This window comes from Nesoenas mayeri (assembly GCF_963082525.1).
Source record: "Nesoenas mayeri genome assembly, chromosome: 4".
Classification (NCBI taxonomy): domain Eukaryota; kingdom Metazoa; phylum Chordata; class Aves; order Columbiformes; family Columbidae; genus Nesoenas; species Nesoenas mayeri.
The window spans coordinates 5958134-6083800 of NC_137540.1; the positions used below are offsets into that span (position 1 = coordinate 5958134).

Here is a 125667-nt window from a genome sequence, read left to right on the forward strand (position 1 = left end):
GATTGTGAATCCTTTTTTTTGTAGCGATAAACTCGCTTCAGTAACCCTGTTGCTTTAAAAAGTCCGGTGCTCTGTATTTATTCAAAAGTCATTTTTAGTCATAATATTTGCTACCGTGTGTAGTAAGATGTCAAGTTTACACTCTGTTTTTATCTGAATAAATTGTTCCTCTGAGCTGTTAGTTTCAGTTTTAACCATGCATTTCGTTAGGCTCCCCATAATGTATGTTAGGATTCACTTGCCAGATAAACTTATCTGGACCTCTGCCTAAAAAGTGATTTGCCTGTCAAGCGGCCAGGACACTGTGGCTGAGTCAAGCTTCATCGGATACGCTCAGTTCTTGCCTGCTGGGCATCTGTACTGAGTTCATTCTAAGCCCCGTGAACCAAGGATTTTCAGCCTACTGTAACTCCCACCAAAACTTGTTTGTGAGTATGAACTGAAACTCATCTTTTTTTCAAGACTCTTATCTTTGTTATTCCAAAGCGACTTCCCCATCACAAAGCAGAAATCACCAAATTGTCGTCTTTCCCATTCATCCTTTCATTTGTTCTTTCATGTACGTGCACATACACAAAAAGAGAGAGAAAAATGATTCCAGTTCAGCTGTAAAACTACTGTCTGGAAACATGAAGTTTTAGTGTGAAACTGCAAATCTATAATCACTCAAAACAGAGACCTAGAAGGAAAAATCTTGCCTATCACTCATGACAGTCTTTTTTAGGCTCCATTCTCCTTGTGATTTGTGAATTGCCAAACATAAGGTTCTCAAAGAATCCCACAGAAAATTTTTCATCTTTGGTAATTTCTACACCCCCCTATTTTACATCGAAATGGAACGATAATGAAGATTCATCTTCCTCTCCTTTTATCTGTGCCTTGCTCGCTTGCTTGTCTTTCCTCATTAGCTTTGATATCACAGTGCCATCTACTTGATCAACAGAGTCAGGTTATTTTCCTTAGGAAATAACTGCCTGGCTGTAACCCCACAGAAATGGAAGGGCTGCTGGGTTCTTCAGCCAGTTCTCCTCTTCAGCACCTCCCAGCCCCTTGCACAGACTGACACAAAGCCCCGGCTGGACAGTGATGGATCCACTGGTGCTGTGAGGACAATTCAAGCCCTGCTGACCCTTTTCTCAGCATCTCCCCTCCGGCAGGTGTTTCATTTTGAGAGCAAGGTCTCTCTCTCCAGGCAGAAAACTCATCTGCCTTTTGTATATGTAAACTTGGGCAGAGCCTTTGTTGGGACTAAGAAAGCTTTGCAGAAGTTGGAGGAGATGGATTGCATAGCCTGATAGGTTGAGCCATCCCTTCCTAAAAATACCCACAGCCTAGCCAGAGCCCCAGCAGGCTTTATTAATTTCCCCTACAAATATTTAGACAAGAAACACTACAGACAGGCCTAAAAGAAATGATCGCTGTGCACTTACTTCTAGAGACCTGTTTCTCTACAGGAATCACCAGTCTGGCAAGATCAACAGTAGGAGTGAAGGTGACACTGCCACACTAAATAACTTTTCACCCACAAGACAGGCTTTTTTCTCTTCTGCTACTACTGAAAGATGTTTGAAGATTTTTTTTTATTTCTGTGTATATTTCAAAGTAATTTTGATTCATTCATTGTGAAATATCAATGTGTAGACTCCAGTTTTACCTGTCCCCAAGCCTTCTTTTTTTATTGCTTTTATCCTCACCCGTCACTTTGTTCTTACCTTCTCAGTATAGCTGCAGCAGGTGGGGTGTAGCAACAGTGTTCAAAGTTCTCACTGGGCCTTACATGTGATTCTCCTTATCAAAGCCTCAACTTTTTGTCCCTCAGAGGACATCTTCGCTATGATTGATATGACTGATATGATCTGTGCCTCCATGCAATGGGAGCAGGCACTGGAGTCACCCCACAGCACCATTTTTCCTATGCACTCTGGGATATTAAGTTATAAAGAAATCTCCTGTAACAGCTGTGAGGTATTACAAGGAAACAAATAACTGTTTGCTTACTTAATGGCCATCAGTCTTCATGGCGCTCCCAGTTGGTTTACAGCTCAAGACTGAGATAAAGGTTAGCATTGACCATGCAACAATAACCTCTTATATGTGACTAATACAGTTGCTTGTGAACACAATGCCAATATTTTCTCCGTTGACACCAGCACCTGTTCTGTCCCTTAAGCGGGGTGGCTTCTGTGCAAATAACTCCTATGTGAGCGCTCGCATCAACTGGATTCCAGTTTGCTTTGTGGAATGAAATGAGCACAACATAGAGCGGTTAAAGAGATTTTCACATTAATTGTAAAAAGAGCGTTTTGTCTGCTTAGATGCCAAGTACTGCCTCTTGTTTTACGGATTAGTGACTTTGATACTGCTTTACCATCAGTTGTCACTGAAGCCAGAAGGGAGCAGGCGTGATTTGGAAACTGAGAGAGGGTTGTTCGTACTATTGCGAGTGGCAGCTGAAGTAGAGTACTTCACATGCAGTTCTGATCATGTTTTCTGTGCTGTTTTGTTATAGTCCAGGTAAAGTGCAGTAAACAGTAATAAGAGTTTATAGGGGTATCTTGCTCAAATACGCATCTCGTTTTTACATATTTCTCCTACTGACTGCACGGGCACAGGTCATTACTGTAAAACGACCATTGGATTTAATGTGATGATGAATGAACCAGGATGTGTCTCAAACCTCCCTCCCTCCAGAGGCGATAGATAAGGCACCAGTCCTGAATGCATCCCCCTCACCTGGAGTATTATGCTATTTTCAGCCTTTTCCATGCTGAGTGGCACAGGGGAGATGTTTGGAGGTTGGTGAAGGTATCCATCTACATTTCCAAACTGCGGCGTAAGCTGGTCCTGGGCTCCTGGCTGCCTCAGAAATAGCGCTGCTGAAGCCAGGGAAACCATTGCAAGTACCAAGGCAGCAGCAAACCACAGCCGGCTTTCCCTGCAACTATTCCCTTGCTGAACAAACACATACCTTCTCACACTCCGCAACTGAGCCGAGGAGGAAGAGGAAGGCAACTTTTGCATGTGGGCAGATTGCTGTCGTTATAAACACCTGAACAAACTTTACTATATGCTGTCTTGGCTGTAACTCTGCGCATGTGGCAGAGAACCTACAAAGCCAAGAATGTATAAAGTTTGCTCTTCAACCTCCACCTAGCCAAAATATATTCCCCAGTTCTTCCTCCAAACCATCTTGATTTAAATAAACAGAATGAAATCTCATATAAATGGTGGGATCTGTGTCTTGAAAAGCATGACACCATAAAATCCTGGCTGGGGGAAATACCTTCTCTGAGCAATGCTGGGTCAGCCCGAGCCCCAGCTGCCCACATGTGCCCTGCACTGTCCCTGCCTCACGCTGCCACAACTATTTGCGTAGCTGCGGATGAACTAAATGGGAGCACGGATCCAGATGGAAAATAGCCCAGGGGAAAGGGTGGAGGGAGTGAGTTTTCAGCCAGATCAGTTCCTCCATCTCATCTCAAATGCGGGTGTTTACACTCTGCAGCAATTGTGGGAACAGAATTATCCAGGGGAGGGGGGCCATGGGGTGGTGACTGTTTAAACCTGTTTTACCGCACTTGCTGAATGCTAAGCCATTGCTTCGGAAAAAAACCCTCAGAAAGTCCCCAGTGTAAGGAAATGGGGTTGTTGATTTCCCTCAGCACCCACCTTAATCTGTTTACTTGTTGCTGGGGCTTTGATGGTTGTCACAGGGTGTCACTGGGTCAGTCCCTGCGTACGCCTCTCCTCACTGTCACCACTGCTTTGCTTTTCAAGGAACTGTTGTGGTCTGCCTTGCAAAACAGAAAGAGTTTCTTAGGGAATATTAAAGAGGAGGCGAGATGTAACACATGAATTGCCTACGTAATATGTGACTTCTCTACGTGAGCACAAAAGTCTTCCCAGTATCACCCTCACCGCTCTATTCCTCTGCCAGGCTGTGTTTGGGCTGGACACTTTGTGCTGCACTGGCACAGCGCTGCAGTTTGACGTCGTGAATTGCTGAACAGTTTCGTAACCTTTTCCTTTCACTGCTGGGTTGAAACGCGGGGCTTTCATCAGGAGGTTGCATCACAGGACCAGCTTCTTAAAGACAAATAAAACTTGGAAAGGAGGTTACGCTACTACATCGCATCCCCGCTTGTTGTGTTTTACTACGCAGTCCTTTGGGGACACAGCGTGGCGACGCTAAAGCAATACGCTCTGCCAGCGTGTGTCAGAGGGACGTGAATCAGCGTATGTCAGGGGGATGTGAATGTGTCCCCTGGCAGATGCTGTGGCAATGAGTGTGCGTGACACTGACACCGATTAGGCTGCGCCATGGGGCTCCCGCCGGGCAGGGGGGGCTGCAGGGGGTGGGTATCACAGCAGCAGCAGTGATTGCTACTGATGGCTGCTGGGGCTCTTCCCAGGATAAGTCCGATCCAGGCTCAGATGGCAGCAGCTCCTGCTGTTTTAACATGAGCTTGATTAGACTGGCGCTACGGAGGATCACTAGACAGTCCCTGCATGCCAGAGGCTAACAGACAGGATAATAAGATTCTTCCAGGGGCTGATCCAGAGGTATTACGAGCAGGTGTTATGGTGCCCAGTTCCTCAGCCATCTAAGCACAGTGATTTGTTACGACAGCCTCCGTGGGTCCTTGGCAGGCTTTCGTGTCAGCTCTCTCTGCGTAGTGTAACACAGGACACATCCTGATTTGAAATGAACCTTGGCTCCGTGCTGCTTGAGGGGTTTTCATCTCCCTCCCAGCCCTTTTCTTCATTGTGCTGGTGGATCGGTGTCCCTTCAAACCTGTAGATCAGGATTTACCAGCCTGAAGGCTACCCGTGTTGTTGGGGTCGGGAGCCTGGTAAATGCAGTTTGATACGTGCGGGGTTGGTGTCCTTGCCGGGCTGCAGGTCGGGCACTTCGGCGAAGGAGAAGGAACGAGGGCCAAGGGGGTGGCTGCTCTTCCCTTCCCCTTTGCCTGCCCTCTCTTTCCCTGCTGCCCTGGCAGCGCAGAAAGAGAAGGCGTCCGATGAGAGCGTGGTCATGCTCTGTGACACTCGGGCATCGCACTGCCAGCGCACGGCAGGGGCAGCCCATGCAAGGCCGTGAGAATGCGGCTGCACTTGGGGGTGCCGGCACCCATGGCTGCACTTCAGGGTGCCGGCACCCGCGGCCCTGCAGCAGGGTGAGGTTCCCTGGAGCGGGGAAAGCGGGCTGGAAATGGGCTGGCTCTGAAACCGGCCCCGCCGGGCGCGCTTGCACACAGGGCAGGTGAATGCAAACACCGCCCGGGGCGGCAGCTTGCCGGGGGTGGAGCTGCTCCAGCACAGGTGGCAGGGCTGAGCCCCGGGCCCTGCGCTGCCTGGGGAGCCCTGCTCCAAAACCAAGCCCAAAGCCACCAGCCTTCACCTGGGCAGGGAGATCACCTCCCTAAAAATCAAGCTATTGTCCCCTCCCCAGCCACTGCCACCACCAAGCCATGGCGAACACAGACTGCCCGGGGAAGGAAGGCGTGGGGAGCAGGAGGAGGAATTTGACCTTGCTGAGGAACAAGCTGTACATGGGGGAGAGGAGGAGGACGGAGCCCGTGGTGGAGGGCGCTGCCGCCACCGGGGACCACAGCACCTTGAGGAGGAGTCAGTCGGACAGGACAGAGTACAGCCAGAAGTTACAAGGTACAGGGGACGCTTGTTTGGTGCTCTGCTGCGAGGGATGCGCTGGGCTGGGGTGGGATCTCGACGCCCTCCAGCCTGCAGCCTTGAGATGACGAAGGGCATGGCGATCATAGCTGGAATGAACAACGGCCCCCTCTCAGCCCTGTCCCCCGCTTCCAGGGGTGAAACGTTTCCCCTAATTTTTCTATATAATGTCATGTAGACAGGATGCAAAATCAAAGGGTTTGGTGTGTTCCTGCAAAACCCATATGCAACCAGGATCTTTCTCCTTTGTCACCAGAATGTATCTGCAACGCAAAGAGTAATGTGAAAATATGATGGCTCCATCCTATCTGTCTTTAGTTGTTGTATCAAGTGGGATATATATATATATATGGATATATATATACCTATACACACCAACCAATTAGAAGCATCAAGGCTGTTTTTTTCTTTCAGTTAAAAATACCGGGATCTATAATGTGTTTATCTGTTGTTCAGATTGTACAAGCCTGAACTGAAGTACATCCAAATGCATGTTTTGATGGATATGCTGATTCAAATCACATTATTATAGAGAAGGTTTCTTTTCAAATAACCAAATTGCATCTGGACTGGAAATTGGCAAATTACGTCCGTATTGGGCCTGTCAATGAAAAATTAAATGTGATGCCACAAATTGAGGAAAAGCATGAAGAATGTGTGTGGCTATTTCTGGGAGTGCTCTGGAACACAGACTTCTGAATTTCTGTTAGTTTCCAGGGTCTCGTCACAAATGCCAGGTTTGACTATTATTATAATATGCGTATCACTAATAGTGATTTAACTGCCTAGTGACAGTCACTCTTGTGGCAATAATCCTGTATGGGGAAATAAAATAGGAAAATACTTTGGGTTGCTGTATTATGGTTTTGATGCATTTAATTAGGAAGTAGCATTACTTCAGAGAGACAATAAAAGCAGCAAATAAAATAATAAGCATTAAAATAATAGGGTTTCTATGGGAGCTGCATACACTGAGGACAACAGAGCGGTTCATCGATTATGTTGTTCCCTCCTTGCAATAGCTAATCAATGAGAAGTTGAAGAATTGTCGGTTAAGTGAGGCGTGCGCTGCAGGGATTTGGCAGAGGTGTTGCAAGGTACGAGCGTGGATCGCCATGGCTGGGCAGGCAAGGTCCTGGCAGACGTCCCACCAAAACAGCAGCTTTTTACTCATGAAGGGGGTTGCCCAGGTGAGGTTGAGGTTATTAGAGCAGTATCCAGCAAAAGTGTGAGATTTTCTGTCCCATGTCAGGTGTATTAAGCTGTGAACGTCTCCTGTTTAAAATCTGGAGCAAAGGAGGAGGAAGCCTCGGTAGTCACGGCAGAGCATGAGGTTATGTTTATGGCGGCGGTCCAAGGAAACGGTAAATCCAGCTTTACAGCTCCTGCCACCAGCTGAGACTGCCACAGCCACCTATTGCAAAGCACTGGTCTGGTGACGGCTCATTCTGCTTGCTCATGTTTGTTCAAGAAAAATGGTGATGGGTTAACAAGGTACCGGCAGGCTTTATATTGGATTAGAAGTCGCCTGTCCTCAGAGTGAAAATACAAAGTCGGTAGAAATTCCTATGAAGTGTATTTACGGTCTTGAGAGAAATAAATGGTTGTGTGCCAAGGCCTGATCTGGATCAAATTTTGCTGAGCTAGATGTGCCTGAATCTGATAACGATCATGGATCCCAGACCTAATGTGCTCCCTGCCAGTGCTGACGATGTGCTATGACTGAACGCCTTTATGTTCTTCATTTCTCTCACTAGCACTTGGACGCAAACCAGCTTACTCCAAACTGAGGGAAGTGGGTTTGTTGGCACAAAGCTTTTGAGTTATCCATTCTTGGTAAGAAAACCCAACAGATGTGTTGGAGACATAAATGGCCTGGTTTGTATCACCAGAGTGGGACTCTCTAGAATGGTAAATGCTTTGCAAAAATATATGGATGGTAATAATTTGCACTTGCCTCCCATATGAACTGGAGGAAAAGCTCTTGTGTTTAATCGCGCTGCCCTTCTATAGTCCCCTGTTAATAGGTTTTCTAGCACACAGTCTGCAGAACCATGGTTGGCATTAGCACGGACAAGGATGTCTAAGACAGGAGCAAACCCTGCAGAATGGAATCCCCCATCAGCAGGGCTGGGAAACCCAGAGTCAGAGGCTGCGGGGCGCCCATCGCTGCCAGTGGCAGGGAACACAGGCACCACGCTGTCCTCACTCGGCAATGCCCCTGTCAGAGTTACAGCACGTTTGCGCAAGGTGAAGCATGGGTGAGACAGCTCTTGAGGGCCCTTCCAGCCCTCTGCATGCTTGGAGTGGTTCTCTTGAGTAGAAACCAGGCTGTTGCCTCCCCCCACCAGCCATTTCCAGCAGCTCTGAAGTACATACGTGCTCAAAGTGCAGCTCGGTGTGCTCGAAAAATAGGTCCCCAAATAAAAGCCTAGAAACAAATAAAACCCAAACAAACCAAAAGCATGTGAACAAGCAGTCAGGCATGCAAACTCCTGACAATTCCATTTCTGCCCTTGGATTTCTCTTAAGTTTTTCTGTTTTATACAGAATCCAAAATGTTTTCTATAAAGAGTGGGGAAGGGTGCGTACCACCCAGATCTCCAGGGTCATTGAGGTGGTTTGTGCTGCGAGTCTACAAACATCAGCACAAAAGCATTGTCAAAGGTGCAAACCTCTGCAAGTGTTGTTCACTTTAAAATTAAGGATTCATTAAAAACACAAGAAAGTATTTTCATTTTTAATTATTTTACTAGAGACTTCTATTCAATACCTTATCTGGTGTGAATGGCCATGCAACACCTCCTGGCTTTGTTCTTTTTAAAAAGGAAACAAGATGCAAAGTAACCATTATATTCTCCAAGAACTTGGCAAGCATTAGTGCATTTATTTCAACTCATCCTGTGAGATAATCAGATGCCTGCAGCCCCGTTTTAGACAGGGGAAAATAAGTGATTGCTATCAGAGGACAGGTTTGTGATACAACCATGCAGTCATCGGCAACTCACTCTTAGATGAGCCCAGACATACCTTGATCAAGCCATATATATTTTTTCTTCCATAGTTCTCCATCTGCTAGACAGAAGCATCATATTCCTAAAGAGGGAAGAATGAGGTTAACTAAGATACATTAACTATATTAATATCTATGCATTGCATTAATGTTGGGATTGGTCTTTGAATTAATGTGAAGCTACCGTTCTGTGAGTACCTACGTATTTCGGTAAGAGCAGTTTAGCAGTTTGCTTGATGTAGTTATCAGCACATAAATGTTTGTATCATGGGGACAGATGCTACCAACCCAAAAAGGCAGACCATGAAAAGGAATTTAAAACATAGTTCACTGTCTGTTAGGTTTTGGACAGATTGTTGGTTTTTGTTAATAATCATACTCTGAACTCGTGCTTGGTGTGAAAAATGAGCTATAGAAAATGGTTGGTTTCCAGGAGGAATCAGAGATCACATTTGCAGTGTTCAGCAAGACAGCACATGCTTTGAAAATACTCCTTGTCTTGCAAATCTATCACATATTAACTCAATAACTTTAGCTGAGAATAGGTCAACTGCACTGTTAAATGGTTTGCACATGCCTCAATTTAAAATACATCAGTGACATACATGTAATAGATACAGTGACTCAAAACACAGCTACCACAATATATGGCCTCAGAGCTCATATCTGAACCTCAAGTTTTACACTTTGCCTGTGGCTGATGTAGTTATAAGAAATAATCAACAGCAGAAATGAAGCAGAAACCTGCAAAATTATACAAATTCCTGGCAAGCTGCTACTCCTTGGTGTAAAAAGCACAGTCTGAGGCAGCTCATCCCCCTTCACGCCATCACAAGCAGGGCACCTTCCCCCATCCCATCCCATCCCATCCCATCCCATCCCATCCCATCCCATCCCATCCCATCCCATCCCATCCCATCCCATCCTCCCCCTGCTCTTCGCTGGCACCTCCGTACCTCTCCCTAGTTCCGTGTTTGTTTAGCACTGTGCTTACTGATTAACTCTCTGTGGACTACAATGCAGGGAATATCCTATTTCACTGCAAAATGTATTGATCTTTGGAGCGGCTAGTTTGCTAAAGTAAAAGTCAGGACTATTTCCTGAAGTGCAGGAGATGGCTTGATGAAAATAACCTCCCTGTGATGAGAAATCACAATCTAACAACAACTTTTCTTTTATAGTGTCCAAATTTAAGCTTGGAGGATCTAATTCTGTTAACTTGCACTGTGATAAAGCTGGGGTTATTCCATGAACTTATTGTAGTGTCAGTCAGGCTGGGAAACGAGCTCGTCTTTTCAGAGCAGAATCCATTTTGTGCTGCTGTGTTTGCACAGCACTTGCGACAATCAAGTCCTGCTGTGTGGCTTAGGGCTCTTAGGAGATACTGCAGCACAACTGCTAACAGCAGCTGGGGTAAGAGAGGAGACCAGGACCCAAGGAGATTTATGGATCCTTCTCTGAGCATATTAGCAAACGTTTTATTAATTGGGATACTTTACATTGGGGGTCACAATGCAAATCCATGGCAAATCTTGAGGTGCGTGTGTCTCAAGGGAAGCGGTTCAGATGCTGCCCATCCTTGGTTCTTACTTTATTAACATATTAGCTCAATGCCACAGGAGTGGGATATTTATACTGGTGTATGACACACTGGAAAGGTTTATTTGTAAGTATCGGTGCTAACAATAAGGGCATTCTTCTGTCACCTGATGATAAGCTTTCTTCCCTTCCACTGCGGTCACATGGGATCTCTCTGTAGTCTTGTCAGCACACGTATAATTAAAGCGGTCTGCTGTCAAGGAATTGCAGAAAGATCTTGTGTGTTGAATGTAAATATTTTCTGTACCTTATGGAACAGAAAAATGATCAAAGATTGAACGACCTAATTGCAAGGAAGTCTCTGATGCAGATTTGATGAGGGAACCTGTTGCCCAGGGAGGCTGGTGCAAGGTCATACTGGTCCTGTGGTGTTCTCCTCCTGTGTGCAGAAAAGGAGCTTTTTGCACGTGTAACCCACAGCGCACGTGCAACGAACCCGCTTCTGAACAACGCTGCTGTTGTGTGCGTCTGTGAGGAAAAGGAAAAGCATTTTCCACAACCCTCTCCCAATCCTTTTGCATTTCAATGCCCAGCTTGGAGTTCAGCGGATCTAATCTGCACCATAGCGTTGCACTGTAATAACTCTGGTGCAAAACTGTAACAACAGCCCTAGGAAGTGAGGTGGTCCCTTACAAGGGGAGGGGGGTCTGCGGTAAATCTTGTGTGTTGTTAGCTCATGCGATGCGCTTGTCTCGCACGCAATGGGACGCTCCATCCTTTCCTGCTGCTCCCATTTCAGACTCCCCCAGTCACAAGGATCCCACTGCCCTGTGTCCCGGCACCCGTGGGAGAAACAGGGGTGCAAGAGGCAGAGCCACAGCGCAAGGGGAGGTACAAGTGGGGAGAGGAAAGCTGCCACAGCAGCAGTCTCTGAGCTTGGCTGCCTGTGTTTCACTCCCAAATCCAGCTGATAACAGCTGGTGTAAATTCCCATATGTACTCACTAGGTTATCTGAAGGTGCAGGCTATCTGAGGACTTGCTTTCATGGAGGAATAATTTATCTGGGTGTTGTGAGACTCAGGTTTCACACGTGAAAACACAGTAATGCTGTAATTTGTTTGTTATACCTTGATAACTTATGCCTTCCCTGCTCCCCTGTGCCTGACAAAAATCTCTATACCTGCACAGCGCGAGTGCAGAACTTGCATTCTTTGGTGCCCTCCAAACGCTGCCCAAGTAATGACAGGGCCTGTTCCTCATCCCATGCCCCAACATCACTGTACTTGTTGCTACATTCCTTGTCAGCACCTTCACTTCCAGATGGGGAGAAACTTGGGTCCCATCCCCAAGGGCAAATGTAGTATCCAAACTGAGCATCTTACCTGAGAGGAAGGATGGATAGAGCAGACCTCTCGGAACTGCTCAGTCTCTAGGTGGGAAAGCCAGGGAAATTTGCACACATAGATCTTGCAGACCTGCTCTGGCTGCTCCTCCAGTCGCTTGCTGTGGATCCCCCAATACTTCCCTGGGTCCTACGGCACTGGCACATCACAGGCTCTGCTCTGTGCTCTCCCTGCACTGCCGGGGCAATATTTTTAGGCTTCACACTTGCAAGGAGCTTCTTTATTAAGGCACACAGCTGCTTTGTCCATGTCACCACATAGTGAACCTCCTGCTTTGAGCAGCTAGAGCTGTGTACTTCAACACACAGCTGGAAGACCAAAGTCAACACCTTCCTCTCCAAAGCAAAGTCCTCCAGAAAGGCGGCTCCTGCAGATAACTGACACCACAAAGCAACAATTGCAAGCATTGCCTTCTACTTTACATTTATATGCCTACTAAAAGTACCAATTACTTTTTTTTTTTTTTGTAAACTGGTCTTAAGATGTAGCTGTCTAATAAACCATTTGACAGACAGGTTTTTCTTTTTCTCAAACCTGGCTTCTGCAAGGATGAACGAGCCAAATTCTTACTGTAACAGTTAATCTTCAGCAATGTCTCTTCCTGCTAATCCTCTCTCTTGAACAATTCTGGGGCTGGTACACATTACCAGGTAGAAACTGGTACGCTGAAATGGTAGAAAGGCTGCTTATATTCCAGATATGAACTTGCTGTTTGTGCATTCACGAAACTGTTACTTACTCCACAAGGATTTCAGCAAGCTACTAATGTTCTCAAACTGGTTAAAAGCAATCAGCTGAACATGAAATCACAGGGTTTGGCTGTAATCATCACTTCAGGATCTTGATGTTGCATTCTATAGAGACAGACATGTCTGAAAATGAAAAAGTTAATGTATTGAGTGAAAATGGACAATTACATTACTTTTAACAAAAGAATACATTTATTAAAAAATGTGTTTTCTATAAGGAAACAGCACCTACCTGATATTTCTCATGGTTATTTCTTCCTGTTGAGAACAGTTTTTATTTCCTGGCATTATTATCTATCATGCAATAAAGATAATAGATGAGCCCTGACATAGTTCAAGCATCAAATTTGATCAGGGCAATCTAGTGACATAAACTGAAAGAACAGCCTCTCAAGGGATTGAAAATTCGAGCCTGAAGTGGGATAACAGTGGCTTTGTTTTGCGCATATAATGCCCTCTCCTGTTCCAGTATAGAAGATAAGAAAGTTCTTTTGCAAAGAATCTTGTGGTTACCTTCAGATTCCATCTGATAACGTGGATCTGAGATGAAGTGACACTTCTGAGATCTTCCAGGACGTCTGGTCCTCTCTGCACTTTCTCAGGAGTCACCCTGGACTCCCACATATAGACACATGCATGCAAACATTTTCACACCCAGTCTAAAGAAAAACGCTGATTTTGGTGCAGAACTGGAACAGAAATTGATTGTTCATGTGGTTCCTTGTGATTTATGAGTGTGGTAACATACTGTAGGTTTTTAGAGGAAAAAGTACCTGCCGTTTTAGCACGTAAGCAGCAGGTAAGGTGTTGTCATTCTGCACCCCTAGCAGAAAATCGCTCAGAGGGAGCTGTGGAGTGGTGCCAGTACCAATTTCACTCTCTTCCTCACTAAAATAATAGCAGAGTCTGTTTCTTCCAGAACACAGCACCTTTGGTCCTGTGCGCTCACACCAGCGTGGATTGAGCTTGGAATTCTTTCAATAGCCCAAGCCCTGCAGAGGGGAGACATTCTCATCATGTTTTTATTTTGTTGTCCGTGTTCATGCCTGTGTTATGCAGACACTTCAAGGTTAAAAACTCAAAAGTAGAAAGTGCCCCTAAATACAAGAAGTCTCAAAAAACAGCCCCTCTTCCCCCGTTTGTTTGAGTTCCTTGTCCTCACTGCTTAAAACTATCAGTACAGAGGTAGAGATGCAGTCCCAAAAGCAGCTATTTAAAACAAAAGCTGTGGTCACATCAGTCTCACTAGAAAACCTGATGGGATCAATAACAAACCTGTCCTTTCTGAATATCAGTGGCCAGCATAGTTGTAGAAGGGGTTGAGGATGGTGATCCTTGGCTTTACAACATTTCACAGCTCTCAGCGGAAGGAGGTTCAAAGCTGCTGAAAGCTGCTCGGTTTTCCCACACGGCCAGGTTGTCACCTACAGCCTGGTGAGACACACGCTGCTCGGTGCTCACTCGAGTGCTCATGACCTCAGCCTTGACAATAAATCCAAAAAACTCCAATATATTCCATATTGGCTCTCAACAAGCAAAGCATCAGATACTGCTTGCTATTGCCTCATTATACAGTGTGCTCCCTACGAGAAGTTGACACCAAGGCTTAGCGTTCTGATCCTCAGCACAGATTTCCATCCTTGGCCGCTAAGCAATAAAAGCCCGTGCTGTCAAAGCGTGGCCTGGGTAATGCAAAGATGAGTAGGGTAATGATATGTCCATTTTTCTTGGTGCTCTGCACCATCTTGTGGCTAGCAGAAAAAATCCACAATAGCCTCTGAAATATTTCACCTTTTTATTTTCCCCTATGTGTGTTTTTCCTAATGCAAAATACAGATTGTCAGTGTACACAGGTAAAATTTGGTGCCCTTCGTACAGATGACATGGATGTCTGCAGGCTGGCTTACAAACCAGCAAAAGGCAAGACCATCAGATAAGCAGGTCCTGTAGCACACATAAATGACCTGTCTGTAGAAGATTTGCTTGCATTTCCATGTGTTTGGAAGAAATCAGATATTCTAGGTCTGAAGTGTGGAAAAATAGTTAAGAATGTTTTGATCCCAGTGATATTTGTTGTTCCAATAAATGTTTGTTATTGATCATTAAAGGTTTTCCCACATTCTCCTGTAATTCCTTTGCCTCTATCAAAGAAATATTTTTAAACAGAATTATAGGTTTCATCATCATTGTAACATTATCTTAATTTAAAAGTGTATCTTCCAGTATCTACAACCTTCAGCCTTCCATGAATAGAGGTAACATTACATTGTATGGAGCAAAAGTTATTCCAGTGAAGCTTATTTATGGTAAACACAGCCTTTTTCTTCCGCAGGAAGATGTTTTCTCCCATCCTCCAAATCATTATAGATGTAGAAGGGCATCAGCGATGGGACAACATCCAGTCTGATCTGGGATTGCCATTTCTTTTGCATCTTTTCCTGCTCCCCATGGTGATTTTGGAGTTTCCAACAGGCACTGTTTACGTTCCCCTGTGGTCACGCAGGGCAAACTGATGCTCCTCACAGATTTCCCTCTTTTAAACAGAAAAGATGTCGCCTCAAGTGGGGTCCTCATCCCCTGCCACTTCACCACAGGAGGATGAAGAACAAGTCAGGAGGCGCATGATGGCCAAGAGGGTGAAAATCATCGCAGAACTCATGCAGACAGAGAAGGACTATATCAGCGACCTGGATCTCTGCATCAAGGAAGTGATTCAGCCCCTGAGAAAGAAGCAGGTGAGCACTGGGGGCGGAGGAGGAGGTGAGGTGGTGATGTCAGGGTCTCCACTCACCCACGTTCTGCTCACAGATAACCTTAATGCAAGCACAGATAACTTTATCCAGCCTTTCAAATAGCTGTTGTGGAGAAATACCATGTCTAACAGCCCAGTGAGCACTTCAGAATTTGCATTCTACACGGAAAAGGTACATTTAAGAAGGAAGGCTCATAAGCTATCTTTCAGGCAAAAGATCTTATTAGGCCAATGATACCTATTTTCTTTCTCAGCTGAGACTTCAAAGAGCACCTTTTCCTCAACAATATCGCAATTGTTAGAAAAATTGTGCAGCGGAAAGCTGGCAATAGAAGGAGAGGTTGTCCAGAGAAAGACTCGTATTTATGTGGCCTGCAACACAGGATTAACAGAGGCTGCACAAATTATGTCTGCTGCTAATACAGAACAAAAATAATTTGAAACAGACCTTAACCCAAATGTTATGTATGTAGGGTTTGTTATGAAACTGGTGACAAAACAGAGGTGCAGGGGCCAAAGTGTCTTTAGATGACGTTGGCACTGCCTCTTTGGGAAACACCGTGGCCGGCTGAAGCTTTTGCTGATTAAGGACCGTTTTTCTTCCTTAAAGCTCTGTCAGAGTTTGTTCCAAGCTGTTTTCAGAAGACCTGGCATCTGCTGACATAGCTTTAAGGAGTTCTTGACTTCTTCCTCCTCACTTGTTCATCCACCTAGAAGTATCCTCCACCTGAGTCCCTCCCCAGCCTGGCCAGCACTGAGCATGAGGAGTCCCTGCTTGAACGTGCTGAGATTTTTGACAAGTGTGCTGTATTCCTTTGCCCTTTTCCAGCCAACTGAAAACACACATTCCAATTCTGCCCTTTGTCACTGTATTAAAGTGTTCAAGTGTCCATGCACAGCGTAGTTCCAAATACTATGTAGGCATTGTACTGGAGCAGAGGTCGGAAGTCCTGTGCTAGATGTATATAGGAAAAGCAATTTAGAGATTATAACTGTCTTAATTTAATAAACTCTGCATTTTTGAAAGGCTTTCAAGAATGTTATATGGTTTTAAGGCTAGTTGGCGGATAAACTACTGTACTGAAAGTTTGTAATGTGTTTAGAGAAGGATAGCATTTAGAAAATTGACCTAGCAATGAATATGTTTCATATTTCCAAATGGATAAAACATGCTTTAGCCCCTATAATACTTACAAAGAAATTAACTGCATTAGTACTGAAAATATATTTCTAATTTTGTTACAATGGCAAGCAATTTGATCCTCCTGGCATCTGGTAAGCTGCTATGTAAGTCAGCAATTCTATTTCTAATAGAGATACGCTCAGAGGGTATCATTATGGATGTCGAAATCAATCTTGCCTTTGTTCTCAGTATCGGCACATTACCACTGGCTATCTCCAGTTGTCCCCAAATATTAACTATTGCTCTGCTGTGCAAGGAATAACTAACTACTGCACGAAAAGTACGTGTCCTGGAAATTTTTTACTTGCTTTAAAATGAGTAGGGACAGGGATCCAAATTTTCTGTTGGTGTAAACTGATGTAGTTCACCCAAGTCAATGTTGCGTGCCCAGGATCTGCAGGAAGCTCTTTAGGTTGTATTAATACCCAGAATTGTAAATGTGTTTCTTTTAGTGGAAATTATACGATCTCAATTGTATTTTTGGATTTATAGGGAACTAACTTAACATGGTACCACCATCTGGAAGTCTTTGTACCTGGTAGCTGGCACCAAAGCACCAAGGTCTCAGTTTATGTAGCGGCTGCTGTTAGCAACTGGAATCAAGCCCACTGTCAGCTATTCTTTTCCTAAGTGGGAAAGTAAACATGCATATTAAAGCCAGCTAAGGATCTTTTCTTATTCAGATGATAATATTTATTTCCTTCCCAGGCAAACACTTTCAGGTTAGGGTTAGTTCAAAATAAGGTTAAAAGCACTTGATAACATACCCTTTGTTAAGTGCGTCAACCATATTATACTAATCTGAAAACGGTATATGTGTCCTTGAAGTCACAAGGAGGATGTTTAGATGAGGTTTTGCAGAAGTGGTGCTTCCCGGAGTGTTGAATACTCAGGGTTTAGCAAGAGAAGGTCTGTAATACACAATGTCCTTCTTTATCCTTCGTCAGTAGCCACTTAATATTTGTATTCCATTAGATTGCTCGCTTTGACGTGGATGGCTTGTTTAGCAACATCGAATTGGTCCATCAAGTATCAGCCAAACTGCTGTCATTGTTGGAAGAAGCCACGACAGATGTGGAACCACCCATGCAAATAATCGGTATGTTTACTGTCCTCTTGAGTTCTACAAAGCTACGTGAAAGAATAAACATAACAGTCTCCTGTCCTCTACCCACATCAGACTTAACTAATACCGCTCCCAGTGGCTAACATGCTACAGGCTGTCCATAATGACACCGGAAAAATGACATGTGAACCCTGTCCAGTTGCTCTACTTTACTCATATGATCATGATGCTCTTCTTCCATCTATCTGGATGTTGAGGGGAAGGGAGGAAGGGAAGAGTGAGTTTAGCATGAGTAAAAACTGCAGCACTGGGTTATGCCACATATTGATAATATCCTTTTTATCTAGTTTGATACTGCCTACCTAACTCTGCTTGCACACCAACTCTTATATTGCATACTCAGAATATTACCATTCAAGAAAAGCATTAAAAATGATTGGAATAATAAACACATCACACCTCCCTCGAACATTGTAAACGTGTATCTACTGGCAATACAATTCATCTAACAGGTGGTTAAGGCTTAACAGGGACACGGTCAGTAAAGGCAAGAAAGCTGTATTTGTTATGAAGTTTGTGAGAGTCTGGGCAGGAATGTCCATAGGGATCACAGGTATTTCCAGCAAACTGGTTGCTCCTGGATATGTCACCAGTCACAAATTCTGCAGGTGAGACCATGAATGTTAAGGCTGTGATCTGTTTATTCACTTGACATTCTGGCAGAGCTGGAGAGATGTAAGAAGTTACCACCCACCAGCTCTCCCATAACTGCTTCTTCAGAGCAGGGGTGGTACCCGATCCCCCCTAAGGGATCAGGTGAGAATTCTTAACTTACTTCAGTGCAAAGTCAGCCAGTTTAGTTTAAAAAACTTCCAGCTATGATTCAGAGGTCAGAGAGGTTCTTTCTTCCCTAAACTGACCACAAAGAACAGGTAACATGTTATAGAAAGTCCTCCTCTTCTCACAAATAATGGAGTAAAAAATTATCGGTTGCTGTTTGACTAAGAAACATGACATTAAAGTATATGAGGCTTGGGAAAGGTATTAATCCTAGCAGGTCTCAGTCTGGTTTGCCAAGGCAACAGCTTAACGTAGTTTGATGCAACTGCGTTGTCTGGTGGTATTTCAATAAAAGTGCATCATGATGAGTCATACCCTTAATAAGCAACGTTCTATTCTAGCAGGAAGTGCTGTGCTCACAGCCAAGAGAATCATCCTTTTAGTTCCCTGCCACATCCAGAAGTGAAGACAAACAGTTCCATCCATCTATTAGGTTGTATTTCTCCAGAATCAGACAAAAAACCATGAAAATGTATGGGACTGTGGATCACAAAGTTGGCTAAATTATATCAGGGAAAAAGATGGCAAGTAAGGTGTGAGGTGTTCCTCTGAACGCTGAGACAAAAGGAGGGAGAATAACTGTATCACTATAAACAATAAGTTAGTAAGTTTGTCATCCCCTAAAAGTACAGCAAGGTGATAATTTTGTCTTCGGGATCTTCATAATCAGTGTAAAAATTGTTAAAGCCAGGCTATAGAAAAAGCAGGCTGACAATCTGTTTAACACTCCCATCATATTCTATCATGTTTTTGGTGTTCAAACAACTTGCATTGACATATGTCACTTTGGAAGGCAACCCAGTCCTGGTAAGGTTGAGGAGAACTGCTAATCACCTGGTTTGAAACCAAAACAATGTGGTTGCTGGTATTCATATCTGGTTTTAGTCTATCATCTCTGCAGCTTATGCTGTGTCCACCTTGATGAGTAGTAATGTCCAATAGGAGCAGACTTGTAAAGTGAAACAGTTGGTGCTAAGGACTTGGTATCCATACAACATGTGTCAAGAGATCTTACTTCAGGTGGCTACAGCCTGTTCCTGTAGATTGAGATATGCTCTTCATGGCTGGATGCATAAAATGTGCCGTGGGAGTGTGTCTTCTGGTAATTACCATCCTCAAAAGGATCCAGTATGTGTGTCCAGTTTTGTGCTAATATAGATAGACCTTTTCTGGTGCTTGGTCTTCTGATGCTTAAACGTGGCTGAGGTTAAATACCTTTCTAGTTCTCTCCTGTATTTTTTCTGCTCTCTGTTCTGGATACAGAGGAACATGAAATCTTAGTAACCTTATTAGCTTTTAGACCCCTTCTTTCTCCCTCTCCCACTGCTGTCCATGCAGGAAGCACCACTGAAAGCCACAGGGAGAAACTTTCTGTTGTTCAAGTCTTCCTCCTCGGATTTTCTCTGTGAGACTGATGACCACTACACTTAAGAAGAGGCATCAGGCACATTTGGATCCGTCAGAATGTGCAAAAGACTCAGCATTTTTAAACCTGTGCTGAAATACCATGTGGTTTTGGCCCATGAAGCAAGCTCCCGCAGTGGTGTGCCCAAAGCTCATCTGATTTGTTCCGTATGGCTCAGAACCAAGAAGGGCTTCAGGCTTAAGAAATCTGTCTGCTTTTAAAAGGCCTTATCCGTGAAATCAGCACATAATTTTTCTCATCACTGAGTATCAATGAAAGTATCTGTCATCGTGGCACAATACATCAGTGAACAGATTTTGCTCATCTCTTTCATTCTGGAGAAGTGAATGATAATTTCCAGCCTCCAGTATCTGCTGAAATAAGCTATAAGTCTACAGCTTGCATTTTTGCTACTCAAAACATAACCTCAGTTGAGGGCTTAGCATAGTATGGGCTGTGCTAAACACTTGGAGCTCTGCTTAATGTTGGTGAAAAGCGTGAGAGCTGTGAATCAGGTGCCAAGGGAGCAGGATCAAGAGAAAGTTTGTTAAGGTTTCCCCTTACCCCCGTGGCTGATAAAGGCCCGTGTAGCGAGTTCATGGAAAAGTCAGGATGCAAAGCGCGTTGGTAGCCACCTGCATTAGCATTAAGCACGAGACAGAGCAGACAGACAGCTCAAGAGCATTTAACTATAGTGTATTGGTGCTTTTCTGGCCGTGGCCTCACAGTAACTAAAATGAACTCATGGTCTTAGCTCTGTCACTGTTGTTTCCTTATTCACACCTTGGAACCAACATGCATTAGAAGCCCAGTTAACCTTCGCTGCTAAGGGAAAAAACCCAGAGCTGTGTTACTGTGGTAACTGAATCATTTTTCACTTTAAGACAGAGCAGTTCAATGCAATGTATTATGAAACAGCCCGCTCCGGTCAGGATGAAACATGCAGGATGCCTGACAGCTTGGCGCTCACTCTGTGAATGGAGAGCTCCCAATTAATGTGGTGTTCGGCTTTTAACTTCAATAATCATTACCATAACTCAACCGGAATGTTTATAAAACATTGGACTGGTTGCCACATAGGTGTAATTTTTAGTAAATGCCAGAGACAGGAGTTTTCACCATTCCTGTTGTTTGTTATCTGCATTTCCATGGATGCTGATCAGCGTGCTGCTACATCACGGTGTAAGAACCGAGTGAATATCCCAGCAGAAGAGCTGCAGTGTGTCTTCTCCGCTCAGATAATATTTCTTACACACACAGAAACCAATACAGGAGTTTTCAGCTGAAAGGATTAGGCACTGGAATGAAATGGGAAGTGGGTGCAGGACTACTTTAGTGCCTCTAAAATTCCCAACTATTCTTTTGGGAAAACGGTGGTGTGGAGGACTGGAAATGGAAATGTTTTCCCCCTTCAGTTGTATAGCAGCCTAGATACTATATAAAAATGGCTGTAGTCCGTGGCAGTTTTATTTAATTAGGGGAGGAGGTTGTTCCTCTGTCAATGTGAAGAAAAATCTCTATTCTAGGCCATAACAATTGCCATTTCAGGATTTCGCAAAACAGATAAAAGTGAAATGGCTAATGGAAGTTAGAGTCATTATTCCTGTTATAACCCATTTAAGTTCATATTCAGTTGGAAAAAAAGTCAAAAGGAAAATTAACAGGCTTACATCCATCCCTCTTACCAGTCCACAGCACAAAAATGGTCTCTCCTTAGCAGTTAAGCTTCTCCTGTGTGGTTTCCACTGAAGGGGCATTTAACTGGGGCAGTGGATTAGGGGGTTGTGTATGAAGGGGTGCAGAGTGTAGAGATTTCATGCCTTTTCCTGGGGGAATTTTTGTGCATTAACACTGATATAATGGTGCCTGGCTATGACAAAGATGAGAAGCTGAGAAATACATGTAATAAATAATGCACATAAACACGCAAGATCGTTTCTAAGGGAAGTAAAGTGGAAGCCAGCCTTTTTAGCTCACGGCTAATGTGGCGGAATAATAAAACTCCTTCTGAGATGCTGTTGTCTGGCTTGACACGCTTTGTTTTTCTCCTTAACAGGGGAAGTGTTCTTGCAGATTAAAGGCCCACTAGAAGACACATATAAAATCTACTGCTATCGCCACGATGATGCACACACCATGCTGGAATCCTATGAAAAGGATGAAGAACTGAAGCAGCATTTAAGACACTGTGTACAGTCCTTAAAGTAAGATCTTTTCAAATGATGATTTCCGTCCATAGTCAGTTGCCTGGCAGGGAACATTTTAAATGGATGTAGATGAAAGGTCCCCTGTAAATCTGGAGTTTTATGAGGCTTGCTGGGAGCTCTGGCTTATGCTGCTTTCATGAAAAGATGACAAGCCAGGGGCCATGATTAGATTTCTTTCTCTCTAAGATGGCCAAAAATAGCGGAAGAAAGGTTGCTCTTCCCTTAGCTTCAGTGCCCCATACTGGCAAAAAAATCCTGCATCATATCACGGGTAATTTGGAACACCTTACCCAGCTCCCAGGAAACTTGCTGCCCCCATCTTCAGCAAGGCTATTGCGTGAATTAAAACAGCATGTGAAGAAGCTGTTCACACACACTGGTGTTTGTGGGCCTGTGTTGCAAGGCCCCCAGGACCTGGAGCAGCTGTGTGGTGCTGGACCCCTCATGATGGGGGTGTTTAAGAGTGATCAGTGTCGGAGCAAGATGCCAGGTGCCACCAGTGGAAGGTGCTTTGTGCCCAAGATGCCAGGTCCCACCAGTGGAAGGTACTTTGTGCCCAAGATGCCAGGTGCCACCAGTGGAAATTGCTTTGTACCATCAGCTCCAGTGCCAACCCCTTGCGGAGATGTGTTGAGAACTGTGGATGCTGCAGAATAACAGATCCATCTTTCCTCCAGCTTGGCTTCTTCCTGCAGCCAGTTGCAGGAACCAGCTCATCCACTCCACAGAGAATGCTTCTCTTCCCACCCATAAATCCCCTTGCCCCCTCACTTTCCCAAAATCGTCATACAGACCTGTCAGGAGGGAACACACCAAGGTCTTTCAGATGGGAGATCCAGCCCCATCCCCCAGGAAAGGCCCATTGCTGCATGCTTGTAGGAGGGATGTAAAGCTGTCACAAATAATGCAGCATACATCAGCAACTCACATTTCAACCATAGCCCTGTTAGTGATCAGGCTGCAGAGATGTCTTAAGACTTAGGAGGTGGGAAGTATGTCCAAGTGAAATGTGGAAAGAACAGTGGAGGAGAATATTAACAGCATTAGAAGAGAAATGTTCACTTTGAAGACAGGTTATGCTGAAAATAAGGTTTATTTTGTGCAACATGTTCAGTTATTAAATATATAACAAATTATATGTGCAGGGTACTTAGCCTTTAGCTACCCTGGAAGTTTAAAAAATAGATTTTCTTATAAACTCAGGCTTTCAGGCTAATGGATGGCCAAGTATCTCCCCTAAAGGGTTGTTTTAGTTGCTGATGCCTACAATATTCTTTTCCAGCTGATCAAGAGAAGCCGCTTCTGTCGTTCATTCATCCCTGTTGCTAAGGCAAGGGGACATGGAAGGAAATAAAGATAAAAGATAGTGTCCACGTATATGCTAGGGTGGATGCTGCCACTTGAATTCCAGAGCCAGCAAGAGGAGCCCCTGTTCTAACATCACAGCTGGGATTTGTGAAGAGAAAGGTTATTTTCTGCTGAGCCATTGCAGCTTTGGCTAGCAGGAAGTGACAAAACCTTCCCCACAATGAAGCCTTGTTTTGTCTTGTTCTTTCCTGATTAGCCTTTAAACGGGAACCAGCGAAAAAAGCACTGGTGCATGTTTACTATGTTGAGTTTTTCCCCAGTGCCTAAAGATTGCTGGCAATTCAAATATTAAGGTCTGAAAGAGCACACTCAAAAACAGAGCTGTGGTCATGTAAACCTGTTACTACTGATTGGAGAATACTTCTCCTGGGAAGAAAATTATGCAGCATTTTTACCAAATAAGTTATAGGCCATTGTGAGAGACAATAAATGAAGGGGCTGGTGGTGACTAGTTGAAAAATGTTTACTTCTTAAATATTTTTTTTCCCCTTGGAAAGACTATTGTTCAATTTGTTTTAAAACTGAAATGGGCCCACCTTATTAGGGGCTTCTGTTCCTCAGCTGAGTAACATCTCGCATGTGGAAAACAACTTCTATATCAGGAGCAATTTGAGAGTGGCACTCTGCACATCTGCACAGACAAATCAGATTTAATTAGCCATGCTGAGATTCCTGTTCCTGCTGTTGGCTGAAGAGGAGAAATTCCATCCCAAAATGTAGGTGTCTGGTCCTGTGTTTCAGCAGCAATTATGCAAACTGGGGGTGTTGTTTGCTAGCTTAGCCAAGGAAATGCAGCTGGTAAATATGAAAGGATGCTGGCAACTACCTGCTCTGCTTTCAGCCTGAAGTAGCTTGGTCAACTGTTGCAGGGGCAGAGGGACATCATAAGCATGCAAAGTGCTGACAGTACGGAGGCAATGAAAGCACCAGCTTCCAGATGCTCAGTGAGGCACCGGTGGGCAAGGAGATAAGAGCGCAGGCAGTCAGGAAGCAGTGACTGATGATGTGACGTCAGGAAAGCCTAACCCAGAGAAAGAATGACATTTTGGTTCCCTTGCATTTGAGGGAATTCATAGCATAAGGAAAATATTCTATGCATATGTTTGCATGTTTCCAAACTATAATTGTACATCCCTGCTGCTTTCAGTGTATGTATCAACACCATCCTACTCTGAAGAGGTTTCAGTTGATGTGTAGCCTACAAAACACTTAACAGCTTCATTGATTCTATATCTTAAAAGGCTGAAGTGTATTATTTCTCATTTAGAAATACATTTCTATTTAAATAAAGTAGATAAGAATGTACGCAGAGTGTAAGAATGACAGGTTTAATTTTACTTTTTGTATTAAGGACTTGATGTTACTTACCATTGTTTGCACGGCAACCCAAACTTCCTTCTCTAACAGTGTTAGGACAAAGCTGGGTCTTATAGCCAAAGCCGGGTTTCTGACAATCCTTTCTCATTTGGGGCTGTCCTTTCAAAAAGATATAGGGCCAGATTCACCGGTACCCTCTGGCTGTTTTGTGCAGTTCTGCTGACACACAGCAGCCATAAACCTAAGTTAACTGGCCAGTTACAGCTGCTCTGTGTCACTGAAGTGTACCTGGGAACCTGGCCCCTGATCTGTATAAATCCTTTTAGGAGGAATCTAATCTATGTTTTGTTTTCTTCTGTTTTGCAGAAAGATATACGAGGAAGAGTAAGTACTATGCCTTTCTGCCTTTCTTACATGCGAAATAATCTTTAAAATATATTTATCTTCAGTATGCTTAAATTGTACACATGGAAATTTTAAGAACACGAGCCTTTTGTGTTAGTATAACATATAGATTTTTCCAGGACATACAGGCTAAAGACTCTAGTTTTAATTTCCCTAAGCCTGTTCAGTTTTCTAATTACCACTGCACTATCTTTGCAATATCTTTCAAAACTTGTGGTTGATGAAGCTGTGTAGTGTCAGTCTCTGAAATGCAGACGCTCTGAAATAATTTTGCATAGGCCTCTGTAGACCTGCTACAACACAAATTAGATTCACAGGAAAAGCTATTTCTAAGGTGATGCCATGTATGAGAAGTCCACCCTAGGATCTTCCCTGTGACAGTGGCTGGAAGAACATCAGAAAAGAACAAGCTCAATGCAAAGCTTTGCCAGAATGCTCACCCAGTCATCGAAAACTTGTGGTTAAGGGACTTCTGTGCCAAATGTGACATCTTTGAAAAGCTATAAAGGAGAGTTTTTCACAGTGGTGGTTTCTGGACATCCAGCAGGTTGGGATCATTGAAATGCAGCATCTCCTGAAGTTACCTGCAGGGAGAGGTCAGAGGAGGGGTTAGCTGAGCTGAAGAAAATGATTGCAAGCCCAGACAGAAATGTTAAGAGACAAAAGAGGAGCAAGTGTGGTCTATATTGGTAGGTGCGGAACACCTGTGAAGCCAGAGAATTCATTAATCAGTCAGTCGATCACAGGTCATAAATAAAATCAGTGCAAAATAGACTTTGAAGGATTTGCATGTTGGGGTTTTCATGCTTTAGTCAATGTTAGGAAATACTAGTTTTTCTGCATTTTGTTTTGGTAAGGGACATTCTTGTATACTCCTGTCTCCCAAGGAGGAACAAGGTACCCAGAGAGTCACAATAAGATCATGTGAGACAGCAACACATATAGAAATAGCACAATACTGGCAGCTCTGCCTTGTGTAACTGAATCAGAAATGAACACCCCATTTTCTCCTTCGAACAATGTAGGATACATCTCACTTTCTGAGCTTAAACTGGCTCTTATAAAGCTGTGCAGAGCGCAACGAGCCAGGTTTAGCTACAATGCCCTCCCTGAGCTTGGTTACCTTGCCCAGTGTGGTGGCATTTGCCTTCCCAGCTGACCGAGGGGACACTCAGAAACCCCATCACCTGCAACTCTGCTCAGAGGCTGCAGAGTCTTGGGAACCCTCAGGCAGGACCGCACCCAGAAATCTGGTTAACGTTGAACCGGAAAATACGGTGTAAGTCACCCCAAAGGGTCTGTGATGTTGCTGCTCTGAGATTGCTTTTCATTCAAGCGTGATCAAGAAAACAGTTACATAAATACCAGACAGTGCTGCCCTTTGCCAGCAGCTCGATAGGTTAAATTCTGCTTGGCTTAACAACTGTGCAGCCTCAGTGAATTCCCTGGGTTTGCATGAGGGTCTTAAGGCACAGTGAATTATTTGCCCTGCATGTCTTGTACTAAAACGAACTGGCGCACAGTAAACCACAAAGCCCAAGACTTTAAGTTGCTCTGCAGCCTATGATGCCCATGGAACATTTCAAAACTGCCAAGCTGAATATGCCACCAGCCTCAGCCCTGCTGTACCGCGCTCACTGTTGTTTGCCACTGGACCCAGGTGCTGCGTAATGAGAGCAACTGAAATTAAATCCTGAATCACCTGTCTTTGCATAGCTCACCACTATGTGTTTTATAAACAGGTGGGAATCTTTCTGCCTTTGTGACTTTGTTTTGCTGGGAGGAGAGAGGAAGGATATGCTGTGAAACTCACTGCAGTTAACTGAGCTGCATTTACTGTGGCGCTATGGTAATAATTAGGGATGAGATTAGTACAGCTACATATGACATAGAACACTTGCTAAATTCACAATAACATGGCGGGGGGAGGCTGAAGTAGCATCACAAATGAATTATCAACTCCATTTTCTGCACAATAGATGTCACAAGCCTTTACTCGCCTGTTACAGTTGTATGGCAAGGCCATGTCCTGCCAACGGGGTGCATTGCAAACGGGGCTGGGCCATGGAGAGGGGCTATCGTCAGCTCATCTTGCTGGGGAGAATTAGATGAGTTGAACTTTGTGGCATTTAGTGCCCCAGGGAGTCATTATCTTATAACAAACCTACTATCTCTCGAACCATATTGCAAGACTGTGTCATGCAGATACGCGAACAGAGGGCTGTTTATCACTTGGGCAGCTGTCCAAAGTGCAACTATATAAAAAGAAGACACTTGAAGATTTTTCCATTCATGAGGCAGCTTTTAGAGATTTGCATTCATGGGGCTTTTCAGAGAAAACAATAACAATTTAAGATTTTTTTTTCATTATTGCTGCCAGAAGCTAAAAGAAGGGAAAATAGCTCTCTATATTTAATGTAGGATACAGGGGAAATGAGGGGGATTGAAATGATGAGAGGGTTTGGGGACATCAAGAAGCCTTAAAAGGCATCTACTGTTAATTTTTTTCATGCAGAACTTTTTTCCAGATAATGCCCGTGCGAGAGAGATGCTTTAAATATGCAGATGTCTCTTCTCAAAGGCATTCAAATTGTTAGTTAATTAGTCAGCAGTGGGGATTGGCTCTTGTACTTTTTACACATATAAAAGTGGGAATGAAAGCTTTTTTTTCCTTACTCTTCCTGCTGCACAAAACAATAGATGTCAGCCTGCAAAACCTAGTGGCTGTTCCCTACTTTTTGTGCTTTCCTTCAATATTGTGTTATTCCACCTTTCCATATGCAGGAATCCTTCTTCGCCTAGCATTAACTCTTGCATAGTTAACCTCAAACAAGCTTTTCATGTCCAAAGCAGCCTTGTTGGGCATGCAAACCCGACAATGCTTGCTCTGCTTTACTGCCCTTCGCTCCGTTACCACCAGCTCAAGCTCAGTTGCAAAGTGGAGGTCTGGACGTCACAGGTAGTTCATACCAGCAATGGTGTTAGAGCGTTGTCTGGTTTGCTCAGGAACATGTTGTAATGAGGAGACACAAGGCATGTCTGCTGGACCCCCAGTAATGACTGACCCAGGCTCTAGAGCTTGGCCACCTGGTGTTACCTGCTCCATGTTTCTGCCATCCACGTGGAAGGTAATGAAGGCACGTGTGGCTTGGTCCCTGTTTTCTCCAGGCTGTTGTGATGACCTGCAAACTGTACAGCTTCTTGCCTTCAAGCCTAGAGAGTGTGAGCAAAGGAACAAGCCTGGAGCTGCAGAGCATCCTTGTGCCCGCAGGGGAAGCTGTGGCTTTCCTACCCTCATCCTTCTGCCACCCCAGGCTCCTGCCTTGGTGTAAGGTGATTTCCAGCAGGTTGGATCAAGCCTGGGTGAATATTCTGTTCAGCATTTCCCCAGGCCAGATCTGGTAGCCTTTGGAAGCTCAGGCATCGTTAGAAATAGCCAGCAAAGAAAACCCACAGGTAAATGACAGTAAAGCTTAAAAGGCACTGCAGTGAGTTGAGAAACATTGTGGGAAGCGATGCAGCCGTGAACGGGCATGCCAGTTACTCGCAGCAGAGATATTGCAGTTTTAAGCCTGAGGGGCCAGAGCAAGATGTAATGTCCCCACTCATATGTGTTTCTCAAACTTCCTGTTATTTGTTCTTCCACCTACATGTCCCTTCCTGCGTGTTGCAGTGCGTAAGTTGCACCACACGCACCCTCAGACTGAGTGGGACTGTTTCAGAGGTGATGTCTAAAGCAATAGTCTGGCACACTGCTGAAAATACAGAAAACTCAGAGCTGGCGTGTGTTTCTCATTGAGGGGGTGAAAGGGGGGGTTTGTTTATAATGGCCCATGTTCCCTGACAGATGTCTCTTATTTTTTGACTTAAGTGGTAATTGCGTTTCTGTGACTCAGTGCAAAGCACCGCTCTGGTTTTGAAATTTGCTGTAGTTGAAAGCTCAACTGAAGGATATAAAAGGCAGCAGCTTCAATCACTAGACAAAAATGATCAGTTTTTGTGTTCAGGGAGTTTATCCTTACGTGACATTGTTTTTGTATAAATTACAGAGGAAAGCCAAATCTAATGGACATGGGATCCCTGATGATCAAACCAGTACAACGGGTGATGAAATATCCCTTGTTACTCTGTGAACTCTTGAATTCAACTCCTGCTTCTCACCCTGACCACAAGGCACTAGAAAATGCCCTTTTTGCTATGAAAAATATTAATGTGAACATCAACGAACTTAAGAGGAGGAAAGATTTAGGTAAGAAAAAGGTACAAAAAATTCTCTGTCTTTGTAGGTTTGGGCTGGCAATTACAAGAGATGTTTCAACTCCAGTCATATCACTACAACAGTTTTTGGCTGGTGCTACCCAAGTTGTGTAATACTCTGGGTTTCAAGAAGGTAACAGATGCCTTGAGGTCACTTGTCCTCAGCCAGCTGTGTTATCTGACCGGTAACTCCAGAAATATGAAAATGGTGAAAGAATTCATGTTATATCCACGTTTATTGTCCGCAATGCAGTTGCAAACACTGATAATAATTAAGACGCAGTGATAGCAACATTTCTTATAGACTTGCCACGTTGAAAGCCCTAACTTCACTCTTCCCAAGGCTAGTGTTGATAACAGGGTTTTCATCACCTCAAGCATTTTCACACAGGATTACAGCAAGTGACATCAAAGTGTCTGCTCTCAAATGGTTTCATATCTGTGTGCCCATCCCTGTGAAAAGCCTTGCGAATACAGATTATTAGTGTCATGAAATTCTCTGTCTGCAGTGCTGAAGTATAAGAGGAATGATGATGATGAAACCCTTAAAGAGAAGTTTTCCCGACTGAATATCCACTCCATTAGCAAGAAATCCAAGAGGGTCACCAGCCACCTGAAAATACTGACGGGGGGAGAACCTCAGGTACTTACTGATCCAAATGCAGATTTGCATTGACAGCTTCAGTTCTGCTGTTGCACTGGGTATTTTTTTGAAACATTTTGGATATGGAGCTTGTGGTGTTGCTTTTTTTTCTGTGTCGTTTATAAAGTCATTTTCTGACTGTCACAGAAGGCAGAAAAGATCTTTGTGATTGAAACAGAAAATAACGTAATGCGTTCTCCACCTTTTTCTTTTTTATCTGAGTTTCTCAGACTTGTGATCTGATCGCCAAGAGGAAGCGACCGGTAGGTTTGTGAAACTCAGCCTGCGATCAGCTTGTTGCCGATAGACCAGCAATAGTTATTATTGGTGTTGAGAAAACATTCAATCCGTCTTGCTCCGCATTATGACATTCAGGTTCTGAATCCACCAAGGAAGATGATCAATACTTCTGATTAGGAAAGGCCATGGGATTTGGCTCTACCAGGAACTGTCAAAGCTACCAGATGCAAAGAACACTGTGATAAGTCTGATGGGTGTCAGGTGGCAAAAAAAAAACCCAACTCCTTCATAATTTTGAGGTTGTAATTCAAAACGTAGCAGGATAAACATTTTCAGGAAAGCTTAAATCTAAATCTCAAAGAAAATCAATTACAACTGACCTTGAAAATGACACGCAGTGCACCTCACCGCATTACATGGCTGATTGTAGAAGGTCACTTGCCTTTCTAGATGTGACTTTAGAACATATGTGTCTTTTTTTCTGTTTTGTTTTTTATCAGTGGTTTCCCCCTTTCTCTGATGCAAACTACCCCCATTTTTTTTTCTCTTCATTTATTTGTACAGTGGAAATTTTTGTATTCTGAATGGGCAAGGCTAGAAAGTCAAGAAAAAAACAGGGAATTAAATGCAATTAAGAGGAGATGTGATTTTTTTTTTTTCTGTTGAAGCTTCTGTTTTCTGTTGTTTTGTGAGGTTTGTTTTGTTTGGTTTGAGAAGCATTTTAAGAACCAGGATACATCTGTTAAAGATTCAGACTAAGAAAGTTCTCAGTTCACATCTCCAAAACATGCTGTGACCGCTGAAAAAGAGACTTGACATTTCTCAAATTTCTCAAGTAAAAGGTAGGCAGAAATAAACGCATTTTCAGGGTTGGTTTGTTTTTTTCAGCCAGCATTAAGAAGCCCAAGCCTATTTCCAGCTGCTAAAGGTTTCTAGCAGGTAACAGCTCCACCTGCAGCCAGCCTGGGGGAAATCTCCCCATCACCCACAAAACAGCGCGATGGAAAAATATCTTACCATTTTCACTATTGTTTCCTCAAACGGAGCAACAGCGTATCGAAAATGAAGAGTTTCATTGGTACACGTGGATGTGCTTGTAATAAAGCAACTCCCCGCTTCCACAAAGACTGAAAATTAAATCCTCTGGCATGTTGCCCTGTGCCTTTGATTTTTCTTGGATTAAAACTGGATCTTGGGAGAATTAGAGGCCAATCTGTTCTGTTTTCAAAGGGAGGAGTTCAGGGAAGGTTTGGGTTTTTTTCCAGAAGTGCTCTGGGCATCTCTTTCATTAACCAGGCAGGGGGATTGGACTAAATGATCTTTCGAGGTCCCTTCCAATCCCGAACATTCTGTGATTCTGTGATTAACCAGGCTCTTTCAGGCTGCCAAAATAACAGCACAAACATCTATTTTAGGTAAAAGATCAAACTTTTAATAAGGAAGAAAAGTTGTTCCAAAGTTTAGAGAAGACTGTGAAATCGTGCGTGAAGAACATTTCGCTCTCCTCGCAACAACTACAGGTGGGTACACAGGCCTTTTTGAAATCTGTGGCCACAAACCATGTCTGTAAGTGGTTTAACTCACGTATCTGCCACTGGTTAGGCAACACCACTTTATTTATAAGCAGGCCTGTCTACATCACAGTAGTAAATAAATGAGCAGTGGTGTTCCTGCATTACTGAGCCCATGGTAAAGAAGTTTAGAACACCACACTTCTGCATTTTTCCCCTTACACAAGTTGCTTGCACGCAGACCCATGGGTGCAGTGCAGAAAAGAAGATGCTGTCTGGTGGCACAGTTACTTTCAGTCACTGCGTGAAGCCATTTGGGTCCCGCACATCTGCTGCAGTGCATCACCAGCTGCTTCCCATTAAAAATGGAACAACTGGGTTGCAGCCATGTGAATTAAAATGTCCTAAAACATATATTTTGGCTGTGAGGACTCCTTCCTTCATCCTGTTGCTAGGTTGTGTTGAGGGCTGGAATTAGATGTTCAGAATGCTCAGGTGCTGTAAATGTCTTTGCTTTAATCCTCCTCTCTGAAGATGTGGGTTGGCTTGTAACTTGCTTGTCCCTCTTCTGGATAACTTACAACACAGTAGATGCGTGAGGCCCCTCAAAGCATGTTTGCCCAAAACAGACATGAAGGTTGTTTGAGAAGGCATAATTTTTTCAGCTCAACATTAACAACTTCACTCTTAAATAGTGCACATTGAAAATATACCAAGCACAGGAAAATGTTTTCATAGTAAACAGTCCCACAACAGCTGGAAACTGCGCAGGTATCAGACAGCGAAAATAGTTCTGTTTCAGTATTACTGCAGCATCTGCATGAGTGAATGCAGTATTTTAAAACAAATTGCAATAAAGTGTAATTTTGCTACCATCTTCTCATTTAGGATTCCATACATCTGGCTGCACAGAATATAATTGGGCTTCAGGAAATCTTGCGAGACAAAGATGAAGTTGACGAATGTTTGAGAAAACAGAACAGTGCAAATCTCTGTGAAGACCTTGTAAGTTTATGCATTATCCAGTGTTACACAACTACCTGTATGTGTGAGGAAACGGGTGTGTGTGAGGAATACTCAGGACAGAAAAGAGGGAAACATAAGTAGGAATCCATTGGGAAAGATGAGTGGGTTTTTTGGTTGAGGTTCAGTAAGAACTAAGATAAAATTCAGTGTAAGTGCACTGTGCTTTTCCTAGAAGAGCTAAAGAAAATTTCTCGAGGTAAATTCTGGGTTTAATCTTTGTGCTAAATTTGCACGTTTCACTTGAGCTTCAACCAAGAGCAGTAGATCTTTGCTTTGCTACTTCTGTTACCAACACTTGTGGTTTTAGAGTGACTTCTGTGATCTTGGTGGTGCTCATGAACTATTAGCTCCCGGAATCACAGAGGTGTGAAAATCTCAGCTTTGTTACCTTTTCAGGTAAGTTACTACCCTTCATATAAGGAAACCATGAAAAATCTGGATATAGCTCATAAGAATTAAAAAGCAGTTTCAAAATTCAAGAAGGTTTTCAACTGGTCTCTTGCATTCAGGGTCCAAATGAACTATAATGCCTGGCCCTACTAAGATAGACTAAAATGTCTCTTCCAAATGGGGTAAGCTGCTTCTCCAAACAGCTGCTCAAGCTGGAAAAATTCAAAGGTGGAGGTTTTCTTATACTTTACTATGCTTGTGCTGACTAAAACATAGCCATTTAATCCTTTCCAAACACTGAACACAGAGTTTGCCAAGAAACAGAAGGATCTTTGATAGACCACATCCTCCCAGATGACAGGGAAGTAAGATGTATTTCCTTTCCTTTGAAGTTTCTGCATTTAAGAAACTCAATAATCAGAAAGATATTTTCAATGTCTTTACAATGGATGAGTGCATGAAGGGTGGAAGAGCGCCCCGCTGTCATTGCAGTGGTGTGTCCAGTCTGGATGATGCCCCATCTTCAGAAACATCCAAGAAAAGTAGAAGCAATTCCACAAAAGATGAAACAGAAATCTTTTTCAGAACAATATTTGTAACTCCTATTGGCTCATGACCCAGTTATTCTGGGTATATATACATATATATATGCACTCACTGCACATCATCTTGGCCTTGGGAGAGCAATTCTGGTGCTACAATGGATGTGTCCTCTACTGTGATGTGTTACAGAGGGTAGAGGGACAGCTGCTCTTTTATTCTCCCATTCAGCCCAACAACTTAAATCACAAAGAATGTCCAAGAGCTTTAATATGCTGATGAGTTTCCCTCACTACAAGCCTCTGATGTATTTGAATAAGTGACTTACAAAAAATAAATTTTATTTCATGCAATATTAATCCCTTGAGACCATTAGAGACTAATGGAAAAGTCTGAGAAAGACTTTGTTTTATTTTACCAGGTGTTTAATTCTGTTGGTTACTAGAGATAAAACCAACAAGCATAACGTAATTTAATCAAATCAAGTGATAGTTTGTGTTTGCTTAAAAAGGAATTGAGTTACAGCCATTTCCAGAATAAAATAAAACAAAACAAAGTGCTTTGTTAGCATTCAAGACTGCAATACTGCTATTTAACAAGACCTCATTGCCTCTAGACTGGATATGGGCATGGTCCTTCCAGTTATAGAAATCCCTGTTTTATTGGACCACTGTAGCTCATACTGGACTCCACTTGACAGCAATGCTTTGGGAAGAGTAATTAACAGATTACTTGACAGGTTACCATCAGGATTAACCTGGGTCTGAAGAACGGCATGAATAAAGCGCTAAGTAGGTCTGGTTTATACCTTTCCAGATGGCTCAGCTGGACAAGCTTGTTTTGACTCCTCTCTCAGCACTACAAGCCTTGTTTCCAGGCCCACAGAAGCTCATCCAGAAGCGCTATGACAAGTTATTGGACTACAACAGCTGCCTTCAGAGGTCAACAGGAGAAGAGCTGGACCTGGCAAAGAAAGAGTATGAGGCTCTAAATGCACAGCTAGTGGAAGAACTTCAGGTATTCAACAGAGCGGCCAAAAAGATTGTGTTGAACTGCTTGTATTTCTTCATCACCCTCCTCAGGAATATAATGTCTGCAGCGCTTCAATCACATTCTGCTGTGGTGGTGCCTGTTCCAGTAAGTACAATAGAAACAGATGCAGCTCTGCCTTTACTTGTCTTTTTTCTTTCTGTGTGATTTCGCTATGGTTATGTGGTGGACACACCTGCGAGCTACACTGATTGTGTTTGCTCTGTTGAGCATAGTCAGGTTTGGGGTTTTCTTTTTTCCTCACAGGCTCAGCAAAGGTTAAGTTCCGAGCCTAATTTTTGGTAGGCCTGGACTTTTCATTGAAAATTATCCTAAAACAGCTGTTCCAGAGATAGTAATGGCAAGAACATTACAGTAAGGCCTAAAAGGAGGCAGCTTCTAGCATTTTAGTCTTCATTTCTTAGGGTCTACTTGGAGTAGCCCAGAAAACATGGGAAGAGAAATTCTAAGAAAGTACATTAAGACTCCTGTTACTGCTAGATCTGCAAAAGTGAGACAGGTTAGGAGATCTGATTACATAATTCCTATCAAAAGCAAGTTGCTTTTGAGACCAAATATGCTGCAGAAGCTCCTGCAGACATCTCTAGGCCAGTAAAGAATAGCTTTATTGAGCCAAAGATGCCTGAGCTACACAGAAGGGCATTAACTCCTCCAGCCCACTCTGCTCTTTCTGGGCACTATGATAATTACCTGAAGATTGAAAAATTATTCCGAATTTGTATGAAAATCAGGCAGTGTTTCAGTTTTGCTGTACTTTTGCCTAGAGGAATTGAGCCCCCCTGAGAGGAATGCCTTTCACATCTCCAAATCCACTCACCTGAACTGGAGCAAGATGCTATTATATAGCAAACCCATTGGATTCAGGCAATTCTGGAGTGTTCCTTTCCATCAAGGCTTGAACACAGCATTTCATTGTCAGGGGCAGATGAAAAATTAAGGAAGAAAGGTCAGGATCAAAACATAGAGCTGAACTATTTAATGGGAAAACGAAAGCTTTTCTTGCACAAAGAAATTGCATTGCTGTAATTTGACTATTACATGTTTCGAAAGCTGTTGTATCAAGCATTGTTTTCTACGAGGTTCTGCCTACAAAATGATTTCAAAAATTTTCTTGTTTACATCAGCATGTACATTTGGGGTTAGGCATGGACCAAAAGCACTTACTCAACACCACAAATCTTCAGCTTATCCAACTGTTTTCAACCTGTTTGCAAACACAGGGCTGTAGGGTAAGCTGCTTCAAGCCTTCCAGCACATTGGCCACTCCGATAGCTCCTGAAATGCACATTTGTATGTGAAAGCAGCAGTGCAAGGCTGATCATTTTCATCACTGTTTAGAATATTTTTCAATTATTTAACTTGCAATGTTTTAAACCTAATAGCAATCACTAGAAACTTTCTTTAAGCAAGTAATTTTCTTTCCAAGTCATACCTAGCACAATGAGTGCTCTACAGAAGATAGCAATAACTTGTCAGATTTCCTGGCTCCCAGCATTCAGCCCATTAAACCAAATCTGCACTCTCAAATCTCCTTACTATCTTGTTTATGAGATCTAACCCATCTTTGTGTTTGCAGCTGTCTTCCTCAAGCATCTGTGAAGTGCAGAATCAGTTGATCGAGAAGGTTCAGAAGCTGAATTTTGTAAAAGAAAACAGCAGTGCAACCTTTATTGAGAGGAAATTGAGCTGGGATAAAAAGAAACTTGTCCCTTCTCCAGTGAGTACCACACATCCAAATCATATATGAAGCATCATCTTTTGATCACTTTTGAAACAAATCCATTTTTATGCCACCTAGAGGTTTGGGCTTGGTCTCTTCATTGGGGCTGTGAATCGGGTTGTTGGAACGAAGCTGTTCTGTTGACCGGTAACTTCTGAAGTCTTTCTACTCTCTTTTCATGTTATTATCTTGAAAATACACGTGAAATTATCTCTGATTATCCTTAGGTCTTTAAACACATGTTAAATCTAAGGTTGTATATGTAAACTTTCATCACTTTTCTTAAATACTCTTACAGTCTGTCTTAGTCTTCTAATTCAGAACATTTTGTTTCTCACCCTCAGCTGAGGTTGTGTGTACTAGTGTTTACACACATACACCCCCACAGCAGAAGACTGAGAAAATCCAGTTTATATGTGACTTTATGACACTTCAGCCGATTTCTGGCTTATTTGTGGTTTTTTGTTTGTTTTTGGTTTTTTTGTTGTACTACATATGAATTCAAAGATCATTACTATGGAAAAACAGTTAAGCAAGTGACAGCTCACATAGTGAACACAGGTTCTTGGAGAGCAGCAGAAAAAGAGATGCTTCATTAGTGAAATTCCTACATTTCTTTAAAATCAGCCCTTCATTGTTCACCTATTAATATAGTAGTTGGACAGGTCCTTGCTGCATATACAGAGGAGATTTGGTTACATACAGCTGTGTAAGTAACTCCTTGACATGTACGTAAAAATGCTGGGTCTGTTGCCACATGCAGCCCGTGCTGGTTTCTATCCATCCGTGTTGCTTTAGAAACGGCATCCGCATCATTCCCAATGAATGCTTTTTTTGCTTTCCAGCTCGAATCCCCACATCAAACAGAAAGCCATAGGTCCAAGCTATTGTCTACGTACGGCACAGAATCGCTATACCAAGCTAAGCGCAAGTGCAACGCCACACAGGAATTCGATATTGATTTGCACGAAGGAGAACTGGTGGCTGCTGTGGAGCAGAAGGACCCCTTCGGAAGTACGAGCAGATGGCTTGTTGACACAGGGAGTAAGTTCTCCGCACAAACATCCCAATAGCAGCTTCCCTTTGGGATATTGATTTCTTGTCACTCTGGCCCCATCTGTTTGCCTCTGTCATACTGACAACTGCATAACATGGTTGGTTTTGAAATGGTTTTAGCAGTATTTTGCTGTTTATTGTCTCTCTTTCTATTCTGGTGTCTAGTCCATAAAGGGTACGTGTATTCCTCCTTCCTGAGGCCTTACAATCCAGCCAAAGTGCAGAAGGACATAGCAGAAAATGGCTTCGGTGATGATGATTTTGATAATATCAGCCTCTTTGTCTCTTCACGGTCCTCGACGGACAGCAGCACTGGGCACAAGAAGAGTGACAGCGGCTCATCTTTTCAATTGTGTGAAAACCACACAACTAATGGCACAGAGACTGATGTTTTTCAGGATATGGATGATCAGCATGTAAGTATAATACACACTGTGCCTGTCTTCTTGTTTTTCCTGTTTCACATCTAGAACTATACTGCTTAAAATTAAATGGTTTCCTTTTACACTGTAAAAGACACACTAATCTGTCAGTATGACATGGGACTCATTATCCTCTGCTCTTTGTCTTTCCTAGATAGCTACGAGGTAGGAAAAGATGACCAGTTAAACTGTGAGTCGCACACACCATTGTATTACCCCACCCCACGTATGACACCTCAGGGTTCTCCTATGAAATAGGAACCTGCAAAATAGCTCAGTTTGGGAGATTTTCCACTTACTGTTGATGAGAAAGATGTGGCAATGCTGATCAGCAAGGCACAGAACTGACCTGTAGACCACAGTTCAGTACAGGAGCTTTAGGAAAGGTGGTTCTCCCTGAGGAAACGGTGCTGGAAAAATCTCTGTCCAGTCCAAGGCTGCTTGGTGTGACAGAAACAGGCACTTGGTGTGAGCTGAAAACCTTACTAGTGTAGTAACGTGATGAGGACTTGGAGCTTGGTTCATTCCTCCCCATGCAGAATTCCCTAGATCCTTCAATTTTACTTTTTATGTTGGCCCTGGTCATTGTAGTCTGTCTAGCAATTACAGACCATACAGTTATGGACTGATTCATATACATTATTACAATTTTTCTGTATGTAGAATTCATACTAATACACAACCACAGGGCATGATGTGACTACATTTCTGAATTAAGATTTTGGGTTTTGTGGCTTTCTTTTTTCAGACCTTCTATGCTGTTTACGCGTTTCAAGCAAGAAATGATCAAGAACTCAGTCTTCAGGAGTACCAGAAGGTTAGGATACTTCGGTTTTCTGACCTGAGTGGCAATAAGGAATGGTGGCTAGCAGAAGCGAAAGGTCAGAAAGGATATGTACCATCTAATTATCTCGGGAAGATGACATACGCTTAGGAACACAAAGGCCCATTGAGACAGTTTTGCTGAAGTAGACAGAATAATCATCTATTATGGTTTGTAGCAAGCAAGGCAAACTCACAAGTGATTGACAGAAGCCCCGGTATCTGGTACAGCACACAGATGATATTGAGAACCTTTGTCCTCCAAAAGCCATCACCTTTTCAAGACCCGAGGGAGGAAATATTTAAACAGGAAGACTGATGCTGATTAACATCTTGAAGAGGTTGCTTTTCTACCACCCCATAATCTTCTCTTTTGTCAAAGATCAACCTACAAGTACAAGTCACAGCTAAAATTATGTTTTTCTTCCATGATATTTAGCAAATAATATTCAGGATGAAGAAAATTAGCCTCAAAAAAGGAAGAACTCAGCCTTCAGGAATTTTGTAGTTCAGGCTGAATTGTTCCTGAACCCTTATCTCAATGAACATAGAAACGTCTTAAAACTTGAGCTTTTTGGTTGCTTATTTTTATCCTTGGACACTCCTGTAATGAACTTTTTTCCAGCAGAGATTATTGGAGTGGGAAAAGAAAAAGGGTTTCATTTTTGTAGGGAACGTTTCAACTTTAAACATATCAAATTTGGTGGTACCAGTGGCTGGTTCCAGGGAAGAAGGTATGGAAATGGGGCAAGAGGAAGAGGGGGCAGAAGAAACAGGTACCATGAAATACAGAAGTTAGTTGTTTTGGGTTTTTTTTAATTACACAACTACTTCATACAGAAGGAAACATTTTATAGCAATATGAATGCACCTCAGGTTTGAAATTCCACATACATCTCCACACTAAGTGCTTTATAGCACAAGATCAGTCTAGTGAAATGAAACCCGTGTTAAAAGACTTGGGAAATTTATTAAGATTTGCAGTGGTGGGGCGGGGGGCGGAGTAAAGTGAAGCAGTGCCTTTCAATGACTATTTACTGCCTGTCTGACTCCTTAGGTCAGATACAGGGATCATAGCGTCTAGTGAATAAGTTAAGACTTAAGATGGATGAAAATATCTCTTCCAAGGGAAAAAAAAATATAAAAATCATCAATTTGCATTCTCAGTGTCTGACGTTAGATTGAACAGTGAAGAATATCAATGAGATGATTTATTGTTTGCAGAATTCGGAGTCAAAAGGCCTGTATTTTGCTAAAGTATCATTAAAATGGCCAAAGCTATTTTAACAAGTTAATATAGTTCACATTGCATCCTCAATGAGCATACAAAACAAAAAATCCCAAGGAAGGATCTGAATGTCAAGCAATACTTCTTTACGTTCACTAACTACAGATACCTTTAAGTCGGGCTGGTGCCCTACACTTGAGCTAGACTGAATAGCGATCTAAAAACATGTCATTGCCATCATCATTGATAACTGAGCGTTCACTGCAATTTATTTGAATGCGGTAATGGCCAGGTCCTCTAGTGATGAATGAGGACTGTCTTGTGCTAAACATCACAAAAAAATGACTACGCCTACAGCAGGTAGTGTAACTGAAGGTAAACACCCGTCAGGTATTTTCTGTACTCTTGCATAATTGCTTATTATCAACTGACCATTAAAATTACAACACTATTAGAATTAAGGGCACAGGCAGGTTTTGGTGGTCAAGGGTATACAGAACTTGTTGTAAAGGTTTTGTGTAAATTGCTACTTCCTATAGTTGAAGTACAGGGTATGGCGATGAAATTATTCAAAACCCTTACTGAGACGTAATAGGAAATAACCTGTCAGCAAAGAAGAGAAAAGTTAGGGCAGTTGATGCAAAAAATAGTTTTGCTACACTAATGAACCTAGTTTCTTTTTCTTTAGTGTCCCACATTTCCATATGATTTTCTTAAAAAGGTAAAGAAAGTTCTCAATCTTGCTTGGAAGATTAATGCAGTAGATCACAGAGCTGAGAACCTGAAATTTGTGCTGGATTAAATCATATGATAGAGAAACTTTTCCAGTTCTCCGAGATGGACATCCAGAAACTGGTATGTGAAACTCTGTGAGCCACTGCAATCCGATAAGCAGTAATAATAGATAGTGCGTTATTTTGCCTAACTGTACATCACCTCATGCACTTAAATCTTGATGTTTCCATAACAAGTGAAAAAGGTTTCCATCCATTTTATTGCTAGATGTGGCCATTTTTACAGGAAACTTTGCCTTTAGTTAAATGAAGAAAATAAAGCTTTGGAGATAGAGTATCAGCTTAGAATAATAGACTGAAAGACTGCAATTCACTCTACCCTACTAAGTTAGCACTGCTTTGGCTTTTGTATTTTAAGATTAAGGGGAAGATGCACACAAGAAGCTTTTCTCTTATAATTTAGAGCATTTTATTTGGACGTGATCTACACTTTGCCATACCTGAAACAGTTTTAGAAATGACTGAATTGTACTTAATAGGCTTAATGCAGTCATTTAAGCACAATGATGAAGTTTTATATTTCAGACAGTAAAAATTAACTAAGGGCAAGAGTCAGGGAAAAAAAAAAAGAGCTTTCTGAAGTCTTAGCTCTGAGAACTCAGCTTGAATCACAGGGAGAGCTCTGATTTTGAGTGTTAGTACATTGCCCATGAAAAATCGGGCTCTGTGAAGGTGTCTCTAAGTGCACTTATGCTGTTCTCTAAAATATTCACTAGGTATCCTGAAGTAACACAAATGAAGGATGAAATCTACTGGAGTTGGTCACCTAAGTTTCACTGAACTTCTGTGGGATTTGGGAACTTCTAGTAGGCCATATGAAATCACAGTGTATAGCTAGGACCTATAATAATTTTTATATTACAGGATAATTTATATTACTTTATTATATCCTTGTAACTTGGGATCCATGAAAAGTACTTTATGAGGTACCCAGGTGGATTGGTTTGCTTCCTTTCAGAGATTCAAAGTTTTAGCTGCTATCATTTGATATTACAGATGCGTTGCAAATGTTTTGTTGTAAATAGATGAATGCAAACTACAGTTGCAAAAAATTAAGAGATGCTCTTTGAATCTAAAGCCTTCCTACATTAAGGAAATTTACACCAATTCATATTAGACTTGCTCAGACATATTTTTGTTAAGATAGTGCTTTAAATACTACAAACTGAGCTATGTTAGGTCTCCAGAAATTCCCAAGAATATGCAATGTTTCTGCAGCTGTTTCTTTAATGTAGAGAAGGTTACAGTATTCTAAGAGTTTTCTTATTCTAATTAATGACAAAATTAATTTATTTTGAAGCCGGGACAGGCTGTAGTTTAATGGAATGATCTTGCATTTATTCAAATGTGCGTTTTACTTACTTGAAGCATTGTGACAATAAACACGTGCAAGTACTTCTGAGATTGGGTCCACACAGAATGAAGAATTATTCCTTCTGACTTGTCATCTTCGGAAGCTTCACTGAGTAATTACCTCCTTCAAACACTAAAGTATACTTTTGCTGTCATTTTAAGATAGCTTGTAAAAATGCAGATAAGTGAAGTAAACCTAACACCTGCAATGGGAAACACAGCCATGACGATCCTTGTGCCTGTAGATCTATTACTGATAATTCCTCTTACAATATTTTTCGTTCAGAAATGGTGAAAAATCTTTTAAATTATTGTAACAATAAAAATCTATTTTTGTAAAGATATGTTTTGGTTTGTCTTTTTCTTTAACAAGAATTTTTCCAGCAGCAAAGAGCTTTATGTGGAATCCAAGATCTGCCTTCTGTCACTGCAAAATTAGCAGAGCAGAAGAAATAGACACTTGCCTCAGGTAAAATCCTGCATTTCCAATATGCACACTATCTTATCTATTAACATATTAGAACTTGTCAAAGATTATCAAAATACTGAGCAAATACTTCAAAATACACTTCAAGTTTCCAAATGTCACCTTAGTTCTGTTCTTTTGTAGCTGCTCCTGAGGTCGTGTGACAATTATTTACTGTTGTGTCCAGCCAGAGGTCTGTCATGAGTTGTCATAGATAAAAGCTTGTGTTACTAAAATAAATCACAGAACTTTGCTTTAGAACTTTCCTCTTAGACCCAGATATCACCAGCACCCCCAGGTCTGGCACTCATGGAACCAGAGTAACTTATCATTCGACATTACTTATGGTGTCAGACTTTGGGCATCTATGACACCATATTTAAGCAGAAGTAAAATATTATCATATCAATTTATAAAATGGATAAGGAAAATCAAGTAATATTAAATCACAGAGCCGTCTGCTTTGGGGATAGAAAAATAACAGGACTATTTTCCAGTTATTTTTTCTAAATATGAGGTATACTACTCAAAATTCAGAAAAGCCTTCCTTATTCCTGCCCTACACCAGATTCCTCAACCTGACGTGCAAATTCTGTCCAACAATACTGTGGAACAGACTCCTTTCCTGAAAATACAGTTGTTAATTCCATCCTAACTATAACTTCAAAGCAGAAAGCAAATGTTCCCTTCAATCTACCCCGTTTTTCAGCAGTGCCTATCTTACATATTCAAGCTAAACACTTGATTTAAAAGACCAGGTCTATGCTATAAATCCTTTCTGATATAATACTTCAAAGAATCACAATCCTAACTGACATTTTTATACCAACAGAAGGAGATTTTATATTTCATATAGGAAGCTGGGGAAGTTCCTGTGGAAGAAAGCGTTTTGCCAATACAAACTGCAGCTCTACTGCAGATTTTGCTAACATAGTGATATCAGCAAGTCCAGCAAGACTTGGTCTTGTTAGAGGGAGATCGGCATGCGTAAAAGGTACAGCATAATTTTTTTATGCTAAATGAATAGACGATAACCTACAGTCAAGCCATGCCAGTTATAGATGTAAAAACATCAGGCTACACTTGAAGCAGGTCTCAGACGTATTCTAAATGGCACTAGCTTCCACAACTTAAAAACTAAGGTTATTTTTTCTGGCTTTTGTTCACCCCATACGCATTACCTGAAGTAAAACGCACAGTTCAGATGCCAGCTCCTGAACTCTTGCAGGCAAAACTATATGTATATTCAGAGGCAAGACAAAGGCAGCCAGTTTACTGAACCGTTCTGTGGGAAAAGGTTTTACTACTAGAGTGAATGCTTTACTTAGGAGCATTCCAACCATTAGAAGAATATATCTTCACACTCCGCTTTATAGAGTAAGCAACATTGTTCTGATTAACATTTAGGAGGAAAATATGCTTTTTATTTGCTAATGGAAACTGCTTCAGTATCTTTTCCTACTATACCACTATTAAAAACCTGTGCTAGATAGGAAGAAGGATAGGCTGATCGAAAAGCAATAAAAATTCAGGATTCTTCCTCATGCTGTTACTTTAAAATTGCCCTGGAAGCTGCAGGCACTACAAAGACAAAACCTTTGCTGCTTTCTTCCACAGGAAATAATAGTTGAGAAAATCTGTAAATTCTCCAGGTAGCTAAGGCAATCCTGAGTAAATGAAACTGTTCCTTTGGATGTTTAAGGAACCTCAGCCTAAATCTTAATTATGGAAAATAGCTGCATGTATCAGCTTTACACATGTTTAAAAATACAAGATGACTAAGAAAAGCTGTAGCTTTCACCTACCTATGAAAGTCTGAAATGTTTACATGTTTATAGACGTTCCCCTTGCCATGGAAGGAATGGAGAGAGGATTGCTGAGTGCTGGTCACAGACAGCAAGACTCGAGAGCCTTTTCCAGAGCTCAGCCTGAGCCAGTTCTTGAGAGCCGAACAAAACCTGGAGCCGCTGGGATGAAGAGAGGGAGCACAAGCTGTGAAACGGGCTGCGAGTGGAGAGCTGGAAGACCTGATACTTCCTCAACTACCTGTCTTAGTTGTGGTGGATAAAGAATTAAGAGTAACCTGCACATGGCTGGGACAAGTTTGAAGGAGTGTAACTGAATCCAGCAGGATATGGAGAAATAGCTGAAAGGAGGCTTGTGGGTGTGAGGGCTGGGTCTAGTCAGGAAAAAGCCACAAATGTCTCCACAGGGACCTCCTGAGAGGCAGTCACAGCGTCTACAAACCTCCTTTGCAACAGCAGATGAGCTGAGCACAAGACTGTGCTGGGGCTGGGTGGTGAAAGGGGCTTCTCTTCTGCAAAATCTCCCTGGAGGTGTTTAAAAGGCGTTTAGATGAGGTTTATTACCAGAGTTCAGTTAGGTTATGGTTGGACTTGATGATCCTGAGGGAGACCAAAACAATTCTATGAAAATGAAGAGAGACAAAACTGATACCACCCAAGGCCCTGGAAGCAGGAACTTAACTTATTCAGCTTGAAAAACACCCACACACAGAGACAAATTCTTCTTCCTCCCTCCATGCCCTCCAAGTTTGTAGAATTATTAGCAGCTAGGCAGAAGACCCAAGATACCATGAGGATACAAGTCATCTTGGACTCTGCTGCTGGCTGGATGCAACTGCCCCCGCACAGGTTCTCTCGTGCAATAATCCCATGGCATCTCCTTCATTTGCTCCTGGAACTGAGACACCAAGTAACAATGCAACACATATGTAAGCACAGATGTGGCAGCTCCCATGTGGGATACAACACTCAGCATGAAGAGAAAACTTTTCCTATGCAGTGTTAAAAAAACCCCTATTTTTTTCATTATTCTTTATGAACGCAAAATATGAACCCTCATTTTCATAAAGGGCTAAAGGAATATATTCAGATCTCTCAACAGCCTTTTCTATTTAAAAGTCCATGCTATTACAGATATTTTTTACATATTTTAATGGCTAACATACCTTATATCACTATTTCAGACACTTGTAAATCCACGAAGGAACTAGTAGAGGGGGAAAAAAGCTGAGGAGAAAGGAAAATGGTTTCTGAATACCTCTGCCCACTGCCCAAAGCAAACCAACCCTTTGTCCCATGAATGCTATGGGAGGGACAGTGGAATATTACCAACGCAGATTGTAATGCTTTGGCCTCCCAAACTCCATGCTCAGGCCCTTGAACCTTCAGATACTCTAGGCAGGCCGGCAGGGAGCTTGCCACAAGTCTTAGTGTTAATACACATTGACACAGTGCATTGTGACTCTGTTCTGCAACACTTGTTGGTAGATTCAAATTGGAGTCTTCCAGCAGATTTGGGAAAGCATGCCTGAGCAGAGTCTTTCCTGTGAAATACAAATCACGGGGAGAAAGGAGAAAGAAGCTGAGCTTTTAGAATATACACAACCCGTTTGCTACTTTGACTATCATGAAGGAAGACATGCACTTCGAAACATAAGTAGATGTATACATCTACAGAAATTGTTGGAAAAGGCTAAAACAGGCATATTTTTTAAAAAGGAACAATACCCCCCTGGTCATTTACAAACTAGCTGACAGACCTAGACAAAGGTTTTTATCCATCCAAAGTGTTGAATGGTGACCAACACTGTCACTAACTACTCCAGAGATTCTAAATAATCATCATACAGGCTATGGTAGAACAGTTAAGAGACTAGAGGCTTCATTTTCTAAGACAGGTTGGCAGGCAATACTACTTTGACACACGCAAGGCTTGTGAATTTTGTAGCAGTACTTAAAAGCATGGAATACTTAGGTGATTAAAAAGGCTTATGTGTTTCAGGTATGCCAAAAAGGAAGCTAACTTACTGACACCTCGGACAATTCCTTTCCTTTTCTTCTGTTTCTCCCTCTCTCACATCAAAGCAACACAGTTCAATCAGACTGTGCTTTTAAGTAAATATACACTGCCTATCACTTATTTTCCATTCATACTCAACAGGACAATATTAAGGTCCTTCACAGATTAAGAAAGCTTGAAAATCCTGTTGTGGCTGTCTTCTGCTCTTTTTACAGGTTAGGGGCTATTTATCTTTTGCCAATGGTCTTTTTTCCTCAGAGAATTACAACACCATCATTGCCATCACAAGCCATGAAGTTTCTCACTGTATAAAAACAAAATAGGCCACTTAAAATTCTCACTTTAAATAGAATATGTTGTTTAACAGTTAATTTGGGATAACTTCATTAATTCTGCACACCACAGATGACACTCAACAGGTGAAGCATTCTAAGTACTGGAAAATGGGGTGAAAGAAAAGCAGCAATGATTTCCCAGATTAATAATACCTTTATTAATAACATTTGACAGTTTCCATAAGTTCAATTTATTAAATGTCCACATAAATCTGTTGTGGTTTTATTTTTTTAGACTCTAAAATACCCAACTTTTACAATTTCAACTTTCAGTGCTTCGAGCTGAAAATCAGAAGCATATAATAGTGAATTCCTCCAACACATTCAATTAAGAGATTTGTCAAGTCAGAAGGAATACTAGGCTCAAAGTTTGACCTCCTGTATAACATAGGTTTTGGCTTCCCTGGTTTAACTACCGTTTCAGTCCAGTAACTAGGGGATTTTCTTTAAGAAAAAGACCAAGGCTGCTATTTAATAGAACACAACCAAGACAGTTAGCAAGCAGCCATACTACTTCTTGAGTTTCTTTTGAGCAGCCTTCTTCTTGACCATTTGTAACCTTTTCATAGCATTGAGCTGAGATTCCTGAGAAGTCGGGCCTTTCAGGGAGGTCGACTGATTCCCAGTATCTGCCACAGTTTTGCTCGCGCTGCCCCCGCTATTACCCACGGTCCCAGCGCTACCGTTCCCACCGCTCACCTGGCTGCTGGTGCTTGGCGCCGCACTGCTGGGGCTGGGAAGACCTGCTTTGCTGACATTGTCACTGCTCACTGACCGGCTAAGAGTGGGTTTCCCCAGTGTCAGAGGTGGTGGAGGTTTTGGCTGAACAGGGCTTGTGCTGTTGTTGGCAGATGCTATTTTTGACCCTAGTCCTGGTTTGGAAGTTGCCAACCCCGACAAACCGACAGGTTTCTGGTTATTTGAAGAAGCTGCAGGTTTCCCACTGGTGCTCTGTGCTGTTGATCCCATTTTGGCAGTTGATGGGTTGGCAGAGGAGGTTTTGGCTGCAAAAGCAGCCCATCCTGTAAGGCCACTGGTTGCTGAAGAGGAAACACTTGTACTGGCTGAGTTCCCAGACACTGCTGCTGAGGTCTAAAAGTAAATACAGCATTCTTATTTGGTAGCATCTACTTGTGTAACACATTGCAGCAGGAATACATTGAGCTTCTGTTTCAGTTATTTTCCCAGGAACACCCAGTGGGCAATATTTAATCACTAGTCACTACAGTCAAAAGTATTAACAAGAAAAGGAAAGGATGCCAGGTGCAGACACCTTTTAATTTCCCAGTCACATAAAACCAGGGTTACCTTTTATCCCTTTTTTCTATAGAGCTAATAGGCTAACATATGGCATTGCAAACCCCTGTAAACTCTAAAAGTTGGTTTAACTGTAGTAACTACAAAAAGCCCAAATTTGAGAAGTATAAAAACAGAAGGCAACCCACCACCTTTATTGTTTACTGTCATCACTTGGTGTCACTTCTTAACAAGATGACAGATGCTCAGACAAAAATCAGACCTGAAGCAATCAGGTATTGCACTTATTGCAGTATTTTGGTTAAAGTGGGTGCATCTAAACTTTACCCTATCCTTCTCTTCCTTTCCCCCTCTTGGTTCCTAGCAGCCTGTACCACAGAAAATTAAAATCACTGACTTCTTTCCTTTATTTTTCCCCTTCTGGCAGTGCAAAAGACAAACCTCCCACAAACATAGTTTTCTTTGCCTGCAAAGTGCTACACATTAACTTCGGTTCCCACACCTCAAACCCCATTCATCCCAAGTTTTCAGCTGAGGATAACACACACATGAAATTATTAAAAGAGTTACATCAAACATCAGAGTCAAAACAGAAATTAAAATTCTCTATTCAAGTAATACCCTTTCCATATATATCCAGACTGTTTCTAAACAGTAAAGATGATTGATGAAATCAGGCATCACTTTTACAACCTGCTAGGCATATAGGAATAAATAACTTTTTTCACCTCAGCAGAGTTAAGTGTAAATGCTTGAGCAATAGCCATCATATAATATTACTCATGAAGGTTTGCATCCAGACAGAAAAATGGCAAGCATAACTTTGAGTACACGAAAAATTACTTTGACTCTGAGTTACAGATGTGCTTTCCTAGGTTAGGGTCATGCTTTGGTAGACTACTTAGTTATTTATTATGCTGCTTCTGGTTTACCGCCTTTGACCAACTAGTGGCAATATTTATTAAATAATTTTGAGAATCAGAAACATGAGGTAACATATATGAGAAGGAGAAACCTCTTACGGAGTCAGCTAGAGCTTCCCTATTACTGTGGGGAGAAGCCTTATAACTACCAAAACATGTATATGTTAACTTGACCACAGAGAGCAAATCGTATAATCTATACAATTATGAGGATTTCTACTTGTATAAAATACCATTAAAAAAAATCCCTACAGTAAATTCTATTCTCTCCTTTGTAATAAAAACATAGTGAAGAGCTGGATGCTTTAGGGACTCAGCTGAATTGAGATTTTACTTCCCACTCTTTTAGTGTTAATGCAAACCCACTATGCTATAGTACTACTGAGGACACATAGTATAGCAGACTATTTTCATTCATGGTTCTTGTAAGAAAAGATTGGTCTGATTGAAAAAATTATTATCTATGCAGCAAAAAATAAACTCTTACTTTGGAAAATTTAAGCTACTTTACCTTGACCTCTGTTGTCCTCTTAAATGCTAGAAAAGTTGTTGGTGGGTTCTCAGGTTTTAACTTAATTTCTGGCTTCTTGACCAATGGGTCCTTCACAGCTGGTGCAACTGAAACAACTGCAGGAGCTGGTTTTTGAGGTGGTTTTTGTGTCTTCTGAGCCTGTGTAAGTAGTAGAAAAGAATGCCCCAAACTAGTTAAAACATTGACTGCCCTGACTGTCAACTTGAGCATTATCAGATTGCAATCTAGCCTTTACAATTTCAAGCTGAACAGTGCCTGAGAAATAAGGTAACAGGGGATGTGGAAGTAGTGCTGAGTATGGTACTAGGGACAGAGTCCAGCCAAAAAGCATATTGAACAGGACTTGCTATTTCAGCGTGGATCGAGCAGCAGTATTAACACTTAGGGAACAGGAAAGCACCGGGCCTTCACAGAAATAAGGCAAAGACAGGTGAACTGGAGGAAGACAGGGCCATAATCCAGCAGTACTGGGATGCAGGCTGCAGGAGTCTGCTGAGTAGTGGCAGATAAAATTGTAGAATTTAAGTCGAAACGAAAAAAAGGAAAGGGCATATTGAAGGGAAACGTTGAATGGCTGCAATGGCTACCCTGTGCAATAACTGACCTCAAGCAAACACTCCTCTGAGTTCAAGGCCTGATGATCATCAGAATAATCATGTACTTCAGTCAGTGAAGATAACTCCTAGGCCAGGATCTTATATTGCCTTCTTTTCTTGTTTCTTAGTAGAGCCATTTCAACAGATAACAATTGGCTAAGTTATCATAGAACAGTTCCAAAACAGAACACATTTTCTGCTGCATAAAAGGGTTTGATTTTAAAATGTCAGAACTAAAGTCGTGCAAATTAATCATTAGTGTTTCATGCACCCAAAGATGCTTTCTTATTCTGATGTTTGTTTCTCACAATGAGATGAGTGGGATCCTGTGGGATCAGAAATAATTAGTCTGTTTAGTCAATAAAATAACACACAGATCAATCAAAAATAAAGGGATTTCTTTTTTTTCTGGAATATGCTACTATCAGCTTATTGTCAAGTCTGAGAACAATCAGCACTTCAGATTTGGACTGAAATTTGCAGTCTGTTCTTACAGGAAAACAACCACTCATGTCCAAAGTTGAAAAGAAAACTAAAACTGTAGGGCTATTTGGTAGACACGTACTTACTAAAACTTAATCACCTGAAATAAGTTTTCAACTGCTGCCTACTAAGTAGAAAATAATCCTATTTTATTATATATCACTCAATTTATGTTTTTTAAAAAGTATTGTTTAAGCAGCACATTACGGAGTACTCTTTGAGATGCTGCATTAAAAACCACAGCTGTAGCAAGAAAAGCACTGCTGAGAAAAATTGTTCTCCAACATGCTTCCAAAGATTTCTGCAACCTATGAAATAATCTACACATTAGAAATAGCCTGCTGGATTCAAATAGTGCTCATATAAGACAAAAAACTGACTCCTACCATTCTCTTCATTTGCCTGGTACAGCGGGCACAATACCATACAAGTCGAGGATCATTCACTTCCTTGTCTGTCACCTGAGGTTTATGGCAATCCTGGTGGTAGAGATTATGGCACTCCTGACACTCCACTAGCTGATTTCCAGAAATAACTGTCATTTGCCTGCAGAGCAAACAGTTAAGAACAGATTAGGGGAGAAAGCACTTAAAGGATTATCCAATTGTTGCAAATTTTGCGAGGCTTAAGATAAAAACTAAAAATATTTTTCCTTTCACATATATTTTCTACCTGTGTCAAATGAACGTCTGCCTTTTCTTCCTGTATGAGCTCTTTCTAACAGATATTTTAGAAATTTTGTATTTTTTTAAAGGTAAGTTATCTCAAGAAAATCTAAAATCTCTGTATTTTTAAATGTGTATATGACACTTCTGATTGCCTTCTTTGATTTTTGTATTAGAAATTTAAAGTCTCACCTGCTTTGCTTTACCAGGATATTTTATAGATACCTCACTGTACACCAAATTACGACTTCCTCATTATATTAGCATATAAAAGCCTAGTCTACATTTGAATAATTTTGCTATAAGATATAGAGCAATTTAGTTCAAGAACAAACAATTTCTCAATAACAGGCCTGTAAGAGTGCTTTCTGCTACAGGATCTAAAAGCATCATCATCCAAGCTGTATACTACTAAAAGATGTTTTATTAGCCATTCTTTTGGGCCCTACTACACAACCAGACACTTGGAATTTGAGCTAGTACCAGAATCATGGCGAGACGAAATAGAAAGGATTAACTGTGCAGTACTACCTTGAAGCAAACATGTAAGTTGGTGATGAGGACTTAATTTTGTGTGGGCCTCTGGTAGAAGTAATCACGCTGTATAAATGACAAATTAGTGATATATACGACTGGGAGTATGTCTGTGAATTAGCCAAATACCATTTTCCTAATGATTTCTTATTTCAGATGACAAATCAGGCTATTTAATTGCTAAGCTGCTTTTGCTCATATCCCCAAGGAACAGGTACCCAGGTAACCATGGAAACTCTATTTGTAGATGGGTGGGGAAAGGTAATAACTTATTTCTTTATATAACAGGAAAATGAAGTCGGTAGATATTGTCCATATGGATGTTAGGACATTTTCTAATAAAGATTTCTCTTCTACATGGGCTATTTAAAAACAGAGGGAGAAACCCTTCTGAAATTCCAGGACCCATTATTTTAGACGCAGGATATTTCAAAAGCTGTTTTGTTTGTTTCTTATTCCTAAATAAACTGGGTCAGAACAAAGCAGTGATGTTTCAACCCCCTGTCTCAAGGGAGGAGACTCACCCTATTTTAAAAGGACGAAGAACAATCCCAAATTGATTAAAAAGCCACAAACTCTTAATGCCCAGAAACAAGTTAAACCAGACTTATATTTAAATTATATGACAACCAAGAAACAAACACAATGACTTCTTAACGTTCAGAAAACAAAAAAGTATTCTTAAATACTAAATTATTCTTTCAAAATCAGACTTTTTAGAAGATTTTTTTCCCCCAGAGTTTTAATCTGCAAACTGCACACGGCTTTTCTTCTTCATATAACTGAGAAGCTTTATAATCAGTGAGTCTTGTTTTTCTAAGATCTGCAGCTATTGGAGAGGGTGAAGTTATTTTAATACTCCTTCTCTCCTTAAGCCTAACTTGATATAAAAGAACAAGAAAAACATAATAGGCATCAATGTTCAATACTCCTAATCACTGTAAAAATACATTTGACACTTAGCAAATCTTGAAGAAACATTTAATGTCTCTAGTTCTTAAATCCATAAAAAAGGAACAGTTAATATTCAAATGCAGGTTTTTGCATTTGTGAACGCACAGCTGGGTTCTTGTTGTTAATGTGGCTTCTTAAGTAATATAAACATAAAACTTTTGGCTACAAACACCCCCTGAACAGGACAGGGAAAGATGTACAATTGGGAGAGCCAAACTGCTCCTTTTGGCAGCAGTTGGGACTTACAAGGACAGAAATCATGTGTGAAACCAAATCCTGATTGGAGTGATTTGATGCCTTCGAAAGCATATTTTAACTTCTGTTAACACTAAATGTATTGTTAGCAAAACGTTACTAAGACCCAATTTTTGAGCCTTTAGTGAAAAGGAAAAAGAACCTGTCTTGACTGCAAGATACATTTACGCTGTTAATTGGAAAAATATGCTCATGTGTAAACTAATGTCAAATGATTACAAAAAGAGGATCAGCACACATAAATCTCATAATAATGCCACTAAAAATGTTTCCACTATAGAACTGGTTTTATTTTTTATAAATGCTTGTCATTAGCTATTAATATTTTAGCTTGTTTCCCAATAATTCAAAATCAGTATTTGTCACGACAGGTTTTTGTATCTTGTCTAGTTTTTTATTTGTCATTTGACCCTTCCTGAAGAAAAGCTGGTTTTCTCACTAAAGGTTCCATTTTCAAGAAGCAATTCTTATTCATGAAGGATGCTTACAGGTATTACTATTTCTTTATGTGCTTATGTGATTTCCAAGATAAAAACTACAGGAAGCATTAACTCAACAGGTACACAGAAAAAAAAGAAAGGTAACTACACAATTGCAGTGAAGCAATGTTGACTTACCTGCAAACAACACAGGCTAATCCCATTTCCATAGCAAAGTCATCAGCACTGGTTTCCTCAAAGCTAGATAAATCAGGCATGGATAGATCCTTGCTTGTCTGAACCGTGATAGGAGATGAACGAGCCTCTTGCTTCTCTAGTCTGGGCTTCTTTGGTGCATCAGCTCCTTCAGTGCTATCCCCTTTGATCTATTACACACATACACACAGAGAACGTGAAATCGCAAAAAGCTAATGGATATTATTAAACTGACAAAATGACTGAAACAATTAGATTAAGTAGTATAAGAAGGTATACTTTACACAGAACAAACACAACAAATTTTCTTCAAAACATTTATGAACTAGAAGCTCAAGTTCACTTTTTGTACTTCGCATCAAAATCCTTGAAAAAGCTTTGGAATCCTGCATTTCAGTTTGCTACATTTTTGTAACCTCGTGTTATCGGGATATTTAAAATATAGAATCACAAAGTGGTTTGGGTTGGAAAAGACCTTTAATGGTCATCTAGTCCAATCCCTCTGCAATGACCAGGAAAAACATTCACAGAATAATTATAGCAAGACTTTCGTTGGATTGCCAAAACGGCAACGTGGTTGGATAATGCAGCTCACAGGCTATGCCCAATGAGACGAGCTGACCCACACAAGTTAAAAGCAGACCTTTTGTCTAAAACATCTTCAAGTTTATTAACCAAGTTATTTCATTAGAGAACAAAAATTACTTACTTTCTCAGCAGGTCTCTTTTCTGTTTCTTTTTTCACCTTTTCTGATGCAGTGGGCTTGCCATTGCTGTTGCCAGAAGGCAAACTAGAAGCAGCTTTAGCCTCTTGCTTATTGGAAATAGGTTTGGTAACAGATACTTTTGGTTGCTCTACTTCCTAAAAATAGACACAAAAATTGAAGGCAAACCCCACACTTGAGTTAGTTACTAGTTTATAATTAGTTGGGTAACAGGTTAGGCAAACAAAATGTCATACAGCATTGATCACTTATACATACACTTAAAAAAAATTATTTCTAAAATATTTTCACATCACATTGACAAATTAGCATGTTTAAGCTGCAGTCAATTATTAAAACTTTCCCTTATCACTCACCTTCCAGAGGAAAAGATGCTCTTTTTCCAAATACAGATGCTCTTTGGAACATTAATTAAAAAAAAAAAAAACTTCTCTGCTTTTAAAACTCAAAGAGGTAATGAACACAAATTTTCAGATAGTTCTGAGGACAAAATTCAATATAATATGAAAACATAAGTTGACACTGACGTCACTAGATATCAATACTTCATTCCCTCATTGAGAAAACTATTGATCTCCACTTAATCCCAGTCTATACTCACCTATCACATTAATAGCATTTAGATCTCAACAGAAAAGAGTAGTTCTTAATGATGCGTTAGTGTCAGCAATGGATAATAAACAAGTGAGTCTGTAAATGAGTGATTAATCACAGCAATGTACATTAGGAAGGTACTGCCCCTCAGCCTGGTAAGAATGGGCAATTCTCTGCTGAATGCTGAGTCGGGTCTTGAGATCTGAGCTTTAGATCTCCCAAGTTTGCTGATCTCCTCATCTGCCTGACTGTGGTAATCCTGTGCTCCTTACTCTGTTCTTGGATTTTATGGAAAATCACAAATTAATCCTGTTTTCTGAGAATGCAAGGAAAGGAATTATTGTACTTTTTTCTACTACTGAGCAGCAAAGTCCAGCTGATACTGGAGGCACATACACATTATTTGGAAACACATACAAATTAGGTATTACTACTGTGTCAGCGTACGGACCACCATTAGAACATACCAGGCTGACTTCTAGGCATCCTAGGAGAGAACACCACCTTATTATCCATATGGCAATATATAACACTATAAGGATGTCTCTGCTTGGTAATTTCTAGCAGATGTTTCAACAATTTTCAGAAGATGAAAAAAAATATGTTTATCTATTGGATGGTGATGGTTTCCGCCTGCAAATCATTTCTGCTTTAAACCATTTGGTGTTTTTTATTCTTGTATGAATTCACCAACAGAACTTCAAGAAGAGAGATCGAACTTTATGAGTAAATACCTTGTTTTGTTTGATTTTTATCTGTGGCAAAAATAATGTGCACTTTAAAGGCCTTTTTGCTCTGATTGTAACTGGAGAAATCCATAATTTTGGGTTTGTCTTAGATAACATGTATGATAGCTTACTAAGAAAAATGCCCAAACCAATAGAAAAGTGAATACAAAAAGTACTATTACACTGCCATGACACTTGCAATATAGTATTGAATATCTCTTTTACAGGTCTTGGCACATCACCATAGTAAAGAGATTTTCTTTTTCCATTAACTTCAATTAACCGGATTATGTTGCATAAAAGAAGAATTACGAATATGGACATTCCATAATTACTTATACTTTTTCCTCAATTTCTGATTCTCTTTTCACTTTTCAGCTCTAAAAGATGAATAAGGAATAGCAGGAGATTTAAAAAGGCATGAAAAAGTGACCCATGCTCTTTAACACCAATACCTTCTGAGATGGACGATAGCTTGAGTCAGTTCCTCTGGCCAAAGACTCATCAAGAAGTGCTTTCAGCTTTTCAGCAGAGTCCTTACTCTTTGAATGCAAGAAGCCAAGGGCTTTCAAAAAAATGGGATCAAGCTCCAAGTTCACTGTAGCAGCCATAGTGTTATCTTTGGAGATAAAAAAAAAAACAAAACAATTGAAACTATATTAATGTGGAACATAACTCAAACAGCATGTGGCTAACTATCTCACAGAAGGTTTTGTGGTTTTTTTTTTTGTAAAATGAAATAACATTAATTCACAGCAAGGATAGTATGTGAATTAATTATCATCATTAGAAGATGACTGATTGTGAACTTCAGAGCTGTAGAACTGCAATGTGGCTCCACATCTGAAATGCTGTCAAATCTGCTCTTTGGCATATCTGATGTTCAAAAACTAAGCTAATCATGCTTACTTAAATGGAACAAATAATCCATATTCTTGATATTCCATATATACAAAACCTTGAAAAGTATGCCAAATAAGTATAAACTTCAGGAAAAGCAATTAATACCCTTCTTCTTAACATTATTTGCACATACAGTGATTTCTATCTCATTGGTAATTTAAGAATAACAAAGAAAAACTGTTATTGTAGAAAAATTAACTTTTGAAACTTTGAAAAGAACAGCCCTTTGTAACATACAATTTAAGAAATATAAACCATCTAGTATACAACTTTATATATATATATATATATCAAAAACCTAGAAAAAATATGTTGTCAGTTTTTAAATTTAGCTGAAATAGTGACAAAATTTATAACTCAGATTGTGATTTATCTAAGTTTCCTTGTGATAGCCTAGGTTTTCATGTCAAGTAATGACTATCCAGAACTCTTAAGAGGCCATAGTGTCAATGTAGAAGGAATAAAGTGAGGAAAAGGGTAGAATGACTTTAAAAAAGGTCTGTTTCACAGCAATACAATCCTGCACCTCAAATACTTCTCTGTTAATTTCTTTAACAAAAGCTCTAAGAAATCACATTTACATCAGAAGTTGTCCCCACAAAGATAGATATCTGCCTAGCCTGAACAGTGATTAAAAAGTAATAATTTAAGAAATAACATAGAAAGGGAAGTTTCCTGCTCTTTTCCAAAATGGATGAGAAGTCGTACTCATAATAATCCCTTTAAATCTCACTTGAAAAACATCAGGACTTTTTTTTTTTTTTAATACAGCAATCTAGAAGACATTCTTGAAAAGGCTTTTATCAGTTCTGCTCAAAAGCACTGCCTGGACAGCTTTTACAGCTGGTGCTTTCAGGGTTTTGTCTGTTTAATTCCTTTTGATATTCAACAAGGTGAACTTTTACCTCTCTGGCCAAAACACCAGCAGTGGCAGCCTGCTCCCTCAACACTTGCCTAGAAGTCTCCAGGAACCTTTATCTCATGCTGAGCTTTCACGAGACACCACAGAATTGCTCAACTAAGATCATCAAGGAGTTTGACATACAGTAGACTTCATAGGGATTTTTATCAATGGACCCAGCAGAGAGTTAAGAATCCTCTTAAAGAGCCTCTTCCTTAATCTTTGCTACTTGTCAAATCATTTTCTGGTGGCCACAGAACTTCTGCTAGTAAGTACCACATATCAGTTACTCTACTTTTTCACTGATCAGGCAGAGACTGTGGTGCAAGCCCCATCCAGCCAACTCAGTCTCTCACGTTTACAGAAAGTGAATTTAATGTATGTGGAAAGCACATACCCCTCTTTTCTTTTACGCATCTATCCCTGATAAATTTTCAGGCTGTTTCTGAGTTCCGTGGGTACGCTGTCTCTTCTATTTCTTTGTTCTGTGAATATGCCTTTCCAAGCTCCAGTACCATTTAATCTTAAATTAGGCCTCTGCTAAACCCGCTGTTGAATGAAAACAGCAGAATTAAATGACCAATTTCAAAAATTTGGAGGGATTTCTTGCTATAACAATCCTTCAGGTTATTTTCTGCAGCTTCTTTTAGGAACATATACTTGTGTACATAAAGAATGGGTAGCCTCAACAGTCATTAGCAACCATCTCAGGATGTCTGTAGTATTTAGAGAACAAATGTAAGCATATTAACTTCATTTTCATCTTTCTGAAGGTAACACTTCCCAGATTTACAACTAGCTCTATTTTTTTTAAAGATATCCATTGTAAAGGAACTGTTAAAATCCAAATTTCAAAATGGTTCTCTGTACTTACTTTTTTATTTGTATATGAAATCGCAGCAATTTTTTCTCTGTTCTTAAGAATAAATTAGTTTCACAGCCTACTGCCATTATAACTAACATATCACAAGAAATTTTTCATGAGAAGGGAGAGAACTGGTCTTATTAAACAATTCAAGTATGCTCAGTTTGGGCAAATATTGTCTTAAAAATAGCATAATCTAAAATAAGTAGATTGATAAATATGCTCTCCTTACTGGACCACAATAACACAACTATCAAACAGGCTAATACCAATAAGGCCTGGTCCAAAAAGCAAATTATTGCTTTTGGTAGTGGACTTTTCCAGATGTTTACAGATCAGAACAGTGGTTTGATACTTATTATATAAACCTAAGACCCAATTACATTCATTCATGTTTTCATTCTGGTGTTCTGGTTCATTCATGTTCTTCTGGTGGTGAAGTCAGCATATAACAACTTGATAGCCTTGGAGCAACAATAGTGTAGTGGTTTAACGATGATGCCATAGGTTATTCTGCACAAGAGCACTCCTTGACTTCCTTGTTGAAGGGGAATATTTGTATGCAAAATAATTCAAATGTTGTTTAGGAAAGACAAATAGGAAAAAAAGTGAGCATGACACCATCATTTTATGTAGCTGTTTATAATGCAGCTGTGAGATGAGAGGGCTGTGTTATAAACCTTGAACCCAGTGCAGAACTGGTTTTACACAAAGCAATAACTGGAAGGAGCACACACAGGAACTCAAGTGCAACCTCTGGCAACTCAGCACTAACCCATTAGCCCAGCCCAGAAAGTACCTTTCTCGACTTATGTCTCTTTTTGACACCTCTTCACTCTTGTGTAAGAACTGCTTGATGATAGGTAGACAGGACCAAATATGAGGGAACAAAACTCTCTGAAGTACATGAGATGATATTAAAAATCCTATAGCTGGTAATCATCGAGTAACCTCCAATGTGGACTACTCTGAGTGGCTTAAATCCCTGTTGGGGGAAAAAAAAACACCTTAATTAGTGGGTTGTCTTAAAATGCCTAAGAATGTGGGTCTCTTTTTGAGTCTCTTTCTTGAGCATACTATTGTCTTCTGCCACATACATACAAACTTAATTGAGCACTTTACAGAATACATGGTCTTCTAGTTTAATAGACTTAATAATGATTTCCTGGGTGTCAGAGGCCTTTTCATTTATTTGTCAGCAATGATTTTGCATGCCTATTAATGTATTATCTTATTCATCATTAGTTTCATTTAAATGGATTTACTTACATTAGATTTTCAGGTATGACCATATTTTAATCAACCTGTTTCTGAACTCCTGTTTCTATTACCTTCTGAGACAGGTGTAAAACTGAAGGTATTTTTCCAAGAAACTGCACATTTAATTTATAATGCAATGCTATTATCAAATCCATTCTTTATAAACTCAGCAATACTTGTATTTTTCACTGACACCAATGACTAAAAGGACTTTCAGTCACATATCCTTTTCAGCTATCTTCAACATCTTCAGCAGTTAACTTAAACCCCAGTAATGTGAATCAGTAGCACAAAATTCCTTCCAATGCACTGTACTGTGTTCATTAACAACTAATAATTACACAACTATAGTATCAATTCACCTTTTTTCCCCCCTCTGGATTCCTCTGTAGCTCAAGATTTTCTCTCTTCTTGACTAATCTAATAACGATGATAGTGGCAGACTTTGCTTATTTAACAATGCCTTTTCCAGATCACTTTCAGATTTATTGTAAATCTTGATATAGTAGATTAAGGAAAATCTTAAAAGTAGGAAAAACTGAACTTCAATTTTCAGCTTTTGTTTTAGTATCTTAATGAGGATGTGATTCATGACAACAAAATTTCTTAGTTATCTCCCATGAGGGACATTTCAAAATTCACACACTTAAGTAGTCTGGACAACTGTATTAATTGGAACAATTTTATTAATCAGTTGTGTTGCCACAAGCATCAGTTTGATAAAAAAACATTTATTCAAATAAATGAGATAATCACATCTATGCAATTGAGATTCGCTAAACCATGCTACCACCAAGTGCCAATATTCTGCAAAAACAGACCTGAAGATGGTGTTCAAACAGATGTCACTGTTCATTGGTTTAAGTCACTAGTAAAGTGATTATATCTCCATTACTGTTTTCACCTTTCCCTAATTTAATGCCTACTGAAATTTATCGGGTTTACAAATTCCCTAGATATCATCCTCCTGGTGATTTCTCGGTGGAAGAACCAAACTTCAGTGAAAAGTGAAATCTGAATTAGCTACAGCAAAGCCACGACCTGATCCTTTGCATCATATTTTCCACAAATTTCTCCCTGATGAAGAAAAAGCCTCACACCTGAAACTCGCTCTTTAAAACTAAAACGCTTAAAAAAACCAAAAAAAACAAAAAAAACTCCACCATCTTTTAATCTAAAAATATTCTATACTGTGGTTGAAACTTACATATCCTGTATTGCACATACATCACCTCTATTTGCTGGGTCTGTTTCTTCTGAATTTCTATACCCACTTGCAGGCAAGTGCTGACTCATTCTGGAGCTCCACCTGGTGCCAGTCCCTATTGCAAGGGAGGAGCAGAACTCCCCGCCTCATTATAGCACCAAAAACTGGGTTTGAGTCCCATCTGGGTTGCCAGAAAATGATACCGGAAAGTCAGCAAAAAGACTCTCTAACACTGTGTTGAAAGTGTTGAAAAGCAGCATTCTATTACAGTGCGCCGCTTGGAGGATTGCTCCTCTAATCTAGTGTGTGTGTGATTCTTAGTATTTATTACATACACCTATTGCACATTCATTTGTCCCTACCACTTAGTTAATGCTGTAAACATAAATTATTTCCATAACCCCGCCCTTCACCAGCAGTCCATCTTTGGTATTTGAAAGTCTTCATCAGGGGTCTCCACAGACTGGTGTCCCCCCAGTGCTGGCTTCTTGGCCTAATTTCTTGAGCATGCATGTTGTCATTTTGTGCTGCTACCCAGCAAAAGCCATGTAGCTCTTCCTTCATTTAGCAGAATATTCTGCTTCCCCAGCTTGCAAGCCAAGGACATCCCAGTTTGCCTCATGCTCAGTCTCTACAGAGCTGTTTCTCTGTTGGGTTTCTTTCACATTATGCCTGGTCTTGCTACATTAGATCTAGGGGTTTTTTTTGTTCCTGTTATCACCCCCGCCTCATTACAGCACCAAAACTGAGTCTCTCACAGAATCACAGAATGTTAGAGATTGGAAAGGACCTCAAAAGCTCATCCAGTCCAATCCCCCCACCAGAGCAGTAACACCCAGATGAGGTTACACAGGAAGGTGTCCAGGCGGGTTGGAATGTCTGCACAGAAGGAGACTCCACAACCCCCCTGGGCAGCCTGGGCCAGGCTCTGCCAGCCTCACTGAGAAGAGGTTTGTTCTCATATTTAAGTGGAACCTTTTGTGTTCCAGTTTATACCCATTGCCCCTTGTCCTATCATTGGTTGTCACCAAGAAGAGCCTGGCTCCATCCTCAGGCACTCACCCTTTACATATTTATAAACATTAATGAGTTCACCCCTCAGTCTCCTCAAAGCTCCAGAGCCCCAGCTCCCTCAGCCTTTCCTCACACGGGAGATGCTCCACTCCCTTCAGCATCTCTGTTGCCCTGCACTGGACTCTCTCCAGCAGTTCCCTGTCCTGCTGGAACTGAGGGGCCCAGAACTGGACACAATATTCCAGATGCGGTCTCAGCAGGGCAGAGTAGAAGGGAAGGAGAAGCTCTCTCGACTCTCTCTCACACCGGAGCCCAGCACCAGGACCCAGCACCTCCCGCCCTGGGCAGCTCCGGGCGGCCCAACGCCCTCAGCTGCGAACCGCCCGCCGGACATGCTGCCCCTCAGCAGCTGCTCCCGCCCGCCAGCGCCCGGAGCGGCTCCAGGGACCCTCCCGGCCGATTTCCTCAAGAGCCAGGAGGGTGCTCCCTTTAGACATCTGCAGGAGGGACTGCAACACCCACACGGCCAACGCAGCCGCCTCCGCCCGGGCCCTTCCCGCGCCACAGGGAGACACAGCGCTCGCCCCGGGGCTGAGGGAAACAGCTCCCCTCTTCCTCAGCCCCCGCGCAAACGCCCACTGTGCTCTTACCGGAGAGGAGGAAGGTGCACGGGGACAGCCACCTCCAGCCTGCCCGCCCGGAGCCGGGTCCGCCGCCGCACCGGTTCCCCCGTGCAACCGAAGCCCGGAGGAGGCGGTTCCGGGCAGGCGCTGTTGGCGGGGCGAAGCGTGAGGAACCGGGGCGGGGCCCGGCCAAGCAAGCGCGCAGGAAAGGCCGGGGCCGGGGCGGAAGTGGCGGTGCCGGCGCTGGGCAGGACCAGGAGAGCGCGGCGGGCGGGGCGGGTAAGCGGCCGTTGGCGCCCGCCTCGCGCTGCGGACGGAGCCGTTGGGAGCTGCCTCGCGGCGCCTGTGGCCGTTAGTGCGGCGGCGGGAAGGGGGCGGCGCGCGCAGGGGTTGCCTGAGGGGGAGCGGGCGGCTCAGGGGGTGTCCCAGCGTCCTCCCCGACTGAGAGCGCTGGGGCTTGTCTGCCCCCCTGCGCAGTCCCTGATTTGAGCCTCTTCCCCGCCCGTCCTCCCTCCACTTTGCCGTTAGTTCTCTGTTCTGTGAAGGAGAGTTGGCTGGAAGCTGCTTGCTGAGGTGTTTATCGGTGAATACGACTTGTAGTCGATGGCGGCAATGATATAGGTCGAGAGGTTCTTCTTCCCCTCTCGTCTGCCCTTAGTGAGACCGCATCTGGAATATTGTGTCCAGTTTTGGGCCCCTCAGTTCCAGCAGGACGGGGAACTGGTGGGGAAAGTCCAGCACAGGGCAACAAAGTTGATGGAGTGGAGCATCTCCCGTGTGAGGAAAGGCTGAGGGAGCTGGGGCTCTGGAGCTTGGAGGAGACTGAGGGGTGACCTCATTAATGGTTATAAATATGTAAAGGGTGAGTGTCAGGAGGATGGAGCCAGGCTCTTCTCAGTGACAACCAATGATAGGACAAGGGGCAATGGATACAAACTGGAACACAAGAGGTTCCACTTAAATATGAGAATAAACTTCTCAGTGAGGGTGACAGAGCCTGGCCCAGGCTGCCCAGGGGGGTTGTGGAGTCTCCTTCTGTGCAGACATTCCAACCCGCCTGGACACCTTCCTGTGTAACCTCATCTGGGTGTTCCTGCTCCAGCGGGGGGGATTGGACTGGATGAGCTTTCGAGGTGTCTTCCAGTCTCTGACATTCTCTGATTTGCAGCCTTCGTGTCGTTAGACATGAGGAAAAGGTTCTTCACCCAGAGGGTGCTGGATACTGGAACAGGCTCCCCAGGGAGGTGTCATGGCCCTAAGTCTGATGACGTTCAAGAAGAGTCTGGATAGCACCCTCAGACATGTGGTGTGAACATGGGGTTGTCATATGGAGGGACAGGAGTTGGACTCGGTGATCCTTGTGGGTCGCTTCCAACTCAGGACATGCTATCATTCTATGGCTAAGCATCTCTTTGAATAAATAAATAAGCAAAAGGTTTCATTCTTGACTACCAGGTCCCATTTTTCTGGGCTGACAAACTGCTGAGAGAAGCTTGGAGTAGATGTTTTATGTAGTAGCTTTGCAAAGGAATTTAAAGTCAGTGGTATTATTTTCTGCAATAAGTGAATTCTAATGTGCTGTCTTTCTTAAATTTGGCTTCTGTTCTTCATAGCCTATGTTTTATTTTATTGAACCATTAACTTTTATGTCATTGATAGTAATGATTTAGTTTGGTATTTGAGCCTGAACTATCATGAATTTAAGGATACATAATTTAACAGATTTGTTTGGGCTTCCTTGGAATTTAGATGCAAGTTCTTTGGCAATGGTAAAGGAGATGTGTCCCTGGACCACCATGCTGGGCATAGCATAGCAAAGGAAAGAAACAGCTGGAGGATGCAAACAGGAGCTTAAAGTGCAACATTCCTTTTGTTTTCCTGCTGAGTGAAGCTCATCTTTTAATCCTTTGAAGGTTAGCTACGAAAACAGAAAAATATTATTGTCTTAAATGCACCCTAATAAAGAATAGAATTTGTTCCACTCCACACAGTAAGTTTAATAACTCAGATCTAAATTGACCATATCAGTAGCAGAACAAGGCGTATGATTCTGTGAAACCAATTTCACTGTTTCAACACTGCAAATTTGAGAAGAGAAAGGGACTTTGTCAGGAGAAATAGTAGTAGTGTAGTATCTGAGAAGAATTTAGGACTATATTTGAAAATAATGGGGTAGTGTATTGCAAAGACACCTTTAAGTCAGGGACCATGAGCACTATCAGGATCCTTAGTATGCCTGTATGAACCAAAATGAATCACTGTCTTATAGATAATGAAATGACAGGTTGCTTTGCCAGGGTCTGGAGGTCATTTGTGGTGTGAGTACCTGTTCTCAGATTTAAGACCCGATCTTGTGGAATGTGCAAGGTTCTTAAATCTCCCTGAAAACCAAAGAAATGAGACATTTGTGTGTTTGTGATGAGAGCTGGAGTTACCTCCTCTTCTGGAGTTTGTTCTGCTAAGTGTAAGATATTAGTTGCTTGCGCTATTTTCAAAAATTAACAATTTGCAGTTTGTTTTTATTTGGTTCCGAATTGCTAACTGGAATGATTTATTATTTCTGTATTAATACAGTCTCTGTTTTTGTGATTTCTTAAAAAGGAAATTCTCTAATATTGACCATAACTTTCCTATTTGGATTTATCCTTCCTCCTCCCATGTAGGGAGAGTCTAATTAACTAAAACAGCTGCCTTTGCTTAACTCTTCTCCTCCCCCATCACTTTGATATGAGAATCTCTCTCTAAAACTTTTTAATGAGTACTGAATGCTTTACAAATGAGTGGTATTTAATTTTTTTTTTTTTTGCTTTTTGGGATAAATGCAACTTCAGTATGTACACAAAACCTAGCTAAAGAAGAATCTAGCTGCTAGAAACTTATTAAGAAGAACTGCCAATCAAACCAGAAGAAAATGTAGAAATAGTTTTTCTTATATATCTGAAAATTCAACAGCAGTTATTGCAACTTCACTAAAAGCCCCGAGATTCTTGTCAGTGAGTATTGAAAGCTTTGTTTTTATTTTGGGGTTAATATAGTTACTTGTGTTTGAGCAGCTGAACTTCAGACTGTATTGAGCATTATAGTTACCTCTGTAGGCCTGTTCACTGGTTCTCTGTGCTTCATGGAGGCAAATCTTACAATTCTGCAGACAGCTACTGGAGAACCTTTTTGTCCTTTTGAGTTCCTGCGTAGATAATTACAGGCAGGTACTGGAGGACTGCTAGCCACTGAGTACAGTAACTTGTGTTTTACTGGACAGTCTTAAGTAGAGAGCCCATCTCGTAGGCCATCTAAGTTTATTTTAAGCACTTCCATACCTGTGTGAGGTGGCTTTACCTGAGGAAGGAGAATACAAGAAAGAACCGAATCGGAGTCCCTCTTTGAAGAATCTATAACGAGTAATGGGACTAGAGGGTATTGTGCTGATTCAGCATGTCGTACCGAGACCAACTGACCCTATCTAGGTCTGAGCCACTTGCAAAACAAGTAATTTCCTGGGTTCCCTGTTAGCTGCAGTTGCACGTTTCTACTGTGTCCTTTACATGGGCACTTTTGTGGTTACAAGCTGAATGACGTTAATTTACTGCTCTGACTGAGAGGAGGGAAAGTCTTGGCTCTTCCTTTCTCCTCTCCCAAAATTATTCATTCTCAATCAATTCTGCAAACTTTTCTGATTTTACAGAGCGAGGACAGTGCTTTTGTGTAAGCAGATAATGAATGTCACTGTTTTTGTGTCTTTCTGTCTTTGTAGAAGTTCATTTAGGTTCAGAAAAATAATTCAGTCTCTCTGGCATAGTTCTCCATGTTGCAGCTGAGTAGTGGTAAATTACTGTGTATATTTACAAAAAATTACTTTGAGTTTTGAAGAAGTTAGTAACCACCCTCAAGCTGTCTGGCCCAGCTGTCTTCCAGAGGTTCTCTTCAAGGCATTTAGAAGAACAGACCTTTCCTGAGTATACCTTTGCTTCAGTCTAAAATCCAGAGCCTTACTTAAAAATGACTGAGAGGAGTGACTTTAATTAAGATACTATGAACTAAATGAAGTGGGCTGCATGCATATTTCTGTTCTCTGACCCTGTCAAGAGAATGGAGTGTGTAGCTCTGGACAACATCTGCTTATCCTGTTTCAGCAAGATCCTAGTATTGGTTTATCTAGTTTGGTGACTTATGTATGTGATAGTTGTATACATGAGGGTAAGAATAGTTGAGTTTAACCAGACAAATTTCAAGTTGAATTTCAAGCTTCAAAGAGACAGGTGGATTAATAGGATAGTGTTGTCAGATGTGGCAGTTACTAGGTTGAATACAGAGCAGACCAATAACCAAAAAGTCATTCTTTTCAATCAGTTACTGTCTGTGGAACTGACTGACAGCTGCTATCTATTACTCATTGCTACTGGGTAGAAATAGATTGGTTCAACAGATTGGAGGAGAATTCACATTGATGGTGTTCACTCTTTCATCTGCCAGTTTTCATGGCAGCGTATATTTGTAATTTTAATCAGTAGCCTGATTAAGTAGTACCTCTATTTGGGCATTTTTCAAATATTTATTTTTTATTTTAGTCTAATGCTTTATTATCTTCTGTGGGGAAACAGTGCTTCAGAGCTGCTGCTCTGGATGAAAATGGACAAGGGCAGGTGTACCTATTGAGAGTACCAATGTGGTGAAAAGGTTAATGTTTTACTTGTGCTGTCCTGAGTGATGGATTCAGAATAATTTGTCAGAACAGGTGTTTAACAGATGGAAACTACAGAATAATATACTTTGGAGACAGAAACCTCTTCAGAATTTACCTAAATATTTAGCAGCTCTACACAGTGTGATAATGAGCAGAAAAGCTGATTATGTCCAGTAAGGTCAACCAGAATTAAAAATTCAGGGGTGAAGTGATTTTTAAGGTGAATGTGTATGTCTGAGTAGCTAGAGTGGCTAGGAAAAGATGGTTCCTTTGGAAAGTAAAAACAACTCAAATGCATATCAAGGTACTGTTTAATATTGAAAGAAGTACTATAGTTAGTACTAGTAATTATGGATTTAGCAGGTAAGACTAACTCTTGACTAATCTCCTCAATGGCATCTTTGCTATATAACTTTTCCACAGAGCTGTACTTACGGTATTGAATCTGTCTCAACTTATATGATGTCAAGATTTATTTAAAAAAAAAAAAAGCTTTTAGGAACTACATGGCAGGTGTATTAATTAAAGAGAAACAACAGTACTATTACATTGAGCCACAGTTGTTCTTAGACAAAGTCATGTAATGATTTAAAAATATTTCAACAAACATTGTTACGATCTTTAATGTCAGGTGGACTTGATTTTATTCTTTTACTGCCTCTTTTTAGACAATTGATTTGCTCCAGTGATGGATGATATAAAATAGTAAATTTGATATACACATGTACAATTAAAAAAATAATCAATAAACTAGATCTATCAAATGAAAACCTTTTTTGCTTTTTAAATAATTACATCATATTCATGTAACTGCACAGAGACCTTATTAATCTAGACAGTTATTTGAAAGACTGATGCTGTTTTAATGTCACTTGTGTTTAGTGTATATATATGTATGTATATAAAAAACCATAGTGGCCTTTCTTAGCAACATTTGATTTTCTTTCTCTTATTATAATAAAGTTTTCTACTATAATGATTGTTTTTAGAGTGCCATCTAGTGTCTAAAGCTTTTCAATATGACTTGTGATTTATAGGTTAATGGTCAATTTTTTTGAGTGATGGAGCAGAAAAATTATTGCATCACTGTTTTACCTTAAACCAGTGTGGAATAGTTTAATAGGAAAAATGTAATTTTCAACCAATTATGAGGAAAATTAATATAAGCTTTTAATATAATGAGAAGACATTAATTTTAGCTATGCTGCTGTTGTATTTAACCACTTTAAAGAAGTTGTGTTTGAAGGTGTTCATGTAGCATTCTTGAAATGAGTGTTTTTTGGTTTTTTCTACTTACACATCTTCTTGACCTTCAGTTAGTATCTCATCAGGGTCTAGATTAATTTTTAATACAGAAACCAGTATTATTTCCCATGGCCTAAAAACCCTAATGTATGCCTTGTAACAGTTACAGAAAGACAAATGTGTGCATTAGGAAACTTACTGTTGTAGATATGTGCTCAGGAACTTGTTTTTTCAATAATATATGGTTAATGTTGTAGGAAATTGATTTAAAAAAAGCCTTGCTATAAAGTGTTGATACACTAAAAAAAACTAAGAAGAAATATTATCTTTTGGTTTTGTATGTTTAATGTGAGAAACATGCTAAAATTAAAAAAAAAAAAAAGTACACTGATCATTTCCCTGTCAGTGATTTGTATGTGAAAAAATAATGTATATATGGAACTATTCTTTTCTCTCAAGAAGGGCCTGCAGTCCAATTATTCAGACAGGATGTCTTTAATAGTGTCTTATGTTAAAATCAGTTTTATCAGATAGTAGAGGGAGCACTATTTCAAACCTTTTTTGTTCTAAATTCTGTATTCTTTTATGAATGTTGTGTTCCGATTTCTATTTCAGGAACGTCAGTTCAGGAGGAAGATGAAAGATAGTGTCGCTGAGGAACATTTATATTTGGATTTTTCTCATCAGTACAGAGATGGTATCTTCCCTCTTCATACATCTATTTCACTGTTTTTGCTCTCCTACTGTGACTGCAAATTATTCAAAATTTTCCTAGTGCCAAGTGGTGAAGATGCAAATGATCAGCTTGTGACAAAAAACTTCCTTGGCGATCTGGAGGTCCATTTAATCTCCAGACATCAGCTTCCAGTGGTTGTGCAGAGCTGCTGTTTACCTGCTGTTGTTGTGAAAGATGGCAAGTTCTGCCGAGCTGGGCTTTCTGTTGTCTTAAGGCATATAATACAGAAAACATACGAGGCAGATCCATCTAAAAAGGATGTTTTGGAACTCTTAGGCTTTAAGAAGACCTGCTTAAAAGCTTGTGCTGAAGTGAGTACATCTCTTTCTCTTAGATACGTTAGGGTTTTAAATAAGCATTAAATACTCTAAAGTAGACTTTTAATATTGATGTAAACTAAGTTATTTTGGTAAGAAACTTTCATTTGCTTAGAAAAAGAAATTTTCTCAATGAAGAAGTATCAGTATTTTGACATAAACATGAAAAATATTTCTTTTTAAAGATACTACTTTTTGACAGCACAGAAAGGATCTTATATTAAAAAAAATAGGTCAGTTCTTTGTTTCATGTCTAGCAGTGTAGTTTCAATGAGTTATCAAGTACCGTTCTTGCAGTTTAAAGTGAACTAAGGAGTACCTAATGGCTGCCCAGAGAAGCTGTGTGTGCCCATCCCTGGAGATGTTCCAGGCCAGGCTGGACAGGGCTTTGAGCAACCTGGTCTAAGTGGAAGGTGTTCCTGCCCATGGCAGGAGGTTGGAACTAGATGATCTTTAAGATCCTTTACAACCCAAACCGTTCTGTGATTTCAAGAGCACCAGATACTGTTAGCCTTCTTCACTGCCAGGGTGCACTGCTGGCTTATGTTTAGCTTATGCACACCAGGATGTCCAGGGTCTTTTTAGCAGAGCTGCTACCTGGCCAGGTAGTCAGTCCCTAGCCTGTGCCATTACTGGTGTTCAGTCCAGCCTAGGTACAGGATGTTTTATTGAGTTCCGTGTCAGTTCTTGTCGACCTGTTCTCTAGCCTGTGCAGGTCCCTCTGAATGGCAGCTCTTTCTTGGAGTTTGTTGACTGCTCTGCTTAACTCACTGACATCCTTGATGTGAGTGGATTCCATGTCCCACCCAGGTCATTGGTAAATTAGACAGGATAAGCCTCAGCATAGACACCTAAAGAGCTCCACTTCTAACTGACCTTCAGGTAGAGTGTGAGCCGTTAGCCGTTGCTACCATTTGAGTTTATTTCAACCCATTTATCACACAGCAGTTTACTCATCTGGCAGCTCATCCATCTAGACTTGGCTCCCTCACTGCTCTCAGGAGGTTGAACTCCACTATTTTGTCATCACTACATCCGTGGCTGCCATTGGTTACTGTGCCTCCAACCTGGGTCATCCCTGTTGGTGAGTAGCAGATCTGGGGAAGCATATCCCTGTATTAGACCATCAAGCACTAGCATGAAGAAATTGTTCCTGACATCATACGGGAACCTCTGGTTCTAATTTCTTCTTGGAACATCTGGAAAACTTGATTCTGTATTTGAGATAGCTGCAAAGTGAGTAAACTGAATAAGAAAATACAAGAGTTTAAAAAATTTGAAATCTTTAAGTACAGATAGTAAGAAAAAGAGGACAGGGATAAGAACATGATAATCTTTTTTGAGGTGCTGTTTGGTTAGACTAAAGTTCGTCTATGTTGCATGCTAAAAGAACACTAATAATGCGTTTCTGTAAAATAAATGTGCTCAAAATCTGTTTGGTGTATTCTGGTTTTATTACCAGCACTTGGTAGAGATCACATACATAAATTGATCACAGCTTTGCTTCTTATGAGGTACTCAGCCACACCCTAATCTTATGCCAATAATAAGGAATAAAAATATGCTATACTGTATAACTGTTCATTCTATTATATATAAGGCTTACCTTCCTAATTCTGCTATTGCAAAACTAATACAGAATATCTGAGCTTCTGAGATTATCGAAGAATGTATTTAAAGCTAGAATTTCTTCACTGGACAGAATGGTACTGTGGATTTTGTTTCTCTTTTTGTAGAGACATTAATTATATAAATTTATCTGACAGGTCAGCCAGTGGACCAGACTTTGTGAGATCAGCATACCTCTGGCTGTTGAAGAATTTTTGGCGGCATCTCCTGAGCGCTGTCAGACTGTTCCTCCTGACATTTTAGAGCTTGAAAGGAAGCTTGGAGAACCTGTCCGAGTACATAATGATGACAAAATTCGAAGGCAAAAACTTCAGCAGCAGAAGGCAGTTGCCAAGGCTGCGGTGCCTTTACTTGGTAAAGAAGCAGCAACAGAGGAAGGAAAACCAGTGGAAATGCATGAACTCCCAAGTTTGGAACTGAGCATCGCTTTCTCCAAGCTACTTGTCCAGGAAGTATCAGATGCAGTCAACAGGGAGGCACCGCACATCAGGAGAACAAAAACCTCTGACCTTCCGCTTTTGGACCACGTTTTTGCAGAAGGGCTTTATTTTACCTTGGCAGATATAGTGCTGTTGCCGTGCATCCATCAGTTCTTGGTAAGGTGACAAGTTCTTCAAATATTAAGTAGTGTATATGTATTTTTTTTAGGAACTGGAAAGTTGTAAGATATGTTAATTTAGAACACAGGGTGTTCCAAAGATGGACCCAATTTCAAAGCAGCATACAGGATGTTTCAAAAAGATGGACCCTATCTCTCCACAACCATGAACCACCCATGAGTGAAACTCTTACCACTTGAAAGGGTAGGGCACAGAGTTTCAAATTTTTACTCCTAGATGCCTCATTAAACCGTTTGTCAATTCTTGTGTAACATGTTGCAATTGTGAAATACACTGCTTTGAAATTGGGTCCATCTTTTTGAAACACCCTGTGTAATGTGATGTTAGTGATGTGAACTTAAACTGAAACAGAATATTGAAACGGAATATTTGTCTTTGTTTTTGTACAGACAAAACAAGGGATTGGTGAGATCACCCAAATTACTTTTAAACATATAGCATATAAATACTCAGTAAATACTGTTAACTGTTAAAACATTATGCTGAAATATTTTTGGTACCAAATTGCCTAGGAAGTTCCTTCATGAAAATACTTAAAATGGACACTTAAAGGATATCCTAATATGCATAAAGCAAAAGTAGGTAAAGCATGAGCCTATTTTAATTTTCGTTTCATTGTACTAAGGGACAAGGCAAAATGAATTCCTACCTAGTTTGTTGCACTTTTACTACATGGATATTATCTGGATTGGAATTCTTTTCGGGAAAGATTTTAAACTTTATGTGACTTTAACTGGACATGGACAGATATGCCTAAAAGAAAACAAATAGCTTCTAAGAAAGTAAGAATGCCTTTTTGGGAGGCAGTGAATAGAGAGAGATTCAAGGACAGTGGTGGCTTCGTAGAGGTGTAAATACTTGACTTTCCTTACCCATACAAGACCTGAAGAATTGACAGGGGAGACTTCCAAAAGCTCATTTGTTTATGCTACTGCTATGTAATTTCTTGAGGTTGTCTTGTGAATATTTTTTTGTTTACAAATATTTATCTTTAATGTATGGTGTGTTATGATTTCCAGTGTGCTTATTTCTCCTCATAATAGGGTAATTGTTCTTAATCTTTGCTATTGTTTTTCTTCTAGTTTCTAGAATTAATATGCTTTGGGAGGAAACATTCCTATGAAGCCAGCCTGGCTTTTTATCAAAATAAGCCAGTTTAGTTGCATATATGTAGATAAAGGTGTGTGCCTAGGACAGCATAACACCTACATGTCAGGAAATCTTTTATTTTTCTGTGCAGTTTTGTTTTTCCAAATCTTAGTCTATATTCTTCATCAAGCAAGGACTGATTGCTGTGACCCTGCTTAGAAATGAAGGGTTGTGTCCAGGGCACCAGCTTCTTTGGGATGTGGTTCAGCCCCTGAAACTTCAATAATCTGTAGTTTTGTCATTCATGGTCTTGTTGCTGCTAAACTGTTTTCTACAGTTTGTGGAAGGTCCTTTGTTTACTGCAGTGAAAGAAGTTCCTTGGAAAAGGTTACCTTGCTTGAAGCTCTTGGAGTTAAGTTTATAACTGAAAAGTTATGATTGAGTTACGATTCTCCTTGTAGTCCTATGAGATTGGCTTTTTTTTGTAATAGAATCTGTGTTAACTGGATGGTTCAATAAAATACTGATAGAAAGTCCACGCTTTCCTTTAGGGGATTTGAGTGGTTTCCTATCAGATTGTGCAAGTATTTTAGAAATGTTGGGAGTGTGGTCTATTCAAAGGTGCCTTTGTCTCTCTTTTCCTTTGCAGTCAACCTAGCATATTCCCAATCCTGGACAAACACCAATGGACTGCATTCAATTATCTTAGTCCTTGTTTTTTTTCAAGAGGTTTTCTCAGCACAATGAGGAAAATATGATGTATGCTAGCAAAGTAATATTGACACTGTATATAGTGGGTATAAGCAAATTTAATTTTGAGTGTAGGACTATTTTGCATCTTGTGATGTGTTTAGAGATTGCAGAAGATCTCTCAGTCTGTATATGGAGGAATTTGAAACCTTCCAAGAGTTTTAACTGGATAAAACAGGAAAACCACTGACACAGCTGGCAGTCAGGGCACCACATGGAATGTGTAGAAATGGGGAATAAATCTTTGCCCCCCAGCAGAGAATGTTGTTTTAAAAACACTGTCGCAAGTGGCAAAGCTGATTTTAGCAGTTCCTGTGCTCCAGGATTCTGTTGGCCAGGCTATTGGTTGTGTCAACTTGACTGTTATTTGAATCAGTAAAATACTCATATCTCTGTACCTTTAGATCGATGATGTGCTAAAAGCTCATTTCACCCCTATTGTAGGGCAGAACCTTATTTACCTGAGTATTGAATCTTTTGTGGTGAACCTCTCACTTTTTACAAAATTTATCTGGGCCTGAGAAGGAGATTCCATGTGTGTGTGTCTTGGTTGCTTTTTACAGCACTTCTCTAGTAACTGCCAGTGTCTTGCAGATTCTGTTGTACAAATATCTAAACAGTGGGATTAGGAAAGTACATCAGAATATTTTTTGAGCCTAATAAAGCTGTGCAATGTGATTTTTATTTACTTTTTTTCTTTTAACCCTCCCCAGGCCACTCTTTTCTCCCTCTACCCTTTTCTCACCTCTGGAAAGAGGTAGGGCTTAGTAGTGCAAGTGACTTGAGCTCAGCTTCAAAACCAATTTTCAGGTGGAAAAGCTTCTGTGGTAAGACACTGTGAGAGTCTTGCTCAGCACAATCTGTGTACTTAGTTTTATGAGGATGTATACACAGAAAAGAATTAAAGAAATTACAACTGTGCCTCTATTTCCCATGACAGTAAAATGATACAATTTTGCCGACTACCGATATTCCTGCAGTTACTCTATGAGATGGATATCTAAGCTTGTGTCAGGAAGATCTCTGACTGAAGTTGGTATTTGCATTTCAAGTTTGCAAGTTGGTTTGCCAAATTTGCCTTATGGTGTTTGAAAACAAATGGAACTCCTGGAGAAGATGCTGTCAGTCAGATTCAGAGAAACAATCTGTAAAATCAAGATAACTACCAAAGAACATTAATATGTGACAAATGTCCAATTTATCACTTCTTTAACTAAGATTAACATCCTCACTTTATTTCTGCATGATGATAGCGGTATAGGAGTCCAGAAGTAGGTTTATGTGGCTACCTTTGAATTAAGATGATGAGTTATTTTACAGTAATGGTTATTAATTCATCTCTGCTTTGTTGTTTGTTTGGTGTTGTGGTTTTTGTTTTGGTTGGTTTTTTGTTTATTTGGGTTTTTTTGCAAATTACATAATTTAGTAGTAACAGCAACTTCTGTATGGATGATACTAAACAAAAGTAGTAAGACAAAACACTTTCCTACTATTTAAAAAACCTTTAATGTATTTCAGTCGTCTTTATTTTTCCAAGGCCTTTTTAAATAAAAAGGGCATAACTTTTTACAGTAATGTTTGATTTACTGGTGTGGGGCATGAGAAGATTCTTGGATCAGATGCTTAATTGATTTCAGCAATCCAATTGAAATGATTCTGTCAGACGTTCTGTGAGCAGCTGAGAATGCTGTATTTATTTGCTTTTCATGTGTGACCCTTGAGCCCTGGTGGTCTGCAGCTTATGAACTGTATATTGGGTAATATATTTGTGTTAGCTCACACCAAGGATTGTCCTCGAAAACTGGCATTCAGTTTCATTTTTACCTAAATCATAAGACCTCTGCGATAATGTTGCCTTATTTCTGTTCTCTGGTGAATGATTGTTTTCTAAGCATTTATACTTTAACTCCTACAGTTATCATCAAAACTGAGTAACTGGTAACTTAAAGCTTCTTGCAGGCAGTGGGTTGAAACTACTCTTGAGGATGGAAGTGCCAGAGTTTAATTCTGTGTTAAAATGTTATTATCATTTGCATAACTGGACTTGCTGCATTATGTTTAAAATAACCATTATAGTTGCACTTCCACTTTGCTCTATGAGTGTGAATAATAATGAAGTCTTCAACGGTTATGTGTCTGGAAAGTATCATACAATCAGCTAGTCAGGTCTCCTCACATTTATTGTAATAATAATTACCAAAAGTAAGATAATGAAGCTGAAGAGTTGTTTTTCATTACCTCATTCCATTTCTGTTATCTTTCTGAGGTTAGTTTAGTCATGCTTTCTATTAGTTGTAACTGTTTAAAATTAACAGAAGAATAACAAAAGCTTTCTTCTCCATCTGGGAGAAACCACTATTCACTTTTTAAAATACAATTTAAAACACTTGTTAGCAAGTGTAACAGTGCCTCTTAGAATTGCTTTCCAAAAGACTTCTTCCTTAACTGAATTAATGTATTTCTGCCTGTGTCACTATTAGGATATTGAATTAGATACTAAAATTACACAGTTGATCCTCCCTTTACTCCTTTAGCTATTAATAATTATTTGTGATTAGCCTAAGAACATTATAAACACAGCATGCAAGAAATGCTTGAAATTTGGTGTCATTTCAAGTGTTCTTTAGCAATTTCTGTTTCCACACTGAGGACAGATATATGGAGGAGCACTGCTTTTGCATGGCCTCTTCTGCTGTTTCCTGTAATCACGATTTTTAATGTTCTGATTAAAGCAGGTATGACATCACAGAATACTCAAGGTTGGAGTAGTTGAGGTTGGAGAGCACCTCTGGAGATCATCTTGTCTACCCCTCCTGCTCAGAGCAGGGTCGTGTCCAGTCAGATTTTGAGTGTCAGTAAGGATGGAGATTTTGCAGCCTCTCCTGTTAGAGGAGGATCTTCACTGTTCTAAAACATTTGGGAACCTATTGAAGGACACTTCATCTCACCATCCTATATACTTCATTCAGAAAAGAAAAATACTAATTACCATTTTTGTATAAAAATATGAAGTTAAGATAGGAAAAAAGTTTGAATAAATATATGATTTTTAAAAAAGTTTTGGATTCAGTGCTACTAAAAAAAAAAGTGACAGATATAGTGCAAAGACTTCAATAAAGATCAGGGACAAGATATGCTTGTGCCTGTTTTGCTACATAGTCAAAGGTATTCCAGACTTGCAGTTGCCAGCTAAACAGCTGTCAGCGGATGAGCTTTTAAGGGCAGCAGGGTGCCGCTGGAAAAGAAGAGCAGTCAGGTACCATTATGTCTTGCTTAGTGTTCAGCATTCATTGCAAATTACTGTTTGAGTGGGGGATTTTTGTGTTGCCTTTGTTTTTTGGTTTTTTTTTTTTTGTGCTTACCAACGAAAATGAATCATCCTCTTGTTAGGAAATAGCAGATGATTCAGAATGTGACTTCAGTTGTGTTTTCCTGTTACTGACTGAAATAATGATTAAAATTGGTCATGTAACCTTTTTATCCTATTAAGCAAATAGGAATTGCAGATAAAGTCTACTGGCAATTCCCCTGCAGGCCTGAGCTCTTAACTAGCCAGCTTTTTGCATTAGTCTCATGCTCTGAATGAGCATTCTCAGCATGGAGCCAAGCTCATTTCTGTAGTTCATGCCACCTTATGGCTTGTAGGATGAAATTTACAGTAGCAGGTAACCTTTCCATTTTATTTTTCTAGGTTTCCAGCAAAAAACAAGGCAAAAATCTGGTAAATTTGCCTCTGATATCCAGTTGGTATCGAAGAGTTCAAGAAGTACCTGGAGTAAAGAAAGCTGCTGGCAAATGCAATATGGAGCTTCTCCAGCTTCCGGAGTTGATGTCTGCTCCAAAGGAACAGCTACAAGAATTCTCTTCTGTTCCTGATGAATTAGAAGAGGAGAATGAAGATAGCCATTTTATAGGTGGTCCAAGGCCAACTATGACTAAGTTAATGGTAATTAAGCTTTTTAACGAAATATTTTTAGTAATGATATTCTGCTTGATTTGAAATCGGTGAAATTTATTAGAATTGCAGAAGCTAAGTCTGACAGCCTTGAACAATTTAATACCTTTGGCTATTTACTGTCTGATATGCATTGACTTAGAAGCGATTTTACTTTTTTGTTCTGTTATATTTGATTGATACAGGAATTGAGTGAAGATAGGACTGCTGGAAGCCCTATTAATAATGATGGATAATCAAAGTAACTTTTTGTTTGAATTGCAATATTGTATTCCTCTTTTGAAGATATTTATATAAAGTACGTCAAAAACTGTTGCTTTTATGTTTGGCTTCATTATTGTTTCTGTGTGGTGTTGTAGTTGTTTTTGTTTGTCTGCTTGATAAGAGCTTTGAATATCTGGGAACCCTAATGAGTTTTATTAAAGAAAACTCTCCATCATGTTCCATGGCTCTTAATATTTTTTGCTTAGCAGCTGACATCATTTTATGAATGAGTTTTATGAATTTTCTAAAGAGAATTAACACGGCTTTCTTGTGAAAATGAGAGAAATACACAATTTGAATCCCATAAAATGTAGAGTTAACTGCCTATTTCAGTTAGACTGAAAATGTTGTGCACAGTTTGATCTGATGATGTTAAATTCAGTGGGAATTTCCCTACCAACTTCAGTGGGGAAAGCATCAGGGCCTTATTTTCTCTTTCCCTCTCCCTTTCACATAGGAAAATGGTGTTGAAGCAAAGTTTTCTCCTCATCCATGTCCCAGCTGGAGCCTAGACTGGACCAATCTACCATCTGCAGTCAGTCCTGGAGAAGGTAAGACTTGTTATGTATGTGTGTATGTATTTAACAGTACCTTCGTCTGGTGTAGTTGCTTAACTCTTTCATAGGAAAATATGTAACTTTTAAATGTATTTTTCAGAGTTCTCTAAAACAGGCAAGCAGTTTTAAGTCTGTTTTAAAATTCAGTATGTTTGGGACGCATGGTGAGATGACTTCCCTCAGCTCATCAACAGCTGATGACCGAACTGGGAATAAAAGCTTGGTCTTGATTCCTGAACCATTTTTTTCCCACTGTTTCCTACTTTCTGGAACTTTTTTTCATATCTAGAACAGTAAATTCTGACTACATGATGTTAATATGATCGGCATGAATGTTGTACGTGGACTGTGTCTCCCAAAGCAGCAGCAGCTGATTTTTTTCTGATGAAAATAACATTAATTAGCAAAGTTTGGTAGCTATGTATGAGTCAGTCTTCCCTTTTGTGGCAGAGTTTCCTGCCCTGTAGGGGTTTTTTGCTTTGATGGATTGCAGGGCAGTGTGATTCCTAGTGCTATAGTTCTACAAAGAAAAAACTGATTTATCGCAATGTTTGTTGTCTTAATTGGTCTTGTGAATATTGAATACCTCTTCTACCACACAGTTTCCTCTGAAAGGTCTTATACATACTGCGTGACAGTAAGTTAGTGAACAGTAACTCCTTTCTACAGGGAAGAAAAATGTTTGTGTTCTTTTTGTGTAAATAAGGTAACTTAGATACTTGGGTCAGTCTAGCCTCAGTGGCATAGAACTTCTGATTTAAAGAATACAGAAATATACATACAACATATAGATGCTCTTCAACAACCAGTATGTGAAATTCCTCACAGAATATGTTAGGAATCACTGAAGAGCTGTAGGCACTCACAGAAATACTGCTTTTGTTTTAATATCTGTGTGAATACATGCATGCATTCCCATCTGCTATATATAGGCAATGAAAATGTTATCCTATTTGAAGCTGGTTTTGTCTGGTTTGGATCTGTGTGTAGTGCACAAAGCCATGACAAAACCCTCATGTGTACTACAAGTAGATTTATAGTTTTATATGGAGTGTCCATCCTTTGAACATGAACTGTTTTCCTTTGATTTTTGTCCTGAGAGAGCTCTTTACTGGGATGTTGCACACCCTGCTTTAATTATTGATCCTTTCTTTCCTTAATGTGGAAGAAAAACAAAACAAAACTTGAGTTTGCATCAGTCAACATTACATCATGTTTCTTTGGACTTTATGTGGATGTTTTGGATATAGTTCTTATGTTAAAATAGCTTTGTAGTCCGATTGCTGAAATGCTCAGGGAGGATTAAGTGTGGTGAATTTCTGTAGCAAATTCCAGTATTTTGTCAGAAGTGAATAAACATTTTTGCTTATTTCCAATGCTTACTGTTTTGGCTGTAAGATTTAGTTCATAATTTTTTCAAGATATCTCTTCTATTTGAAAGAAAATTTTGTAATACATGCATAATGCACAAAACCACATAATGAATGTATATTTTGAAATCTTGTGTTGGAAGGAGTCTCTTGGACTCTGTCTGTCTGGGGGAAAAATCAGCGCCTGCTGGTTCCTGCCTGTGTGCTCACTCTTTTTTCACGTTTGCTGAAATAGTTACTAATGACGTCGATATCTGAAATCAATTTTCAGTTAAATTTTTGGGAAGATTTGCGAGCTCAACAAGGTGCCAAGAGTTATTTCACCTCCCTTGACCCAAGATCACAGTGATGCTGATGCCATTTTCTGATTTAGAGAAACTCCAAATTGTTGTGCTTTTCATTCAGAAGCAAGTGTCACATAGGATAAAAATAAATTTCCTGATATGAGAGTTGATTTTCAGTTGGATGCATCTGCATGCTTACCTCTGCTGTTCTAAGTGGTACTGTTCCCTTTCTTGATGCTTTTGCTGGCACAGCCTAATTGTTGTTACATGAATTGAATTCTCAGTATTTTAATACTAAATCCTACCTGGCACACTAGGAAAATAGTCACTGAACCTGACTGGATTTTAAACTGGATTTGAGTAATGTAGTTCAAGCTTCCTAACAAATTACCCCTATAACTGTAAATAAATTTCCTCTTACTAATGTTTATAGCAGTTGAGACAAAGTAAAGAATGTTACAGTTAAAACTCACTTTGTTTTTTATCCACAGTAAATTTAATTTCCTGGCAAATCTTAATTTGTTAGCGTACATGATATACTTTCTTTGCTCTATCTCAGCTAGCTGAGAATTTGTGTTACATGTATGTGGAAGTTCTGGGATTGAATTGTTCAGTCGGTCTGATGAGACCACCTTGCTGTCACAGCTATTTACTACAGAAAAGAATTATTGATGATTACAGTTCCAATGTATTATTTAGATGACACATTTAAGATTTTTTATAAGGATCATTTACTGTTGCAAAACCAAAGATTGTGACATTTTAGGCAGCAGTAGAAAGGATTTTTTGCCCTTTTTGGACTTTCAGTCAACCCTGGAGTCTTTGTTTGTGTTCCTGTCCTGTGTGTGTGTAACTGTTCCTTGTCTTCAGGTTAATTTCCTGTTAACTGCCAGGGCTTTGTGGAGATCAAGATCAGTTTGACTGGTTATGGTTAGAGGTGCTTCCTTTAGGCTCACCCAAAGCACATTAAGGGGTTGGGGAAAGTGTGTGTCTATGTGGGGAGCAGAGAGTGATAACTGTTGTCGCTGCTTTATTATTCTGATGATATAAGGGGCATGTCTTTGGTACTGTCAACAACTGCTACATGTACTGTAGCCCTCTTTCCCAGGGAGAGGCTGGACATTACCTGCTGATAGGAAGTAGAGAATAAATCTTTTGTTTTACTTTGCTTCTGCACATGGCCTTTGTATTTGCTTTATTAAACTGCCTTTATATTACCTGCAAGTTGTTTTTTCCATCTTATTTTCTATCTCTCTGTCCTGCTGAGGAGGGGAGTGATGGAGAGGCTTGGTGGGTACCTGTCAGGTGAACGTGCAAAAAGACCACTATAATAAAAACTAGGAGTGCATGCACAGTAAGAGACAGTTTGATTACAGAATCTGTGAAGAGTTTGAGGTGGAGGAAGTTAGTATGAAAAATGTAGGCAAGTAAATAAAGCTAGAGCAAAATAAATGCATTTTACAAGTGCAGCTTGCTCTTACCAAAATGGAAGACAGGTAGCCTGTTAACTTTGTAGTTGGTCCTATTCATAGGGCCAGTTGTTCCTAAACAAGTGCATTTTAATGGATTGCATATAAACACAACTCCCAATGAAGCATGTCAAGTATTCTATATGCTTCGTTATTCCTAGTAGGAAATTGATTAAATCCTAGTATTGAATTGATTGGGACAAGTGTTTGACTTGAAGAGGTGAAATTTTCCATGTATGAATGTAAAAAGCCAATATGGAAAAGGAAGACCTTTCACATCATCTGTGTCTGGTGCGTGAGAAAGGGTGTTAATCCACTGTAAGGCAACACGTCCCTTCCTGCCTCAAGACAGAATGACTCTGATCAAGTTTGCTTGATTTACACTTGCTTTGTGATCAGTAGCAAGTTGATGGCCAAATTAAATTATTATATAAAACAGTCACAGAAAGGTTAGCCCAAACAAAACGATACCCTGATTGATACTTGCCCCTTGTTTGCATTCAAGTCTTCAGACTTCTGAGAAAGTTGCTAGATTTTTAGAATGCTTAGCTTGTAACATGAGGCAAAGTTTAGAAAGCCCAACACCTACTCTTCAGGAGTAAGGCGCTCCCTGAGATGGTGGTTGAGAAGAGATTTGTTACCTTGATTTATAAGCCACAGAATAATTACTAGTATACTGTAAATGCGCTTTTTTTTTTTTTTGGAGGGGGGGAGAAGTAAAATTCAGGAAATATAGGTATATAATACTTAAAAGGTTGCCTTTATGTTGTCTTCCTAAATTATTTATGTCACCTGAGAATTTGATCTTCAGTGCTTTTCCTTTTTTTGAGAGGTCTGCTTGTATTAATAGGAGTATTTTAATATATGCAAGAATATAAATCTTACTTAAGGTGCCATATTCAGTTCTTTATGTAAAGATGGAGTACAGAATATTCACATCAGAAATAGAGAGCTTGTCTGATTTACAGAACGAATAGTGACAGGAGGATGAAGCTCTTCATACTGTGCCACCTTTCTTTGTTTGCTAGTGGTGATATTTTTTCCCCAAAAGAAATGCTACATTTTTGAGGTTGGGGTATTGTTTTGTTTGGCAAAAATGTAAGTGAAACTGTTTGAACATAATTTCTTAAGACTGGTTATCTTGAAATCATTTGAGTGTGATAAGAAATGATGAGTAGATCTAGCATGTGGCTTTGAGAATTGACATCACAATATGTATGGCCAGATGAAGAATATAAATTTTTTTCATAAAACTAATTAACTGCGTATGAATTAAGGATATGGAAAGATGGAAATTTCCACTGTCTTTATGTGTTTCACTTGAAAAAAAGACAGAACAAAATAACAAAAACCTCTTGATGTTATATGTCTACAAAGAAATTGTTTGTCACAATATCTTATGCTCTTTAAAAACACATCTTTGAAACCCTAAGGCAGTGAAACTTCCCTGTAGAAGGAGGTTCTTTGTGTTCCACAATTGTCACATAGAGCTAATGCTTGTTTTTTCTTTGTGGCATTAATGATTTGCAAACAAGGTTTTGTTTTTAACTTACTGGCCAACATAACCTAGTGTTATTGTAATAGAATTATTTTTCTGGCAGTAAGAAAAAGGAATTACAGATATTTGGCTGACACTTTGCACTGGAATTGTTAGAGTATCTTAGGAAGGCAAGAGTGTTTTCCTTTATTGGCAAAATGGATCTGCTAAATAAAAATTCACTGAGATGTGGACCTCAAAAATGCTTTTATACTTGGGCAACCATTGATCTTGGAGATTCCATTTATGTATATTATTCCAAAGCCATTTGGTTTGCCCGCTGGGATCAGCTCTCAAGGACTGGGTTCTTTCATTTTAAGTGCCTTACATATACTGAGCACTGTGTCAGTAATTTGTTGCTCAGCATACTCTCCCTCCATACCCTACTCTCCTTTCCTTCTCTATCCATAAACTCTGATTTTATGAGACATTTTATAATAAACTTGCATTAGACTTTGAGAAAGTATTTGTAAATAAAGCATTGGAAATAATTTATTTCAATAGTTTTCCTCCTCATCTGCTTTCTGTGAGACATCATCTTAAGGTTTTTTTTCATTTAGAAGTTAACTATACAAATGTAGTGCAGCTTAGGAGCTGCAGTTCTTTTATCAGATGACAAATTAGCACAATCAAACCAAGTTTCTCCATGATGCTTGTTTGTTAGGTTTGACCTTTGTCACTGTTTAGCGATCTCTATTCTTGGTTTCTGGTGTGCCTAACTTAAGAATTAAGACATCAGCTGACTGCTAACAGAAATGGCCAGCATAATAAATGTGGAATAAATGCTGTATTAGATGGAGAGTTACTTGATTTGAAATAGTTGTCAAGATTGATTCAATATATCCAAGTTGCTTCTAGGGTTGTTTTGTGAAGATAGGTCACAGTTATTTTATTTTCTTCTGCTTTTTATATTGGTATTACCTTTGGAATATTTTGGATTTAGGAGATGCTTTCTGAGATGAGAATACATGATGCTTAAAAATCAAAGCTGGTTTAGGGAATCTGATATTGTATTAATTTCCTAATGAAGAGATGCAAATTATCTGTTCTACTTTACATGTTAAAAACAACAGTGTTTCTAAAATGAGATCCAGGCAGTCATTTATTCTATATATATATATAAAGGAGTTAAAAGAAGAACTTTAAAGTTCTCTATTTCCCTTCCAAACCTGTCAGAACTTTTTGAAAGACTTTGAAGATTTTTTTTTTTTAATAGTTTTGTATCCTATTTTGGGATCTCAAGCATCCTGAAGCAGGAACTCATCCTTCTTCTTCAACTGATTTTTCCATATCAGACAGCTCTTTGCCTGCAGGCCACATGGGTAACAATCCAAAGGAAACTCAACTGAAGCTGCTTCTCATTAACTTCTCCTTAAACTTATGGTTTTGCTGCACTCATTTAAAAGTTTAAACCACATTTATGTTTGTATTGTATTTTGCAATTCAAGATCTAGAAAACCTGTGATCGCAATGGACCCAGGTTGCCTCATATTCTTAATAAATACTTGAGAAGTAAATGATGTTCAGTTACAGAGAATATAGGCAACATTGACAATTGAGGTAGCAAGTATAAGAAAAGGGAAGCTTATTACTGCAGTTTCACTCTTTTATCTGGCTTATATTAAAAAGAGTATTCTTGCAAAACTTTAGATTTCATATGCAACTTATTCAGATCTTTTGACTGTTCTGGGATATAGTATTGCATAGTTGGCCTGAGGACAGTTTTGATGGGAGTTTGAATGCAATTAGTAATTTTTAGACAAAAATTCTGTATGTGTAGCTGGAAACAATATATATGCATGCCACCAAACCAGGTAACTTGTCCATGGCAGTATATACTGTTCCTGCTATTACTGTGTTCTCCCTCCATTTTTCTTTTGTGATTGTCTTGGTTACCAAACTAAACAAAGGGAATGCATTATTTTATATTTTTAAGATGCCTAGTTGGGGACAGGAGGCAAAGCCTTTATATTACTAAGTTAAATTAGTATGTAATAATGAGATTTAGATATGATGTTGGACTGAATTGAATACTTCTTGAAAGCACAGGCGTTTTGTATGCCTTATGAAAACAATGCATCTGCATTATGAAGGATGGAAGTTCAGTATGTTTATGTTTGCTTGGAGTCTGTTGCATTATTTTAAGTGATGTTTTGATCTAAATGACGTGCTTAACAGCCTCTAAAATATTCAAAATCTGCAAAGAAAAAACAGTTGCTAGCATATCATATTGAAAATCATACTAGAAAGAATAATACCAGGTTCTAACAGCTACATTTTGATTCCATTAGGACATATTCTCATTGGTGTTTGGTCTGTTCTGTAAGAAATCATTATGGTGGGAGTGACTGATGGACTTTCCATATTGCTCCTATGCATACTGCAAAGTGTCACCTTTGTTTTAGTGTCTTGATTTGTGGAATAAGTGTAAATCCTCAGGGAATTACTAAAGCCTTAGCCCTTCTTATTGAATATCTCTAGAGATATGGTTTTACAATTCAGAAGTCCGTGTTAATTATGAGTTTATTAGACTTCTGAGAGATTTGAGTTACAGAACACAGTATATAAAGTGCAGTAGAGGCTTTTTTTAGTCCCATTGTGCTTTGTGTTTGTTTACTGAACATGTCTAAATAATTAAAATTAAATGCTGCAATTTGCCGGTTGAAATGTTTTAGAGATGTATGATTTTGGAACTGAAGGCAATTCTTAATGATTTGCATTTGTAAACTCCCAGTTGTCTGAGTTCTGACAGTTAAAATAAAGCATGTTCTTGATTAAGCAGATTTAAACTGATTTAAATCTGTGTGTGCCTGATTTTCAGCATGCTTTTGTCGTGATGTGCCTGGTTTTGGAATACAAATTCCTTTAAAAACCTTTGGATTCCATCTGAAAACTTGTAAAGATATGCAAAGAAACCCTGTCCTGTTTCCACATAAGCAAGTGGAAAGATTGCCTTTGTTTCACTGGGGCAAATATTTCCCTTTTTTAAAGATCTGTCTTAACTTTCTAAATATTTCAATCAAATGTTGTAGTAATGAATTCCATATGGATTAGCATATTTGTATTAATTACAAATATCTAGGAGGAGAGGGAGTTAATGCTTTTGTCTCCAAATATTCTGAATATGCTGTTGAATAAAAACTTAAATTGTTGATGACATTAGTCTTCCAATTTTTTTTTTCCAGAATATACTAATATCTTAGTATTCTGGTTGCTGTATAATTCAAATTGATCTTTTGTAGCACCAGCATTGTCTTTAAAAGAGACAACTTCAGTATTCTGGTATTTCTTGCTGTAGAATTTCTTCAGTGCTTATTTGAAGACTGTTCTGTAGGTTTTCTCATTAGACTTGAAACCCAGCTACACTGATGTTAGGATGTAATCACTCTACAGCTTGTGTCCTTTTGCTATTTCCTATGTCATCCCTTTGTGACAGCTGAGAGGATGGGGATTCATAATTCATATAGCTATGTAGTGCAATCAACACAAGCATGTAAAGGTAGGGGTTGGTTGGTTTATTTGTTTGTTTTCCTTTAGTATTTTCATAGGTCACAGCGTTGTTTCCTACACGTTGTAACTGAGGGACAGCTGAGTTTTAAATTTATCAGCTCAACTGTTAAGTGATTATGGCTGATCATTGTATTTCAGCTACAAAGCCTAAGCAGTCCTTTCAAGCAGAGGCACCAGGAGACCTTGGTTACCTCTGCAACAGCATTTTGGCTTTTTTACTTTCTTCAAAGTGTAATACTGAGTTGTGCAATCTGTCTGTCAAGACAAAAATGTGAACTGGTTGAGCAGAATCAGAGTTCTTTTTGCTGTTTTCCAGTGCGCTGGTGTGTTTGTGTGTGCCTTTTGGAACCTAAAATCTTCATAGGCCACAGGAGGGCAGCAAAATCTGCTTGGATAAGAAACTCTACCTGGGTGGATGGAGCTGAGTTCTGCAACTAAGGAATCGGTTTGGAGAAAATGCTTTTTATGGGGCAGTTCTCAGCTCAGTTACCTCTAATCCCCAAATTTGGGATCATCTATTGGAAAATGTGACTTGAAACTATTTTTTCCTTCAAATTAGTTGGTGATTTAACAGTTGACATATTCATTGGGTTGGAGGAGGACCTTACAGCAGTAATTGCAGAGTCTATTGTGCTAGATGCTATATAAACATGTAGCAGAGTAATGTAATCTGCCTTCAATGTTCTCAAGTCTAAGAAAAGAGGTAACAGCTGATCAGGGAGTGTTGGAGATGGAAAGTTATCAGCTCAACTTCTGCTGGAGTTTTATATTCGTTGGAATAAAGGAAAATGCTGGAAAGATATTTGTAAGAGAATGAGGAGCTCAATAGAAATTTCTGGGATTTTTTCCCTGGCATGTATGTAACAACATGAGAAGAATTGTGCAAGTGATGAATTAAAAACTAGTCATTTGTTTTTCTTTTTTTGTAGCAGCACTCTGAGCACATGAGAATGTGTGACTTTCTTCATTAGGAGGGGAGGTCAGTAGACAGAAGGTGAAAGAGCTGTCTAGCTTATGTAAATGTTTGAAAATGTTCCCCAGAAACAAGTAAAAAAATATTGTCTCTGTTAATTGAACCTCTCACAGCTGCTTTTCCTGGTATAATCTTTCTTTCAAAAAAGGAAATGTTGGCACTGGGAAGTTACAGAGAAGTTAAGGTCAGAAGATTAGCTAAACATGAGAAGGAAGGTATTGTTTCTGTGCTTGGGCACAGGAAAAACTGCAGCCCAGAGAACAACTGAGACTGAGCCTGATTTCTCCTCTTTCTTAGTAACAAAGTACTGCAAATGTATTAATGGAGTTTATATATTATTCTCACTCAGGTTTACTGACATTCACTCATTTTTTTTCTGGGAATAGAGTCTTTAAAAACTTTGGTATTGATTTGGTAGGGAAGTAGGAGAGATTAGCTGGAAGTTGAAATACCTCAAAAATGATTTGCATTGTCTTTTTTGTGATAGTCTTTGGAGAACCCATTAGATTATTTGTAGATTATTTGTGAAAATTAATTCAACCTGCGTTCTTAGCTCAGAGTTTCTTATTTTACTGCATTTCTGAAACTCTATTCTATCCTACTTTGTATTGAATATCTTTAAGGAGTTATTTTTAAGACTACTGCTTGTTTCCAGAGCTTGTGATTGCTGAGGTTTTATGTCAATTCATAAATGATCATAATAAATAAACTGGAGGTTTATTTTGTGGTTATTAAATTTTCCTTCAGAAACACAGGCAAATGTGTTTTCAACAACCTTATTTTTGCAGTGTCAGTTTTGCACATTGAGGAGATGGAGCTGCTTCTTTGTAATGTAAAAAACATAGCACTGTTGAGATACTGTCAAGTTTTGTGCAGCACTAGTGAATTTGTGTAAGCTCTTTATTGACATTTTATAAAGAGTTTATGAATCGCAACGTATTTCATCCAGGCAATACAATAGGCTTGTGTATATAAAACATACTTTGAAACTAATGTTTCTGCTAGAAACAGGTGTTGTGTGAACTCTTAAAGGTCAGCATTGTAGCTGCATAGACCTTTTTTTTCCATCCCCCAGTCTTTGTTGCAAATTTGAGGTACAGATTTTGTTTGCAATCCATAAATCATTTGTGACAAACATGACATGAGAATTTTTTCTGTCGAAGTTACTTACGGTTGCCATCTACACTTTCAGTGCTTTTTAGATTTCCATGTTAAGAACCATGAATGTATTTCTTGATTTGGATACAGTTCCACATTGGATAAAATCAGAAGTTTCATTTTAACTCTTCCTGAAAGTGAGTTCTTAGGCCACAGTTGTGGTCAGGAGTTTCAAGGAAGTTTCAAGGAAGACAGCGCTGCTATGTTTAAGAAAATAACCCCACAAACCTAATAGTGTAAGAAGGAAAAACAACAGCAACACAACCAGTAAAATTATTTTGTTATGAGTGATTCATAGTCTGTTCTGAGTAGCCTGATACTTCTAGAGCTATTAATTGCACAAAGGAAAGGCCACACTACTGTATGTTTAGTGTTTTTGAGAAGATGGTATTAATCATTTTGTATTTGAAATGCATCTTCACCAGATGGCCTCGAATAGCTTCTGAAAAGTTAATTTTTGGTGCATGTCTCATGTCAAATTCTGACATCTTACCATAGCAATATTCACGTCACAGGAATTCACATCCTTTAGAAACTTTTAAAGTATAGAAGAACAAAGGTAAGTAGGAAATTCAGCTGTTTGTAGAATTATCTTGTTAAGTGGAGAAGAATTGGAGAACAATCTCAATATTAAAGTCAGTCAAATCTAATCTGAAGCAATCAAATTTGTCCCCTGTTCTTGTGAAACGTTAATCTGAAAATCCAGAGATAACAGAGATATGACACTTTTATTTCAGTTTGTGCCAGGAGGTTAATTTAAAACTTTTGCAAATCCGTCATGTAGTTGTTGGTCTTTGTGTTGATGTTTATGTTGCTTAGGTAATGTGAGTAAACCAGTTGATAGTATTCATTTAGTCATTCCATCAGCACTCTCTACCTGCAATTTTCTAATGTGTCTGATTGGCGAAGTGCTCTTAAATCTGCTTAAATGCTCTTGCAACTTCTGGTTTATACAAACACTCCTTGCTGTCCTAGGCTTTGTACCTGGTATCTAGAAGGCTGTACTAAAAGTTAGCTCAGGTTGCAAGTGATTCTAGGCTGTATTTTCCTTTCTGTATCCTTCATCAGTTAAAGACTTTGGGAAATATTGGCGTATGTCATGGGCTTTCACGAGCTGGCATTTTGTGCTGCATCCTGGATGGCTTTACGTGTTTCAGTGGAAGTTCAGTGAGGCTTAACTGGCCAGGATCTCAAGGGAACAACACAGTGCTGTTGCTTGCGGCATGACAGACTTATTTTGTGCAAGAAATAAGGCAATTTGTAGATGTAATACCTTGAATCATGCCTCATCTCACCATTGTGTTTTATAGTAATGTTAAGTATATTTTGCTTGAAATTTTATTTATCTATCTATATCATTCTTATGTTTCTGTATCATCAACAGAAAGTGCTTGTGTAGGTGTTGCCACTTCTCAAAATGCATGTTTCAATATTGCTGTTTGCTGTTTGTAGCTTATTTTTCCCTCATACAGGGGAAGGAATGTAACTAAATCTTTGTTCAGAAGCAGTAACTTGGAAAATGAACCAGGGTATCAAATATACATAGGTAAGCTGGAGAAACCTGACATGCTGCACAAGAGAACTTTTGTGGACTTTAATGACAAATTGGACAGTCATATGGATAAATTTCTAAACGTTTTTCATATTTTGATGATTTGGGCTTCTTTTGACTTGTATTCTTTTGAACTTGTCAACTGTAATAGGCAGAAGTATTGTTTTTATTTTTAACAAGTTTCATATTACTGCTGTAAATCTAATTTATTTAGTTCTATATTGTTTGTTCTGGTGCTATGTGTCTTCCTGAATGCGTGACTTTTTATAAAGAGAAGAGCAGTATGATGCTGCAGAACAATCCAGGTAAATAAGAGACGCTGCCTCAGGCCTGTCACCATGACCTTAGTCAGGAATGGCTTTACTGTGACTTCTTCACTTCCAGTTTGTGAATATTTGCTTATTTTGAGCTTTCTAATCATAGTAGGCATCTGTTGGTCTGCAGAGGTCTAAGGTCAGGGACTTTTCTGTTGTTCATATTCCTGTAGTACTTAAGTTTCTCAACAGAAGCAATGGTTTCCCTGCCAGCTCTCTTTGCAGTACAAGTCTGCTCTGAATTAGACACTGGCATGCTACTGTATCTGTGACAAATTAGCACACGATTTGGAACTTGTGCCTAGATACTGCTATGCTAACAGTGAAAGGACACCTGAAACCTGACTTGGCTTGCAAACAGTGCTATAGATAGAGAAAATGTTATCTAAATTAAAGCTTTTCAGTACAAGTTGAATGTATTAAATAAATAAATAAATAAATAAAGTGGAGGGTGTGCAGAATTAGAAGTGTTATTTGAACCCTCAGGGTGATACCAAAACAACACTTTGCAATATGAGGAAGCAGCATTTTTGGTCTAGTAGTAGCACTGAAGCATGATTTAGTAACTTGCTTAGCTTCCACCTGACCTAGAATCCTCTCTTGTGCTTTATAATATATGTGCCCGTAGTTAGAGTCCTTGTCCCAGAAGAACCTGCTGTCTGGAGAATATGTCCATTGTTCTTCCTAGAAGAGTCTGATTGCCGTTTCTTCCATATATTGAATTGTACTTTGATTTTACTTGGTTTGTTTCCAGAGTAATTTCCCGAGGAAGAAAATATAAGGATGTAGAAATCAGCAAAGAGTTGTAGGTATCTTAGTTTTCTAATACTTTTTCATGTGGTTTCTCTCAGTTTACCTGATCAAAAATATGAAAGCCAACATAAATGTGTATATAGCAATACTTTAGGATTGTTAGTGTCCCTGTATTCTGTAGTATATTTTTTGAGCGGAATCTATTGCTGTACAATTTTTGTGAAGCATTACCATAATCTCTTCACTATGCTCTCATCTGTTTTTGAAAGGTTGGAAATGATTTCTTAACTAATCTGTTTCTCTAAAAACAAAACAAAGCAAAAACCAAAAAAATAAAATTGGAGTGGAGACAGAACAGTTCTTAATCCTATTTTCTATGCTATTAAAAAACCATCTGCCAAATGGATTACTTTCCATCTTATCTGCAGCACGTATTTGACATTCCTCTGCTTGTGCTTGTTACCGGATGCTTGGCCCAGTTGTGATCCCACTTGATGCACATTGGATTTATAAGTTCTCTGTAACTTATTTTGGATGACATTAAGTAAGATGTGATGCAGAAAATAAATCGTACCTCCAGTCAAGCTTTCTTGACATTTTGGATCTTAATTGCTTTGTAAACAAAGGTTAGATTGTTCTTTCTATATTTGAGTCCTCAATTTTTTTTCTAGTTTCATGGCTAATCCATGCACTCTACATCTCTGTGTTTTTAACTGTGGCAACAGCCACAGTTGATTCTTGCTTTTAGGGAGCAAGTAAAACATATGGCAGAGATTATGAATGTTGAACTCCTATGCGAGCCGTAATATCAGAAATTTTGTTTAAAGTTTCGTAGCTGTGGCAATGACAAAGAGGAGGGCTGAAATTTCCTGCAGTGACTTTCTGCAGAACAGACTGTTGGTTTGTAGATTCAACTTCATCTGGTTTTGTGTCAAGTTTGAAATGTGCAGGTCTATACAAACATATCTGTTTATGATTTTATTATCAGGGACATGAGCAGATTTTGTGCTATATTTTTTATGAAGGTCCTGCAAGGATAAGTTAATCTCTAATAATTAGGCAATATATCTAGTTCAAGGTGTTTTATGAACGCAGAACTTTTTTTGCATAAGTTGTTCATCGTTTTGATAAATACTATAGGGAAATACTTGCTTAAAAACCAGTAGTTCCTTAAGGCAGTTAAAAAGATATAAGGAAACTTCCTTTTGTAGAGCTTATTCTTCCTTGCTGCAACCATGTGTGTAGTTTGTTTAAATGTAGGAGTATTCTTCTTGAGGTGAAAACTGAGTGACAAGAGCTTCAGCATAATCACAGCTTTAGTTTTATGTTGTTCATTAAGGTGATTCTATTAGATATCACAGACTGGTTGGGGTTGGAAGGGACCTCTGGAGATCATCCAGTCCAACCCACTTGCTCAAGCAGGGTCACCAGAGCAGATCACACAGGAAGGTGTCCAGGCAGGTTTGAATCTCTCCAGAGAAGGAGACTCCACAACCTCTCTGGGCAGCCTGTTCCATGGCTCCATCACCCTCAAAGGAAAGAAGTTTCCCTCATTCAGATGGAACCTCCTGTGTATCAGTCTGTGCCCATTGCCCCTCATCCTGTCTTTCGGCACCACTGAAAGGAGTCCGGTCCCATCCTCTGCTACTGTGCAATATACACAAAGCTAAATAAATAAATTTCAAGACTATTTAACCTGTTCTTTTGGTTTTGTTATTACAAATATGCTGCATAGTCAAGTGCCCCATACTGCATTAATTTCCCATTTGATTTAATTTGGCTGTCTGTTAGAGGGCGACAGCAAACATTCCTTGGTTAGAAGAGTAATGAGCAGTGGTATAATTACTGTTTTTCATCAATATGCGATGACTGTGATTGCTTGCCTGAGAAAATAAAAACTTAATAATTTTACTTTATATATAAAGGAAGAAGTAATGCTAAAGTGGCTTAACTTTTGTGTGTTATCCGTATGTTTTGAGAAGTTAAATAACTTCAAAAATAATATCTTTTCTACTTTTATGTAGTGATTTTTGAGTGTCTTCATTTGTAAATGATGCAAAGCATTCCTACACTTGGTTATCAGAAATATGTATGTTTATGTATGCTATAATAGATTTTATCTTTAAGAACTATTAGCTGGGGTATTGCTTAGCAGATGCACTGGCAGGTTTCTCAGAAACGTATTGCTATAAAGTATATAAACTATTCATTTTTTTCCTGTGCTGGACATCCCCTATTACAATTTATTAGGTGGTGAAGAGCTCTATAGCCACAGATACTTGGGCACCTATTAGATCAATTTCTGCATCAGCATTAAATGACGATAATACACTAAAAGTACCCGCATGCTTTCCAGCACCACAACTCTGTCCACAGATGATGTTGAGGAAGGAAAAAGAGTTCTATGAGATGATCGTTGCGCTAGAAGGGCACATGGCATTATAATGGGTTACTACGGGACTTGTGATATTTACACGCTTGGGGTCTTTAAAGACCTGGCAAGACCTGACCAAGGCTTGACGTGGCTCTAACTGGAGCAGGAGCTTGTACCACAATATCTCCAGAGGTCTTAACCAAAAAAGCATCGCTATGATGATTTGTTTGGCGGTTTTTTCTAATATCAGAGATAATTTTCTACACAACTCCATGCAAATATTTGCCTGTTGTTTAAAAGTCTTAGGTTTATGTTCTATACTACTCTTGAACTACCTCATGTTTTACTATTTTCTTGTGCTTACTCATGTATTTTTCATTAAGGCAGATGTTTCAATGAACCTGCTTTCTGGCAATTAGTAGGATGTATATTTCCTTTTTAAGTTTCTGAAGGCAGATGTTTCTTTAGCCTGAGTCTTTGTTTAGTTGACTGAGCTGATTAATTTTTCTGGAAAATTGTTAATAATTTTTCATGTCTGTTGGCTTCAGATCAATTTCTGAAATATTTATGGGAATTCAACAAGCTGTTTGAATGACTTCAGTCCATGCTACCCAAATTGTCCATCTCTTTCCAACCCCTCAAAGCTGCTTGTCTCATTTTGTCCAAGTATAATTGTCCAGTAATTTTAATTGTTACAGTAATTAAAATATACTGGGGAGATGAAGGAGAGAAATGTGCCATTTTCCCTTTTGTAAAGACCTCAGTGTTGACATGAGGAGCAGGAAGATATTATCTACATTTAATCCTCTAAATTAATTAATGCAAAGTTTTCATGCGGTTGGTACGTTTATGGATGACCTTACTGTTTAGTTAGATGACCCTAAGGATGCTGGTAGATTGTACAGTAAACGGAAGTGATGTGTAAAGTTAAGCTGGAAGTACAGCTGTTTGTCCTGCCACCAGCTGTTTGGAGTTGTTTGCTATGTAAAGGCCAAATGAATCAAGTCTTTGTTGCCTAATACTCTTTACATGTAAAACGTAGAGTACTGGGCTGCTGCCCACAGTTTCATCAACTTTTTTTTTCCATTTAAATCCTGGTCTCTGTTTCAAAGTGGTTGAAGAGATTTATGGGTTTCTTGGCTATTTGCTTTCATAAACTGTGTAAGAATAATACAAAAGGCCACCCAGCAAAAAGCTGTTTAAGGAGCCCTTTTTGTTATTAGAGCCATCGATTAGGCCACAAGTACCCATTGTATATATTTATTGTCATGGGAACTCAATTTTTGCCTCTGCATTGGATTTCAGGAAGATGAGTTAACCTGTGGCAATCTTTGCAAGCTTGAGTACTTTTATTCCTAATAATATCAGTAAAGAAAAACTCTCTTGCTCTTTTGTCAAGGGCATGTATGTTCGTAGTGAAGAACTGTATGCACAATTAGGTTTTCAGCGGTGTTTCTGCGCTGATTTTACATTGCATTAGCCGGAATGAAAATATTTTCTATCTTTAGGCAGCTTTCTGAATCAATACATCCAAATTGTCTCTAATCGATATTTTATATTTGTTCTGAAAGTCTTCTCGGACTGTATTTATTTGTGAATAAATGCTCTATAGCAAAAGCTGACACTTCTGTGTTATCTGAGAGGCATTTCCCCTTATGTGTAGTCCTTCAGAAATGTGCTAAAACATGTTGAAATTTTACTGCATTTTATAAACTTGATATATAATGTTATTGTCTGCCTGTTGCATGTTTTCTGACCCATCATGAAAAATTTCCATTTATGGCAGGATTTTTTAACTTTGCAATTTTTCCATCATAACTTGTGCAGTCAAGTAGCATTTGTTTGTAATGGATGACTATTGTTATGAAGTATGATCCAAATGATCACACTAATTTTTTTATTAAAAGAAAAAAGCAGATATTTATTTTGTTATTTTCATTGATTTGTCTTCCACTGAATTAGAAATATTTTGTGCTGATTATAGTCAGTTTGTGCTTTACCTAATTTTGAAGGATTTGAATGGTCGATTTGCATTACTGACAACAATGAAAAGGAGCAGGTGGAACAGGGGCATTCAACAAAATGCCCTGATTCTATTTGTGCGAATAAATAACATATCTATTACATCTCTAAAGATGATGGGAGTACCAGTTGACTATCTTCATGAATACATTTGTTGTGAAGCCTGTTTGTTTTTTTCATAGTAGTAAATGTCAGAATTGCTTAGCAAGTGGTCTGGTTTTACATAGTTACAGAGCTCCTCAAAGGCAAAGCCAAGAATACTAAAATACATGTTGGTTCTGACCCAAATTGGTTACCCAGAACACAATAAACATAAGAAATTAATAGCGTGTAACTGTACTTGGCTGTCTTGCGCTGCTGCAAAATCTGTCATATGTACTTCTTATAATGAAAGTGAATTATATAATGCAATTCTTGAGGGTATACAAACTTAAATGCTGATCATCAGTGGGAGACTGGTAAGCTGGCAGATGCAGATACTGACCTTCAGCTTTAGAGATTCAAAGAGCGCTTAGCCAAAGCCAGTGGCTCACTTCAAAACTATATAGAAAACATCCTACTTAGCTAAGTATTCCAAGGAATTAATTACGCATACTGCCTAAACTGCAGTTCATTTTGATGCCTCCCCACCTCCCAATTTTGCTAAGAAATTTAATTAGAAAAAATAAGAAATGAAAGGAAAACAGTTAAGTCATAAAGCAGTTACTATTACTGAATTAAAACCTTACGATGGAGTTGTGTAATTCCTATATTTCCTATGAACTCTGGAATGTTTTTTCAGCCCTTTTAACTAACATAAACCACATGTATACCAGATACACTCATTTTATACAGTAAAATTGATTGAATTGACTGAAATTTTCATGAACTCCTAATTTATCAAGGATCATGCTAGAAGTGTATGATAATTGCAGTTTAGATCAGACAAGGTAGAAATCTGTAACCTTAGCCAGAATGCCTGGTTTTAGAAGTCATATCCAGCCATTCTGAAATGATGTGGTTATTTGCATATTAAAATGTCAGTGAATTATGGATCAGTCATCAAACCCTTTGCAGTGCGGAATTTAATTTTTGTAATGTTTGAAATGTAGGATGAAATTCCTTTTCATCAGGGTATGTGTAAAGTGAAGCTGTAAGTACTGTTGTTTGTCCAGCCGCCAGCTGTTCAGGGCCAAATGAATCATGTCTGTCTTCTAAGCCAGCCTTTCCTCTTTCTGAATTATTAATTCAGGCTTTCTCACTCTTATTGATAAGCAAAGCAGAGACAGGAATAATCCAAATTATTACTATACCTAATATTTAATATTATTTTTGCTTATTTTGAGGCTAGTGAGAATGAATGAGATTATATACATCAGAAGGTCTCTTTTGGTCTTTCCTTCACCTACTGGTGACTGCACCTTATTGTATAGAGCCAGTTAGCTCTTTTCCTTAGAAGTCCAGGTATAGATCACAGAATCACAGAATCAACTGGGTTGGAAAAGACCTCAGAGATCATCGAGTCCAACCCTTGGTCCAACTCTAGTCTGTTTACTAGATCATTACAGATATTCAGCACGGGGAGCTCAGGAAGGGAAATCGGCTGTGTTCTGCGTGTGCTGTGAACAAGCTGCCTCTCAGCTACCAAGAGGTGGTCCCCTGGAGGCAAGATCCTGCTGAACCGCTCCGGGCATGAAAGACAGGGACTTCTGGCCCTTGTTCTGACCTCAACAGGGGCCCGTCTCTGAGCACTGAGCAGGAATTAGCTGTTCTCCTTTCCCCACTAGCCAGTAGCTGTCAGTCCGTGTATTAGGCTTGTGAGAGGCAAGAAACCATATGCTTCTTGTTTTGTTGTCAGGTGGTGATGTCTTCATTGGAAGGAATCTTGCAGAAAGCGAGCGATCCCTACCTCCCAAGCCTGGAATTTGCTGAGATTTGGTATAATATTTTGCATAGGCAAAGTAGCACAACTCTTGGGGTTGGAGGCCTTTTTCCACATTAACACAGCAGAGGTTGCTTTTCCTTTGCCTTTGTTCTTCACCAGAAGTTTTGCCGTCTTTCACTTTTTAAGGTTTGTATCGATGAGTCTCCCTCCTCACGTCTTACTCAAATACTTTTCTATAAGTGAGAGATGGGTTTGGGCACATAAGGGGTGGAAAATAAAGGCAAACGGATTGATACTGCTGCTGTAAAGCTGTTACAAACCTGTCTGCTGTGCTGTGTTTGCTCTGGCACCTGCTCTTTCAGCAAGATACTTAGCATTACAGGCAGTAAGAATGTTTGATATCTTCCTTGAAATTCCATGATTGAATAGTATTGCCTGTTTTTATTTTAAAATAATTCCCTAAAATAGCTTGAAAATATGAATCTCAAAGGCTTCAGAATGAGAAAGATGCACAGACATTGCAATTAGCTTAACTGTGTAGTAGCTGAGAATTTGGAACTAACGTTGTGTTTTCAGAGAGGTGGTTATACATGGTTATACTAAAGATTTTGCTGCTGGCAATATTATAATGTGAAAAACTTAGATGAGCATGGTTCTAACAAGTCCATACTAGTGGATAACACTTGTTAATTTGAGTGCATGTAGAGGCTTCATAATCTAATTACATTTTTTTTTTAAATAGTGTAAATACTAGATTAGATGTGTAAAAATTGTTAGCTCTTTGTGTCTGCATTCCTTTTTGTTGAATATTCAGAAGATGAGTTTTGAAGATGAGCAATTCAAAACCAAATCGTCTAATACAAGAAAGTAAGCAGGCCAAATTCCTGCTTAGGTTGTCAAAGGTCAATTTTAATCGCTATCTGGCCTTTGTAGACTACACCAAGATAGTGTATGTGAGAGAAAGGGATTTTTATATCTGAAGTGCTAACGGTATTTTTGCAAATCTTGCTCTCTTGCTTATGTCCATGATAAAGTAGGATATTTCATGGTAGGATTAATGCATTAAAATTCTGATGCAGAAGAAGGGAAATATGTATACAGTCAGAGCCAGATTTTTTTTTTTTCCTTTGACCAAACTCCGTTACTTTTGAAATTAAATCAATGGGAAAATTGTTTTAAGAGGAAATCAAATTAAGCCAATGCAGGAAATCCAGGCTGAAAAGAAATGAGACACGGGCATGTTGCTAGTGTACCTGTATTATATTAACTAATGTTGAATATCTACATTGTTTTTACTTGAAGTGTAATGCTTTAATATATGTAGGTTTTATATATATATATATATATGTGGTTAAAAGGGCAAGTCCATACTGAATTCTGTCACCCCAAAAACTGTTTATGGTTTTATTGTGCTTTTGGAAAGCCCATTTTCCTGGTATTAGCTGATCCTGAAATTTTATCCAGTTCTGATCAGGAGCTGTGTCTCTGCTTCCTTCTTGCTGTTTGTGCTTGCTCCTGTCACCCACTAGTTCTGGACCTGCAGTATCACAAGAGTAGGCTCATACCACGGGTAGAAGTGTGCCTGCAGTATATAGAGATAAACCGATCTAATTTTAAGCTGGTATATTGGTCTTTAGCAGCATAGGAGCTGATCAGGATTTTGGAATGCCAGCTTACCCCAAACACAGAGCTGTTGTAGCAGTATTGCTGTTGGTGTCCAAGCGGGGCTGTTTGAAGCAGGCTCAGCCTTACTGAGCTGAGCTGCAGTCACAGCTCAGACAGCTGGGTCATCACAGTCAGCTGGAGATGTTGTGTGTGGGCAGCTTGTGGCTTCTAAGAAAGCTGTATCTGATGGAAATCTGGTCTTGCTTGGCTGCTCATTGGCTTATCAGATAAAATAATTCTGTTTACCCTGGAGAAGGCTGACATAGGATCTTATTTATGCTTAGAAATATCTCAAGGGTGGGTATTAAGAGGATGAGTCCAGACTCCTTTCAGTGGTGCCCAATGACAGGATGAGGGGCAATGGGCACAGACTGAAACACAGGAGGTTCTGTCTGAATATGAAGAGAAACTTCTCTACTTTGAGGTGACAGAGCCTGGACCAGGCTGCCCAGGGAGGTTGTGGAGTCTCCTTTTCTAGAGACATTCAAACCCACCTGGACACCTTCCTGTGTGATCTGCTCTGGTGACCCTGCTTGAGCAGGTGGGTTGGACTGGATGATCTCCAGAGGTCCCTTCCAACCCCAGCCATGCTGTGATTCTGTGAATTCAAATGTAACTCAGTTTATTGCTGCTTCCATGAAAGGGGAAGGCATATGGTAATTCCTTTTTTGTTTTAGAGCAACAGCTATTTTATTAAACACTTTGAGGTAGAATTGAAATAATTGAAATAATTGAAACAAAACCAATAAGATCTGTTGATTGATGAAAACAAACCCAAGTAGTAGCCTGTATTATCAAGATAAAAGTCTCTGTTAATTATGTCTCCCCTTGCCAGACTCCTATTTCAGGTTGAGGGGGGGATACAGCAGACAAATAACAGTTATATTTCTTGATTTTTCATTTATTGCTCTGGTAGCCTCCGTTAGATTAAAGCTATGTGCAGGACAACAGCTACTTTTTAAAACTCAAAACAATAGATTACGATTGTGTGGGTACATGCATATATGCATGAAAGCACGTGTATGCAGAGAACATACTTGTGTGGTTTTAATGATAGGATTTTCTAGGTATTAATATCACAATACCTGTCTGTCTACCAAACCATAGGTTTGACCTCACAAGCTGAGTTTCTATGTTAAACACCATGACAACACTTGATTTTGCACATGCTGAAAAGTCTGCATCTTCCATTGGCCGCAATTAGAACTGTAGGTGTTGAGAACATTGGGACATTTGTCTCTAATTTTCCTGCTTCCATTTGACAAGCTAACAGTGGAGCAGTTCACATAGATATTTGACACAAAAGGAATTAGGGTTTCCAGTATAGTGTTAAATAAAAGGTTTTTCCAAGGATCTGCTCGTGTGAAAGGGATGATTTCTTAAAATGTATTTATCATTTTATATTATGTGGTAAAGTTTTCATAACCACAGTCCTTGTATACATTTTTGCCAAAAGAAAGCTTAATTTTCTGCGATTCTTAATGGTAATTTTCACAAAGTATAAAAAGTACTTGAAATGTTACAGTGGTTTAATTTTAATATTTATTTTATGTTTATACTTACAAAGTTGGTATGAAGTGGGGAGGTTGTGTTTGGTCTCTTCATTTCCATTAAGAAGTTGCACATATTTTAATATGTCACTATGTAGTGCAGTTCCCTGGAATACTTTAAAAAAATGTCATTACTCTGTGTCTTTAAATGACGGTCTGTACAATAACTGTGCAGAATTAACTCGGTTCTACTTCCTCTGCCTTCTGCTGTCAGGTTTTCTCTTTTCTTTGCCCTGACAGTATATTAATAGAATGTAATATCTTGAAAAGTGTTGCTTTGTTTCTGTTTTGTTTTGTGTTTTTTCTTATGCTACCCAGAGCAATGTAGTGATAATTCTGTCTGAGTTTGTTGAATTTGATTAATTATTTGTAAAGTGAAATGTTATTTTGAATAAAATATAATACAAAATAATACATTTTCATGATAGCGATTTAGACAGTAAACTGTATATAAATGCAATTGATGATGATTTGAATTGGTTTTTTAGTAACCAGGAAACTTTGCTAATTTGTAGGTTTTATTCTAAACTACTTCTCAGTACTAGGAAAAATTATTTTTAATAGACAAAGTTAATGAATTTAGTAGAAAACTGGAGCGTGCTTATAGTCAAATAAAAAATGGTGCTCCAAGTAGGAAATACGTTAATATTTCAAAGAACATTAGGATTGTTTGGTACACTTAAACCTTCACGAAAACTGATTTAAGAGAGATCAGTACCTTTTTTCTTACTGTAAGGATGAGCTCATGAATATTTTTACAGTCAATATCTGTGTCAAACTCTGCTTCCTGAACAAACAAAAAGAATATTAAATGGATCCATTAGCATTCTGTTAGCCCCACTGAGACAAAATACATCTTTACGAATATGTAAATGCTGACTAACCTATTCCTTATATCTGAAGCAACCGTATGTTGGACTTTACCAAATTAATAGTTTTCCCCTTTCTGGTGGTGTTACAGATGTGATGGACAGCCAGGCTTTGCTACACAAGAGTAGTTGCTTTGAGAAGTACCTCCTTGCACATACAGTCATTTAGGTAAAGAGGGCTGCTTATTGTGAAAACTGAAAATTGACAGGAGAAAGAGTACAACTTTTAAAACCAAGATGCTTAAGAATAATGTATAGATAGAGTAAATAAGGATTTATTTTGGCAGCCTTACTGTGAATGGATCTGAGTTCTGTGTCTGGGCGTGATTCATAGGTTTGGGATATCATCAGGCTAGAGCTTACAGCAATTTGATTACTTTATGTTAAGTTTATACGAGTCTGTTCCTAAAGATACATTAACAGCAACAAGTGGAAAGTAAATTTTTAAATATGCTCAAGATACAGAGAAAGCTCTACCAAATATTTGTGAATTTAGCTCAAAGTAGATTTTGGATGCTCAAGTGTTCCAGACGGCTTTTAGTCTCAGCCATGAATTTCATTTGCAATGCTTTGCTGTTTCCCATTTGAAAATATCAGTGTTGAGAACTGCTGATCACTACTTGATCATTTTTCTCTGTCACCCCCAGGAAAGATGTCTAGAGACCGAGCTCTGAGGAAGCAGCAGCAATTGAACAATTTGGTAGCAGCGGTGACAAAGCTTGCTAAGCCTGGAGATGTGATTGTGGATTTTTGCAGTGGAGGGGTAATGTATATTTTAATTTACATTATGTAATTTCTTTTAGCTTTTATCTTTGGCAGTTCCAGGTGGTTGCTGCCACAAATCAAAGCCAAAGTACAAATGTTGTAATTTTAGCTGTTTTCAAAGGTTCTGTCACTGGTTAGGGGATGCTTATCATGTAACGAGTCAACAACACAGGACACTGAAAAGTGACTCAGATTTTGTTGGTTTTGTTTTTGCAGGGTCACGTTGGAATTGTTCTTGCTCATATGATGCCATCCTGTCAGGTAAATTCTAAATAAAAATTATAGATGGTATGAGATTTCAGTCTCTGATAATGATCTTAAAAAGATGTGTGTGTGTAGTGAGAATAAATATGAAGACACAGTTGTCTCAGCAGGGGACTTAGATTTGAAACATGCACATTGTTAGCATAATCCCAAATGTGTGTGGTGCTTTCCTGAGAAAACATAAGTTATAGGAAAATATACAATATTTGCAAACTGATTGATATGGGCAAGTATTAAATGCTTTCCATTGCTGCTGATTTTCCTGCTAATCATTTTGAAGATCTGCCACAAGTAATTTAGAAGTTTTCTCAATTAAACTACAAATTTCTGTGCTTATTGACTATGTTGTACTTTGATTTCTCAGTATTATTTTGCCTTACTTTCTCCTATGTATGAAATCTAGGTGGTGCTCATAGAAAATAAGGAGTTGTCTCTGGTGCGTGCTAAAGACAGAAGTGATGAACTAGGTTTAAACAACATTTGGTTCATTCAAGCAAATTTAGACTATTTTAATGGGACTTTTAACATTGGGGTAAGTGATCATAACTTTTCCACTTCAAAACTTCAGTGTCTGGTTAACAGTTATTAAAACAAGTAAAGTATCAGAGAGAAGAATACTCTGTAGGTCCTTACAGACAGGTATTTTTGATGCTATGAGAAGCTCCTTTCTTATATTAATCTGTATTAAGTTTTCTATTTATGATTTGTTGCAAATTGGCATGGCTTTTGTATTACATGAGTGAACAAAGAAGTGTCTGCTCTAATGAAATACAAAAATATGAGTGCTGCCTGACCATGTTGAGGAAAAAGTGGAGTAGATGAGGAAGTAACTATTATATTCCATGATAACCTAATAGCTGCAATATTAAGAATCTATTTCTAGTGTTAAAGTAGTTGTTGTTGTTGTTGTTAAATTCATATGAGTAGAAAACTTTAATTGTGAATTTAGTTTCTTATTAATTTTTAATGTTCTGCTTGAGCCAGAAATATTTATAACCATGATAGTTCAGTTGATGATTAATGATTGCTCAGCTGAGCTTACATCAAGCAGTCTACAAAAAAAAAGTGTCTGCTTTAATCTGTATCTGAGAGCAAAGGTTGCTGTACCTTGAAAAACAACCCTGAAATCTGAGCTTTGCAGTTTTAAACCTTTTTCCTAAATTTACAGTGAACAAAAAGTAAAGAAAACAATGCAGATTTACAAATCCACACCACTGCCTAAAATGTAAAATGTGCTTCAAAAATGCCCTTAGTTTAATGAAAACATAGAGCAGTGTGTATGCACCAGGCCTATTCTTCGAGCAAGTATTGAGAGGAGAGAGCTACTTGCCTTTCTTTGCGATATATTGAGTACAGCAATAACTTGCCTTTCTGGAGAAGAACATAAAGAATTGGGGTGCAACCTGTGTGTTGGCCAAACATACATCAATGCTTGCACAATAAGCTGTTGTGTTTGAATGACATTCTAGTTTTAGTTTGAAAGCACATCAATAAGAAAAAGAAAGAAAAGAATAAGGAGGGGGGGGCGGAAAACAGGAGGGCGAGTTGTATTTGATGCTTTCCCCCCCACAGTGTTTGTCTTCTGAGGTTTTTACTCAACGCCTTATGATCAAATGATCAAAATTTATGGGTAAAGGTTGTCCTTTAAATGTGGTCTTCAGGTGTATCTGTTACTTCTTTTATTGCTAAGTCAAAATCCAGTTTTGAAGTAGTTCTTTGTATTTCTAAGTCTTTTTTGCTTGACAAGAACTTTTGACTAATCACCACAGTAGTTTTTCTTTTAATATTTTTCTGGAGCTTCATTTTGAATTTCTTTGGTATCACAATGCAGTGTACCTACCTTTTGAGTTCATTTGGTGAGTGACCCTTGTTCAGTGTTGATGGTTCCATTGTTAACAGAATGGACCATAAATTTTCCTCAGATACGAAGGAGAGGAAAAAACAGGAATTAAGGACTAGGCCTTTGGCATAAGAGCTTTCATTGCAAAAACTTCCTCATATATTTAAGTAACTCAGTCAACCCAAAAATGCTGCAAGGGGATTGTATTTAGAATATTGCTATAAAGAATTTGCTTGTTCGTTTGTTTGTTTTTAACACTCAGGTGGCTCTGCATGCATGTGGTGTGGCAACAGACATGGTGATTGAACACTGCATCAAGGCACGGGCAGCCTTTGTCATCTCCCCCTGTTGTTATGGCTTCATTCAGAACACAGTGAAGTTTAAATATCCACAAAGGTAAACTAAAGCTAACAAAACAAGCTTTAACGTATCAACTTAAATGAAGAAAATAGTGAGATTGTAGAGTTAATCAACTGAAGATCATTGCAATGTCTAGGCTCAGTTGGTTCACAATTATGATGCAACTCTTTCCTCCTGTTTCTCTTTGCAATTCTGTCCTGAAAGGGAGACAGACTGGTAATTTCTGGGTTATTTTTCTTCTGGATTTATCTACTCATACTTCAGAAGACTTTACACCATCAACATAGTAGATACAGTATGTGGGAATCTATGTAATATGCTGACCTTCTACCTTGAAATCACAAAGTTAATAGAAAACTCATGAAAATTACTGTAAGAAGGGGAATTGACATTTTAATGTTGGAGAAAGATGTAAGCAATCAGCTTAAAGAAATGGGTCTGCTTTATACCACAGTTCACTGCTTGTGAAATGCTCTGATTTATTCCCAAGTAGACAAGCTCTCCTGTATTTCAGTTCATATTTTAAATGCTTTTTCGATTGACTGTGTAGATATTTTGTATTCTTCAAATCTGTCGTGTTGGAGATACTTATGTATTTTTAGGCTTAAAAATTTTAACGCCTTTGATATAAATAAAATGTAAAGGGTAAGCATAAAGCGTCAGAAGAGGCTAACAGCTTTCTGAGGCAGAACTAGGTGGATTGTGGTGTTGTTTTGGATTTTTTTTCATAAAGCTGAGCTTTGCATTTTGAATGTCCAAGATGAATCAGATTTAATTATACTAGGAATTGCAACATTGTCTTAGGTATATATTTGCTAAAATAAGAAACTGAAACTTGCTGGCTTAAAAGGAATCAACAAATCTAAAAAAAAATCATAGGCGTTCATGTTAAATATTTTTTGTGTTTTCCTGTAATATTGAAGGCTACTCTCAGAGAAGTGCATGGCAAGCAAATATTTAGAATTTTCAGTTTGATAAACTTTGCACTAACAGTGTTTCTTAGTCAATTTGATTCTTCCATCCTGTTTTGTGTGTCCCTTTTAGCTTCTCTTATGACACACTAAAACATATTAGTATTCTTAAGGCAGAGACAATAAAAATTTCAGCCTTCTAAAGTTAGCAGGCATATAGCTTTTCTCTGTTGACTAGTTTTAAAATTGACTGGATACTGTTTAACTTTTGACCAGTTATGTTCATAAATCATGAAGACCAGAAATGCTTACTATGTTAGAAAGCTTTGCTGCTCCAGATGCTGCGAGATTGTAAATCATGGTTTTGTGTTTGCCAGAATTTTGAATGTGACATCATAGGACTATGTAGAAAATTATTAGCTCTAGCTTGGGCAATGTTTTAGGGTTTCATTTTTTAATGTTTTCCTAATTTGATATGATCATAAAACATGATAACCTGCCCATACCCCATATTGCCTGTGTTCTATACTCCATTCCATTCTAGAGGGACTTTATTTCTGTGATGCAAACAAAATATATGCATGTCTAGAGGTTCTTTACATGTAATGTAAAGTATTTATGTGACAACGTGGAAATGCCAGTAAATCCGTGTTAGCATTTAGAATGATTTAAAGAGAGAATTTTTATGAATAATATAGTAGGGAAAAAAAAGGCAACACCAAATACACTTTTCCTTTTTTAGTGAACTGGAACTGTAATGGTTTCTGGTTTTCTTTGAATGCCTTCTGGAGGACACAGATATTGCTATTGTGTTTAAAATGTGTTCAAGTATGTAGTGATTGCTCTTTTTCCCACCTCTGCTTTTTAGATGTTAATCGAACTGGTCTATTTTATTTTTCAGTCATCAGTTCAAAGAAATATTGTCCTACAAGGTATGTAATAAAGAGGGGGAGGCGCAGGGAGAGGGTTATGTGTGCTTTCCTGCGTTTCATCAGTTGTCTTATCAAATAAGTGGTTACCTTTTAATTGCAAGGATGAGCTTGTGTTATGAGAAATGTTCATTAGTAGCACAGATGTTATTGTGTTTCTTTCTCTCCACCGTCCATTTTTTAAGGCTTTTATTCTTCAATAAAATTAAATAGTTTCTCCACAAAATAACTCTTATCATAATTTATGAGATATTCCTAAGATACTTGAACATTTATCAGTTATCAGTTACAGGATACCAATTTATTTAGGTCTTAAGAAATGATGAAACATCGTATTTAGGTAAAATTATTGCTTTTACAGCTACTATTTTCTAATAAACATTAGATTTCTCCATCTAATTTATGTCTAGAAGACAGGACATAGTGAGTAGGAAGAACTTACACTATATATACAGTATTTTTTAAAAAACATTACTCAAAATTATTTTAAAAACACTGATGTGTTTTGCCCCTGGGGAGCCAGGGTCTGGGTGGAGATAGTCTGCAAAAAAAGACAAAAGTGGGATAAAGAATCACCGAGGCATGCGGATCTGAGAGAATGAAGATAACAGGTAACGGGAGTGAAGAAGGACCAGAGCAGAGAGGTGGACAGCACACAACTGGTACCAATCTGTTAAGCTTTGTCTAGTGCTTTTCAACTAGTTAGTGATAAGCAGCCTGAAAATTGAAGGTTAGGTGCTCTTACTGTGGTATGGAAAGAAAATGTCTCCATTTCAGAGAAGCAAGGCTATATAGAAACTTCACCAAGTTTACATGTCAAATGTAAAGGGCCCTGGTGTTTACAATGTAGAAATAAATTTTGGATATGCAGAATAATCCTTTGTAAGAGAGTATGAGAGATGGTATTTTTAATATCCAAATTTTTGGGGGGGACAGTGAGCGTAGCAAAGATGTAGCAGGAAAATGGAGATTATCCTTTTTAATCTTCAAGTAAGAGGATGTTACAAAAATTCAGAAAATGTCCAGCCATCTTATACAGGGAAGTTCAGTTATCTGGTAATACACTAATTTATCTTCATGACAGTCTGGTTTATGCACACTTTGTTAATTTACATGGAAATAAGTGGCCATAGATTAAGATGATAAAAGCAGTGGAGTGGATTTGGACCTGCCATTATCTTTTCCCTTGATTAGCATTCTTTTCAAGACATTTCTATGTTTCTAATGTGTAATCATGAAGAACGGGAGTTTCAGTTCAGAAAAAGTTTATTTACTAACGTATTATTTAAAGTACACCTGTTGACAGTACAGAGGGAGATGGTGACAATTATAAAGCCAAAGATGCTTAGATAGGATAGTGTGTATAATCTCATTAAAGCTCAATGAGTTTTTTTCTCAATCTGTTGATCCATGGAGGCTTAAATCACAAGGTGTGTCAACACTATAGAAATTCCAGCATTTTATTATTTGTGTTGCAGAAGGGCACAGGGGCCAAGGGCAATGCTAAAAAATATTGCTGCTCTTAATAATGTACGAGTCTATACAAATGGTCTAGGCTGGTTGGTGCCTCAAATAATCCTAGTTATAAATAACTTTTGTTATACTTCTAGCTATATATATTTTTATATTTCATATTAATAAATTGTTACAGGTTATTGGCTAGCAGCCAAAGCTGCCATGTGTTAGCCAGACTTTGTCTGTGTCACCCCCCTCCAGTTCCTGTTTGAAATTCATTTCTCTTATCTTTCATTTTAGTGAGATCTAAAAAGACATCCAGGAGTCTGGCAATTCCAAACCTTTTTTGATGAGGACATTATGCTGTAATTCATTAGTTTATAGCTGCAAAGAATGAGGTTATGATAGCCGTAGATTTCTACCATGACACATTTTGAGACTCTTTGTCAAGACACTTTCCCTATAGGAGAACTGGAAAGTAAAACTGAATAACTTCGCATGTACAGCTTAGAAAACTTAATAGGAATTGAAGGCGCCGATGTTCTAGTAGGTCATTTAACTGTTTATGCACATACAAATTTTGGTCAGTTTATAGTTATTATCCTCATGATCTTACAAATGCTTTTCTTATTATTTCTGCCAACAGGGAATGTGACAATTTAACGACTGTGTCATGGGGAAATGATGTAGTCACAACTTAAGCTCTTAGTTTAACTTTTTAGATCATCTCTGTAGGATGCCAAGGCATTAGAATGTCAGTGCAGGTTTTACCTTGGCTCTGCTCTAGTCGGATGAGCTGAGACCTGATGTTGCAAAGAGCTGGGTTGTGTTAGGTGTCTGAAGGTTGCTGAAGGGATCTGTGCTAACACGGATCCTCTTTCTCTCCTCCACGTCCCTCTTTTTCTCCCCAAGCTGCCTGTCACTCCTTCTTCTCTCCCAACAGCAGCCATGTTGCCTGTGGCTCTCCTCCTCCATTCTCCAGTAGATGGATCTGGGCTTAATGTTTTCAGCTCTTTTGTACTGCAAAAATAACCATATTTGAACTGAACTGACCAGGTGTAACGTGTATAGGTCCTAAATATGCTATAAATATTCTCATTTTGCTTGCATATTTCTTATGGAGCTGTGAGCTGCGAACCTTCATGTGAATGAGCTGTAGTAGGGAACAAATAGCTGTGCCTTAAGATATGGTAGATTTATTTCAGTGGTTAACATTTGAGTACCAAGTAGTGATAATATTTTATTTTATAATATTTGGGCAAACTTTTTTGTGGTCAGGTATTTATTAAATTTATGGATTGGATGGATTGTACTGTGGAGGGAGTTACCATATTGATTTAATATGAAGATGGGATTTCATTCATTTTTTTGTGTGAAACAAAGACTTCTGGATGTTTATGTCCCCTTAACAAAAAGCTAGGGTAAGTATCATTAATTGAGGATACTGAAGGAAGCTGAAATATCCTTAGGTGAAGTTGATATCTCCATCTGTTAAAGGAACCAAACCCTTAAAATTGTGATTCTATATCAGGCAAGAATTAAAGGAAAAGAAAAAAAAAAAGGACTTTTCTTTATGATACAAGACACATGTCTTTTTTTTGAGAACTGTAACTCTGACAGCTTTGCTTAGCAGAGCACTTTTTGCTGTTGTCTGTTTCTATTTTCTCCCCATGACATTATAGGAGAATTGGGAATGTTGTACAGTTCTAAAATGGTTCTGATTTCCTCTGTCCTGTACTTAATATTGTAGCTGTCCCAAAGAGCACAGCTGTCATCAGAGCATTAATTTCACTGCTACACCTTCGAGGCGTTTTCTTTCACCATCTGGCTAACTTGCGTTCCTTGGCCGGGCCTTGAGAAGCTGTTCTGATAGCACGAGGGGTGTTTGAAGGCAAATGGGGATGGGATTCTGCCTGCCTACAGCCCACCTTGGCTGACAAGACAGGGAGAGATCAACAGCAGTTTCTCTAGAAGCCTCTGCAGAAACTTTTAAGTGGAGCAGGGATAGTTTGAAAATGAATTGTGCTTATTTTGATGTAGGAAGCTTTCCTATTTGCAGCCAGGTGTATTTTGCCTCCACAATCCCTTTTGCCTTTGGGATCTTTTGGGTTGAGGCTGAATGGATTTAGCAGAGCAGAAGAATTTTGACCCACAAGGTGATTCTTCTGGGATTCAAACTCACTGCTTGGGAGCAACGTGCCACAGTTCAAATCACCCATTTAAGAATTTTGTCTCGGCTGCTTATTGGTGCAGAGATGCTGCCCTATGTTGACTGTGCTAAAAGAAATAGCGTTTTTGATACTTGTAAACATTTAATTATGTTTTTCTTACTTTATTTGGAAGAGGGAAATGCTACTGGAGCAAATTTCTTTACTTTTTTTCTTTCTAGGAGCACATGGTCCTTTGCAGATTTGCAGATCAGACAGCTGTTCAGCTTCCACCTGAACGCAGGCTAATTGGTATGAATTTCTGTAGCTGTTGTGTAAACTATCTCAGTAATGAATTTACCTTGATATATAAAGGAAAAAGTAACACATATGAACAGGACATGAAGTTGCTATCTTCACATAACACTTGGAAAATGGGAGTTTCTTGACATTTCAGCTCTTACTGTTCTGTTCTGTATAGAAACACTTTTCTTCTTTCAGAATTATCCATATGAGATAGAGGGTTTACATTTTGCTGGGTTTTGTTGCTTCACCTGTTTCTTTTCTTCCACCATTCTCTGAAAATAATGAAGCCTTTGTAAAGTTCACTAAAATCCTGCCATTGCCAGTTTATCTTACATGAAAAGCACAGGCTATCTATAATAGTAATTTTCAGCATGCAGCCTTTGTCCTGCTTGTAATTGTTTAGTGTAGCTCTCTTTGAAGGGCAAAACCTAATGGCTGCTGGAAACAATCAGGCTAAATTGCAGAGGCTGGACCAGCTTTGGTACAGGCTGGCTTAAGAGCATACAAACCTATTTGGCCCACCTCATTATTAGGATCATCGCAATCATTTTAAAAAAACCCACAGGTTTTCTGTGATTATTTTTTTTTTTAACAATGAATAATATTTATAATCTGAAGACTTTGCCAAGAACACAGTTTGGTTTAGCCCTAATGTGGAGTACCAGCCTTCCCATTGTAGGGAAACTTATGTTAGAGCTACAGCAGTGCGTGACTCAGTTTTTACCTTTAAGTAATCGGTTCTGTTTCAGGTTTGTAATTTATTGCCATTCTGAGTAAGAGCAGCTGCCTTCTGTTGGGTTGTTCCTGTGCAATTAACAACCAAAGCAAGCTGATCCCTGAGATTTTAGTTTCTTGGTCAGGCGTTAATGATTTCTGAGGAAAAGAAATGCAAGAAGCTCTCATTAAGATAGTGGGAAATTCGTTACTCACAAGGACAGCAAATTAAACGACACTTCAAATATTTGGAATAAGTAAAATGATTTCTTCATTATGTGCAATATTCTAGTCTTCTTTGACTTACCAGACAGGAGCATATTATGCCCTTTTGTATTAATGTTCTGATGGAAGCTATGAAGAAGCTTCTGGGTGAGAAAAGAGAGAAGCGGCTGCAAACTCTCAGGATATAACTGTGCATTTTTGGCTTGCAAAAAACACTTAGAAAGTATATTAAAGCGGTAGTAACAAATAATTGTTATGTTTTTAAAATACTTCATTTGAAGAATTTAAAGTAGTTCCTATGCTCAGTACACAGAAAGAAAGTCATAGATTCGGAGATAACTGTCTATTTTATAATAAATTAGCTATCATCATAGTATTTGAAAAAGAAAAATGTAAAAGGGGCAGTGTTCAGTTACCAGTGTACCACCCCACCTTGTCTCCTGCTTCTTACCAGGTGGACTGAAAACTGGAAAAAGACTCCAAAATCTTTTTTGAAAGACTGTAACTTTTATCTGTTCTTTGTCTCTGAAACTGCAATTGTTTTCACAAATTTAACTTTTCATGTGCTTTACTCCGACAAAAACAAACCAACAAAAAAATCTTATTCCTCTCCCTTCCCCTATACCATTACTTTGTCTGGTTTAAGGAACGTTATTTTTTCTTTAAGTTCCATTAATGCTAATCTGTTTCGATGAAGATCATTTCCATTTCAGTGTTCTTTTTCAGCTTTGGTGCTTGTGGTATGGGAATCTTGTTGAGGTACTTTTAGGTTTTGCTTGCAAATAATTGTAGATTGAATCAGATCAATGCTACAACCATGGTGAGATTTTTTTATTATTATTATTTATTTCATTCTGTGCAATGCATGATAAGATATTCAGCAAACTGTGTAGATTTCATTTAATGAAAATATTCTTGAACAGATGGAGACTTTATTTTCCCTGTTGTGAATGGTGGCAAAATGACTCATTCTGCTACTTTTTGAAGATTTTAGGATTGTATTGTAAGTTGTATTTTAGCAATTACCACTGAATTTATGCAGCTTCAGTGAAGTGACAGATCATTTTGTTTCATTGCCTGTAAGCCCCTGAAGTGCTAAAGTTCGGCATTCTGTCTGTGACTGTCGTGGCTGAAACTGTATGTTTGTTAAAGGAGTTCTCACCAATTTCTATAGTATCTGTGAATGTAAAAATATGCAGCTGGACCCAGTTCCGCCACACACCGCAATTCCCTCTTAAATGAACAAAGTTCTGCTTCCGATTTTCACTGGACATGTGTATTTGATCCACTAGATGCAGCAGTGGGACCTGAGTGCAAACATATTGATGGTGTTGTGAACATCGCTACGGCCCACCTGACTTATTCTGTCTGATCACAGAACTGCTCGATGTATTTCACAGTGTCTTACTGAGAGAACCTACAGAACCAGGCCCCAAATGTGACGCTCCCAACACCCCTTTAGTGTGTACACTTTGAATAGTAATTATATTGCTGTCAGTGGCAGGAGTGTCTACATGTGATTTTCTATGAAATTACAAATGTAGAATGGTGCCACAAGAAGTAATTTACAGAGATCCATCTTGGTTGGCTATATAAACTGGTGATTTCTCCCTGTAACATATAAATCCATACAAGACTGAGTTGGAAATTTCTTTTTCAGGCTCAACTTTATTATTTTTTTTCTAAATTGTCTCCTACCCTGTTACTACCCCAATCAAACTACAAAAAGAGTCCAAATGTCATAGCATTGGTGAAGTCAAAATAGTGCATTTCTTTTGTAACTAAGGAATTCAGCTGAGAAGGAGAAGATACTTAGACCCCCAAATAGATTTATCTGTACAGTTCTATCAGGAAGAGGTAAAATCATTGGCTTTGAGACTGATGCAGGATTGTACCTTGTTCATGACTTGAGGCTGTGTGACTATGAGTGGTAAAACATTTTGGGGAAGTGCTAAATCTTCCTTGCAAGACAGTTTCAACCTGCTGAAAATACCATTGATAAATCAATTCTGTATTTCAAAACATAATTATTATAATGAGTAAATACGTAAAGATAATGGCCTCATCATCTTGGCCTGCCTGCATCATAATACAAACTTCTAAGCAAAAAAACCCCTTGAATTTATCCTTCCCATTTTTTCTTCAGGTAAATCTGAAATAAGATTAGTTTTCATTAGTAATTGAGTATTTATAAGCAGTTACCATTCATATGTCTCAAACCAATTACACTGAATCACTGTTTGGTATTTTAGTCTTTTATTGATATTGAATCAAATTTTAGATTAAAGTGCAGGAAGAAAATAGCTATGGTTCTAAAGGGAATAGAAATTTGGCAATTCAGAAGGCTACAGGCTAAACTAGGCATTTTTTTTTTCCTTCCTGTGGCTTTTACATTTTATATGGATTTTTCTGTGTTTTGGGAATATTTAAAAATAGTTGTGCCTATTATATTTCTCCATATATAAAGAGTTAATAACCGTTTTCAAGATCTTTGTGAAATGAGTGTTACAAGTTGCAGATGTGATTTAGAACTATTAATGACTGTGTATTTGAAATAAAACAGATAAGATAGTGGTTTTTTTAAGTGGATTTGGAACTTATTTTTTAAATGAATTACTGATGTGTTTTCCTAACATGGAATATTAAAGTGTACAATTTTTTTGATAATGGTTCTACATTTTAAGAGTTTCCATGCTCTCCTTTGCTCTTGTTTTAGGAAAGCAGTGTATGGGGCTTGTGGATCTGGATCGGGCATGGGCTGCAGAAGAACACAACTACTCTGTCCAGGTTATATCTATGGAGCCAGAGAGTTGTTCTCCAAAGAACAATATGCTTGTGGGCATCCCTGCGTAGAGTGTGAAACTTGCATTTGATTTGAATTTGAACGTAAATCTTCAGTGTATAATGACATTTGGCAGATACAAGCACAGCTGGGAACCAGACATCACGCATCTTGAAGCCACTGCGTTTGGAAAAGGAAGCAGCACAAAAAGGCTTAGAAAGTGAACTGCATGTGGAGCACCACAAACTGTACTTGTAATGTGTCATTAGGCAGCTTTTGGTTCTGCTGAGGAGTTTCTGGATCTAATGACTGCGCATGGAGTCATCCGTCTGTGAAGGTTTAGAAAAGAGTTGGTCTTATTGAAGGGAAAGTGATTTCCTTTTTAGTAAAGCTGTCTTGGCTGCTTTCACATTGCATTCATGATCAAAACTGCATTTGCCTTCCTAAGCAGAGCAGTTATCAGCCAACAGTGCACATCAGAAAACATCAAATCTAAGGTGTTAGTGAAGAAGGCTGTGCAACAGGTGGTGGCTTGGCTTTGCTGAAGAATACCACACTACTGGAGGAAGACGATTTTTAATAAAAGTTCATCAGAATACTTCGGGCATCATTCTGCATACCAAAAACGTATTCTAACTTACCAAGCTTTTAAAAAGACTTAAAAATTCTCTTTAAATATTACACAAGGGCTCTGTAACAAAGCATTTGAAAGTGTCTTTAGTTAAAGAAAGCAAACCTCTAATTATCCATTGACCGGATAACAGGAGCTAGTGACAATGTCAGCAAATGGATACTTCACTGCCACTGATGCTAATGGAAGTGTGTTGCTTCACATTCTTAAGAAACGTGATGTCAGAAGAAATTTTTAAGGACAGCTCATGTGTCTCTATGCATCATCTTCATTGATTTTATATTGAGTTTAAAATTTGAGCCATGTTGCAGTTGGGGAACCATTAGAAAGGATCAGCCATAGTCACGTTACTGTAAAACAAAAATAAATATTCTTCTGTGCTCTGAATAGTAGGCAGTTTTCTACCCTACTTTAAAATCATCTTTTGACATTAACACAACGGAAAAGAGCTCCTGATGAGATTTTTACTGCATGCTTATGACTTTGATACATTTATGAATTCTGCCATGGATTAATTTAAATATATCTGAAGTGTGCATGTGGGAAACAAAATTAAAAACAATAGATATTGAAGGAAAAAGAAGGATTCTGAAATATTTTGTTCTTCATGAAACTTATCTCTAAAGAGTCTAAATGTGAAGACTGAAGGGAAGCTGCACACTTAGTTGGAAGCAGGAAGGTGAGCATGTAGCTATGAATATATACCTTTAGATAATGACAGAGTACCTTTTCTGCAATTTTTTATAGTTACAGGAGTAACTGGAGGTTAGAAGAATATATAGTATACATAAAATATGTGGCAATACCAATTACCTCCAGGATTTTCTCTCATACTTGCTCAAAGATTACTCAAGGTTTGTCAATTCTGATCATTTTTCATGTTAAATTACTTTATTTAGAACTCCAGATACTATGTCTGGAGTGATAAAACGTGTCCTCTGAAATTCTCTAGGTTGCTACAGTAGACATGCATGCAGCAGAATGGAAAACGGGTATGGAATGCAGAGCTAGAACAAAAAATACCTGGAGTGAGCCCTTTGTATTTTCCCAGGGAGATACAGCTGGTAGTTGCTGAATGGAGCAGACATACAAGTCATGGGTATGTAAGTAGAGACGGGTCATGGCGTATGTAAGTACCAAAGTGTAATAATGCAGTAACAGCGCAGAGAGCTGTGCCATGCACGTCCCGCTCCCACAGAAACATGCTCATGGTGGAGACTTGATTGGTTCAGCACTAAGGAAGCATTTCATCAGCAGGTTGTAAAATTCTGCACCTGTATATGGGACAACCATATGTAAGATGTATTGCAACCCAGTTTTATTAGATTCACCATGAAATTCTTATAAAACATTTATGTTATCCACTGATGAAAATGCATAGATAAACCACCTGCAGAGAAGAACTGTTACTGTTTCCCACTTAACAAATCTGAAGGTTGAAAGATGCTGCTGATGTGGTGACATCATGCTGATGTAATATCATTTGCTGTCCTTTTTAGATCTGCTGTACCTACGTACGTCTCTGCCACCTGTGTTTGCTTAGTTCACAGCAAGTACATTGGAGTATAGAAATAATTTATTGCTGATCATATTACTCCTGATACAGCTTTTTTTTAATTATTCCTTCTTTTCGATGGATATGTTTTTGAGTTTGGAATCCATTCATCAACATTAATGGTGTTGGTATGTTGGTGAGGATCGCGTTAAATTTTGTGAAGCTCAGAAAAAAAAGATCTCTGTTCTGTCTGCCTTCAGAATCAGAGTGCAATTAAATGAGTGGTGAAGTCGGAGAATCTTACACATGTGAGAACTAAAATAGTAATTACGATGTTGTGTACGTGATCATGAAATTGGATAGTTGCAAAAAACTTGCTAGTTGCAAAAGGGTTAGAAATAGCATACAGAAAAAAGGCAGTTTTCCTGAGCTGTGTTCACTTCACGTGCCAAAGCCGAAGTCTAATTCGAGAAACTTTTTAGTATTTTTGTACACTTTAATCCATCAAAAAACTTAGTTTGCGTTGAAATTCTTTTGTCAGTCCTAAGTGATTGCCATTTTATCTTCCTATTTGTGTGCTATTACAGCTCCCCATTTTCTTACTTTCCCCTCTCCAGTGCTAGTTTTCCAACCCACATCTTTAGTTCGCATGTGTTGGGACAGCATTCCATACATATTTTTAACCGCTAACGGCTTTTTCTGAGTGTTAAATTGTCGATTTCAAATAACATGCCAGAGTACTTAACATGCCCTTTATTCTGTGATTGTGGTCATTTTAAACATTTTTATTTGTATTTGATTGCATTTGCTACATTGAGTGTTGTAACATTTCATTTCACATTATAATGAGAATTTGGAGGCTTTTGGAAGGAATATATTTTTGAATTTATGAAGATAGAAGAGTAGGTAACTGTACTTTGAACTGTTGCAAGTACAACTGTGTTGTAGCTCAAACAGCTTCAGTTATGGTAATGTAATTCTAAGTTTATGTTCAAGAGAAATGCAATTGTCCAGTCACGGACACAGGAGACAAAGGAAAATCAGCTCTGTTAAATCAAAGTAATAAATAGGAAAATACATACCAAAGGTAAACAATACAACACTAAATTCATCTGTGCTATGGAACAGAAAACTCAAACATTAGCTTTCCCTTATCTCCGGCATTGTCTTGTTGCCCAACTTTTGATGCGTTTCTCACTTTTGGTGTTTTTTCCTTGGATTTTTGTCATTTTGTTCATCCTCAAACAGTAGCATGTCAAAGGCCTCAGCATGACTCCAGTTACAGATGTGTCATTTTGGCATGATTAGGGATTAACGTGTCAGAACAAATGTTCCTAAAGTGATGTTGCACATAAGAAAAAAGAGAGAGAATGTAGTTTTAGCACTTGTGTGGGGACACGATACCTCTTTTTATTAGGAGGCTGCAAAGTTAGATGAAAATCATAGACTTAGGAGGTTGGAGGCGTTCCAAGAGGCCTTGCTCTTTTATTTTCCTGGGGATGGAAGGGAGTGTGACCTGCATATAGTTCCCGGTGTTGTCCTTGCTGTAAGATTTACCTTCCAGGTAGGCTCACCAATGATTTCTGAGCTTCGCAACTTCTCAAAGACAATAAAGAGCAGCCTCATGATCATACCAGCCACCTCTCCCAGTCCTCTCAGATGTGTCCTATCTACTGCTGCGGGCTCGTATTAGGAAACAGCACCTAAGTGGAGGAAAAAGGTTGTGATATGATGGGAAATGTTAAACATGGAGGAAATTCGTACACTTTTCTCCCCTATTAAATAAACATGAACAAGTCTAAAGTTAACTTCACTCATTTAAAAAAGGAATAAAAGAACAAGAAACCACATAATAACCACTCTGCTGAGGCACATCTGACTTTTATCAGATGTTTTAGCCTAATATTTTCAAGACAGCCAGGGTACTTTTGGTGCAGGCGTGTGGAGAAGACCAGGGGGTGTAAATAGGGAAGGGTGAATTGAATGGAGATGGTTATTTGAGATATTCCAGCTGTGGAACTCTCACTCCCTTTAGCAACTTCATTTCCTTACCCCTCCCATTTGTTTGTAGAGAGGTTTTTCATCTGGTATTTCCTCGACCGTGGAACATTTCTGGGTTATCTATGGCTGTTTGAATTGATAGATGTAAGAGCTGTTTCTGTGTTTTTTTAATGACAAACTGGTTGCATTTAGTCTATAAAAAATACATATTAAAACACAAGCATAAGGTGAAGAAAATAATGTAGGTGATGTTAATAGCTTGTATACAAATACAAAAGTGGTGGTCTGGGATAACATAGCCAACTTGATGTAGAACTCTAGGGGTGCCAGTAAGTTTGTAAGCTTAAAGGTAAGTGATCTTGTTTATAACTTGCATGTTTCTTTGTGGCATCTATATTCAGACAATTCAATTCCCCATGACAAACTATCACCAAGCCAGGTTTTAATAGAGGTTTTTAAAATAAGGATAATGAAGTTATCCATAGTTAAAATAGATGGTAGGGAAGGATCATGGGGGATGGAAGCCTCATGTTTTAGAACCTAAGCCAAGAACTTCGAGCCAACTGCTCTTCACTAAAAACATAATCACTCCTTTCTCAGAGGCCTCCAGACCACTGTTGGCAACCAGAAGAATCAAAGTTCTGATTCACTGTTGCAAATTCCAGGCGCCTTCCTTTAATTGAGGTCTGCACTGACTGACTTCTGAAAATTAACTTTTATTCTCTGACCACTAAAAGGCTGCTGAACTGCACAGCTTCTGGTTATTATGGTTTTTGTCCAGCTGACATGATTTTTCAGGTATTTCAGCATAAACTGTAGATTTCTTTCATGAATAGATACCCATTTTCATACCCCTGCTGTGTTGCAATTCCTGAGCTATAATGCATATACATGGCTGTGGTTCAATGTAAATTTGGATGGTGACATAATGGGCTGGTAATAACTCCTCGTGTATTTTATTGACGTTACTTTCTTAAGCAAAATCACATCAGTTATAGACTACTCATGTTGCCTAAGAAGCTGGTGGTTATAGTACGTGTGTGTAATTTTGCACATTGCTTTTGCATGCTTTTAGCTGGCTTTGTAGAAATAGCTAATGTTTGGCACCCATGAAGGTTCTTTTTATTCATCTGGCATGTTCCTATTCAAATACCCGTTTCATGTGGTCACCGACTATAGAAATAGTTAAACAATACTGTAAATGGGCATGTTTTCTTCGTTGGGATGATTGCTGACACACTGAATTCTTTTCATTAAGTAATTTGACCGCAAGCATCTCTTTACTTTGGAAAAAGAAGAGGGAAAAAAGCTCTACCAAGTAGATTTTCTCTCAGTTTTCATATTTGCAGTGCTTGTATAGAGGGATATAATTAGAATTTCAGGGTAAATTACACAAAGTATTGGATGAAAATCAAGGCTAAAGTAAACATTCAATTCCTCTTTTTTGCATTTGACCATTACAACCAAACATTAGGTTATAAATAGATACCTCATCCATGTTGGAGTAACATTTCATGTTCAAAGTATAATATGAGTCTGGAAAAGAAAATCCTTTTAAAAGTTATTTAAAGCAATTATGCAATTTGAAACTTTTGGTTAGTTTATGAATCTTTATTACAATTGGATTACTTTTATATGCTCTGTAATACATAGCAAAAAGCCCTCTAAAGTTAACCATATTCCAGCTGAATAATCCTTACTGAGAGAATATGCAACTGCAGTTGTTTTTAGCTCTTGATAACCTTACATTGGTAGGATATCTATATATTATTAGTATACACAATAGCTGCTATTAAAAGAATAAATGCTATTGACACGTATACTGTCAACCTGATGGACATAAATCATCTAATTAATTTGTTTTTAGCACTTTGCCTGAAAGAAGCGGGAGCATTCAAGTTCTGAGGATAACACACAGCACCATTCTGTGTCTACCATCCTTATTCTGAATTTGCTGCACTATGTAGAGATCACTAGAAAGTATAGTTTTAAAATCTTTCAAGATAGTTGGTCTTGTGCATCTGATCTTAAAGAATGTTACTGTCTTTCCAAATGTCATGTTAACCATGAAAATGTAGCCATATGCATGTACAAAATTTCAATGACTCAATTCCTACCTTTTTTCTACAGGGAAGAGTCAATGAAGTGCAGAAAGTAGTAAGACAAAGTTTTTAAGCTATTGCTGTCAAGCTGGTTTTGAACAGTAACACTATATTCCTGGGTGATCAAGTCCCCTAGACTCATGCCTTACATGAAGCACGGCAGGTTTTCTATGCGTGCTCTCTGGCTCTCCTGATTGTATGTACCTTCCACGCATTGAGAAAGAGTAGAAAATACCTTTCTTTACTCAGTAGCTGGTTTGAACCAAGAAAATAAAAGCTGAAGGTGTCATCCATGAGCCAAGCAGGAAGAAATTACTCAAAGCAGCAAATGCCAGGCGATGCTAGTTTAATTCTAAGCTATACTCCAGACCCTGTTGTGCTGTCACGGTGTGAAGAGTGAGAAAATCAGTCAGGCTTTGACATACAGGAGAACTCTACATTTCTATAACCTCTTTCCTTGATGAAACGTGCCCCTAGTGCACAGTGGTGGAGTGTTCTTTGAGGCTGTGTGTAATGTAGAGAGTTGCCTGACAAGTGTGCACATCTAACGTTTTATTCACATCAGTAATGCTGTTAATGTTGGGGATATGATTCATAGATTAACTAAAAGTTCATTATAACTAGGTGTGGGTTCAAATATTTATTGGTTTGAATCCCCAAATCATAAACTTCTGGGAGCCAGGAACTAGAGGTTAGCATCGTTAATGTCATTTACAGTACAAGCAAATCTGATCGTTTAAGTGGACTTCCTTTGCTTCCTGATTTAACTTGTTTAAAATGTATTCCCTTTTCCTTACATGAACATTGCCTTTAGTTTCAGTAAAAGTAGAATCTGAGCACTGTGCAAGCTTGACAGTCTAATTTTCTGATGGGAAGCTGACATTCTTTAACTGCACCAAAAGGAGAAATGACACCTCATTTATCTGGATAGCTTCTCTCTGTCTTTGAGAGCTGACAGTGTGTCAGTTTAAAGGTGCAGCTTTTACACTATTCATATTATTGCAAAATATTTCAGAATAGTTCAGGCTATAGTTCTTGAAAGAAGGTAAATCTTTTCATTGACACTTTCCCATCTGTCTTTTCAACTCTAATACTTTCCCTATTTGACCAAGCGTAGTTCTCTCTCATGATTATTTATGTATTAGAACTAAAAAGACAGGAATAAAATTTAGTTTCTGAAATGTGACAGGAACCAACTTTTATCACTTTGTCCTAGTTGCATCTTCTGTCTGTCCATAGAACTGTTCATTAATTTTGTCATTAATTCTGTAACGTGGATTCTGCTGTTTAAAGCTCTACAGGGCCCTTTAAAGTTTGGACTGTTTTCCATTTCTCCTAGAATGTTTTGATATGGTCTGCAAACCAGTTTTTATAATTGTCGACAGATTTGTTCCAGTCTCTTTCTTAGGTTTCCCCTCTCCTTTCATGCTAACCATTACAATTTGGTTTCTATTCCTGAAATTTTCTCACTTTTCCTTCTTTGGAGTATCTTCATCACTGATAGAAAAAGCTTCTAGTTTGCACCCAGTTCATCTCAGCTGGAACGATTGTATTTCTCTACCTTATAAAAGGTGCAGTTCAGGAAAATTCTGGTTTATTTCATCAGTTGAGGTCTGTGTCGAATTGCATTTTAAAACTGAATCCCAAATTTATTGTCTCCTCTCAAAAGATATCCTTGAAAACCCCTAGAAGTCTTTAGAAGTGTTATTTGGACTACCTTACTGTTTTTCAGTCTTCAAGAAGAATATAGTACAAAGTAAAATTGAATGATACTGCATTTTTTTAGCAGAATGTAGAAGAATGAGTAACTGTCTACCAAACCCTGTAGATAACCCTGGAACTGCTTCATTTCCTTTCATACTGAGCACTTAAACCCGTCTTAAATCTTTTCCATCCTCTTATCTCTCACAATGTATTCTGAAGACATGAATTTCATGCACGTTTTAGTCTCTCAAATCCTACCTAATGAAAACCACAAACAAAATCTGTGATGCTGAAAGGCATTGAAAGGCTCACAAGCAGCCAGCAGTGCAATAATCATCATACCAGTCCTGTGCTTCATTCAACTATTATGACACTATACCTCTATCAGATATTTTTTGGTTTTAACTTAAAACATAACAAAAACTTTATTGACAATGGACATAGAGTGAAGCACAGAAGATTCCATCTGAACTTCAGGAAATGCTTTTTCACTGTGAGGGTGGCTGAGCACTGGCATTGGGTTTTCCACCCTTGTGGAGTCTCCATCCTTGGAGCTATTCAAAAGCTGCCTGGACATGGTCCTGGACAACCAGCTGTAGGTGACCATGCTTGAGGAGAGGGCTTAGACCAGATTATCTACAGAGATCCCTTCTAACCTCAACCGTTCTGTGATTCTGTGGAACAGCGATACAAATAATCAGCTGTCCACGCTTTTAACTTCTGAAAGTTCTTTCAGAGATTGCAGTTACATAGAGTTGAACAGTGGAGCTGAGTCAACAAAACAGCTACATGAAAACTCTCCCTCAGAGCATGCACGGTAGGTTTTCTTGCCTACTGATCCCCCTCGGTATCTCAGAATGTACAAGGAGTTTTCTGTATGTCAAAACAAGGTTGAAATTAAATAAGGAATTCAGTTAATTAGACAAACCCATTTTCCCTTTGAGAACTGCAATTTAAACTCATTTATATAAGTAGTTCTATGTCAATCTATCAGCAATCAATAGCAGAGGATACATCTCATTACACAGCTGTAGCTCAGCTCAGGTGAGCAAAGTTACAGCACCTGAAACCAAATGAAACAGAGGGAAAACCCAGGACCCTGAGTGATGGATATATTTTGAGCTGATTTATTCTCAGTTTGCCAGCATTAGTGTAACATTTCAGGTTCAGTAAGAAAAAAAAAAATCCAAAGGATTGATCATTTCTCTCTGGAAAGTCATTTTTATAATTTGTAAATTACAGCATACCTGTATTAATATATGGACCTCCTGCTTTTTTCTTTGTCTGATATTGGCAGTGAGCCCAAGGCATGGGGAAAAACAAAGTTACAAAAACAGTGTGGTAGTCTATGCTGATATCTTAGGCTACTGTAAATCATTTCCTTCTGGTTATGCATCTCCCGGTGTATTTCTTGCTGTAAGGAGTGTATTTCATGAGCAGAAACAACTGAATCTGTGCTGCAGTAGATTTTCTTCTTTTGTGCTAAAGACAATTCCAGTAACTTTTCAGGCTGATTTATGGCTGTTCTTATATGTTAAAATGCTTACGTAGCCCAAGAAGTCGTAGCTTGCAGTCTGGGCTCATGAAAAAGAAAACTATGTGAAGTTGATAATTATTACAGGTAATAAGCAGGCCAACTGTTCTGTATGATTCAAATCGGTTTACATTAGAACTGTGGTGAAGAACATCTTCATGGAGATCTCTTCTGTTAATGTTGCCTTTTTCTTTTGTTAGACTTACAGCAGAAAATGTGATGTTAAGTTTGGTTTCAGCTCACGTACTTGTGGCTTTTTGATTCATAACAGCTTTTCTGTATAGTTATCTTCTATGTGACATATGGGACTCTTTTCCTGTTTTGTTTTATGTGTGTTTTCTTTTAGTTGTAGATAGTTATCTGGTGATTTGATTTTTGCTTTGTGATTTATTTATTTTAAATAATCTGTCATCAGCCTTTAAGATTGTTGAACAAAGGCTTTTATGCACTTTTTGCCCATGAAGGAGACGATACACTGTTGATTCTGAGTGTTGCCCAATATGTGTATTTTCTTGCCATATAATTAATATTTCTTTGGTAATTTCCAGTCAGGCTAAATGTCTTGTTTGTGCGTCAGTTCTGGTCTCTTCACTCTTGACTGCGAAGTGCATGTAGCCCCTGGAGATGATGGTATTTTAGGTGACAGTGTATTAGTGATGTATAGAACGTTTTTCTTGTGTTTAAGTGTCTGGTCTCCAGAGGAGAGGAGACAGCGTCAGAAATGGGATGCATGGTGTAAAACCGGACATGAAGAGCTGTAGTACAATCTGCAAAACACATCACATAAAGCTATAGGAGTTGTATTGGACTCAATGTATTACTGTATTACAGTAATACTACTGTATTACAGTAGGACCTTACAAAGATTATGTGGAAAACGCTGTTACAGGAGCATGACTAAGCCAGGCTCCTTAGGAAACTTAGTCCTACTTCCTTTTCACCAAACCCAGCTAGTTTGATGTGAGGCTTTCCCAAAGGCTGACTGAACTAGAGCACTGAATAATGAGAACTAACTGGTTGAAACAACCTGAAGTAGATAATGATGCTAATGTGGTGGTGCGGGCATTCTAGTCAGTGCTGACAATCACACTGACTGCATAAAAGTTTGTCGGTCATTCATTCATCAGGTTCCTAAAGCTTTCTTCTCTTTCTCCCTTTTGCACAGCCCTCAGGGGCTGTGTGCATGTTTGCCCGCTCAGTCTACAAAGGCATTCCCAATTGTTTCACTCACATGCAGAACTCACGCCAGTTCAACCCTGTTGCTTGCCTGCAGCAGGGATCGCTGCCATGTCATTTCTGGTCTTGTCCACAAAGAAATTTCTCAAGCCCATGTTTTCCAGCAGTTGAATCCCCTTCATCACCAGCATCACTGAGAGGTGCAGGATGTCCAAGGCTGCGATTAGTGCAGGCAGTTTAGCACCATTTTTTGAAGCTGGCTGTGCTGTCCCTCACCATCCTCCTGACGATGTCTTTTGCATCACTTGCAGATTTTTCTGCATATAGTGATTGTGTTCCAAGTGAGGCCAAGTAGGCTGACTCCCTAACAAACAGAGTAATGTTAAATTTGAGGGATTATCATTCATATCGCCCATATCCACCTTTGGTACAAAAACGGATAATGTGGACAGTTAGAAATAATTTTAAAAGACATATGCAGAAGGGAATTTGGAATTTTACTGGGCTTCAAAGGGAAAATTATTGTTTATTTATAAGGGAAAATAAATTCTTCACAGTGTAATGAAATGCAGGAAACTTCAACACAAATACCACTTGTAGCTTTTAGAGAAGGATCAAGTGTGCGAGGAAAAAAGCTTATTGCTAAAAGGCAAATTAATTCAGTGGACCTGATGCAGAAAAAGCATTTGGAAGATACTGAACTAGCATTTCCAGAGCACAGTGTTATCTGTACAGAAGATAATTTGATACTACAGTGGTTTATAGTTTTGATGATTTTCCTACACTTTCAAGTAAGTCTACAAAGAGAGAGGTGGATTTAAAAGACCGATTTAGCTGACTGAATTGCTGGTTTTTCTTGATGCCTCACAGTTTTCCTACTAGCATGGGACTGACAGAGGTTGTTACCTAACATATGATGGAGATATTTACTCAGTAAACACTACTTTT

The 125667-nt window shown here is 39.1% G+C and overlaps 3 protein-coding genes and 2 long non-coding RNA genes across 8 annotated transcripts; 2 read left to right on the plus strand and 3 right to left on the minus strand.

The window, feature by feature from the left end:
- Positions 1-5471: 5471 nt before the first annotated feature.
- ARHGEF38 (Rho guanine nucleotide exchange factor 38) lies at positions 5472-38728 on the plus strand (the record flags this gene model as incomplete). 2 transcript variants are annotated; one of them, XM_080343990.1, is made up of 14 exons in its annotated part: positions 5472-5667; positions 14941-15131; positions 17307-17430; positions 21699-21846; positions 24901-24918; positions 28989-29188; positions 29706-29839; positions 31495-31599; positions 32479-32595; positions 34342-34683; positions 36173-36313; positions 37162-37360; positions 37538-37788; positions 38543-38728. In XM_080343990.1, the coding sequence occupies 14 exons, from the start codon at positions 5472-5474 to the stop codon at positions 38726-38728; spliced, it is 2352 nt and encodes a 783-aa protein (XP_080200116.1). The 2 variants fall into 2 exon arrangements, with proteins under 2 accessions (XP_080200116.1, XP_080200117.1); XM_080343991.1 differs by having other exon boundaries at positions 5508-5667; positions 34363-34683.
- LOC308040137 lies at positions 33458-35832 on the minus strand. Its single transcript, XR_013922099.1, has 4 exons — positions 35761-35832; positions 35414-35490; positions 34355-34509; positions 33458-33527 (listed from the first exon to the last, which is right to left on the minus strand). It is a non-coding gene; the product is annotated as an uncharacterized lncRNA (long non-coding RNA).
- Positions 38729-42029: 3301 nt separating the features above from the next.
- On the minus strand, positions 42030-44350 carry LOC308040136. The gene is made up of 3 exons (XR_013922098.1): positions 44263-44350; positions 42581-42687; positions 42030-42194 (listed from the first exon to the last, which is right to left on the minus strand). It is a non-coding gene; the product is annotated as an uncharacterized lncRNA (long non-coding RNA).
- Positions 44351-45720: 1370 nt separating this feature from the next.
- INTS12 (integrator complex subunit 12) lies at positions 45721-62386 on the minus strand. 3 transcript variants are annotated; one of them, XM_080344425.1, is made up of 9 exons: positions 62299-62386; positions 58967-59152; positions 55954-56117; positions 54161-54313; positions 53434-53621; positions 50795-50954; positions 49309-49467; positions 47317-47709; positions 45721-45806 (listed from the first exon to the last, which is right to left on the minus strand). In XM_080344425.1, exons 3-9 carry the CDS (start codon positions 56107-56109, stop codon positions 45753-45755), a joined length of 1263 nt encoding a protein of 420 aa, XP_080200551.1. In that variant the 5' UTR covers positions 56110-56117; positions 58967-59152; positions 62299-62386; the 3' UTR covers positions 45721-45752. The 3 variants fall into 3 exon arrangements, with proteins under 3 accessions (XP_080200551.1, XP_080200549.1, XP_080200550.1); XM_080344423.1 differs by lacking the exon at positions 45721-45806 and having other exon boundaries at positions 46767-47709; XM_080344424.1 differs by lacking the exons at positions 45721-45806; positions 58967-59152 and having other exon boundaries at positions 46767-47709; positions 62299-62374.
- A 6447-nt stretch (positions 62387-68833) lies between these two features.
- Positions 68834-114236, plus strand: GSTCD (glutathione S-transferase C-terminal domain containing; the record flags this gene model as incomplete). Its single annotated transcript, XM_080343639.1, has 11 exons — positions 68834-69244; positions 71017-71475; positions 77030-77284; positions 78015-78108; positions 102026-102141; positions 102360-102404; positions 102811-102939; positions 104510-104643; positions 106420-106450; positions 110292-110361; positions 114011-114236. The coding sequence occupies 11 exons, from the start codon at positions 68834-68836 to the stop codon at positions 114145-114147; spliced, it is 1881 nt and encodes a 626-aa protein (XP_080199765.1). The 3' UTR covers positions 114148-114236.
- Positions 114237-125667: the final 11431 nt, after the last annotated feature.

Excerpts from the sequence above, each read along its gene's own strand:
- INTS12 (XM_080344423.1), bottom strand. The coding sequence starts at position 56,109 with ATGGCTGCTACAGTGAACTTGGAGCTTGATCCCATTTTTTTGAAAGCC. Across the intron at positions 54,314-55,953 it reads GCTATCGTCCATCTCAGAAG|GAAGTAGAGCAACCAAAAGT; the intron begins GTATTGGTGTTA and ends GTCTATTTTTAG. Across the intron at positions 53,622-54,160 it reads AAAAGAGACCTGCTGAGAAA|ATCAAAGGGGATAGCACTGA; the intron begins GTAAGTAATTTT and ends TGTGTGTAATAG.